This window comes from Danio rerio, chromosome 18 (assembly GCF_049306965.1).
Source record: "Danio rerio strain Tuebingen ecotype United States chromosome 18, GRCz12tu, whole genome shotgun sequence".
NCBI classification, from domain to species: Eukaryota; Metazoa; Chordata; class Actinopteri; order Cypriniformes; family Danionidae; genus Danio; species Danio rerio.
This window is the reverse complement of record NC_133193.1, coordinates 50,379,300-50,523,478: the sequence shown is the minus strand read 5'-3', so window position 1 is coordinate 50,523,478 and position 144,179 is coordinate 50,379,300. Positions and strand designations below refer to the sequence as shown.

The 144,179-nt window shown below is 36.7% G+C and overlaps 1 long non-coding RNA gene across 18 annotated transcripts; it reads right to left on the bottom strand.

Annotated features, from left to right (window-relative positions):
• Positions 1 to 51,002: 51,002 nt before the first annotated feature.
• On the bottom strand, positions 51,003 to 111,341 carry LOC137488231 (uncharacterized). Of its 18 annotated transcripts, none has more exons than XR_012393879.1 (6): positions 110,895 to 111,002; positions 110,716 to 110,803; positions 97,129 to 98,429; positions 89,705 to 89,849; positions 86,299 to 86,365; positions 65,264 to 65,799 (listed from the first exon to the last, which is right to left on the bottom strand). It is a non-coding gene; the product is annotated as an uncharacterized lncRNA (long non-coding RNA). The 18 variants fall into 18 exon arrangements; XR_012393882.1 differs by having other exon boundaries at positions 97,129 to 97,265; XR_012393876.1 differs by lacking the exon at positions 97,129 to 98,429 and having other exon boundaries at positions 65,259 to 65,799.
• Positions 111,342 to 144,179: the final 32,838 nt, after the last annotated feature.

Below are 144,179 nucleotides of genomic sequence, written 5' to 3'. Positions count from 1 at the left end.
TGAATTAAAACAGCTTGTCAAAAGCTGCGAACAGATTACATACAGGTATAGAGAAAAGAGCGCTCTTTAATTATCAACTGTTAGTCAGGGGGGTGGGGGGGGTGGGGGGGAGGGGAGGGGGGGTAGGCAACACGGGGGCTCAGTGGTTAGCATTGTCACCTCATAGTAAGAAAGTCGTTAGTTCGAGTCCCAGCTTGGTCACTCGGCATTTCTGTGTGGAGTTTGCCTGCTCTCCCTGTGTTGGCGTGGGTGTCCTTCGGGTGCTCTGGGTTTCACATTACTGGGTTGCAGCTGGAAGGGCATCCGCTGTGTAAAACATTCATTCATTGATTTTCTTGTCGGCTTAGTCTTTTTATTAATCCGGGGTCGCCACAGCAGAATGAACCGCCAACTTATCCAGCAAGTTTTTAAGCAGCGGATGCCCTTCCAGCCGCAACCCATCTCTGGGAAACATCCACACACACACTCATACACTACGGACAATTTAGCCCACCCAATTCACCTGTACCGCATGTCTTTGGACTGTGGGGGAAACCGGAGCATCCAGAGGAAACCCACGCGAACGCAGGGAGAACATGCAAACTCCACACAGAAACGCCAACTAAGCAGAGGCTCGAACCAGCGACCCAGCGACCTTCTTGCTGTGAGGCGACAGCACTACCTACTGCGCCACCGCTGTGTAAAACATATGCTGGATAAATTGGCGGTTCATTCCGCTGTGGTGACCCCTGATAAATAGAGGACTAAGTCAAAGAAAAATTACTGAATAAATGAATGAAGGATTTCCCAGAGATGGGTTGCGGCTGGAAGGGCATCCGCTGCATAAAAACTTGCTGGATAAGTTGGCGGTTCATTCCGCTGTGGCGACCCCGGATTAATAAAGGGACTAAGCCGACAAGAAAATGAAGAAAGAAAGAAATGAATGAAGGAGTTCTCATGTCACACTCAGTGCATCCTAATGTGCAGTAAACAAGCTCAATACTGTCTCTACCAGTGCCCAAATTTGTCCACACAACCTCAGAAGCTAGCGTGCTGATTGAGACGCAACCCTGTGAAAGAAGTCCATACAACTGCTCTATTCCAGGAAGAGTCTGAACTCAAAATCATTATCCGCTGATAATTTCCCACTCCATTGAACCATTTGACTCAATATCTCACTAAGTCATTGAGTCGAACTGAAGAACTGGATTAGTAAACAAACCGTTCTTTTGAGACGATTCTTTATATAATGGATCCATTTCAGAGTTCAACTCAAAGATAGACCTTGAACTTGTACCTTTAACTTGTGTCCTCGGTTAAGCATTTCAAAACAGTGCTCAGTAGATTCATAAATCAAGGGAAGGAAAATGTTTGGATATCTCTCTGCACAATATCGTTTCAATTATCGGCAAGTGGAAGCCGCATCAAACCAGCCAGATTGACTAGACAAGGTCATCCCTCAAAACTCCCAGCGAGCACAAACAAGGAGACTTGTGAGAGAAGCCACATGGGAGGGTGACACAAATGAGGCCATTACTCAGAAAGAAAGAACTAAGAAAACACGTCTGGAGTTTTCCGAAAACGCTTGGAAGTCAATCGCGGGAGAAGATATTTGTGGTCATTCGAGACCGGAATGGAGCTTTTGAGCTAAATTTCAAAGTGATATGCGAGGAACAAATCTAAAATCGTACCTATAATGAAGTTTTGCTGCAGGGAGGCATTGAAGCACCACGCTGAGGAGCTGCTTTTCATCAGCGGGGACTGATGGTGTTCTTAAAATAAAAAAGGAAGCCTACAAGAATACAAAATACAAGGAAATTGCCTGCTGCAAGGCAACCGTGTTGTTTTTAGTCTGCCGAAAGCTGAAGCTTGAGCGAATTTTATCAGTATACGCACCATTGCACATGGAGGAACTGGCGAAGTAATGAAAGGTTGAGCAATGGGTGTAAAAACCCAATATCTCATTCCTTTTGTCTAACGAAATGGACATCTTCTCATTTTGATGTCTGCAAAAATGTTCCTACCAGTCTTCTGCTGCGTTCACACAGTCGGTGGTCAGGATCGCCAGCCATATTTGCTTACAAACTTCACTCTTGGATTGTTTTGTACTCTCAAAGTCTACTTTGTCTATGTCAGCTTCACTATGGAATAAAGGTTTCACCCTAATCCATGCCAAACTGTGTGTGCACTTGTTGGTTTATTCTGAAGCGGGATGCGTTATCAGTTTAAAGTCAGTATATTAAGTCACGAAAATCCAGAAACACTGCAGTAGAATGTAAAAAGCAAGCAGGGGTGTTCAAAATATATATTCAAAAATACTGTTAATCAGGCAATCAGGCTGAATACACTCACCGGCCACTTTATTAGGTACAACTTACTGACATGGTCAAGACCAGGGCTGCTCAATCCTGTTCCTGGAGATCTACCTTCCTGCAAAACACAGCTCTCACCCTGTTCAAACACACCTGAACCAATTAATTAGCACCTGAACAGCACTTGATAATTACAGGCAGGTGTGTTTGAAATGGGTAGCAACTGAAATCTGCAGGAAGGTAGATCTCCAGGAACAGGGACCCCTTCTTGACCAGGACCCCTGGTCAAGAAGATCTGCTTGCAGTTCATTCTTGATGAGTTTTGATTTCTGCTGTGACATTTGGATGGTCGGGTCAGAATCTACTAGCTGGGCTTCCAGCTAACTCTATCAAGCCTCTTCAACTGCTCCAGAATGCAGCAGCACGAGTGGTCTTCAATGAACCTAAACGAGCACATGTCACTCCGCTGCTAGTCCGTTTGCACTGGCTGCCAGTTGCTGCTCGCATCAAATTCAAAGCTCTGATGTTTGCCTACAAAGTGACTTCTGGCTTTGCTCCTTCTTATCTGCTCTCACTTCTGCAGATGTATGTGCCCTCCAGAAACTTGCGTTCTGTGAATGAACGTCGCCTCGTGGTTCCATGCCAAAGAGGGAAGAAATCACTTTCGCGAACGCTCACGCTCAATCTGCCCAGTTGGTGGAATGAACTCCCTAACTGCATCAGAACAGCAGAGTCACTCGCTACTTTCAAGAAACGACTAAAAACTCAACTATTTAGTCTCCACTTCACTTCCTAATCTGCAATTGCCTCTCTGAATATCACACTAACTGTACCCAAAAAAAAAAAAATAAAAAATACTATTACTACTAATACTACTAATACTTCCCTTCTTAGACTTTACAGACATGAAACTTGCCTATAGCACTTATTCATTGTTGCTCTTAGTTGTGTAAATTCCTCATTTGTAAGTCGCTTTGGATAAAAGTGTCTGCTAAATGACTAAATGTAAATGTAAATTTGTTATCAACAACATGAAAGCATGCATCCATCCTGCCTTTTATCAACAGTTCAGGCTGGTGGCGGTGATGTAGTGGTGTGGGAGATATTTTCTTGCCACACTCTGGTCCCAATAGTACCTGATGGTCGCCACAGCCTACCCGAGTATTGTTCTGACCATGTCCATCCCTTTATAGCCACAGTGTGTCCATCTTCTGATGGCTACTTCCAGCAAGATAACGCACCATGTCATAAAGCGTGAATCATCTCTGGCTTTCCTAAACATGACAATGAGTTCACTGTACTCAAATGGCCTCCACAGTCACCAGTTCTCAATCCAATAGAGCATCTTTGGCATGTGATGCAATGGGAGATTCAATCATGGATGTTCAGCTGACAAATCTACAGCAACTGCGTGATGCTATCATGTCAATATGGAGCAAAATCTCCGAGGAATATTTTCAGTACATTATTAAATCTACACCACAAAGGTTAAGGCAGCTCTGAAGGCAAAAGGGGGTCCAAACCGGTACTACTTAGGTGTACCTAATAAAGTGGCCGGTGAGTATTTGTTTTATTTTGGTTGTTATGAAGAATTTCAAGTCAACCACACCCGAGAAATACTTACGTTACCCTGTAGTCAACATGATAATATCGACACCGTACCTTGAAAAAGAAAGTTCAGACAACCAGCTTTCTGTTTACTGAATAAAGCAAATGATGACAACCATAAACAAGGCCAATGCTGTATGTGCTTCATCACGGTTTAAAGTTTTAATTGACAGCCCTGTTTCTAAAGTACTCTCGCAGCTTCATTTACATTTTCTAAAAGCACTTTATTGTGCTGCATGGAGGCAGACTCGACACAAGGTCTGCCAAGTTTGAAGTCGGGGAATAAAAGTCTGCTTTCCATCTGCGTTGCCCCTATCTGAACTATATTTGCCATTTTGACCTTTGGTGAAATGGATTTGTCAGCCTGACCTGAAATCTCATCAATAGCGCGGCACAGACTAAAGCGGGGGCTGCTCACATTCCATCTGAGCGTCCATTTTCCCCTTTACAGAGCACAAAAGGTAAAAGTGCTGAAATCTAAACTGGAGTTGAGTCAATACGCTGTAATACCACGAGTTACTCCTCAAGCTGCAAGCTGAAGTGTAACAAATAAACTATTTTTGAGTGTGTTTTTTTTTTTCTTTGAGGTTTGGAGGGGGGATATGTACTTATTTGGAGGGAAAATTGATTCAGGGGTAAATCCTGCAAAACTTTTATATATTTCATTTATGTTTATCAGTGTAAGAAATAAATCGCAAAATAAATATTCCTGAGCAAACCTTTAAAAGAGCTCACCATTCAGCTTTTTATAAAGACTTGCTTACTCCCAAATAACAAACACGCACAGAATCAGGTTTTATTGTACTTTCGGTACAATGACAAAATGCAGTTTTCTTGGAAGAAAATCCAATATCTCACAAGAGACACTATCAAAGTCTCACCTGGTGGCTCATTCGGTCCACAATGAACTGAGGCCAATACTAAAGGTGAGGAGAGAGCTGCAAAAAAATTCAATACAGCAAAAGAACTCTCTGATCTCCTGAGAGAAAGCGAATGAGAAGAAAGCAAACGGGATTGAGTGAAAAGCGAGAGGGTCATATTGAGACGCTCCTCGTCTGTGTGTGCGCCTTTGCAGACTCTTTTTGAGGTTGATATTGTCACTCAAGCTGGCGTGATGCGAACACTGCCTGCTCGATGCATTCAAGTACAGCTTATATGAATTGATCTGATGCTTAATATGTGGGATTCTGAAACAGTGACATTACATTGTGTGTGAAGCAACCCAACACAATAGAAAAAGATATCAATTATTATTTAAAGTCGCAGTCTTAACCGATTTAGGCATTTGAGAAACTACCCACTTTTGAACATTTAATGCGATCCATTTGGTTTTTAGTCATTAGGTTTGTCTTTAATAAAATAAATCACAATAGCGGGCACTCATGATAAAGAACGAGCAATATTTGTAGCATTTATAAATTGTAGTTCCATATTTAATGCATTATTAGTGGCCATTCACATGTCATGTCAAAGTGTGTGTAAAGTGTGAGGCACGTCACTTCCTTCACAATTTTTAATGAAAGGTTTGCTCCACGTCAGTGGTGTAGCGCAAAGTTAAGGCGGGCCTTATACTGTTCAGAGATTTTTATTCCATAGATGTTTTTATTCCTTTGTTATTTATTTGTCATTTGCTGTATATATATATATATATATATATATATATATATATATATATATATATATATATATATATATATATATATATTATTTTTATTTAATGATGTTGATATATTAAAGATATTATACATATCTAACAAGCTTTGGCAATACTGTACAAAATGTCAGCAGCAGATTTTACCTGTCAGTGGGTGCACATGACTTCTGAAAAAAATAAAAGTAAAACAAATTGTGAATTTCTTTAAAAGAAAAAAAAAATCCACCCATTGAAAAGCAGCAGTGTATAATAATTAAAAAAATTTTTGAGGGTAAAAGGTGTTATTCAATCCGGCTACCACCAGAGGTTCCATACAAAATATAGACCATTTCAACATGGTCATGTCATTGACCCATAAACATTTCCTGCTCGTTATCAAACTGGCGATCAAGAGGCGATTTAATTATAGCTTCATGTTAAAACAGCTATCATATCATTATTTACCAATATGTGGCTCTTTATGGATTCTCAGAAGCCATAGGAATTAAAAATTAAAACAGGAAACAAGTTAGAACCATCGTTGTTGTTTACATCCCTCAAAATGGTCTATAGAGGTGGTTGGTTAGTCACATGACTCGCAGTGCGCAGAGATGTTTTAAACTACGTGCACCCAAACAATGCAAGTGTGTTATGCACGTCTCAACTGGAAATATCGAACTTGTACATACTAAATCCCTTAAAATCCAAAGTTGTGCTTGTTCGCATTAGTTAATGCACTTTGAGTTACCAAGATCTAACAATGACAGACTAATTTTAATAAACTAACGTTAAGAAAGATGAATAAATACTGGGATGAATGTATTGTTGGTTAATTATTTTTAATTAACCAACAATACATTAGTATAGTTAGTACTATAGTTAGTAGTTAGTACTAATACATTAGTACATTAGTAGAGTTAGTAATTAAATATACTTGCAATACCTTGTGGAACCTTATTGTAAAGGGTTATCAATGCAACCCAAGTAGTGTGCAAAACTGCACAAAAAAGTGGAACATACGGTTTTAAATGTTAGTAGAATTTTACATTAACCAGAAAACAAATAAACTGATCTAACGTCCCGTTAAATCCCTCAAAACAAGCGTATCTTATTCTCATGGAACGCTTAAATCCAGCCAGTCAGATTAGAAGTGGCGATTTTTGCCAGTAATATGCATCAGCTGGTCAGTAAATGGACTGTGGGTGTCTGTAAGTGTGCTGTTAGCATAAATCAAGTGAAGAGTAATCGTTTGTTTATATTCCTCACAAGTTTTCATGCCCACATTCAAGTTTCTCTTTAAAAAAATAATAATAAAAAGCCACAGCAGTTGTGTTTGGCTTCTTTCAGAATGTGAGATGGAGATATATTTTCTGTCTTGCATGAGTCATGTCATTTGCCTGCAGAAAAAGTAATTTTTCTGACCTGTGTTTGGCCTTTGTTGTGTATTCCTCCTGTCTCTCCTGCTGGGATGCTGTTGGAGTTGCCGTTTAAGGGTAGGAGTCGAGACTGGTGAGTGTCTATTTCTCATCCGACCTCCTGCTCCTAATCAGCTCTCATCTTCTCCTTATTCCTATAAAATACAAATAACAAGCAAAAGTTAAAAGAAATTGTTATCCTCAATAAGGCAAATTCGTTGCAGCTTAATTCAAAACTCAAGACAGCAAAAAAGACAAATAAATAAAATAATTAAATGATGATAAAAATGAAATTTGATTATAAGATGCAATAAAATGACAGCATAAGAAGAATAAAAATGTTGTAGTATATAAACTCACTGGCCACTTTATTAGGGACACCTGTCCAAAATTCTAATCAGCCAATCACATGGCAGCAACTCAATGCATTTAGGCATGTAGACATGGTTAAGACGATCTGCTGCAGTTCAAACTGAGCATCAGAATGAGGAAGAAAGGTGATTTAAGTGACTTTGAATGTAGCATGGTTGTTGGTGCCAGACGGGAAACTGTTGATCTGCTGGGATTTTGACGCAAAAACATCTCTAGGCTTTACAGAGAAAGGTCCAAATAAGAGAAAATATCCAGTGAGCGGCAGATCTGTGGTCGCAAATGCTTTGTTGATGCCATAGGTCAGAGGAGAATGACCATTCTGGTTCAAGTTGATAGAAAGGCAACAGTAACTCAAATAAGCACTCGTTACAACTGAGGTCTGCAGAAGAGCATCTCTGAACACACAACACATCCAACCTTGAGGCGGATGGGCTACAGCAGCAGAAACCCAAACCAGGTATTAGTAAGGTGTACCTAATGAAATGAACGGTGAGTGTATAATATTGTATAATATGGTAATACATACTTTTTGCTTGTTTTTTTACTGTAGTGAGAAAAATTTTTTTTTTACTTTTAACACAGCTAACATAAATAAACAAGATAGATCAACATTATATTCATTCAATCATTAATTTTCTTGTCGGTTTAGTCCCTTTATTAATCCGGGGTCGCCACAGCGGAATGAAACACCAACTTATACAGCACGTTTTTACGCAGCAGATGCCCTTCTAGCCGCAACCCATCTCTGGGAAACATCCACACACACATTCACACACACACACTCATACACTACGGACAATTTAGCCTACCAAATTCACCTGTACCGCATGTCTTAGGACTGTGGGGGAAAGCGGATTACCCGGAGCACATGCAAACTCTACACAGAAACGCCAACTGAGCCGAGGTTCGAACCAGCGACCTTCTTGCTGTGAGGCGACAGCACTACCTACTGTGCCACTGCCTGTTAGGTCTTATCTAATGTAGAAAAATGCTGGCAATCAAACTGTTGAGAACAACATATAGTGCTTTACAACATCAATACAGATTAACATATAGTTAGAGATTGTTTGGGTTTTGTTCTTTTCTTTTTTTAGTGCCGCCTACGTCCCTTCTGCCAGCTCTCTTGTTTTATCCCGTTTTTGTGTTTGCCCCAATCATATTGTTCATATTATAAATAGTATATTTTTGCCTTCCCTTTATTTTCCTCATCTTTGATAAAATTGCTTTTTGTTCACTTGGGATTTATAAATAAATCCCAAGAGAGTTTTTTTTGCTGAATTTGCTTTGCTTATCTTTTGCACTTTTACTGTATAGATTAATTTATTTTTAATTGTACTTTAAATGTGAAACCCACATTCCCCCCAGACTAACATCAGGGGTTTGTAACACTCATGATCCAGACGTTGATAATCTGACACTTGCATTACTTACTAACATAGAGTACAAGCACCAGCTTTAACAACACTGTAAAACCCAAAAAGTTAAGGTAACTCAAAACATTTGAGGAACAAAGTATTTAAGTTCAAAAACTAATCCTAATGAGTACTGTGAACTTAATCCATTGAGTAAATTACGCAATTTGAGCACAGTGAAACTCAATAAATGAAGAGAACTCAACCCAACTGAGTACTGTAAAACTTTAAGGCAACTCAAACCATTGGGGAAACGAGGAAACCGATTGCAACAAATCCTTTGAGTTTAAAAAAAAATAGTCTTAATGAGTACTTTAAACTAAGTCCATTTAAATATGTTATATAATAAGGTATTTAATTAACTCATTACCTTCAACGCTGAGTTCAAAACTCTTTTTAAATGACTAGAATTAACTTTCAGTCAGTTTTGAGTAAACTACACTCATTTCATTTGATGAGGTTGACTGTTGGGTTTTACAGTGTGCCATTTCCTTGATCTATGTTTTTACCTTGTTTGATTTTGATCCTGTACTGTTTCTACATTTTATGATTGTTTACTCCCAATCTTTGCCTGATATATGGTTTACCATGGACATTATGTTTGCTCCCGTTTTAACCCCTGCCTGTATCACCATTCTTCTTTTAAAAGCTGTGATTGGAAGATCACCTCCATTGCCACGCCCTCTTCATAATTTATTCATATCTGAGGACCTGTTTCACTCTGATATTTATCAAAACAGGAAAGAAAAATACAATATGCAACTTTTAATGCTTCGATAGACATCGATTCAGACAACACTTAAAACCAGTGTGCTTGGTTTTAAAGACAAACCCCCATGCTAACCCTCACCTTCACCCAATGAAGAATAATAATGCTGTCTCTGTCAGTGAACATCTTTTACTGTAGGTTGGAGGAGGGTAATCAATACCTAAGAGGAGTTGAGCTGCCCTCTCTCACACACACACACACACACACACACACAAGGACACATTGACCACGCAGACCTTGAGTTTGGCGTCAGACTTCACACCCTACACACAAAATCCTTCAGACAAGCGAAGACGTTTACAGCGGAATAAAAGAGATAAAAATACACACGCTACGTGTAACTCGATGAAAGTGATTTGACACGCTAGAGCATTTGTGTAAACATGCGGACGATTCGGGGAATCAAGGTCACAACAAAGATAGTCTCCGTCTTTCATTGGAACTTGTAATTAAAGGTTATATATCAGGATGCTGTCAGGTCGATTCAATATAAAAGCATCAGGGCTAATTAGCCTGTAAGCTAATGTGCGCAACCATTTAAAGTGACACCAGTACAATCGCAATCACTTCAACCACTCTTTTCGAACACTCATGCAGCAGGATATTTAAAAGTGTGTGTGTTTATGTGTGTGTGTTAAAAAGTATCAGATTCCTGAAGGCTACGGCGATGCGCCAGTAGAAATGCCGTGACCTGAAACATTTGTTTTATCATTTTGCAATTTTTGTATTTATGTGGGATGCCTGACAGTTGCCTTGAGCTGTTGCTTTGTGCCGCAACAATAAGAAGAAGAGAAATGTCATGACCGTGGAATTGTCTGTGAATGTTTATGCATGCTTATTTTGGGATGAGGAACTATAATGTGATGTGCATAATGTGTTTTTATAAATGAGTAAAATCAATACCGCATGTCACATTCTGAACTCCCATTAGCAATGCAATGGAAAAGCGAACGCTTGCTTAAAGTTCAAGTATAATTCAATAGCTATCTCTTAAGTGTTTATAGTGTGGGTTTCTGGAATGAGAAGACTCCTTCTGTGCGTTTCAAGACTTTTTAAGTTCAACTCTGTTGCACAGCTCTCATGTTAAACACAACAACACCTTGGTTTGAATTGAGTAACTTTTACATTAGAGTAGCAAGAACATGCGGTTATTTTAACACTTCTTCAGATATTAGCACAATTAAAGAGTCAATAGATCTTATGGAGACTGAATGTGGCAGGTGTAGAAGGGAAGGTTTAATTAATTCTCTAACAACTCAAGTGGTGACGTCTGAGTGGGCGAGTTGTTAACTTTGCAATTAGTCTTTCCGTTTTCCTCATTTTGACTTTTCGTCTGCACGTCTGTTACGACATTATAGGTGGGCATAATCCTGCTGGCTTCATGCCAATCATTGGGACGTGGAAGCTGTAGGTGTGTGAGACACTGGTGTGTTTGCTGCACTGGAGAGCGTTTTCCAAACAACATAACTCATGGCTGAACTATCATAGGATGATGCATGGTTTGGGAAAAGAACGATGTGATGAGTGTTTCCCAAAACCGTAGCTGCTTTGTCGCAGATCTGTCGTTTGAAACACATTAGTTATAACGTTAAATGTTCATAATGACTAACTGAAGGGGGTGGAGTAATAACTTCTTTAATATTTATATATATATATATATATATATATATATATATATATATATATATATATATATATATATATATATATATTTTTTTTTTTTTTTTTTTTTTAAACAGATTATGTTGTTTTACACGCACATACACTTACAAAAATCAATATTAGCTTTGAAAAATACATGCACTCATTTTCCATATTAATTGAACTATAAGTAAACAGCACATACAGGGCTGCGTTTTCTTTACAAAAATTATTGAGAATATCCCATATTCTCTTCTAAAACATAAACTAGCTAACACATTTTAATCTCATATTTAAATCAAATATAGTTAATAGTTGTAATTTACAGTAGGCTATTTATTTAAATATTTTTAAACCCTAATAATAATAATTATTATGATTATTATTACTGTTGTTATTATTATTAGACATTATTATTATTTATTATTAATAAATTATTATTATTATTATTAATAAATTATTACATTATTATTATTATTATTTTTTTTATTATTGTAAAAGTGTATTTTTGCAATTTGATGCATGCAAACCACTGCAAAAAATGTTCCCACCAACAGGTTCATGTCATAGTAATACATTTTTTAATAAATAACCTAATATCAATTAAAAGTATTAATGTATGCTGTATATTTTTGTTTTAACAAGCTTTGAAGACGTAACATAAATTCCACTTTTAAATAATAGGTCATTTAATGTTTTCAATGTGCGCTGTGACTGGAACGCAATTGTCAATACGAATATCGCCAAAACTGAACTGTAAACAATACTAAGCAAATTACACCTAAGAGAGATGACTTTAATGTTTTTTTTTTTTTTTTTATCATTGCAAGTTCAAATGTTGAAACGTCATAAATAGAGCATACAGTATATATAGGGCATAGGGGGGATAACGTGGAATAGAACACAACCAGGAACTCTGCTTCTAACTACAGCTCTAAAGGTGCAGTTGCAAGCGTACAAGTTTGGAACAGTTTGCGAATGAACATTGAAACACTGGATTTGGGAAACGCTAAATCAACAAACACTGTTTTTAATGACGAAACTTGCAAACTTACTCAGCTAATGATGATTTTCAGAAACGCACCCCTGATTGACAAAAACTTCAATTGGAATCAATTGGTCTGTTGGTTGGACGGTTGTTAGACAGTCGGTAGGTTGGTTGATTGGTTGGTCAAGTGGTTGATTGGTTGGTTGACTGGTCAGTCAGTTTGGTTGGTTGCTTGGTTAATTGGTTGGTTGGTTGGACGGTTGGTTTGTATGTCGGTCGGTTGGTTGATTGGTTGGTTGGTTAATTAGTTGATTGGTTGGATGGACGGTAGGTTGATCGTTATCATTTGAGCTGTTATCGTTTGTTTAGTTCTTTTCACTTTTCTTGTTGAATTGAGTTGTTGATTTTCTCATCCAATGTTTTTTCCTTTCACAGAGTCATCAGGGAAAATGCCTTTCGGACAGGGCTTGTTTCTCATTCTGTTTGAGACAAAGCGAGTTTGCCCATGTCTCAACCTGAAGTTTGAACTTCTGCCTCCATAGCAGAGCACATCTTTTCAGTCCGGTGTGACCTAGTTCACCTTTTTTTCAATTTCAGCCAAAAATAAAAAAAAAATTCACAAGAAAAAAAGAAAAGCCTTGGACTTGGGGAAAAGACTTGAAAAGATGAAAAACGTATTGGCTGCTCAGGATCCTTGAAGGACATTTATAGTGACCCAATAAAAGCTGCAGTCTTCTTCAGCACACAGTCTGTTTGCCATGGATAAATGTTAGTATGACTTTCTGCTCTATCAGTGCTGGAATCTACCGCTGTTACATTGTGCAAAAGTTGACCTTTTTTTGTATAAAGCTCCACACTATTTGATCAGGATCTTGAAGTGGCACTGCCTCGTTCCTTTGTATCCATGACTATGAAGTGGTACTTTGACCTGCTGTGGCAAATCAGGCTTCCACCCCTCATTATTTGCCCCAGGAGGGTGATTGGAATAATTGGCATGTTGATGAGCACACTACCGTTAAGTACCCTCCAAATAAGATTGCACAAAACACACTAGTAAACCAGCACACACACATAAATAAAGCTCCAGTACAGCCACAAAAAAAAAAGACTTTTGCATTCGACCATCTCAATATTCCGTAAAGTTGGCGTCATTAAAACCCTGACAAATGTGTTCAAATATGTTACAACTATACCAGTCATTATGAGAAAATAGATTGATGATGGAAGACATTGTGAGAAAAGGGATTGACGAGCATTGGATTTGGAGGTGATCATCCCTATGCCCTAATCCATTTGAAGCTGTTACTCTAAAGCAGTGGTCTCCAAACTTGTTCCTGGAGGGCCAGTGTCCTGCAGATTTTAGCTCCAACCCTAATCAAACACACCTAAATCAGCTAATCAAGGTCTTACTTGGTATACTTAAAACATCCAGGCAGGCGTGTTGAGGCAAGTTGGAGCTAAATCCAGAAGGGACACCGGCCCTCCAGGACCGAGATTGGTGACCCCTGCTCTAAAGGGTAAATCCTTCAAAAAGTTTAAGGGATAATGTAGGAAAGCCTTGCAATTCTTATGATCAACCACAAGATTATTTCATTTGACAGACACTTTACCAATTCTCCTTTAAGAGTACAGGCATTATACAAATCACATGCGAGTCGGCGAGACAACAAAAGCCAAACCAGGGCGCAGTCATGCCAAAAAAAAATGAGTTTATTTTCTGATTTCCTCCACAAATATGTATACTAATAATGCTAATACCATTGTGACGTTTTATGGGATGTTATATTAATGCTTTGTGCGTATATTTACATAATATGATGCTAATTGTCTATCAGCGTTTGGAAGCTAATATGCACGTTCAAAATACTTACGCTACCTTTGTTGATTTATTGTATAAATCTTGATGTGTGTGCCAATTTACAATATTTTTTTAGAGTCTACGCATTGGCTGTGAATTTATCTATATAACTGAAGATTGTTTGACTGCTATAACCAGAATGGAAATGTTTGGTTCTGTTGTAAGTTAATTGTAAAAACTGTAACATTTAATTTGTGTCTAATTAGCAGAATTGTATGATTCAGGCCACACATGTATCTATAACAATAAATTGAGCTGAATGATAAATCAACATAAAATATCACAAATTGACTATCACATGGTAATATTGCATGTGAAATTTTGCATAGCCTGGCAGAGAACTTTGACTTTGTGCATCACATTGGTGAGTGGGCTTGACAAACCACCTGTGGATAACGGGTTTTTATCTCTCTAACACTTTAAACGAGACTTGCACCATTTTTGCACTAGACACTTTCTTACAATCACTCCATATCTATAAAAAACATTGTGCATTTATGAAGTGTGCTAAACACAGGTGAGTGGGCTTGACAAGCCACCTGTAGAAACACGCTTCTCTCTAAATGCACCGGACACTCCTGACTTTAGGATTTAATTCTCTGAGCACAAACAGTTGCTTCGTTTAATTAGCACTGCTTGTGTGTATTGCCTCTTCTTGTTAAATCACTGAATGCCTTCTCAATAGTAAGTCACTTCGAGCAAAAGTGTCTGCTAAATGACTTTTCAAGAGTTCACACTTACAGTTAAAACCAGAAGTTTACATACACTGTATGAAAAGGCACATAACCATTTTAAAAAAGTCAGATGTTAATGTGACTAAACTTTCTCTTTTAGGATTATCACATTTGTTTCTGTAATGCTAAATAACAGAATAATGAGAGAGATTTTTTTGAGAAATTGTTATAACTTTTCTAGTTTACATACAAGTTTACATACAAGTCAAGTTTACATACAATAAGATTATCATGCCTCTGAAAAAGCTCAGATGATGGGGTCAAGGTTTTGGAAGTTTCTGATTGGCTAATTGACAACATTTAAGTAAATTGGAGGCACAACTGTAGAATAGTATTTAAGGAAAACCTCAAACACACTGCTTCCTTGTGTGACAACATGAGAAAATCAACAAGCCAGAATCAACAACAAAAAAAAAAGAACAAAACAATTTGCTAAATGACACTAAGGAAAAGAATAATTTTTGGAGACATGTCCTGTGCTCTGATGGAACTAAGATTAAACTGTTTGGCCATAATGACCAGTGTTACATTTGGAGGACAAAGGGGAAAGCTTACAAGCCTAGCAACACCATCCCAACTGTGAAGTATGGGGGCAGCAGCATCATGTTGTGGGGCTGTTTTGTTACAGGAGGTACTGGCCCACTTCACAGCATAGATGGCATCATGAAGAAAGAACATTATGTAGAAATACTGAAGCAACATCTCAAGACATCAGCCAGGAAATTAAACTTGGCCACAAATGGGTTTTCCAAACAGACCATGACCCTAAGCATACTGCCAAATTAGTTAAAATGTGCTTTAAGGACAACAGAGGTGATATTTTAGAGCGGCCATCACAAAGCCCTGATCTCAATCCTATAGAAAATTTGTGGGCAGAGTTGAAAAAGCATGTGTGCACAAGACAAAATCTGACTGAGTTACACCAATTCTGTCAGGAGGAATGGGCCAAAATTCCTTCAAAGTATTGTGAGAAGCTTGTGGAAGCCCTACCCTGTTCTGAAATGGCAGCTCTATTGACGCATTCCTTCCGATAGACAACAACAGGGTAGGCGACATCTAATGTAAATATCTATGAAAGTGACCAATATACCCACTTATTGAAGCTGAACAATCTCGAGGTTCCATCTCTATATGAGCCCTTCTGAAAGTAAAGCACCGCTATTGTTCATTTTAACAATAACAACAAAACCCACAGTTAATCATGTATATGAGTACATTTTTGCAATCTTGCAATCTTTAGAGCCTGCATAATTTTACGCTACAATAATCTGAATTTTTTCCCATTTAGCAAATCAGGTTTATAGTAGTTAAACTAGAAGCATACTAGTTCGACACTGATGTGAACTAGAGATGAAACATGAACTTTATCCAAACAGTCTCTCTGGCCAAGGGCTTGTCTTGTAAAGCAGTCTGTCAAACGCTTGAAAGACCCCTCACTCAATCTACATCACCCTGTGTGCTTGTCTCCACTCTGTGAGATTTACTGACCACATATCCCATGATATCCAGTGACCCAAAACAGCATCACACAAGCCTGTGTTCAATTTCCTCCAACGCTGTCAATCCACACGCGCTTTAGCGCAGTGTGTGGACTCTGAAGTCAGCCAGTCACTGAAACTCCTTCTCATCTCACAAAGTGTTTGGCAGGACATGACAAGGATCTTTTGAGAGCACATTTCTTGTCATATTTACTGACCTGAGAATCATTTTTTAAAGGATGTCTTAAAGGTTCTTGTCTCTTTGAATACTACATAATACTTTTCTTTTTCTGCAATGATAATAATAGTGTCAGATAATGTGATGTTGGCTCCTAAATTCTTGTCATATCATAGATAATAAACATCAGATTGCATGTCTTGAAAAAAAAATGGGACTAACAAGTTATTATTGGTAATGAGAGGGTAATAAACTGGCTACCAAAATTGGAGTATATTATTCTGGTTCTCTTGTTATTAAAAAGCGTGAAACAACAGTTACTCAGCTTTTATTGGTTAAGGACAATGATGTGATAAAACCAACACAGGCTCATTCAGAAAGTGTACCCCTGTATACGTTTCTGGAGATCGTGAATTATGAACCCATAAGTACATATGGCTGCATTTCATCTTGAAAACAAACGCTATGGGGCGGTATGATACAGTTTATTTTCGCGCTTACCTGCAGACGGCTTACCTCCTTATGGACGGCTTCTCCGCTTGTTACTAGTTTGTCCAGTGGCTTGCCATGTATGTTAGCAAACTTGAGATACAGAGAGGAGTTGACCACAATGACAGGGTTCGAATCTGGCGAAGAACGGTTCCAGAAAGCAGATAAGACAAAAACGTGGTCAAATTCAGACAAGGGCTTTTCTGTTTCTGGATTGCTTTTAAAAACACTGTTCGTTGGGTTTAGGGAAGTGGGTGGGAGGGTCAATCGGGGCTTTTGAAAATGCTATTGATTGGGTTTAGTGAAGGAGAAATGTGGGTCAGTCAGTGGTGGATTTACGCGAGAACAGCAGGCGCAAATGGCACTCGTAAGAGAAATCTGAGATCTGAAAAAGCATACACAGCAGCCTCTGGTGGACTCGCAAAAACAAAAACTGCACAAAAAACATAGCTCCTGGGACGTATTTGGCGCTCTCCATAAATGTATATAACAGTACGTTTTTAGAACGAGCATGTGTTGTATAAAACCCAGCATTGAGGTACGCAAAACATACTGGTCTTTTTGGCAGCAAATTGTGAAGCATCCCAAATGTGACACTGGTTATTATACACTATGATATACTACAACTACAAAAAATAAAACGTATCAATTATTGCTTCCGATACCCACACATTTGTTGTTAACAAATCATGATGACATCTCAGATGTACTCCAATGGCTTGTGAAAATATTGTGAAGATGCGCGTGTACTAAAAAGGCCGGAAACATCTATATTGTGACACAAGCAAGGTTATTGTCCTTAATATGTTAGAATAGTTGTAAATTAGATTTTTTTATTTTCTTCTAAACACCATTTTAATATTTTATAGTTTTACTTTTAACCTGCAGATATTTTAGTGTAACATTATTTTAAGTTTTTGATCAAATGACCTGAACAATCACAAAAAAGAATAGTTGAAAATGTGGTTGCATTAGGTTGTTGTATGTTGGCTAATTAATTTGATTTATAGTAATTTTTAGTTCATAATTAGTAAATAATAGCCATTAATCACATTACCAAGATCGTATTCAGCCATTCAAAAATGTATGTATTTAAAAATGTAAGCTTTGACTTCCATAAAATATGTTGATCCAACAAAATCTCATGGCAATTTGTAACTTTGATTTAGTGATTAATTTGCAACGGCTGCCAAAGACGTCAACGACTTTCCTTGTTCAAAGTTTTATGGTATTTGGGATTTGGTTCAGCCTACACAGTGACTGTCTAATCAGTGAAGCTGTGGGGTGGGGTCACACCCCCATTCCCTCCCTCGTAGTATGGTTTCTTCATATAAATCCCTGCATTTAAAACCTTCCTAGCTTTCATTCAATACCAAACATTAAATATTTCACAAACATTCTGTAGATTTGGTCCATAACCAATGATTATAACTCATTAACTACACATAACAGTTATAGTAAACGCATGGAACATGTACACACAAAAACTGAGCATACCTTACTCAAATAAACAGTTAAACTTAATGTGCACTTGTGGAAGTGGGTAACAAGTGGAAGAAGGGTAAAAATTGACAGATTTGTCATTTTAGGATGAAACATCCCTTTAAGATCCTTCGACTACACAAAAATCAGAAAAAGGATTAACTTAAATTATACTAAATGTCAATAAAAATTATGAATAGTCTCTTTAAGACATAAAACATGGCCCATTCCTCCTGACAGAATTGGTGTAACTCAGTCAGATTCTGTCTTGCGCACACAAGCTTTTTCAACTCTGCACACAAATTTTCTATAGGATTGAGATCAGGGCTTTGTGATGGCCGCTCCAAAATATCACCTCTATGGTCCTTAAAGCACTTTTTAACTAATTTGGCAGTATGCCTAGGGTCATGGTCTGTTTGGAAAACCCATTTGTGGCCAAGTTTTAATTTGCTGGCTGATGTCTTGAGATGTTGCTTCAGTATTTCTACATAATGTTCTTTCTTCATGATGCAATCTATGCTGTGAAGTGGACCAGTACCTCCTGTAACAAAACAGCCCCACAACATGATGCTGCTGATGAAGCTTTCCCCTTTGTCCTCCAAATGTAACACTGCTCATTATCGCCAAACAGTTCAATATAAGTTCCATCAGACCACAGGACGTCTCTAAAAATTATTCTTTTCCCCAGTGTCATTTAGCAATTTGTAACAGACTGATATTTTCAAATGTATTAATACAGTAACTTATCCCCACAAAAACAAATCATAATACTTGCACACATTGCATCTATAATTTGCTTTCTTTCCTTACGGACAACCAAGAGAGAGAAAAAAGCCACGAGATTAATCACAATTAGATATTTTATGTTTTGTTTTGTTATTTCAAACAAATCAAAATCTCTCCAAGCACCCTCAAAGCCTGGTAGGAAATCCTTCATTAAAAAATAAATAAATTATGCCATTGTTTAATCACTTTCATGTAGCTTCTGTAGCAATACTTATCATTTTTCCAGCAGATCAAGGAGTTGTTTTACGGAATATAAACAAAATAAGTGTTGATAATCGTTTAATTCAAGTTAGAAATGTTAAACTAATGAAACGAATGGAAAAACTTTCCAGGTTTAACAGCCATGTGATACACATTAGAGGTTTGTTTTAAGGTGACAGAGAGGGAGATATTGACCAGGCGAAGTTGTTACTGAGAAAGCAATAATTAATGCATGTTCCCTTCGGAGCACACTTTATTAAGATGCTACACTGCATTTGTGTAGGAGTGTGTGTTCTTAAGATGATTGCTGGCCATCATGAATAGAAACAGCCAGAGATCTGCGATCACAAGCGGGACAGAACAGTGTTTGCATGAGAGAAAATGAGAGCGTGTCTCTTTAGACCTCTGCCTGAGGACCATTCTGTTTTCACCGTCATTAATGTTTAGAATAAATATCGGAGCTGTTAGAGAAATGATAAAGGGCCTTATGTTTGACGTTTTAGTGTGGGTGTACTGCTTGCTTTTTTTCATATGCGGAATAATTTATAGGCTTATGTGCATCTGGAATGCTTTATTCTTTCATTTAATGTCTAAGAGAATGGACATCCACGCATGTTGATTAATCGGGAAAAAAGTGTTTGTTCTTATAAAACCATTTCTCTCATGTTTAGACTTCTTTTAAATAAGAAAAAGAATCTGTCAAAGGAAAGAAACGTCCTCTCATGAATAATAAATGCTGAAAAAGTCTATTAGTCCACTTCTGCGCATGAAACGGTTTCAAAATCGTCAGCGAGCATCTAAGTTCTGTCAGAATTGAAAGATGTTGGTTTTCAGTTCAGACCAAACATAGTCTTCGCTCATTTCAGATCTGCTGGTTTTATAAATAATTCCGAACTTTACACATGTGGCATAATTTGAGATATTTATGCGAGTAAAGGCACACTATTTCATATTTGATATGAAGAGATACACTATGCGTTCTCTTATCTGACTGATAGCTTATACATTTAAGCAAGCCTTTTCATTCATTCATTCATTTTCTTGTCGGCTTAGTTCCTTTATTAATCCGGGGTCGCCACAGCGGAATGAACCGCCAACTTATCCAGCAAGTTTTTACGCAGCGGATGCCCTTCCAGCCGCAACCCATCTCTGGGAAACATCCACACACTCATTCCCACACACTCATACACTATGGACAATTTAGCCTACCCAATTCACCTCTACCGCATGTCTTTGGACTGTGGGGGAAGGAGCACCCGGAGGAAACCCACACGAAGGCAGGGAGAACATGCAAACTCCACACAGAAACGCCAACTGAGCTGAGGTTCAAACCAGCGAGCCAGCGACCTTCTTGCTGTGAGGCGACAGCACTACCTACTGCGCCACTGCCTCGCCCTAAATGCCTTTTAGTATAATTAAAAACATCTTCCTTTAGGTCATGGTTCACAAGTCTTTTTGGTTTGAAATCTTCAAAGGTGACCTATCATGTCAATTTTTACAAGATTGTGACTAGGTGTGAAGTTTCAGCTCCAAATACAACACAATTATTATTTTATAGCTCTTTGAAAAACCTCCAAAATATTGTTCAAATGAGCAATATCACACGAGTAGCAGTGAGATATGGCTGTATATCAGCACTGGTGGGAGCCATGCATTTGCTTTGTGCCTTAGCGTCCCACCACTGCTGTTATACCAGCCTGATCACACGAGAAAACGCAAGTATTTTACGTTTTGGCAGTTTAGTGGCTAATTCCTACGAATTCGTACGAGTTCAGTTGTACGAAATTGTACGATTTTAAAAAGGGGGTGTGGCACCCAACCTCACCCCTTAACCCAACCGTCATTGGGGGAATGAGCAAATCGTACTAAATTGTACGAATTCATATGAATTAGCCACTAAATCAAAAAGTTACGAATTGCCGTGAGATTGTGTTGGATATACAGCCATATCGCACTGCTACGAGAGTGATATTGGGTTTATACAACAGTTCGACAGCACAATAGTGTATATAAATAAGAAAATCAAACATGGAGAGTCTAAAAGCGTTTTATATTAGAAACTACTTTCCTCCGCCATTCATTCACATCTGCAGCTGATGTCAAAACAGCAGAAGTCGTTACTAATTCACTAACGTCACTTTAGAGCTAGTGTTTGAATGACTCTCTATAGCGTAATGTCTAAAGTAATGACAAAGCAGCTGATTTTGCTCACACTTTAAGATTATAAGGCTGAACATGACATGAAATGCCATCCATCTACAGAGATATCTTCTTACAGTGTTACAGTCTACAGTATTTCTCTGTTGCAATCGGGATATCACAATAATTAACCCTGAAAAAAGCAACGCAATCACTACCAGACTGCTGTTGTGTTTGCGGTGAGGAAAAACGCTAAACATATGCGGACTTGCTTCTTTCTGTCTGCCAACACAACACACATTCCTGATTTGCGAGCATTTACATTACATTTTTCCTTGCCATGAGCTTCTGCGCTAGCCTGCCGATTCTAACAGGCAGGCACTTGCAAGTAAACGACCTAATGTGTGGTTTTACGTTTGAGCAACTAAATGAATACCAAAGTCTATTTAACTGATTGTATTTGAATGACATTACAACATTGATGCTGTAAAAGGAATCATATAAAATGAAAAAAAAAAACCTCACAATAACAGGTCACCGGAAGTTTATCAGTATGGGAACAACACTAGCTCGGCATATATAACCTACAGCACTGTTGAGAAATGGGATAGGATGTAGAGGGTTTTAAGCCGCCGCTGTGATCGGGTACTGTATCAAACGCCCTTTGTGATTGTGAATCGCTTTGGGTGTATGGCCATCCACAATAAATGCGCTATATAAATACACATTACATTGAGAGAAAAGAGTAAAGTACATATTTACGGTTCCATCTGAATGCTGCTCTAAGCTGTGTGGATGGATCTGGATGTTCATTATTAGTTTAAAGTAGTGTTTCGAAATACTTCTAATCAAAACCAGAAAAGGAGCTGTCATATGTGGATAAAGGGCTCTATTTTGACGGTCCATGCGCAGAGCGCAAAACGCAGGGCACAAACACTTTCAGGGCATGTCAGAACGCATTTTTTGGTAATTTACGGACGGGAAAATGTGCTTTGCGCCAAGGCGCATGGGCTAAAAGAGTTGAGTTTATTTTCTTAATGAGGTTTAGGTGTGTTTTGAGAATAAACCAATTAGAGTTTCATCTCCCATTCCCTTTAAGAGCCATCTGCGTCACGCCAAGAGCGCATTCGCTATTTACAGGAAGCAAAGTAAGTCTAAGTGGAAAGAATGAGCATTTCACAAGCAAACAGTTCACAGTTAACAGTTTTTTTAACAGAAAACTGTTAAACAGAGCATCTACTGCGTGAGAATGAGAGATAATTGAACTATTTTCACATTCGCTCTTGGATAGAGAAAACTTTACGCACAGACATCAATTAGTCTATAAATAATTAATTTTGTTTGTTAAGCGCAAAGATTTGTTTCAAAACTATTTCTAAATTCAGTACTAATTTCTAGCAAACGAATAAATGAACAATAATGACCAAGTGTGGTCAAAATACTGAGTTATTTCCAAATACACATGCCATGCCCCATATGGTCTAAAACCTGACAGGTGGGCAAATCTAAGCTTGTTTTTAATAAAACAAATATAAATATAATAAATAATACTGCTAATAATAATAACATTATACAAAAGCAAATTGTTATGAATGAACTGAAAAAGCCTCCCGAGATGAAGAAGACATAAAAGCAGTGTTTTTTCATATTTTTGTAGGCTAGAAAATAATACGTTTTGTAATATTTGAATCCTTTATATTTATATCCTATATATATATATTCTTATTATATCCTATATATATCCTTAATATTTAAATTTTTTCATATGTAAAGATATTTGCCTTTTGCTCTCTTGTGCGTATTAAGCAGTGCGTAAGCGAGGCGCAACTCTGCGCCGGAGTTTAGACCAGGTTAGTTTTGCTGTAATGAAAAATCTATTATGGTTTCTCAAAATAGCGACGCGCCAGCGGTCCACCTCAAAACGCCTCCCTTTTTAGACCAGAATGCCTTTGGGCGCACAAATGAGCGCTAATGCATTTGCTATTTAAACAGCGTAGCGCAACGCCTCAAAACGACTCTTGCACCAAGCTGAAACTACCAAAAGACTATTGCGCCACAATGCGCCGGGTGTATGAAAGGGCCCATAGACTTCATAGCAGAAGCTAAATCCAATTCTGCTTTTTTTTTTTTAAACTTATCAAAAAAAAAAAAAAAAAAACAAGGTATAGGTCCTTTTAACCTTCCCATCATACCTTAAAACGTGCTCTATAGTAGGAAGCTCACTAGCTTTTGAGTTTACAGGTATTTCCCATCTGCATCCACGAGATGGGATTTTCTCCACTCTATCTCGTCTCTGACATCTCCATTTTCAGAAAGTACACATTAGGTGATTTATTCTCTAGCATTATGAAAAGGTTCAATGCTTTCCACTTCAATCTCGGCCCAACCTCGGTGAACCGACTGACTTTTTTCCTCTTATAGTTCATGAAGTGTTTGACAGTGCGACAGCTTCACACGCCGAACCCATCATCATGCTGATCACACCACGGAAAGAACACAGGCCTCATTTCTTGTGAGTAATGAATCATGGGATATGCTGACAGAGTGACATGTGGCATCTAGAAGACTCTGGCTGAGAAACAACAAAGCGTGATTTAACCCCCATGGCAGAGCTGGTGCTACATATGTTAATGCGGAGGTCTGTTATACGGAGAAACCGAGGCTCCTCCGCCAATGAGAATGTAGATTTGAAAAGTCATAAGCCGTCACCGTTCTGAACACCAGCCCACGGCGCTGATCCACATGCTGCCCTTTTGGAGGTGAGAGAACGAGTCGGTGTCTGCTGGGATATGAAACAGGATTTGAAAGTGTCTGGTTGGGTGTAAATACAGGCTTTGCTGTTCGTGTTCACACAATTTCATATCGGACATACATTCAATGACTGGCTCAGTCAAAAGCAGTTGGGGCTGAGCCTGTCAGGATTGGGTTTAAGAGGAGGAAAGAAAAAGTAGGCTCTCTTGAAGCACAATTCCACCAACAAAAGCCTTTCACGCTGCTATTTTTCCATTTGGAATAAGGAAGAATATCCAGTGATATGATCAAAAAGTGGTCAGAGATTTATTACTTTTCAAGAGGTATTAATTTGAATTCAACGTCACTTTCGCTGGGTCGGTCACTGTGAGGCGCATGTACTGAATGAATGAACACGTTATGTGGTACACAAGCAAGACAGCATGAAACGATTGGCAACAATGAGTCTCAATGTTGTTAAAGTTCATTCATTTTCCTTCGGCTTAGCCGCTTTATTCATCGGGGTGCGCCACAGAGGAATGAACCGCCAATTTATTCAGCATATGTTTTGTACTGGGAAGTTGTCAAAGTTTTTGCTGCTTAATATAACCTTGATCTTTAAAATGGTTTTACATTCAAAGATTTATTCATTTATGCATCATGACTCACTGCACCATCACTACCTTTTCTTCTTATGAACTATTGGATTTTTATTTAAACGATTGGGATGTGTGCAGCCATTCAGCTAAATCATCGAGTTTTTCAAAAACACATTTTTTATTAACATATGAATCAGACTATTATTTAAATGCTATGAGCGTTTAGAAAATATCTCTAACTTCATTCAACCATAAAATTTTAGTGAACACTAATAAAATGAATTACATTAAAAACTTCAGATTTCATGGCAACCAAGTGCATGCAATATTTCGATATTTGCTGTGAAGTGAGAGATCTCCAGCTGATCCACAAGAACCATTGAGCTGATCAATCGTGTACATAAATAACAAAATCAAACACGGAGAGTCTAAAACTCTTTTGTATGAGGAACTACTTTCTTCCGCCGTTCATTTACATCTGCAGCTGACATCAGAACACTGGAAGCCGTTACTAATTCACTAACGTCACTTTAGAGCTAGTCTTTGAATGACTCTCTATAGCGTAATGTGTAAAGTAATGACAAAGCAGCTGATTTTGCTCACACTTTAAGATTATAAGGCTGAACGTGACATGAAATGCCATCCATCAACAGAGATATCTTCATACAGTGTTACAGTCTACAGTATTTCCCTGTTGCAATCGGGATATCACAAGAATTAACCCTGAAAAAAAAGCAACGCAATCACTACCAGACTGCTGTTGTGTTTACGATAAGGAAAAACGCTAAACACATGCAGACTTTGCTTCTTTCTGCCAACCATGGGCGCCACTAGTTGGGGTGGGGTGGGTTAGGACTATTCTAAGGGCCCATACATTTAGTGGGGCCCAGAGACATTATCAAGGGCCCGCACCAACTATTTGTATCGCATTGAGCACGCGGCATTCAGAAAAGTTGAGATGTTTTCAACTACGTGCGCCTGGAAAATGCCCACGTTTGCACAATATGTGTGCGTCGCTCTCATATGAGTGTTGTGCAAGTCGCACGCCTCCATTGGAAATGACAAACTGACACCCTAAGTTTATTGGCATTGCTTCCAAGGCCACATTTAAATAAAACTATAGCGCTTCATACCAAAACTTCAAATCGAATTTGTTTTTTATTGATATTGCAATGGTGTTTGGTCAATAAATGCTGATACCGATTTCATCGCCCAGCCCTAGCTTAAATGTTAGCAGGAATGGGACATTTTTTTTTATTTCTGGTAGCGAAATTCAGTATTGTGACAACTCTAGTAGATTCAAAGCAGATCTTGTTAAGATCCACAGACTGGCAGCAGGAATGGAGGAGGAAAGGCCATGTGTTGATATACCCCCTTCTGTGTGATAAGCCAATTTAAGGATAGATTTCCCTCTGGTTGCACAAGATGGAAAGCTTCGAGGGACAGACATTGAGTCCTCTGATATCCAACCCTACAACAGAGCAAAAGAGAAAACCTAAAATTTGTTAGATACTTCTTCTTTTTGGAATGTGTGCCATTACAAGCATGTCTGATATGCTTAAAGGTTTTAATACTTAGTATTTACTTAAAGGGTTAAGAAACAAAATCACTAGTTTTTGCGTGGCAATGTCCTAAGGGGGGAGTCAACCCCTTTTTTCCCCAGATTACGGCAGATTTCATCATGTTCTTATCAACTGGCATTTTCCTTCTCTACTAACGTTTGAATCTAGTGCCCGACGATAGCACCCCTGCCTCTCTTTCTCTCCATGCCAGTCACTCTGTGTCTGCACACATCTACCCCCTACCTCCATCGTCTTCTGTCCTGAGCTCGTCTTGTGCTTTGTGGAGGGTGAAGAAGCTCTGAATGAGTCACCAGTGCCCTCTCTTGGACCACATAAATAATAGGTCGGTGAAAAGAAGACAAGAGTAGAAGCAGTTGTGACTGCTGTTGCTACTAATTACCCTGCATGCCTCATTACCCTGCAGCATTTGAAGAAGAAAAAAACAACAGCAAAACATGCAGTATGAAGAAGACTGAAAAGGAGAAGGAGGGGCAGTCTGTGACAACAAGGACAAGGTTTACTAGGTACATATTTCCAGTACCAATTAGACCCCCTCTTGCCTTAAGGCAATCCTTAATTCTTCAGGGCATAGTTCTTGCAAATCTTTCACTTTACACAATCCCATACTATTAGAATGGGATCTGGAGGCCATACGGGTATGGTTAATTTAATAGCTTGGTTTCCATCACCACATTTCGAAGTATGTGAATTTTACTGTGCTAAAGAATTATTCATTAATTTTCCTTCAGCTTAGTCCCCTATTAATCAGGGATCGTCACAGCAAAAACAACCACCAACTATTCCAGCGGATTTCTTCCGCAACGGAGGCTCTTCCAGCTGCAAACCAGTACTAAGAAACACCCATGCACACTTACATTCACACTCATAGTGTTATATGTGTGTGAACATAGTCATTTCCCCCAACTTTGGACTGTAGGGGAAAACCCACGCCAACACAGGGAGAACATGCAAACAGAAATGCCAACTGGCCTAGCCGGGACACGAACCAGCAACTTTCTTGCTGTGAGAGACAGTGCTAACCACTGAGCCACCATGTCGAAAGAACCATTCATTCATTCATTCATTCATTCATTTTCTTTTCAGCTTAGTCCCTTTATTAATCCGGGGTCATCACAGCGGAATGAACCGCCAACTTATCCAGCAAGTTTTTACGCAGCGGATGCCCTTCCAGTCGCAACCCATCTTTCCACCTGGGGATACTCATCCCGAGGTCCTCAGATTATGCGGAGTCACTGACCCAAGACCAGCGACGAGATGATCCCAAGGTGTCCATATCCGGGACCAGGCCGTATCCTGAGCTGCTGCTGCTGCACTGTTGGTCATGGGGAGTGGAGAGCATGAGACGTATTCCAGTGATGCTCCAGGGACAGACAAGTCTTTGCTGAGGCCAGCTTCCAGCCTCCACTGCTGAGACTGCAGCTCTGCACAAGACTTTTGGCCAGCGGAAGAATTAAAATGGTTAGAAATTAAAGTCTGGTTCTCTCAAGGTTTTTTTTCTTCACTCTCCTATTGGTGAAGTTTTTTTTTTTTTCCTCTCCGCTGTCGTCACTGGCTTGCATGGTTCAGGATCTGAAAAGCTACTCATCGATGAATTTGCTCTTCAGTGTTTGGACTCTCAATAATAACTTCAAACCACACTGAACTGAGCTACACTGAACTGAACTTAAACACTAAAAACTGAACTACCCTGATCCAGTTACTATGACCATTTGTGTGAAGCTGCTTTGACACAATCTACATTGTAACAGCGCTACACAAATAAAGCTGAATTGAATTGAATTGAATCTCTGGGAAACATCCACACACACATTCACACACACACACACTCATTCACTACGGACAATTTAGTCTACCCAATTCACCTGTACTGCATGTCTTTGGACTGTGGGGGAAACCGGAGCACCCGGAGGAAACCCACGCTAAGGCAGGTAGATCATGCAAACTACACAGAGAAACGCCAACTGAGCCGAAGTTCAAACCAGCGACCTTCTTGCTGTAAGGCGACAGCACTACCTACTGCGCCACTGCCTCGCCCGTGAAAGAACCAGTTATTTTAAATTAAAAGAATAGTTAAAAATAAGTCGGTAAAATGTGTGTCTTGACTATTTTGATCATAGCAGTTTGGGTATCAAGCTTTGGCAGCCGTGTGAGAAGCCAGTGTGGTCTTGATCCGACACATTCAATAGCAGAACTCGCCGTCATCTTCAACACCTTGCTCTGCTCTCTGTTGTGAATCCTCGATGCTTTCTTCACCTTTGTTGCCTGATCTCACAGTTATACTCCTGGCACCTTTTCCTTTGATAGAGTGCAAAACGATCCTTCACTTAGAGACCCTATTCCTCTGTGTGATACTGCGGCGTCTCATGCAGGCTTCAGTTTGGCTCAAAGCAGATGGCAGATTGTCATAATTATATCTCCGAGTCCGAAGCTCAGCGGAGTGAGAGCAGTCTGGAGTCTGTCACCGAACGTCCCCTCCGAGCGGCATTAGACGTCTACAGCTGCTCCTGTCCTCTACACCATTCCTGCTTTAAAAGCTTATGGAGGCACCTTTGACTCTTGAAGGACTGTAGCAGAAATTGAAATCTATAAATGTGTGCGTTTAGAGGCCCACGTACAATCCTCCTTCCATATGGCTGAAATCCAGAGCGAAGGGAGCCAAGGTGTGGGATGTGCACCACTTCACCGGAGAGCCTTAAATTACAGTATTATGGTCTTGGTGAGAGAGCGAGACTATAAAAGGAAGAGCACCTGCAGAATATCCTTGGTCGCCAAAGGCATCTTGAGGAACTGGCACAATACCGCAGGAAATAAAGCTAAAAAGCAAAGTTAAGCCATGTCAGGACCAAAAGTCATTCTAGCAGTGCTTTTGGAAGTTTATTAGCAGTATAATTTTCAATTCCTTGGAGGAACTTCATGCCCTCTGAGCGATTTCTTCAATTTTCTCCCTCTGGGTGACTAGTTTCGCTCTTAAATAGCAGTCAAAGGCTGCCAAAATAGTAGGCCACCAATTCACCTATACTGCATGTCTTTGGGCTGTGGGGGAAACCGGAGCACCCGGAGGAAACCCACGTCAACACAGGGAGAACATGCAAACTAGGGTTGGGTCGATAGATTATGCCATCGTCCATCACCGATGACCGATAGACAACACGATGCTGAGCCGGCATCGCAATCCTCCTGTTGAAAACGATCCATGTCCACACTGGCTGGGTTGTGACACTGGCGTTTCACCTACACTGTAAAAAATAAATCCGTAAAATTTACGGTAAAAAAAACGGCAGCTGTGGTTGCCAGTACTTTACCGTTAAAATTACGGTACAAACCGTATAAGTAATTTTTCATTTTTACGGTTAATTACCATATTTTATTAATTTATAGAGGTAATATATCTGTATTTTGAATGATCAACATCTACACATCTTTTGTTACACAGTTAAGCTGCGTCCCAAATGGCACACTATGCACTCATGCACTATGTACTTATGCACTTACACACTCAACAGGATAGTATATGTATGTAGTGTCGTCCCAAATGGCACACTAATGTTTTTTTTTACTCATATAATAGTGATAGAAGTCAAATAGTCCAATTTGAAAGAAAAAAATCCCTAAATAGTGGAAAATGTTAATTAGCAGATCATTTTATTGAACGTCACACTCAAAACTAAAATTAAATGCAAGCAAACATTTCTCTGCAACCTATAAGTGAAAAGCTGCGCTTTAACTTTAAATGGTGACACCCACAAATATCATCACCAAGTATAAATCAGAGGTAAGACTTTTGACATAGTCGTTGGCTAGAATTCACGAGTTCACACTTGCATTCATTTAAGTATAAAGCATATTTACCGTGCTGTCTGGGGGGAGGGCTCTGAGCTCGAGGAGACACCCCAACTCGAGTTAGAATTGCTGATTTCACATATGCCAAACGATCCGCGCTAACTGGGGAAACGTGCCAGGTCCCTAAACAAATGTCTAGGTGTGAAAGCACCCCTAGTATCTCCTACTACTGATCTGTAAAATGTCTTTAGCCATTGATCTATGTAAATTGTGATTATTTCGAGTGTCTTCAGGTATACGTCAAACCGTTCAAAAATGCAAATCAAAAATATTTATCATTTGTTTTACGCAGCGTCTAATTATGACAGCCTCAGCACCACGGTTGTACCCAGAAAACTTTAGAGGAAACTTTCTGGAGAAAGTTGAAGCTAAAAACTCATTCCCTCTAGATGGAAATACGGCAAATCCTTGCCATTTGTGAGTAGCTGCCATGGAGAAGAGACAGCAAGACACATGCATAATCACACACAGTCTGTGGGAAATGGCAGTTTGCCGTCAGTGATGGTGAGGAGACAGAGGGGACTTCCATCTGGGGTCTGAAATCACTTTTATTCGTACATCCATTGACCAGTCAGCTAAGCCTGGTATGTGTTATTGTACAGAGAGAAGCCCATTTATACTTCTGAGCTCCACCTGTTCCTCTAGCAGCAGAGTGAACACCGATTCAGAGAGAACATTCACATCAATATCAATATCACCTTGTCAAGTCACATAACCACCGAGGTTTCAATGCAGCAGAAACATTGACTCAACATTATCCCACTTTTGCACAGCTACTGTTCCCTCCAACAACAAAAAATATCAAATGGATGTGAAAAAATAATGGAATTACTTTATTAATTAGTAAGTTAGCATAAAACTTAGGATAGAAATCTAATAATCTAATAAAATGCAGAGAAGGTTTCAGATTTAATTATTTATGTTGTTATTATTACAAACAATAGCATATACTACATTTATATTATCATTGAACATGCACTACCTGACAAAAGTCGAAAATCGAAATTGTGACACCCCTAGTGCGTAAGTATACAATTTGGGATGCACCTAATGTCTTAAGCTAATTTGGAGACTAAAAATGCATCATCGTTTTTGAAAGCCTCTGGTTTCACGGTGCACACTGTGGCATGACAACGCTGTTTTCAATTCTATCTATATATGTTTTTGTTGCCTTAAAATGCCATCTTAGAGTGAATGGAGACCCAAAAATGGAGTGAAAAGTATATTAAAACAAAAACATGGCCTCACAATTTCACTCACTACAGCTAATTAACTATGCAAAACTCAAATACACGACATTCTTTGGATTGTAGGGGAAACCCTTGCAAAAGAGCATGCAAATTCCACACCGAAGGGAATCTCGGCTAAACCAGAACTTAAACCTGGGATCTTATTGCTGTGAGGCCACTTTACTACACACTTACCCATACTATTGCTTACTAATGCATAAAAAATCATATCTAAGCTAATTAAGGCAGATATTAACGGTAATTATAAAGTAGTTCGAACAACACGTTACATGATTTTGTAGGAATCATAATCAGGCACTTAAAGGCCCTGACAGGCCAAGCTGAAAATTCAGTAGTGAATGTCAATGCATGGGAATAACAGCGAAACCAATAAAAGAGAGTAAAGAATTCAAGATGATTGGACTAATAATCATATTACCTGAGCATTTCAATATGCAACTATATTCATAATGACATGACCTGCCTGGAATGAAGAAATTACATATTTAAAATGGTAAGCTCATTGCTGCTTTGTTTATGGTTTGTATGCAGTCCAACTTTACATTCTTTCACGTTCTGAATGATAAATACAGTAAATAGCGAGACCTGCTGATACACACTGAGATTTCCTTTTCTTTCTTTTTTTTCTTTTTTTTTTGCACAGGTACAGGCTATATCTCAATAGTTATGTGCTTTTAAAGCTTTGTGACATAATGATCCCCATTCACAATCATTTATGAAAATAATTTAAAATGCTGTATTATCAATCGTTTGCTTATTTTGATTGAACACATAATAGGCATGCATATGATGTTGAAGGATTCGGATTTCTGCTTTCCAATCCGTCTCATCATGGACCAACGTTTATCCTTTTCATCATACTGTTTCTCATAATTTGCTTTATTAAATATAATTATTTGATTATTTGAAAGAGAATTTACCTTTGAATTGATTTTAACTAATGAATAAGTTAACATTACTTCTTATAAGAATGTTCAGTGCATCTCTTTATAATTACTGTATGTGCCATCAATCTGTCTCTTCTTGTTTTGTTTCTCTCTTTGAATTAGCAGGATTTGAACGCGGGTAACATAAGACAGTCCAGTGATGTCATTTCGAACATGTTTAATAACAACTTAACTGAACTATAATACACGGTCAAAAAACTGTCTTGCTTGGATCTTCATGACACAACTTCTTCCTTACCGGAAGTGACATCAGCATATACTCTATATTAAAAATCAAATTACTTTTAGTAAAATATTTTCGGGTTTGCATTTTACATTATTATTAATTTAACATAAATAAAACAATGAACTTATGGCTCTTATAACTACTTTCAGGAGCCACCAAAACTAAGTCTCGGAGACCTTTAGAGGAACTGAGGGCTGAGGACTTGATGCAACTGTTTTTATTGTTATTTCTATGAGTTAATACTATCTAAAATGTCTAAAGTGATTTTACTATTTTTATGGTTAGTTCTTTTAAAGTGATTGTACTTTTTATTTAATATTAGACTTTGTGTATTAAGGATTTAACTGCCTGAATGTAGATTGTACCGGTTTTTAACCAGTTTTGATAAAGACGGCAGAGAGTAAACTCAGCCTTGGACAGGAAACAGATTGTACTTTAGGTGTGTGTGTGTGTTCTATTTGATTGTGGATCTGTTTTACAGGTCTGGAGTCAGCTCTAAACAGTGGATGTCTGACGTATATGCTTAAGATATTGCTCAGAATTGTACGCGCAAACCCCACGTGGATATTTTCTGAGTCAATCTGTGTTTTAACCAATCAGGTTAGAACACCTATATGTATGACGCAGTTAATGACGTTATGTGAGAGTATAATTGTTATTATAGTGATTGTAAGCAGAGCAGCCTAGGAACTAGGTGTTGAAGCTGGCTTCTGCTGATGAAACTGCAAACTATCTTCAGTAAACCTTATTTATTTATTTGAATCTTTGACTCCCTCTCCTCTATATCTGACAGACTGCTCATTCTTTGGGTTAAACTGTATACCATCCCTACAATGTAATTTGCTTTGGCAAAATCATGGCAAAATCATGTTTTTGTAGTTTACAGAGAGGTGATAATTGTAAGTAAAAACCATATACTCAAATGGCTTAAATCAAAAGACTTAGCTGAAGCTATTTGGTTCGCCAATTGCTTTAATTTATGTCATATCTTAACAGTAATTGGTGATTGCTACACAGAGCTGCTGTGATGTAAACGCCTCCTAAAACTACCCATTAAAATAAATAATCTTAAGCCAATATATGTTCTTGCTTTCTTAGTGGAGAACTGATTTTGTGTGGTCGGTGAACAGATTTTTGCCAACAACAGGGCTGGATCCAACAATTTGTTTAAGAGTAGACACTTTTTAAAAATATATCAACTTCACTAATGTTACAAAACTAAAATTCTATATAATGTATAGGGCATGAATGAAATCTGTATATAATTTGTCAGGTTACTGGCTACATTTACATCCAACTGAATAATCTATAAACTCACTGACAGCTCAACAGGACAGAAATGTCTTCATCTAAACAAACAGAATCGATCTGCATGAGCTCAATCCTCATCAAATTGGAATCTGGGGCTCGTCTAAAATCTTGATCGTATTCAAAGCTGAAACTGGAAAAACCATGCATGTGTAATGATGTAGAAATGTGCAATTAAGTATGCCGCAACGAACGAGCTGTGATATTTAAAGATTCACTGTCCACTCATTCTCTATACAGCGGAGCAGAACAATGTGCCATCAGTACCCTCTTCATACTCCCATTTATAGATGTTTTCACTGCACCTTTACTACTTGACAAAACTAAATACGGCATGGAGCTTCAAGCTATGTGCTCAAAATCTCATAATCAGTGTCTACAACAAATAAACATCAAGATTGATCTTTAAAACAAGAATAAGTAACCATAGTAGAAGAGTAGTATTTACAAGAAACTTCAAACTGTATTCTTGCCATTTCTAACACATAACAGACATGCATATGTCATTTGCTTTGGCAAAATCATGTTTTTGCGGTTTACAGAGTGGTCATAATTGTAAGTAAAAACCATATACTCAAAGGGCCTAAATCAAAATACTTAGCTTAAGCCATTTGGTTTGCCAATTGGTTTCTTTTATGTCATATCTTAACAGTAATTGGATTAAATCATGCTACACAAACTTGCCTGGCATCCTATTAGCCAGTGATGTTAAAATCCCCTAAAAGTAGCCATTAAAAAATTATTTTAAGCCAATACATGTTCTTGCGGGCGATGCAGTGGCGCAGTAGGTAGTGCTGTCGCCTAGCAGCAAGAAGGTCGCTGGGTCGCACATCGGCTCAGTTGGTGTTTCTGTGTGGAGTTTGCATGTTCTCCCTCCCTTCGCGTGGGTTTCCTCCAGGTGCTCCGGTTTCCCCCACAGTACAAAGACATGCGGTACAGGTGAATTGGGTAGGCTAAATTGTCCGTAGTGTATGTGTGTGTGTGAATGTGTGTGTGGATGTTTCCCAGAGATGGGTTGCGGCTGGAAGGGCATCCGCTGTGTAAAAACTTGCTGGATAAGTTGGCGGTTCATTCCACTTTGGCGACCCTGGATTAATAAAGGGACTAAGCCGACAAGAAAGTGAATGAATGAATGAACATGTTCTTGCTTTCCTAGTAAACAAACGCTTTTGAGTAATGAACAGATTTGTCCCAAAACTGGGGCTGGATCCAAAATTGTTTTTAACAGTACACACTTTTTAAAATATAACTACTTCATTACTATTATAAAGAGAAAATTCTATGTAATGTGCATGTATGATGCATGAATGAAATTTGTGCTACATTTGTACAGGCTACATTTACATCCAACCAAATAATCCATAATCTTATTGACAGCTCAACGGGACTGAAATGTCTTCGTCTAAACAAACAGAATCGATCTGCATGAGCTCAATCCTGATCAAATTGGAATCTGAGGCTCGTCTAAAATTTTGATTGCATTGAAAGCTGAAACTGGAAAAACCATGCATGTGTAATGATGTAGAACTGTGTAATTAAGTATGCTGCAAAGAATGAGCTGTGATATTTAAAGATTCACTGTCCATTCATTCACTGTACTGCAGAGCAGAACAATGTCCCATCAGTACCCTCTTCATACTCTCATCCATGTTTTTACTGCAATTTTACCACTTGACAAAACTAAATATGGCATCATGCCATGTGCCAAACATCTCGTAATCAAGACCTACAACAAAGGCCCTGTTTACACTGTCAGGTCTTGATGCCCAACTCCGATTTGTTGCTAGTATCTGATTTTTTTGCCTGTCCGTTAAAACCTTCTTTTAATTGTGACCCATATCTGATCTGACAATTTACGATGTCGCACATGCCTAATTTGTGGGTACGAGAGAGATCTCAGGTCTGGTGGGAGCAAACTGTGGCGACTGACCACTTTCCTCCTCCATGTTTCCTGTTGTTGTTGTTTACCACGTCGGCCTCTCCACACACAAACTTCCTTCTACGTCACTAACCCGTGAAGATGTACAACATTGTCGCAAATTTAACGACCTACAAAACGGAATGCCTTAAAGGTGCAGTAGGTGATCTTCCACAATGCTAACAGCTAAGCATAAATCTCTGAATTACAGTCCCTCCCCTGCCGTCTAGAGCCACGCCTCCTGAAACACGAGCACAGCAAAAGAACCCTCTTTCATGTGTTAAAAGCGGCTAGTGCTTGTCCGGCGGTGTCCAAGCCAAACTGACATGCTATTTCAGAGTAAATATTTAGAGTAGCATGGTAAACAATATAGGGAGAGACTAGGCGGAATAGCGCTATTTACTTGTGTTTTGTTGTTAAACTAATTAAAATCTACATTATCGATGCTTTAAAAAGTCCCTTATGAAATTGAAAATATTCTTATCAATCCTTCATCGAAAGATTTTAGTAGCTGAACAACACTTCTGTGAAGATATAACCCATTTGTAACAACAACATCTAACGTTACATCAGCTTTGCGTGAAGCTAAAATGGTTTTAAAACAGAACATTACCTGTCTAAGAAACATCCTTCAGACATGGTGTCATCCTTTCTCCAGCGTGCAAAGGTAACTCCAATATTGATTCAGGTTTTTAAAAAGTTTTGATTCAGCAGGTTTTTACCAATCGCGCACGCTCGTCTCTCTCCAACGTGCGGCGGTCGGCGGAGCTACGTACAAACGGCTGCGAAATTGTTCAAATCTGCATATGCTGACAGACAGATTGGGCTACTTATCGGAATTATGAGAGACGTCGGTCCGACACTATTTATTTGGATGATCATTTTTTTGTTTTAAGCCTTACCCAAAATATAAAAATACATATAAATACATTTAGATCATTTACTTTAATCATTACTAATAGACAGTGAAGAGACTTTCAACCAGCACAACTAAAAATGCTTCCGAAGACAATCACCTACTGCACCTTTAATAAATCTGATCTGCCTGTTTACATGATAGTCGCATTGTCACATGTCTGATTTATGCCTGCTTTTCTTCCACATATAAAGGAGGCCTGAAACCGATCTCTGAATATCCCAATGCATGCGTTTTTTTGTGTTTTCACGGTCATTGAACAGATCCGATCTGTCTCGCATATAAGCAAAAATTGGGTCACAATCAACTAGCAGTGTAAACAGGACCAAAAACATCAATATTGAGTTTTAAAACTAGGAGAAGTAACTATGGAAGAGGAATAGTATTTACAAAAAAACTTGAAACTGTATTCTTGCAATGCCTATATCATAACATTCAATTCTATTTGAAGCTCGTGGAATATAAATTGCACACATCATCTCAATCAAACACTGTGTTAGGATTCATCAAAACATCTAAACATAGTCACACTCCTGTGGACTCGTGGTGTAATAAAGTGTCCGTCATCCTCATTTCCAATTTTCGCAGATGTCATGTGGGTACTTTTTATAACTAAACATATATTGTTTTGAATGATATAGAGTAGAAATGTGTGCATTTTCAGAATCAGCCTTGTTAAAATTGACAACACACACTCATATTTGACCAATCAGAAGCGAGCATTCTAAAGAGCCAGGCTCCATATATATATATATATATATATATATATATATGACAAACACCTACACAGTACGACACCACCATATCAATCCCTTCTCCTCATTAGCGAGATGTCTGGGAAAATATTTAGCATGACATCTCTCATTCAGTCTCTGTAGGGCGAATTCTTTTATTCCGTCCTCTCTGCCAGCATCGCTTCGCCACGAGACGCAGCAGGCGGGCGACGGGGTACCGGTGGTGTTCAGCTCTTCTCGCTCAGAGCAGCAAGCTCAGTAATTGAAAAGTAGAGAAAAGAATTCCTTTCAATCAGAATGTGAAGGCTGCAGCTCATTGTAGCTCCACGGCGCATATCCAATAAGAGAGGCAAGAACCGCTAAACAAAACACGCCTTGTTTCGTAGCAAATAACAACCAAGGCCTGTCGTGGCTCTGTGCAGAAATGTTTTCTTAAGCATTTCTTTCTATCTCCTGCCTGTTTCCTTTCCCTTTCATTCTCTTTTATTCTGTCTTTTATCTTGAAAGCACACTGTAAAAGAGGCACTTGGATTGAATAAACAATTTCCACAAGCGCAGCACTTCCTTCATCCTAAAACCAAGACAAACAAATTCCTATTTGCCGCTGAGAGCATTAAGCAGTCGCTTAAAACGCTTATAAATCCAACAATGGCGATGTAAACGCGGTACTTTAGAGTCTTATGCAAATTAATCTCTGCTGTGATTTACTAGAAAGACATAATTTCAAGTGAAAATGAGGTAAATTGTTTGCTAAGTGCCCGCCATTGATGAACCATCCGGGAATGTGACAAGAAAAATGACGAACCCTTGAATAAAAGGCCTCACAAATGACTGATACGTGTTGTTAGTCTTACACATCCCGCTTCATCCGTCTTCTCATTCCCTTCTACCTGATTTTAGTATGAATACATAACTACCTACCCAGAGCAACCCAGGCGCGCTCATGTGCTTTTACCGCCATCTGTTGGCGCCGGAAGTAATTGCGCTTATGTCTCCCGGCACATTGCAGGGATGTGTGATACCGTTTGTAATTAGACTGCCTTGCAGGGAACAGCTGTGTTTCTGCATTTGATGTTCGCTATTCTTTTTAATTTAAATACATTTGCAGCAATTAATGAAATGCCTGAACTAAACAAACCGGCAAATAGCGCCCATTTGTTCATTTAGACAAGTTAATAAAGCAAGCATGTGCTAACACGGGGTAAACAATCACTCATCTCGTTAACGAACAAAAACAAGCGTTCATCAAGGTGTCATTTTAACCTGTTTTTTTATTCACTTTCTATAATTGGTTTAACTTTTGACCAAACGTCATTGTTTGGAATATGACAGATGTATATATTTATATATATAAATGTATATATATATAATACATATATATATATATATATATATATATATATATATATATATATATATATATATATATATATATATATATATATGTATTTATATATATATATATATATATATATATATATATATATATATATATATATATATATATATATATATATATAAACATATTCGTTTAATAAATCGGTTTTGTTTAAATGCACCAAAATACATTGTCAATATTCACAGAGTAATGGATAAAAATATTCATTTTCAAAATGAGGTGTACTCAATTATGCTGAGCACTGTCGCAGTCTATTGTAAAAACTAGTTTGAACCATAAAGGTCTACTGTAGTGTATTAAATGGTTTATGTTAATGAATGGTACAGCACTGCAGTAGCCTATGTTGCAAACTGACACATTGAAGCTAAAAAAAGTAGTATACTTTAGTTTTTAACAGTAACATGCTGTCCATTGTAGTACAATATACCATTTTTTCTGAAAATAATAATAAAAAAGCAGCTTAAACTAGCCAAAGCTGGTTTTAGCTGGTGAACCATTCTGGTTTTAGAGGGGTTTGGGTCATTCAGAGGCTGTTTTCAACCATTTGTAGCCTGGTCTTATCTGGGAAACGACCAGCTAAAACCTGCTTGACCAGCCTGGTTTAAGCTGGACATAGCTGTTTTCCTGGTCATCTCATATCCCAACCTGACTAGCTACGTTCAAGCTGGAAATGCCTAAAACCAGCCAGCAAATGGCCAAAACCCCTCTAAAACAGGCTGGTCGACCAGCTAAACCAGCTTAGACTGGTTTAAGCAGCTGTTGTTTTTTCAGCAGGGCTATAGTTGAAAACAGTACAGTATCGGGTTACTTGTATTATAGAATTATAATTGCAGACTATAGAAATATGACAACAGATTAATTTAAGTAGCTTACTTTATGGGTCAAAAACACTAGTATTTACTATAAAATACTATAGGCCTAGTATTTTGTAGGGTCAAAGAAAGCAATACAGCAGTTACAGCATTGCAGTGATCATGATTTTAAGTTACTTCAAATATACTCCAAAAAAATTGTCTGACAATGGATTTACTGTACTTTAAATGTACTTACTGTACTGTACTGTACTCACTTTAAGCAACTAATCACTTTTTACAATGCAGTAAACTGAAGTAAAATAGCAGTACAACAGCAGTATATACAAGTTTAACTGCAGTAAAATTAAGTGCAATTGCAAAATTGCAATACAATGAATTATAAACAAAGTTTAAATAAAGTTCAACAGCAGTAAAAGTTGCAGTAAACTGGAGTCAAAACAAGTAAACTCTGTCTTTACTGCAGTTGTGTTACTGTAGTCTAATATGCCAATGGCGTGGTAAGAATTGTACTGCACTTGTGCTCCAAAGGGTTTGTTCTTCAACATCTTCCAAGAATATGGTGTACTTTTTCAGGGATGTTTTTTGGATTCAGGTAATTTTCTAATTAGGATTTTAAGAGTTAATTTGTAAAAAAAATAAATAATAATAATAAAATAAATAAATTTTGTGACAGTATAACAGGAGTAGCCTATATATAAGGATAACTGTGGCAAAATTCAATGCAACTGCAAAAGTGTGGTACAATGAGATATAAACACAGTTCAACTCTAATGCAATAAAGTTCAACAGGAGTAAAATCCGCAGTACAACTGAAGTAACATTTAATAAACTGAGAGGGGCAAATTAGTGGTTATATAATAGGTACATAAGTATTTAAAGTGCACTTTAGTTTCATTATGTATTGCAGCATTGCAGATGTATTTCTGTAGTTAGTTATACTTCTGAAAAGTGCAATACAATATATTGTGATCGTACTTCAGCAATACAACTGAAGTGCTGAAACCTCATTTGGAAACCATTGTCCACCGAGCAGGAAAAGTAATGGTTGCATTGTAGAAGTATTTATGTGTTGTGTATTTGTACAGTGTAATCCATAGTATTCCATTGAGATTTTAGATAATGTCACAAATTAGTATGAAAGTTTCATTGCCCTTATTAAATGCTATAAAAGCTACACAAGTTATGCTGTTGTGGAGAATTGATAGATACTAATGAAAACCATCACGTGTCATTTGTATGTCGCAGAATCTTGAATAAAATGTGCATGTCACTAAAGTTTGACCGATTTTCATTTCGGTGTAAACCATTTCTTTAACTTTCACTGAGAAAATGTTCAGAAATCTTCAGTGTGTGGAAGGATTATTATTGGCAGCGCCTTGTATTTTTCATAACTGCAGCAAACAACTCCAGAAAAAGTGGAGATAAACTCATTATACGCTCGCTGCAGGACTGATGTCGGCTTCAATGTCACTTCACAAGACGTTTCAGTGAACTCAACAGCACTGCTTTAATATCGGTGCTGACGTTGAATCTGTCACCAATCTCCAAAAGAGACGCGAAAACTTGTGATACGCTTCTCATCTCTTCAGATATCAAACAAGATCCAGATACGGCTAGCCTTAGTTAGCATTGCAGGGACAACCACAACACAACACTTCATTTCACATTTAGAAATCCCCCTAAGTATCTACAACACCAGTTGAAATATGCAAATTTTCTCTTATGCACTTGTGTTTGCTGTTCTCATGCTGAAGCCCAATTATATTTTACAGATTTTTTTTTTAGGTTATCGTAAGGAAGACATATAGTGTATCTGGAAAGTATTGATAGCGCTTCACTTTTTCCACATTTTTTTAATGTTAAAAAAATGTTTAAAAATGTTAAAGCCTTATTCCAAAATTGATTAAATTTATGTATTTCTTCGCCCCATATACATTTTTAATATAAATATAAATAAACTCGGCTCAGTGGCGCAGTGGATAGCGCTGTTGCCTCACAGCAAGAAGGTTGCTGGTTCGAGCTTTAGCCGGTTTAGTTGGCGCTTCTGTGTGGAGTTTGCACGTTTGCATGTTCTCCCCGTGTTGGCATGGGTTTCCTCCAGGTGCTCCGGCTTCCCCCACAGTCCAAACACATGTGCTTTAGGTGCAAAACTAAAAGTATTGAGCAAAGGCTGTGAATACTGATGCACATGTGATTTTTCTGCTTTTTTATTTTGAATAAATTTGCAACAATTTCAAAAAATCTTTTCACATTGTCATTATGCGGGATTGTGTACATTTACATTGTCATTTAGCAGGCGCTTTTATCCAAAGCGACTTACAAATGAGGACAAGGAAGCAATTTACACAACTATAAGAGCAACAATGAATAAGTGCTATAGACACATTTCAGGTGTTTAAAGTCTAAGAAGGAAAGTGTTAGTGATGTAATTGTTTTTTTTTTTTGTTGTTGTTTTTTTTTGAGTACAGTTAGTAGTATAGCCAGAGAGGCAATTGCAGATTATTAAGTTTAGACTAAATAGTTGAGTTTTTAGTCGTTTCTTGAAGACAGCGAGTGACTCTGCCGTTCTGATGCAGTTAGGGAGTTCATTCCACCAACTGGGCAGATTGAACGTGAGCGTGAGCGAAAGTGATTTCTTCATTCTTTGGGATGGAACCACGAGGCGACGTTCATTCACAGAACGCAAGTTTCTGGAGGGCACATACAGCTGCAGAAGTGAGGGCAGATTAGAAGGAGCAAAGCCAGAGGTGGCTTTGTAGGCAAACATCAGAGCTTTGAATTTGATGTGAGTAGCAACTGGAAGCCAGTGCAAACGGATGAGCAGCAGAGTTACATGTGCTCTTATAGGTTCATTAAAGACAACTTGTGCTGCTGCGTTCTGAAGCATCTGAAGAGGTTTGATAGAGTTAGCTGGGAGCAAGGCTAGTAGAGAGTTGCAGTAATCCAGTGTGGAGAGAACAAGAGCTTGAACAATGAGTTGAGCTGCATGTTCAGATCGGAAGGGTCGGACCTTTCTGATGTTGTAGAGTGCGAATCTGCACGATCGAGCAGTTTTAATAATGTGGTCAGAGAAGTTTAAATGGTCATCAATTGTTACTCCAAGGCTTTTCACCATTCTGGATGCACTAATGGTTGCCCCATCCATCTGGATTGAAAAGTTATGGTGTAGAGTCGCGTTGGCAGAAACTTCAAGCATTTCCGTTTTCGCGAGGTTAAGCTGAAGATGATGATCTTTCATCCAGTGTAAAATGTGTGGCAGGCTGAAATGCGAGCTGGAACCAAGGGATCATCAGGGTGAAAAGAGAGGTATAGCTGGGTATCATCAGCATAGATATGTGTAGAATGCTGAGGAAATAAATTAATCTAATCCCTTTTGGAATAAGGCTGTAACGTAAAGAAAGTTGAAAAAAGTGAAGCGCTATGAATACTTTCCGGATGCACTGTATAGTCGGTGGAAACATATTTTTTTTAGCGACATCAGAAATAATACATTCTAAAAAGTGGTTTCGTTCTCGTGACACTTGCACAAAAAAAGTTTTGTTTACAAAGTCCTTACAATGCCTTAATTGCATCTATGCTCCCGGGTTTAAACGAATGCAGCGAAGCAAGCAAATATAAATATATTAGTCTATAATAGCATATTTGCCGGTGCAGGGAGTGTATATTTCTAATTAAGCTACTCAGGTGCAAATGCAGCACATCTGTTGATAGTAATTATATGTGTTCACTGAAGAGTGCGCGGATGAGATTACTCCCGTATTATGCGATACACTAATGATCGCATCTTCATGACCAAATTCCTTTGCTCCTCACTAGTGTATATGAGCTTTATTCCTCAAAGAAACCTTGTTTATGCTGCTCGGTGGATGCTCGACTCTCAAAATAATTCACAGCGGTTGATGCAAGAAATAGAGTATAGAGACGTCTTTAAACAGTTTCAAAGTCATGGCTTGTTTTCCACTCTTACTTCTACAAGATATGCTACAATATATGAAGTTTTTTGGATATTTATGATGCAGGCAAATTCTTTGTGATGTTATTATGTGCTTTATTTCTTCTGTACAAATAAATAATGCAGAGACAGTGGAAAGCCAGAAAGCTCATTTAAAAGATTTGACTTCTGTCATCATTTGCTTACCCTCACTTATTTTATCTTATTTTTTAAAATCGTCAATGATTATGGATCTACAGTCCTGCCTGAAGAAAAAAGTAACAACTTGGATGGTCTGAGGTGAGAACATTATATTATGAGCAAATTGATAGACTATTCCTTTAAAACGTGTTTCCGTTTCCACTTGGTGGCATTAAATCTCAAAAGTAAGAGCATTTTAATAGTACAATTTTAAATAAAAGTTTATTTTTCTAAACATTGATTGATAGATTTATTAAAAAGCGAATGAATAAATAAAAATATATTTGTTTTATTTTAAATTGCTTAAATTTGGATTTCGAAGTCAATGATCATTTCAATAAGTATGATTTATATATATATATATATATATATATATATATATATATATATATATATATATATATATATATATATATATATATATATATATATATATATTATACCCTATTTCTGTTTAACGGAGAGCAGATTTTTTCAACAAATTTCCTAACATTATAGTTTCAATAACTCATTTCTAATAACCAATTTATTTTATCTTTGCCATGATGACAGCAAATAATATTTTACTTGATATTTTTCATGACACTTCTCTACAGCCTAAAGTGACATTTAAAGGCTTAACTAGGTTAATTAGGTTAACTAGGCAGTTTAGGGTAATTAGGTAAGGTATTGTATATCAGTGGGTTAAAAAAAATAAAGCTTTAAGGGGCTAATAATTTTGTCTTTAAAATGGTGTTTAAAAAATTCAAAACTGCTTTTATTCTAGCTGAAATAAAACAAATAAGACTTACTCCAGAAGAAAAAATATTATCAGACATACTGTGAAAATTTCCTTGCTCTGTTAAACATCATTTAGGAAATATAAAAATATTAAAAGGGGGGTTAATAATTCCGACTTTGCACACACACACACACACACACACACACACACACACACACACACACACACACACACACACACACACACACACACACACACACACATATATATAGTATAGTTTATTTATTTCCTTTATTTAGCCAGGAGATCACATTGAGACAGTACTGTCTCTTCTTCCAGTGAGACCTGGTCAAGATGGCAGGCAACACATAAAGTTTCATATAAAAATCACAAACAATACCACAAAATTACAAAATCACCATTCTTAAAAACATCAGCTCATAACAAACAATTGCAGGTGTCCTTTAAAATGTTGTATAAAAGATGTTTAAAAGTACTCAGAGTCGGAAGAGTGTCAAGATTGAGCTGATTTTGCAGGTCATTCCAAGCCCTGGGAGCGTGAACGGAAAAAGCACGTTTGCCAAGTTCTGATAATGCCCTTGGAACTATCAGACGAATACATGAACCAGATCTAGTATTTTGATTGTTGGTGTGAAATGTTAATAAATTAAAAATATAGGATGGTAATTTACCATCCTATATTTTGGTAATTTAGATGCAAAAACCGTGTAAAATAGTTCTCTAAAACTTGTGTTTTTTCAACCTTATATGTTTATGTTAAGTTATTTCACTGGCAATGAAAATAATCTTTTCTTCGCACTCAGGGTAAAATTACTGAAACTACTCACACCAGCCTGAAGAGAAAAAAAAAGACAATTTTAGATGAAAATTTCAGACGGCACAGAGGTTTTTTTTTTTTTTTTCTGAAATTTTAATCTAAAACTGTCTTATATATATTATAAAGTTCTAATGATTTCCACCACAGTTACCTTTAAAACATTACAAACCATAACCTGTTTAAAATTAAAAACTACTATTTGAATGGTTTCTGCAGTGTTTTAGGTCATATTCCATTGTAGTTTTGTAAATTTTAACACACCATCAAAAAAAAGTATTAGTAAAAACCCACAGGGACAACTTCCATTCCTACTATAATCATAAAAAAATTACATATTCTATGAGGTTTTCTATTATATTAAATAAAAATACATTAAAACAGAGAAGAGATATATTGAACTGGGGCATCAATGAGCAAATGGAACTTATAAAAAAAAGAAAAGAAAATGATAGGAAACGAACGGAAATGAAAAGAGTCAGATCTCCAGGAACATCTTTAGGAAAGGCCAAGAGGCCTCGCTCTGAGCTGCTGAAGATGTGTTTGGGACATATTCCATTATTATTTATCGAGTTTTAGCACACCACCAAAAGAGAGCAACAAAATACCAGTAGAAACCCACAATGACAACTTCCATTCCGACTCCAAACATTAAAAAATGACAAATTCTATGAGGTTTTCTTTTGCTATTGTATTGGATATTTTGAATTGCGAGCATTGGTGAGCACATGCAACTTATGAAAAGAGAGAAGAAAGGACAAGAGATAAACAGTAGGATTTTCAGGAACACCTTTAGGTAAGGCCAAAGGTAAAGTTGGTTTTATATTCGCACATTCAGACTTCCCCCTTGATAACATAATTTCATAAAAGTATTATTTTCAAACTCTAATTAGTGAAATCATATTAGCAGCCAAATTACAACAGTGTTTACAGTCTAATAAACAGTGTTGATGTTGTTTTAAATCATAGTTGCATGCAAATTTCAATCGAATATTCAAAGTAAAATGGTAAACAATATAGAGATTTCATAATAAGCGAATGTGCGAATATAAAACCAACTTTACCTTGTTCCAAGAGTCTCCACTCAGCTGAAGTTGTGTTTAGGGAGTCCAGCAGGATTTAGTGAGTTTTAGCACACCGTCAAAAGAGAGCAACAACCAGTGAAAACCCACATGGACAATTATTCATTCCCACTATAACCATTAAAAAATCACTAATTCTATGAGGTTTTCTGTTGTTATTATATTAGATATTTTAAATTATGAGCATTTGGTGAGCACATGCAACTCAAGAAAAAGAAAAAAAGTAAAGAGATAAACAGTAGGATCTTCAGGAACACTGGAGAAAGCCCAAGAGTCCTCGCTCTGAGCAGCTGAAGATAGCGAACAGAGAGCAACTTTACTTCCCAGTGGCCACTGAATGACAGACTTACCCTGTGGGCCATAAGTAGGCCAATTAGTCTTTTTTCCATAACAGAGCACACACTCCAGTGAACAGGCCAGACGGGAGTGAAAGAGAGAGGCCAAATGGCGCAGCCTGTGTGTCGCGATGACAAATGGGTCCATCGACGCGGACTTTAATCCTATTAAGAACAGCTTGAGGTATCGGTTTCTAGTGAGCAAGTTTTAAGGAGGCCATATTCTCCAAAACCACTCCAGTGCTGCTCGTGTTGTGAAGAGCTCGGGTCGGTGTGATATTACATTTGTCCGGTAGATGGCAGCAACGGACTAGCTTTCTGAGAAATGTTTCTTGACGACAGCTAGAAAAAAGCTATTAGGAAAGTTAATTCGTTAAAGTAATTAGCTACTATTTAAGGTATGATACTGCAATACAATAATGTGTACATTTAGTAAAAGCTGCTAAATCACTAAATTTAAGTTGAAGTGAATTGAACTGAAAGAAAAAATACAGAATCAAGGAAGAAATCCACTGTGAGGAACATTGTGTGAACATTTCCCTACTGAAAATACAGCTTAAACCAGCCTAGGCTGGTTGGCTGGTTTTAGCTAGTCGACCAGGCTGGTTTTAGTGGGGTTTTGGCCATTTCCAGGCTGGTTTCATTTCAGCCTGGTCTTAGCTGGTCAGGCTGGGAGATGACCAGCTAAAACCAGCTTGACCAGCCTAGCTAGACTGGGAGCCCAGCCAAAACCAGCTATGTCCAGCTTAAACCAGGCTGGTCAAGCTGGTTTTAGCTGGTAATTTAACAGCCTGACCAGCTAAGACCAGCCTGGAAATGGCCAAAACCCCTCTAAAACCAGGCTGGTCAACCAGCTAAAACCAGCTAACCAATCTAGGCTAGTTTAAGCTGGATTTTTCAGCAGGGTTAAGAGTAATACAATTCTTGGTTTGATTTGTATTATTTGTTTCTGTTGATATTATTACAAACACCGAACATTTTGTTGTTTTGCATGAAATGAAAGAGAAACCAGAAGTTTATATACACTGTATAAAAAGGCACATGGCCATGTAAAAAAAAGTCAGATGTTAATGTGACTAAACTTTTTCTCTTTTAGGTAAGTTAGGATTATCAAATTTGTTTACGTTATGTTTTTAATAATGAATAATTAGAGAGACATACTTTGAGAAATTGTTTAACTTTTCTTGAATGTCAAGTATTCTGACAAGAAAATGAATGAATATATTGGGGTGATGCGGTGGCGCAGTAGGTAGTGCTGTCGCCTTACAGCAAGAAGGTTGCTGGTTCGAGCCTCGGCTGGGTCAGTTAGCATTTCTGTGTGGGGTTTGCATGTTCTCCCCGAGTTCGTGTGGGTTTCCTCCGGGTGCTCCAATTTCCCCCACAGTCCAAAGACATGTGGTACAGGTGAACTGGGTAGGCTAAAGTGACCGCAGAGTATGAGTATGAATGAGTGTGTGTGGATGTTTCCCAGAAAAAGGTTGCGGCTGAAAGGTCATCCGCTGCGTAAAACATGTGCTGGATGAGTTGACGGTTCATTCCGCTGTGGCGATCCCGGATTAATAAAGGGACTAAGCTGAAAAGAAAATGAATGAATGAATGAATGAATGAGTTTGTTTGAGTGCATGATAGCAGCAAACCATTTGCTCGGTATATCAATGCGCCAACTCACTTGCTGTTTTTGTCCAATTTAAAGACTTAAAATGAGTTACACCACCTGCATAAAACATGATGTCTGACTCTTAAGCATTCACGAGAAAACCTGACAGCCATGACATCACTATTCATGGTTCACTAGCAGCAAGTGCACTCTTGAACCCTGTCTGTGTCCCTTTTAGAGCTGTGGTGGAGCCCTGCCAACGGTCAGCATTTGGTCACCTCCTGCTTTATACAGTTGAAGTCAAAATTATTAGTCCTCCTGTGATTTTTTTTTCTTTTTCAAATATTTCCCAAATTATGTTTAAAAGAGCAAGGACATTTTTACAGAATTTCCTATTATATTTTTTTCTTCTAGAGAAAGTCTTATTTGTTTTATTTCGGCTAGAATAAAAGCAGTTTTTAATTTTTTAAAACCCATTTTAAGGTCAATATTATAAGCCCCTTTAAGCACTTTTTTTATTATCCACAGAACTAACCATCATACAATGACTTGCCTTAATACCCTAACTACTAGTTAAGTTTTTAATGTCACTTTGAGCTGAATCCTGGTGTCTTAAAAATATGTAGATAAATATTATTTACTGTCATCATGGCATAGATAAATGAAATCAGTTATCATAAATGAGTTATTAAAACTGTTTAGAAATGTGTTGAAAAAATCTCTCAGTTAAATAGAGATTGGTGAGGGGGGCTAATAATTCAGAAGGGCTAATAATTCTGACCTCAGCTGTAGCTGCTGTGCTGAGATCAGATGGGAGAGCAACCCTGCAGACGCCACACAGTCGCATTCTGGGGATTGCAGCTCGCACTGGGGACGCAGTGATTGAGCACCTGCCCAAGCCAGCAGAGCCCAAGAACTGCAACTGACCTCCCGAAAACAAGCACCGATTACCATCAGATCTGCGGCCGGTCCCTCTGGAGCATTTGCGTACAGAGACTCGCCATCGCTTTTGCATGGTCAAAATAAGATCAGATATATCGTATGCATTTGTACTTCAAAGAACATCCCTTTGGCATGTGAACAATAGTTTTCAAATGTATTACAGGCCCATTCAATCCGTGGGCTATATTCGACCCGTTTGGAAATATGAAGTGGCCAGCTTGTGGTTGGCTGTTTGTAATATTAATAAATAAATGAAAGTTTATTTGAATAAGAAATAGATTAAACAAATAATACATAATAAATAAAATTAAATAATAGCTTTATTATTAGATATTATGCTTTAAAAAATTTGGTTCTCTATTGAGAACTTTTATTTATTTATTTATTTATTTATTTATTCATTCATTCATTAATTCATTCATCCATTTATGGAGCCAACGATGGCAATAAAATAATAATAAACAATAATTAATTAAAATGGGAAAAAACTATTATAGTGTAAAAATTCCAGTTAAAATAAATGAATGAATAAACAAATGAATTAATGAACATTTAATATTATTGAAATTATAAAAAATAGCTTTTTTAAAAATGAAAATTATAATATTATTTATATTAATATCATTGTCCATTTTTAAATTAAATAAATATAAAAATAGTAATTAAATAATAAATAACAAAATAAATAAATAAATAAGACTGGAAACTATCATACTAATCTAAATAATTTAATTCCATTGTCATTTTTTATGGTTCTGTTCTGCTAATGGCAACTGTGGAAAACAAAATGAAATGATTATTATTTTCGATATAAAAGTTCTTCATCTTAATAATACATGGTTTTCATAGACTAACAATGTTAATTTGTGAACTGTTAAGCTGGATTATACAATTTAATTAAGATGTTTTATTAGCATTGTCATCGGAGAAAAAGCTGAATAGATAAAATAAAAATATATAATTATAAGACAAAAAAATAAAATAAAAAAACCTACAAAGTAATAAAACGAGCTTAATAAATAAGCATTAATAAATACGCTTATTAAATACCAGAAATTACAATATTAAACTAAATAGTTTTATTAGGTTTTATATATTTTTAAATAAATTAATTAATAAATTAATAACCCATTGTAATCAAAGAAAATAAACGGAATAAATAAAACTATAAATAAGGCAATAAATAAATAAATGAAATTAAATAAACTAAAAAATAATAAAACGAGCTTAATAAATAAGCTTTAATAAATAAGCTTTTTAAATGCCAGAAATTATAATATTATTCTAAATAGTTTTGTTTGGTTTTATATTTTTTCAATAAATAAAAAATAAAAAAATAACCCATTATAATCAAAGAAAAAAATGAATAAATAAAACTATAAAGAAATGAAATTAAAGAAATTAACCAAAAACATTAGCTTAATAAATAAACTTTAATAAATAAGCTTTTTAAATACCAGACAGATATCATACCAAATACCATTATTATATTAATCTAAATAATTTTATTCAGTTTTCTATTTTTTATAAATAAATAAATAAATAAAGGGTACACAATACTTATACTGCATTTTTGTTGCACATTTTTAAGTTTATTAATTTTTTTTTCTCCAATTTTTCTAACCGCCATTTTCCAATTATTTGTGATAAGTGTGCTGCTGCTAACAGAATGACAGCTGCCTAGTTATTTGTCCCGGCGGATCGTCTCTCTGTCTGGGAGGTTGAAGAAAGGAGACGCACGGCCTTCACACCCTGGCACATGTTCCTCTGACCCCACAGGCTGCTGCTTCGATCCCCTCAAAACTCAACCTCCAGAAAGCATAATATTTTCCCCCAGAGTAGCGAGAAAGAGCTGCTCCAGAGACAGAGACTCCACCTGTCAGAGTTCAAGAGTTAATGCCAAGAGCTTAGAGCTTGTTTCCAGAACCACTTCAATGTAACTTTTGCTTTCTCTGCCACACAGGGCTGTTACATGTGTTGAAAATATCCATCAACAGTCTGGAAGCTTGATGTATTAGCAGAAAGTGAGAGGACTGAGAGCCGGCCAGAACAAACATTATCTTAAGGTTGTGTGTACAATAAATGGCATTGATTGATTTGTTTTTTTATTTATTTTAAATCTATCTATCTATCTATCTATCTATCTATCTATCTATCTATCTATCTATCTATCTATCTATCTATCTATCTATCTATCTATCTATCTATCTATCTATCTATCTATCTATCATCTATCTATCTATCTATCTATCTATCTATCTATCTATCTATCTATCTATCTATCTGTCTATCTGTCTGTCTGGACCATATTTTGCACACAAAAAATCTGTTTAAATCAATTTGCAGCTTGTGAAATGGATGGATGGATGGATGGATGGATGGATGGATGGTTGGTTAGTTGGACGGACGGATGGATGGATGGGTGGGTGGATGGATGGGTAGATGGATGGTTGGTTGGACGGGTGGATGTTTGAGTGGGTGGGTGGATGGATGTATGTATGGATAGATTGATGGACAGAAGGGCCGATGAATGGATGGATGGATTGATGAATGGGTGGGTGGGTGGAGGATGAGTGGATGGATGGGTGGATAGATTGATGAAGAAATGGATGGATGGATGGATAGATAGATGAAGTGATGGATGGATGGATGGATGGGCGGGCGAATGGATGAGTGGGTGGATGGATGGTTGGATGAATGGATGGACGGACGGACGGGTGGATGAGTGGGTGGATGAATGGATGGATGAACGGATGGATGGATGGATGGATGGTTGGATAAAGGTTTTGGACCACAATAATTCATTAGTATGATGTAGGGCCTCCTTTTGCGGCCAAAACAGCATCAATTGGTCTTGGGAATGACAGATGCAAGTCTGCACAGTGGCCAGAGGGATTTTGAGCCATTTTTCTTTCAGAATAGTGGCCAGGTCACTACCTGATGCTGGTGGTGGAAAACATTCCTCCAAATCATGCAAAAGTGGCTTAATAATATTTAGATCTGGTGACTGTGCAGGCCATGTGCTCCATTGGGTGCACATGGTCCTCCAGAATGGTTCAATAGTTCTTGGCAGTGACGCGCTCATCTAGCACAAGTATGGGGCCTAGGGAATGCCATGGTATTGCAGCCCAAACCACCTCTGACCCACCCCCATGCTTCACTCTGAGCATGCAACAGTCTGGGTAGTTTGCTTCTTTGGGGCTTCTCCACACTGTAACTCTCCCGGATATGGGAAAGACAGTGGAGGTGGACTCATCAGAGAACAATACACGTTTCACATTGTCCACAGCCCAAGATTTTCAGTGCTGGCACCATTGAAACCAATGATTTTGATTGACACAAGTGTCTGTCTGTCTGTCTGTCTGTCTGTCTGTCTGTCTATCTATCTATCTATCTATCTATCTATCTATCTATCTATCTATCTTTCTGATGAATGAATATTTTATATTTTAGGCTAACTGATCAGTGATTTGCTTATCATCATTAGTTTTTTTATGTGCAGACCTTTTTTGTTGTTGCTTGTCATCTTATTTTGCATGGGTAATTGAATTTAAATGTACAACTTTCAATAGTTTTCTAATAATTCTCTACAGGACATGAATAATGACGCCATCGCTATCTAAAATCTTTTGTTCCAAAATAGACTAATTAAAAGCCTCAGTTTACGCATGCTAAGCGCTTCTAGCATACAGGCACGGTAATGAAACAAATGTTTGCGATTCTTTCTGTGAAGACTCTGTTTAACCGGCCTCTCTGTCCATCATCCCTGCAGGCTTCTGTGCGTAATATCTCACACAGGACAAGCTAAATTGGCAATACCAATAAAGATTAAGCGGACCATCTCTTAAAGCTCTCTGACAGCACAAAACAACTGTCGGCCCGGCTCCACGTTTTCGCCTGTGGTTAAACTCCGCTGGGATGCGCACCACTCCACGCTCCCGAATGCCATGAACATGTACGGGTTTTTTTCACAGTATCAGACGCCTCTTTTAGCACTCCGGATGCCCAATTAGCCTGAAAAACAATAGCTCCCTGACCACCATCCCATTGTGCTCTCTTGTTACAGCCTGACGGTAAACAAGCGTCTAAATTAGACGTGCAGTTGTTGCTATTGTCCTGCTCTCCTTGATACCCAAACCCCTCTGTCTTAGCGGGCCAAAGCTCATCCGAGTAGTCCCTGGTGGAGAATAAGTGTTTGGATCAATGACGAGATGATGGTCTCCGACTGAAGCAGCGGTCAAAGTAATTAAATCAAAGAGTCGGCGCACAGCATATAGGCTTTAATAGTATTCAGATGCATGGCGTCTGAAGCGATTTCTTGGGGTTAAAGGGGGGCAACGGCAGCTGTTGCTCAGACCGAGGGGCTTCTTAGGCTCTGCTGATGAAGAGACTTTGATTTATGTCTTAATTAGTGGGACATTAAAAGCAGACTTTCCTAACGACAATTGTGAAGTAAACACACTTATGCGGTGCAGCACGTTCCCACTTAACGTAAGGCAGCGCTGGAATATTAGAAACCGAATCTTAGAGCTTCTAAATAAGCTGAAAGTTTTAAGACTATGAAGGTATTATGGGAGTACTGCACTGTAAAATATTTATATTATATACCAGCCTGATCTCACGAGAAAACGTAAGTATTTTACGTTTTGCCAGTTTAGTGGCTAATTCGTACGAATTCGTTCGAGTTCAGTCGTACGAAATAGTACGATTTTTAAAAGGAGGCGTGGCACCTGACCCCACCCCTAACCCCAACCGTCATTGGGGGATAAGCAAATCGTACTAAATTGTACAAATTAGATCGTACGAATTCATATGAATTAGCCACTAAATGAAAAAGTTACGAATCGCCGTGAGGTTGTGTTGTATATACATATATATATATATATATATATATATACATATATATATATATATATATATATATATATATATATATATATATATATATATATATATATATGTATACATATATATACATATATATATATATATATATATATATATATATATATATATATATACATATATATATATATATATATATATATATATATAYACATATATATATATATATATATATATATATATACATATATATATATATATATATATATATATATATATACATATATATATATATATATATACATATATATATATATATACATATATATATATATATATATATATATATATATATATATATATATATATACATATATATATATATATATATATATATATATATATATATATATATACATATATACATATATATACATATATATATATATATATATATATATATATATATATATATATATATATATATATATATATATATATGTATGTATATATATATATATATATATATATATATATATATATATATATATATATATATATGTATATACAACACAATCTCACGGCGATTCGTAACTTTTTCATTTAGTGGCTAATTCATATGAATTCGTACGATCTAATTTGTACAATTTAGTACGATTTGCTTATCCCCCAATGACGGTTGGGGTTAGGGGTGGGGTCAGGTGCCACGCCTCCTTTTAAAAATATATATATATATATATGAGCAATATCACACGAGTAGCAGTGCGATATGGCAGTATATCGGCACTGGTGGGAGGCGTGCATTTGTGCCCCCACCAGTGCCGATATACAGCCATATCGCATTGCTACGAGTGTGATATTGCGTTTATACAACAGTTTAACGGCATAATTATGTATATAAAAACAAAATCAAACATGGAGAGTTTCAAAAACCTTTTGTATGAGGAACTGCTTTCTTCCAGATTCAAATCATAAGCTGACAGTAAAACAGTTGAGTGTGCATCTTTTAAAATTTAGATCTGTAGTGTCTGCTTTTTGCTGGTTATGTGGGCGGAGTAATACACAAAGGGTAAAGAGGCTGTAGGAGTTCTGAAATTGCAGAAAATCGCACGGCTATCAGCCAATCAGATTTGAGAACCAAACAGAACTGTTGTATAAATATATTATATATATTATATATAATATAATTTTTATTTCGCAACCCTGATATTTTTCCTGAGAATTGTAAGATATAACTAGGAAATCAGAGAAATAAAGTCTGGTTTTTCATGATTGCACGTAATAGAATAAAAATATAATGCTAAAATGGGCGTCAGTGGGTAGCACAATCGCCTCATGACAAAAAGGTCGCTGATTCAAGCCCCAGTTGGGTCAGTTGGCATTTCTATGTGGAGTTTGCATGTTTTCCCCATGTTCCCATGGGTTTCCTCCGGGTGCTCCGGTTTCCCCCGCAAGTCCAAACACATGCGCTATAGGTGAATTGGGTAAGCTAAACTGTCCATATTGTATGAGTGTGAATGTAAGTGTGTATGGGTGTTTCCCAGTGTTGGGTTGTGGCTGGAAGGGCATCCGCTGTGTAAAAAATATGCTAGATAAGTTGGCGGTTCATTCCGCTGTGGAAACCCCTGATTAATAAAGGGTCTTAGTCAAAAAGTGTGCTGAGTGCTTGAGTGTGTGCTGAACAAAAACCAGACCAAGCAGCAGCAAACATTGTGTCTAAATCAGTGTTTCTCAACTGGTGGGTCGCGACTTAAAAGTGGGTCACAGGAACATTTTTAGTGGGTCGCGGAGTGTGTGGTCAAAAAAACAAGAAAAGTTTAATTTTTCACTTATTTTGCTTATACCGGACTTTTATTTTGAAATTCGTGAGGGACAACCCTAACATTTGAAATGTGAAATTTCATTTAATTACAGCAACAAATATGTCGAAGCGCAAGTACAACCCCGAATATGTAAAGTATGGATTTACATGTATTGACAACAAAAAAGACTTAAAGCCTCAGTGTCATATGTAGTGAGGTGCTCTCATAAGAGAGCATGAAACCATCTAAATTAAAATGACATTTAGAAACCAGACAACATTTTATTAACAGTTCAGTTTAGTTCATGTTAACTGAGCATTTCCTTACCCTTACAACTGTTTACAGTATTTGTCGTTTTTTACTTTGTAATATTTCTATAATTTGATCCATTTTTTAAATGACAGCAATAAAATATTGTTTATTTGTTAGTCTGTCACTACTTCTGTATGTTAACAAATAAATACAAACTAATTATAATTCCTAAAATTGTATTATAGTTCCGAAAAATTTGGGTCGTGGCTTGATGACCATGTAAAAATGTGGGTCCCATGGCCAAACCAGTTGAGAACCCCCGATCTAAATTATAAGTTCAACGTCTTGTTTACTCAACTATCTTAAATCACTTCTGAATATATTGAAGTATACAGCCTGAGGCCTAAAGTCACAGTTTTAGCAAGATCTCATGTGATATTGCTAAAGTAAATATGATTTATACAGCCAATCAATGTACTTCATTGTTAAAGCGGAAGATTTACTTTTAGAGTCTCGAGCAATTTGCATTGTGTGGTTTTGGCGTGTCTCGTGGATCCAGCCCATGATATTTTTGGCAGGTTCGGATTACTTGGGAAATAAAACATTAGTGTGTTGTAGCATAACTCTTCCTGTTCCAGTGTTTTTTTATATAGTGGAAATATTTATCAAGTTCTGTCAGGCTTCAGCTCATAAAACGACGCCTGAGTTTTTATCACTTTGAATGCTTTGGTGAACAACTGTATTAGTCACATGAGCGCCATCAGATCAACAATAGTACAAGGACAGCATGTGCTAATGCGCATCAGGCCGATTTTGGGCTGCGCTTCAAATTATAAATACTCCAGTGATGCAAACTGTGCTTTCAGCATTTTTTGTTAGTGATATTTTAATGTGCTATTGTAAAAACACAGTTATGAACTTCTACTAATGATGAGGGACTGGGGAAAATTGGCTCATCTAGAAAATTATTACAAAGAATGTATTTCAGTAAGTATTTTTGCCAAACTAGGCTCATTATGGATACATACCTCTGTATACATTTCTGGAGAATGCAAAATACGTTCCAGTATGTTTTCTCGAATCCACCGAGATGGGTCTGGCTGCAGACCTGGTGCAGTGCAATCTGGGCTGCATATAATGCTTTTTAATGGGTTCACCTAACCCCACCCCTAACCCTACCCGTCACAGTGACGTCACTAGCTCCATTTGAGTGCATTGTGTCTGACATTGCATCGCTGAGTGATGCAGTCTAAGCTTGCATCATAAAGGCTGCATCCAAATACTATTGAATCCACCAGAGGCCGCTGCATACAATTTTTCATATCTCAAATTTCTCTAGCGAATGCCGCTCACGCCTGTTGGTCTCGCGTAAATTCACCAGAGACCACTGTTGACTGACTGATTACCCCACCCACCCCTTCCCTAAATCCAACCAATAGTGTTTTCAAAAGCATCGATTGACCCTATCACCCCCTTCCCTAAACCCAACCAACAGTGTTTTCAAAAGCAATCCAGCAAAACCCTTGACCACAAATTTTACAACATTTTCAGATTTTACCACGTTCTTACCCTGCTATTTATTTTATTTTATGCCTTTTGTTGGTTGTTTTACCTGCTTTCTGTCTTTGGACTTATGGTGGAAACCGGAGCACTAGGAGAAAACGTACGCGATCACAGGGAGAACATGCAAACTCCACACAGAAATGCCAACTGACTCATCCAAGGCTCTAACCAGCAACCTTCTTGATGCGAGGCGATCGTGCTACCCACTGCTCAACCGTGACGCCTTAAATTTAATTAGATATCACATTAAAAGTTGAGTTCTGTCAGGTTCAACTTCTATAAAGTTACATATTGTTTTTGTGTGGTCACTATCTTAAATTTTGACCCATTTGCTTATGGTGTTTATTTTGAAATATTTACTGTAATTACAATGCTATACTGTACACAAGCTGACAAAAAAAAAACGTAAAAGTCTCCCATTGATTCTTTTTTGTTCAACAAATTGTAACCGGGACATAAGTTCTTGCTGAGGTGAACTGAATTGCTCTGTATAACAGCACGACTGTGTAATGCATCTAGTAAAAGCCGTCATAACTGTTTATTTAAAATTATAAAATGACTCAGAGCTTTGGCGGCTGTAACTCAGTAAAAGTGATACCAGCGTAATGTGTGTGTGTGAGTATTTATACCACCCTGGCTTCAAAGAATAGCTTACACAAAGTCTTGATTGAATTACACACCACATTACCGAATGCTAACGCTGATATCATTCTGGCAGTGTGTGTGTGTGTTTGACAGAGGGTCAAGGCGAAGGAGCTTGTTAAGTGTGTGAGTTGGTGTGCAGCAGGGACCACTGAACCGCCCGTGGCATCTTTCCCCTGTAAGTCCCCTTTGCATGTGTTTAGGGAGAGAGAGCATCTCACTTTCCATTATTTGTTGCTGCTGTATAATTATGTCTAACACTTGCTGCCCCAAGTCAAGAAAGCAATCAATCATGTAGACACCAAAAATAAATAAATTAACAATAGAAATGAGGCAATGATCACTGTGTGTTTGTGTGGGATATTTCTGGCATGAACACTCTTCTACTTGCACACAAATCGACATTCATTGATATACTTGGAATACAGTGAGCTGTCAATTTGCAACACAGGCTCATTCTGAAAATGTACACCCATATACATTTCTAAAGAGCACGAATTATGTAGCCAGAGATACATTTTGTCTTTAAAACGAACTCTACAGGCTGGTGTGATGCCGTGACTTTTCGCACTAACCAGCAGACCACTTATCACTGTATGGACGGCTTTTCCAATGTTACGAGTTTGTCTAGTGGCTCGCTGCCTACATCAACAAACTTGTGACGTGGAGCGGAGTTCACAACGACAACGTGGTTCGATCCTGGTGAAGAACGGTTGCAGAAAGCAGGTAAGACAAAAACAAAAGCCACAAAATGAAAGAAACATGTAAGAAACAGGGTGCGAATGTGGCCGCGAGGGCTTTTCTTTTTCTGGATTGCTTTTGAAAACACTGCTTGTTAGGTTTTGGGAAGGATAAGGGGAGTACAGTCGATTGATCAGTCAGTCAACAATGGCCTCTGGTGGATTTACACAAGAACATCAGGCATGATTGGCACTCGTGAGAGAAATTTGAAAAAGCATACACTGCCTCCTCTAGACAGACAGACAGAAGATAGATGGATGGATGGAAGGATGGATGGATGGATGGGCGGGCGAATGGATGAGTGGGTGGATGGATGGTTGGATGAATGGATGGACGGACGGACAGACAGACAGATAGATGATAGATAAATTGATAGACAGACAGATAGACAGACGATATATAGATTGATAGATAGACGGACGGACGGAAGGACTGACGGACAGACAGACAGACAGATAGATAGAAAGATAGACAGATTGGAAAATAGATAAATAGACAGACAGACGGACGATAGATAGATTGACAGGCAGATAGATAGATGATAGATAGATAGATAGATAGATAGATAGATAGATAGATAGATAGATAGATAGATAGATAGATAGATAGATAGATAGATAGATAGATAGATAGATAGATAGATAGATAGATAGATAGATAGATAGATAGACGGATAGACAGATAGATGGACAGATAGATAGATAGATAGATAGATAGATAGATAGATAGATAGATAGATAGATAGATAGATAGATAGATAGATAGATAAATAGACAGACAGACAGACGGATGATAGATAGATAGATAGACAGACAGACAGACGATAGATAGATTGACAGACAGACAGACAGACAGACAGACAGACAGACAGACAGACAGATAGATAGATAGATAGATAGATAGATAGATAGATAGATAGATAGATAGATAGATAGATAGATAGATAGATAGACAGACAGACAGACGGATGATAGATAGATAGATAGACAGACAGACAGACGATAGATAGATTGACAGACAGACAGACAGACAGACAGACAGACAGACAGACAGACAGACAGACAGACAGATAGATAGATAGATAGATAGATAGATAGATAGATAGATAGATAGATAGACAGACAGACGGATGATAGATAGATAGATAGACAGACAGACGATAGATAGATTGACAGATTGACAGACAGACAGACAGACAGACAGACAGACAGACAGACAGACAGACAGACAGATAGATAGATAGATAGATAGATACTCAATATTGGATACTAGGTACTCCATAATTCATATCTCTCATTATTTATTCCAAGTGAACCAGACCTATTTGATAGTTCGTAATTTCAGATTCAACATGTTTTGACTGTAGTTTTTATCAAAGTTAAATGAAAGGCTGTGAAGTGAGTAGATCCCTTTCAAGTTGATTCTTAAAACAGTGAACGTCACATATATTTGTGTTTGTGTATTAGAAGAAACTGCCATTCATTCACACAGACCTGCAGAACATGACTCATTGGTGAGGTTTACTGACTGGCGGCTGTCACGTTAATTTCCGCTCTTTACCAGGCTGTTTGATTAATCAATATTGCAAAAAAGGTTCATTGGTATTGCCAAATTCATTCGTGATCTCAATATGCCATTGATCTCCCAGCCCAATAAAATCACATGATACATGATCATTTTTTAAATCAAAGGAATCAAAGGAATTCACATTCATCCATCAAATCATAATGTTAACCTATTTCCACTATCATGTAATTGCTTTGGTCTTTTATCGTCTTGTGTGTTCCTCCGATTAGTTCTTTGTTATTTGAATCTCTCTTTGTTTTCTTTGCCAGTCTGTAATAGACTTTTCCGTCAATTGTTTTGATTGTGTCGCAACATGGCGCGCATCTGGAGTTCAGGCTGTCCGTCTCCACAGATGGTAAATCATAACTGTTCACCGATAGCATCTTTGGGATGTGCACACAGACTGTGCAAAGAACAGTTTGCATAGTCAACACAGCTGAGTATGCACTGTCACTATGATACGGCCTCCAACAAACTTATCTGATGTTTCATCATCGCTGTCTTTTTAAAACAATTTGCGCCAATTCAAACACTTTAAAGGCAGTGTCATGTTCATGCCAAATGGGAAACAATGAGGGGGATTTATGCAATAAGCACACAGGTGATTTCCCATCGCACAAGATTACACATGCCAAATTGCATTGCAAATTAGCCTTGTTCTCGATGAACTTTGTAACTATGGTAAACCATAGAACACAGGTGTCGAACTCAGTTCCAGGAGGGCCACAGCTATGCACAGTTTTCCTCCAACCCAAATTAAACACATCTGGTCAAACTAATTGGGTCCTTCAGGCTTGTTTGAAACCTATTGGTAAGTGTGTTGGAGCAGGGTTGGAACTAAACTGCGCAGAGCTGCGGCCCTCCAGGAACTGGAGTTTGACATCCATGCCATAATACCGTCAATGGATATTATGTGGTTGTTTATAATCATGTGGGTTTTCATAAATAAATAAAATGAATCATGTGACAAGAAATGGAACAAAAATATTGACCCTTTATGAATAAATTAGCCCATATAACTTATAATAACCCTATAACCAACTTCAGAAAATATATGAGATATACCAACTTTAACCCATTATTATTATTAGCCTAACCAGCAGACATACAACATTAATATAAGGTTAGATTTAGGTCACCAGCACCAGTGTTATTTTGAGGTGCAATAATGATGTTGATATTTGGTTGATTTTACGTTGTGTTGGAAAGTGACCAACATTAAGCCAACATCTTAAACCAACATTATATTGATGGAAAATACTTACATTTAATCATCATGTATGGTGACAAAAATTCAACATCTGATAGACATCATACTGTTAACGATAACATCCACGCAACATCAAGCGGTTACATCGTTGGACTTTGATATTTTGTTGTTTTTATTACGTTGAAAAGTGACCAAAATGACGTTGACGTTGAGTTGTGACGTCAACCTGATTTTCATTTTCAAACAAAATGCAACGTCCCCTGACATTGCAGTACAACATCAATCTGACGTTATGTTGACGTCCTGTGCCTGCAGGTCATATTCAAATTCCAGTCAAACAAATTGTTGTGTTTTAGATTATAACTCACAATTCTAACCCTAACCCTTTCATCTCAGAATTCTGACTTAATATCTGGCAATTCTGACTTTATAACTCGCAATTCTGACTTTATAACTTTAAATTCTGAATTAATAACTCGCAATTCTGACTTTATACCTCACAATTCTGACTTTATAACTTTAAATTGACTTAATAACTCGCAATTCTGACTTTATAACTCGCAATTCTGACTTTATAACTTTAAATTCTGAATTAATAACTCGCAATTCTGACTTTATACCTCACAATTCTGACTTTATAACTTTAAATTGACTTAATAACTTGCGATTCTGACTTTATAACTCACAATTCTGACTTTATAACTTTAAATTCTGACTTAACTTGCAATTCTGACATTACAACTCAGAGCTGCAACTTTATAAGTCAGAATTTTTCCTTAATAACTTGCAGTTCTGACTTTACAACTATAAATTCTGACTTAATAATTCAGAATTCTCACTTAATAACTTGCAATTCTGATTTTATAACTCGCAATTCTGAGTTATTAACTCGCAATTCAGACTTTATAATTTTTTTTTTATATAATTATTTTTTTTATGTCAGTGGGCAGGAACGGTGATACATAGGTGAGTATATAGCGAGCTGATTTTCATTTTTTGGTGAACTACCCCTTGGAGAATACCCTTTACTCCAGTTTGTTATTTTTATAATGTCAGTAAAACTGTTTTCTACTCAGAAATATAGTCAATGAACACACAGCCAGCATCATTAGCAAGAAATCCACACAAAAGTGATGTAACCAGTAACATACTGTTTGTGGGATAATCACCACACAGTCCACATTCCCTCTGCATAACGGAATATTTAATGACTGGTTATCAGAGTTACTACTGCAGCACACCTGGAAAAGAGAATGGCCGGGCAGCTGTCATTTCACACCCGCTGTTGTTTTAGTGGCTGAAGGATATTACATCAATCCGATGCCTTTAACTCTAATGTGAAAAGGAAATAAACTATAGCCTGTAGCTTAATAACCTATAGCATCCTAGATATTACATTTGCCAGCTGGCTAATTTGTTGATGGGTTTGACAGGAGTGCGCCATGCTAATGATTGTTATTCAGAAAGCAGAGTTCTGTAATCAAAACACAACTTGTTGTTATGAATGAGTCAGTCTTGCTGTGGCAGACGTGCCAAGTATCAGAGTATTGACAAATTTACTGTGCCGCCTACAGCAACAACACCGATGGTAATCCAGGTGGTTTGCATCGCAGGTCATGCAGGCCTAAATAAATATGCCTCAAGAAACGTTTTGTTTGTATATATCCCAGACTGTAAAAGGGGGAAAAATAATAATGATAATAAAAATCCTCAATGGTGTGTTCATAATATGATCTTCATTTCAGTGGCTACTATGAGAATGCATGAATGCACTGGCTGCAACGGTAGCGTAATGTGTTTAATAAGAGCAGATCATATTTCTTCAGGCCTAATATAGTCTGTAAATTGGATCTGTAAATTCCCCTTTCATCACAGAACGGCTAACAAGCTAACCACTGAAGCCAGCTGCTATAACTTTGTGCTGGAAAGTTCACAGCGACCCAAAATAAAGGGTGACCGGACATTCCCGTCTTCACAAAGTGTTCTGAAAGTTCACTAACACAGTAAATATGGCCAAATAATTAATCAATTGGATTAAAAAAAAAAAACATTTTATTGCAGTAGGAAAGTAACAATATTGTAAATACCGTCATACCGCAATAGTAATTTTTTTTAATATTACCGTAGGCGCATGACTCAAAACTACATTTCTAAGAAAAGTTTGCTTAGGCGAATGAAGCGAACGGGAGGTAGCGAAAACTACAATTCCCATCAGCCTAGGCGTGGCCATCATCCTTTGCGGTCTGTTGTCACTACAGATCCAGTAATGCGGAAATTGAGTGTGTTGCTAGTATTGGGGAAGAAAAAGAGCTGGAAATGATCGAACCTAAAGCGGGTTTTAAATCGGATGTGTGGAAGCATTTCGGTTTCTTTCTAAAAATTATGAAAAAGGAGAAAAGGTGACAGACAAAGAAAAAAACAATATGCAGTCACTGCCAGACTGTGGTGAAATATATGTAATGTAATGTGTGTATTTATATAGCGCATTTATTGTGTATGGCCATACACCCAAAGCGCTTCACAATCATGAGGGGGGGTCTCTCCACACCACCACCAGTGTGCAGCATCCACTTGGATGATGCGACGGCTGCCACAGGACAACGGCACCAGTGCGCTCACCACACACCAGCTATTGGTGGAGAGGAGAGACAGTGATACAGCCAATTTGGTGGAAGGGGATGATTGGGAGGCCATGATTGTAAGGGCCTATAGAGGGACTTTTGACTCTATTTTTTTCTTTTGTTGTTTATTCCTCCGGTCTACCTCCGAAAGCAGCACCTCCAATTCACATTCTGTTCAAAGTTTCTTTTTTTGCTTACTTTTGCCTTTGCTTTTTCGTTGGGTTTTGCCAAAGTATAGTCATTAGCATATTCATACGGGGGAGGAGGCAGGGAGGGGTTTTGTGCTCGTGCATGTTGCGCTCAGTTTCACGTTTATTCAGATGTACAAAAGAATATGCGTGAGATTTGGCGTACGCAGTGTTACATACATCTGAATTTTTTCTGCGTACGCAATGTTTTAGTATGATTTCCACGCAAGTCTTCTTACATGAGGCCCCTGGTGTTTAGATCTCGCTGGTGATCATGACAAATATATTCTAGCCAAAATAAATCAAATAAGACTATCTCCAGAAGAAAAAATATTATAGGTAATACTGTGAAAAATTTGAATACTGTGGGAAATATTAGAAAAAGTCACAGGAGGGTGAATGAGTCTGACTTCAACTGTAGTCTGGGCCAAATATATCAAAACAAACATTAATGGAAAGATTATTTATTCAGCATTTAGATCATCATAAAATGTAAAGTAAAACAAAGAAAATGACACTTATTGCTAGTTTTGTGGTCACATATAACATGGATGCTTTTCTCACAGCAATCCAAGGAGACAACACCCTGTGAAGGTGAGCGATAATGAGTTTCCCGATGACTTGTCTGATGAAGGAGAAAACTGATGGAGATATCTGAAGTGATCTTGAGCGGAGACTCATTGTGGTCCTGCTCAGGGAGGGCTGTGGAGTGTGAACAGCGGCAGAGATGCCTTCGGGGTCAATCCTTTAATATTGATTACAAACTGGAGCGGGGCAGCAGGGTCGACAGGCTGCAGCTGTGGGTTTGCCGGGCTTTGAAGTGACCCGCGCCTGTTGGCGGATCCCAGGCCCTCGCGCATGAGGACAGGCTGCAACTATGTGCCTGCCTGTGGGAAAGAATGTCACGCGACGCCACGCCGACGGAGCCTGCCACCGACAGGGGACGAGATGTAGGAGAGCCTCGGCGTGAGTCCTGCCAGCAGCAACTACTGGCCCATCAGCGGAAAGAGAGAGAGAGAGAGAAGACTCTGTGTTTGGGACAGGCGAATACATATTTGCTGCTATTGATATCCTGGGAGAGGACTGCTGTTTGATATCAACAGAGGCGAAATATGTACAGTATTAGCCTGTCATAAACACGGAGAGTCAGCCAGTGGACAAAAGTTAGACATTTTATTAAAGCCATATGAATGTTGGTGGCACGGTGGCTCAGTGGTTAGCACTGTCACCTCACAGCAAGAAGGTTGGTTGTTTGAGTCCCGGATAGACCCTTTGGAATTTCTATGTGGAGTTTGCATGTTCTCCCCGTGTTAGCGTGGGTTTTCTCCGGGTGCTCCGGTCCACCAACAGTCCAAACACATGCGCTATAGGTGAATTGGGTAAACAAAATTGGCCATATTGTATAAGAGCATGTTTGAATGTGAGACTGTATGGGTGTTTCCCAGTACTGGGTTGCGGATGAAAAGGCATTTACTGCGTAAAAAACCAGATACTTCAGATATTTATTATCTATGCTTTATATTAAATATTTGCATATGCATTATATTTTATGCATTCCCCTAAACATCATCCCAATCAGTCTACAATTCTGAACTCTTCTCTGTGAAAGTCATCTAATGAAATTGTATTAATATCCCAACAAAATATTGCAGTGTCAGATCTTTCCCAGTGTAATATATAGGGATTGGCTTCACTGATCCTAGCAGCCTTTGCAGCAGCAGTGCCATCTGAAAACAGTAGCACACAGTTACCTAAGCACAGTTTGTTTCACACTGAAGCCTGTGACTCTCACAGTGTTTTGTCTACTGCGACTGGAGGCCAAAACATCACAGCAGATGGAAATTCACTATTCCTGCTTCGTTCATTCCAACGTGTTATTATATCAAGTTTGCTTTGACTGCGTGCTGGAATAAATGTGCATATAAAGAGTAATATTAAGAGTAATTGTTTTATTTTGCATTAAAGAAGTTCACTGGTGTAACTACAGTCAATATAGCCAAAGAGAGAGAGAGAGAGAGAGAGAGAAATCAAATTAACAGGTTAATTAACAGGTTCCATATTTTGTGATTTACAGATGTTTTTGTGAATTTTACTGCATTATGGGATGTTGATTTCTTCTTTGTCGACATTTTATCAAAGTGACTATTACTGTATTATTTGTAGTTTGAAACAATATTTTCATTCATTTTCTTGTCGGCTTAGTCCCTTCATTAATCCGGGGTCGCCACAGCGGAATGAACCGCCAACTTATCCAGCAAGTTTTTACGCAGTGGATGCCCTTCCAGCCGCAACCCATCTCTGGGAAACATCCACACACACATTCACACACACACTCGTACACTGCGGACAATTTAGCCTACCCAATTCACCTGTACCGCATGTCTTTGGACTGTGGGGGAAACCGGAGCACCCGGAGGAAACCCACGCGAACGCAGGGAGAACATGCAAACTCCACACAGAAACGCCAACTGAGCCGAGGATCGAACCAGCGACCCAGCGACCTTCTTGCTGTGAGGCGACACCACTACCTACTGACATAATATGGCAAGACATAATAATAATAATAATAATAATAATATAGTACTTTGGAAATACATTATTTCAAATGTTTCAAAATGTTTTATGGTCTGCACTGTAAAAAATATCCATAAATTAACAACTTTCCACAATTTTATTTATGTTTTTATTATTATTATTATTATTATTATTATTATTATTATTATTAAAATTATTTATATTTATATTACAACTTTTGCACTTTTAAATCACTTTTAAAAATGTTTTAGTTTTTTGCAGTCATGTCTGTGACCTCTAAATAGATATAGTTTATTATATATATATTATATATATGCTTTGATAATTCATTTAAACAGTAGGGGGTGATCTTACATCAAAGGAGCCGTACTGTACATTCAGTGACCATAAGAAATCCCATAAAAACATCTCACCTTATGGTTCATAGAGGCAATAACACAGAGTTTACTGCAAAATGTAGACCAAACAAAAATAAAACATACAATCAGGTGCATAGTCACAAACATGTATGAAATTGTTATTTTGAGAATTTCCATTCAATTCATTGAATAATTATGGTTTATTCAAATTATTTATTCAACATTTAAATGTAAGCACACTATTTACTAAGCTGAAGGAAAATGAAAGAATGAATGAACGAATGAATAGTAACCGTATTTTACTTTATCTCTACTTACTGTATGTCAATATTGTTATAATACCATGCACTATAAAAATGCCACACAATTTTTTCATGTTATTCCAACACAAATCGATTAAGTTAATTTAATGTTTTTTTACAAATTGAAGTGAAATGAACATAAAACTATTAGGCTGTCCCAAATAAACTTCAAGAAATGTGTTAATTCAGCTTATGTTAAATAGGTAGTTTTTTAAACAATTACTGCAAGAAAATCTGATACCACAGGAGTGGTGTAGCTATTATTATTAGCAGCGTGTGGAGAGAAATAGATAAAAATAGTCAATGGAAAGTCCCTACTGTGGAAGGGAAAAACTACTTTAAAAAAACTAATATGATTGTTTGAGCTATATACAGTGCAGGGGTAAGTGTGAATGAGTGTGTGTGGATGTTTCCCAGAGATGGGTTGCGGCTGGAAGGGCATCCACTGCGTAAAAACTTGCTGGATAAGTTGGCGGTTCATTCCGCTGTGGTGACCCCGGAATAAATAAAGGGACTAAGCCGACAAGAAAATGAGTGAATGAATGAATGAAGAAGCTAGCGATTGGTTCATATTTTACATTTCTGTCCAGAGAGGTCATGTTTTGATCCTCGATTGGTCTCATGCTGTCAAGTGATGTGATTTCACAGGTCAGAGTTCACCAAGCTTGAACTTTCCAACGCAGCGATCTGCGAAACTTGCCACACGAGCTTGCGTTTCCGGTCTGACACATTCGCATGAGTATGAATGGAAGTCTATGGGGAAAAAAGTCCAGTGTGACCCCAGATTCACTTGTTTACTGCCACCTGCCTTTCATTTCTGCTGATTGCTGGTCCTATATTTGAGGGTGTTTCGCTTCTCCTCTTGCCAGAGTGTTGGGTTCCTTACTGCTTTCTTGTCGGTCTATTGCTTGCTTTATCTCTGTATTTTCTGTCCAGTTCTCTGGAGCCATTCTGGATTTGGCCTGCCCTGGAGAATCGATCCTCTGTCTTGCCAATGTCCTTTAGCTGTATTACCAGGTCTAGACCAAAGACTTGCTTTATTTTTGACAGGAAAATAGCCCACTCCTGATTTTCTTAATCATGTGGTTGTGCTAATTTTTGTTGGAATTTATCCTATGTTGTGACCAGTTCCCTGTGGTCCATTCTTCAGTTTATTTTTACTAAAATCTCTGGATCTCAGCAAGTTGCTGAGTCTTTTTCTTTCTGCTTATTAAATTAAAGCTTATTGATTTGAACTCTTCTGCTTTTGGGTTCTTTATACAGACACCCCTGACACTTTGGGAGATCCTTTAAAAATGTTGGATTCCACATAATCGATTTGTCCTGAGACAACATAAAGGAATTGTGTGGTGTTTTTAATAGTGCATGGTAATGTCAATCACAATATTGACAGTAAGTAGGGATGTAAAATAGACTGTTTATTAATTTTCCTTCGACTTAGTCCCTTATTTTCAAGGGTTACCACAGCGTGATTAACTTATATAACTTATTAGTTGTTTTTTTTTTTACAAATTTAAGTGGATTGAACATAAAACAATTATGTTGTCCCCCCAAAAAAACTCAAAATTGTGTTGTTTCAGTTCATTTTAAACAAGTAATTTGAACAAAGGGCGAGGCAGTGGTGCAGTGGGTAGTGCTGTCGCCTCACAGCAAGAAGGTCGCTGGCTCGCTGGTTCGAGCCTCGGCTCAGCTGGCGTTTCTGTGTGGAGTTTGCATGTTCTCCCTGCGTTCGCGTGGGTTTCCTCCGGGTGCTCCGGTTTCCCCCACAGTGCAGAGACATGTGGTACAGGTGAATTGGGTAGTGTATGAGTGTGTGTGTGAATGTGTGTGTGGGGGTTTCCCAGAGATGGGTTGCGGCTGGAAGGGCATCCACTGTGTAAAAAACTTGCTGGATAAGTTGGCGGTTCATTCTGCTGTGGCAACCCCGGATTAATAAAGGGACTAAGCCGACAAGAAAATGAATAAATGAATGAGTTTGAACAAACAGCGAACATTATTTTGTGAGTGTGTAATGGGCTCTGAGCTGCGATTAACAAGAGGATGTTATATAATGATGTATAGCCTGATGTGAGCTGTCACAGTCAAGCGAGAGAGAGGGCAAATCATAACAAAACCAAACTGATTTACTGTCGTCACGGCTAATTAATACCTGCCACATGATAAGAATCTGTGTGAAATATGGTACACGCGTATCTCATTCCTCAGCCGAGCAGCCATTCAAAGTTTTATTCACTTTTGAGGTTTTTTTATAGCAACAAAACGTCAAAGAGAAGAAAAAATGATTTGTTTCAGGTAAAGTGGATTGAGGGAATTTGTATAATTATGTACTTGAGCTATTTCGCATTATGCTATATTATTTTGGTAATATGTTTTATGCTGATTGCAGTGTTTGCCAGCATAGCAATTTTCTAGTTTATGCTGCGGTGCCGCTCTGCTATCATGCAAAGACTCTGTAATTTAGTCCTCAGAATTTATGCGCACAAAATTGTGCTTAATGTCTTCATTTTAGGGTTAACTTTACTCTCTGTTTCGTTATTTCTACAAAGGTGTTTTTGTCTCGTCTAGAAAGTACATATTATTGCTTGTAAGGTTTTAGAAGTTCACTAAGACTGCATTTACCAAAATATATTAAAAAAAAAAACTCAGTATTTTTATAAAATAATGTTATGATTTAAAATCAGTTTATTGTTAGTACATTTAAAAAAGTCATTTTCTAAAACATAATAAATTCATGTGAAACAAAGGTAACTTTTGAGCATTATAACTAAGAACTATTTGGTGTCTGCTTCTGTGTTTTTGTAATAAGCTATTGCTGAATTAAATTCTACATTTCTTTAAATGATATATTATGCGTATATATATATATATATATATATATATATATATATATATATATATATATATATATATATATATATATATATATATATATACACTACTGGTCAAAGGTTTGTGGTCAGTTTTTTATACATTATTAATTTTATTTAATACTTTAAATACAATTATTCTGTTCATCAAGGCAAAAGTTATTAATACGTATTTATTAAATATGTATTTATTACTTATTGTATGTAGTTTCAAATGAAATTATTACTCTAGTCATTATTGCTTTTATTACTATAGCATCAATAATATGATTAATAATAATAATAATATTAATAAAATAATAAAAATAATATTAGAGTGATTTCTGAAGGATCTTGTGACTCTGATGAAGCTGTTAATTCATTATTAAAAATCTATATAGAAATAAGAATATAAAAGATTAGAATAAAAGCAGTTTTAAATTTTTTAAACACCATTTTAAGGTCAGTATTATCAGCCCCTTTAAGCAATTTTTTTAATAGTCTACAGAAAAAAAACATTGTTGTACAATGACTAGCCTAAATACCCTAACCTAAGTTAACATAATTAACCTAGTTAAGCCTTTAAATGTCACTTTAAGCTGTATAGAAGTGTCTTGAAAAATATCTAGTCAAATATTATTTACTGTCATCATGGCAAAGATAAAATAAATCAGTTATTAGAAATTAGTTCTTAAAACTATTATGTTTAGAAACGTGTAAAAACAATATATATATATATATATATATATATATATATATATATATATATATATATATATATATATATATAAATCTGAAATTTTCATATGCGTTTTTTTTTTTTTTTTTACATTTTTACCCCTCCTAAGCACTTAATTCTCTGAGCACTTACAATTCCTTTGTGTAATTATTACTTCTTGTGTGTATTGCCTCTTCTTGTTGAATCGCTGAATACCTCCTCCTCAATTGTAAGTCGCTTTGGACAAAAGCATTTGCCAAATGATTAAATGTAAATATATTTCTACTTTTCAGCTTTTTTTCCATTTTACAACACGAGAAAGAAAAAAGGTGGCGATTAGAAAGAACACACCAGCAATGGCACACAGACATGACATCATGTGGCAAAAAAATATCAATTAATAATTTTCTTTCCAATTAAGGGTGGAACGCAGGATGAGTCTAACAGTCAGCCTGTGCGATGACCTCATCACCCGATTACAATGATCCATTGAAGGCCGCGGCCTCAGAGCTACATGGCAATTGGTGTCCATAAGTTTAATTTGGCATTTTACAGCTATTAGGTCACACCAGTTCTGTGCCACGGCTGAAGGTGGAGAGAGAGAAAGAGAGAGAGAGAGAGGCCGTTGCAGAAAAACATCTTCACACATCTTGACTGTCTGCTGTTTTTTTAATTGGTTATGAACAAGAAAGGTGTGCTGGCTAAATTAACTTTAGTAATAGTTATGATTGTTTTTTTGTCCAGAGAAAAAATGTTGTTATGTCAACACGAAGGGATTGTTTGATTTAGTAATTTTGCAAACATTTTCGGAATGTTATTTAGAATGTTCTAAACATTCTGAAACTAGTAGTAACATTTAAAACATGACAAACATTACACTAAAGCATCCTGCGAATGACTTATAAATAACGTTTCTGTGGTTTTAGAACATTAGAACTATGTGTGTCTAGAACATTACTGAAAATTAGATAACTTGTAAAAAAAAATTAAACTTCTGTCATTATTTACTCATCTTCTGCTTATTCCTCTGTCAAACAGAAAAAAAAGATATTGTGAAGAATGTTGAAAGCAACCCAGGCTCATTCTGAAAACGCACCCCTATATACATTTTTGGAGATCACCAAATACATCCCAGGAGTTTTTCGCAGTTTTTGTTTTCACAAATCCACCAAAGGTGGATGTGTATGCTTTTTGAGATCTCAAATTTCTCTTGCAAGTGCCATTCATGCCTGCTGTTCTCATATAAATCCACCAGAGGCCGCTGTCGACTGAGTGACCAATCCTTCTCCTTCCCTAAACCCAACCGAAAGTGTTTTCAAAAGCACCAATTGACCCGTACTATAGATGTCAATGACTGTAATTTATCAATTTTAAAATATCTTTTTTCAGTGTTCAACAGAAACTCATAAAGGTTTGAAATTAACAGAAAATGTTCCTTTTTGGACAAAATATCTGTATAACAATAACAGAAGAACACTTGTCAACTGAGTTTGTTGCAACACAGGCTCATTGTGAAAACGTAGCCCCATATACATTTCTAGAGAGTGAAAATTATGTAGTGAGAGCTATGTATGGCTGCATTTCGTCTTTAAAATGAACGCTACGGGAAGGTATGATGCCGCCGATGGCTTCTGTTTCTTTTCCAGCTCCTCCGTGTGGAGTTTTTTTCCATTGTTACAAGTTTGTACAGTGGCTTGCCATGTACATTGGTGGACTAGAGTTGACCGAGATGATGGGGTTGAGTCCAGTGAAGAACAGTTTCAGAAAGCAGGTAAAACAAAAACAAAAGCCAAAAAAATTAAATAATAAACAAGTAAATAACAAGGTGAGAACGTTGTCAGATCTGAAAACATGGTAAAAATCAGGCAAGGGCTTTTCTGTTTCTGGATTGCTTTTGAAAACACTGTCGGTTGAATTAAGGGAAGTCAGTCAGTCGAAAGCAGCCTCTGGTGGATTTGCGTGAAAACAGCAGGCGTGAATGGCACTCGTGAAACAAATTTGAGATCTCAAAAAGCATACACAGCGGCCTCTGGTGGATTTACGAAAACAAAAATTGCAAAAACTGCAAAAAACAAAACAAAATGTAGCTCCTGGGACGTATTTGGCGCTCTCCAGAAATGTATATAGGGGTATGTATCAATATTGAGCCTAGGTTGTTTTTTTCTGCTTGTAAAATGTTACATTTGTTAATTTAAAAAAATTTGTTAATTTACATTTTTTTCATTTATTTATGGTTGTAAATAGCGTTATAGGACCTCGATCTCTGATTTAACATCTTTTGATGTTGTAAATTCAGCTCTAGAGCTTACCAAAGTGACTTTTATTGACATTTCAGTAACTTGAAATAATATAATGTACAAAAAATGATATATAGAGACATAAGTGAGTAAAATAACAGAAAATGTACTGGCAGTTTAATACAAGTTTTTTTGTAGCGTAATATACAGCACCAACACAAACAATATATCACTTTTAACTATTAAAAATGTTTATACGTCACCTTTTTTTTTTTACTTTTCAAGGTTAAAAGTTGGAAGAAAGGTCATGCAATTCAAAAGCACAAATAAATGTGGAGAAATTAAAAATAAAAATATGAATCACAAAATACGGAAAACTATTAATTTATAAATATTTTGAAAGTGCGTACAGTACATCAAGTTTTCTATTTTGATGAATGTACATCCTAAAACATCACTACTTTATTTGAACTGTTAAACATTCCCTTTACTCATGAATTTGACCTAATCTGCCTATTTAATGTCCACTTATCCCTTAAATGTACATTTGATATTTTTATTATTTTTTATTTTTCCACTCTTGGTTCAATTCTGGTGTCTACATCTCTGCGATCGTGTGTCTTGGCGTATTGAAGCTGTTTAAATAGTCCTTGAAATGTGGATTTGCAGCTCGGTTCTTTAGTTTCTCTAACAATCACACATAAAACTGATTTGAACGTGAAATAATAACATTTTTAGTCCAAGACAAACATGATGGGGAGTTCAGGAATGATCTGTCACGGCTATTACGCTGTAATTGAAAGGCAAACATTATTTTTACCTCAATGAAAGTGGTGGCTTAATGCAATTACTGGAGTGATGTGTGATTTCCAGGCATTTTAAGTACTCTTCTCGGTGTCTCTTTCTCTCTCTTTACGATCTGCTTCATAAAGGATAACGTTTTGCCTGAACGCTGCCCAGACTCTTCTCATGTGAGTAATAAGACTATATATACTGTGTGTGTGCGTGTGTGTACTGAGGGTAATTTTCAGCCACATGCTCTCTCATGCACTCGGGGTATATTTAATCACATTTATTTAATGCACGCGTATCTTTAAATAACATCAGTGGCCTGCAAATATACACTTCACAACAATATCAAGTGTCAACACTTCTTATTTAGAATGAATTATTTAACCAAATACATGTATTAGGATAGGTATGTGTTTAATTGCACCTATATGTAAAATGACCTCTTAACTATCCCATAAATCAACTCATGCTCTTAAATAGGCAGTTCACCCGAAAATTAAAATGCTTTCGTCATTTATTCACGCTTCAAATGTTTAAAAACCATTTTTCCTGTTGAACACAAAATGAGATATTTTGACAAATGTTGTAAACCTGTAACCATTGACTTACTTAGTATTTTCCTACTATGGAAGTCAGTGGTTACAGGCTTTCAGCTTTCTTCAAAATATCTTAAAAATAGTGAGTGCATTTTTCAGTTTTAGGTGAACTATTTACCCTTAAAATCTTTCAACCTCATTTGCATGTGTTGGGATTTATTTTGATTCAAGTTTGAACAAATAATTTCACTAAAGTTTCACTAAAAAAATCCTAGCTTGACCAGCAAGTTTGCTTTTATGTTCAGAACAAAGAAATATGGAAATGTTCACCTATGCTGTGTTAAATTTGTTTCTTTAAGCTTTTCTATATGAGTATTTACTGTAAAATTTTAGGTCATATATGGATAAACTCAATCATTGAACCAGAAAGTTTTTTTTTTTTCTTTTTTTTTGTCCACAGAGAATGAGCAAAGAGATTTGTTCGCTCGTATTACATGAATGCGCTTTCCACTTGTAATACTGCGCTTACGACCTTTGTCAGTGAAATAACGCCATATGTGCGTACGTTCATCTCGCGAATGTACTGTCTTCTGCTATTTTCATCTATTAGCCACTTTTTGGCTGCATGTTAGGGTTTACTGCTTACTTTTTATTCAATATTTGACCCATTGTTGGGTTATGACAACCCAGCATTTTTAGTGCCGTTTTGTGCTTTTATTGAATGATGTTCATTCATTCATTTATTCATTCATTCAATCAATCCATCCATCCAGCCATCAATCATCTATGCAGTCATCCATGCAATCATTTATTCATTTAATCTATCATCCATCCATGCCTCCATTCATTCATTCAGTCATTCATTCATCCATCTAGTCATCCATCCATTCCATCCATCAATTCATTCATTCATTTATTCAATCCATCCATCTACACATCTATTGATTTATTAATCTGTCAATGCATTAATTCGATCCATCCATCAATTCATTCATTCGTTTATACAATCCATACATCCATCCATCCATGCAATCATTCATTCATTTAATCAATCAACCATCCATCCATCCAACCATTCATCCATCCATGCATTCATTCAATCCATACATCTATCCATCCATCCATCCATCTATTCATTTATTAATTCATCCATCCATCCATTCTTTCATTTATTCATTCATCCATTCATTTGTTCAAATAATCCAACCATCCATCAATTCATACATTCATCCATCCATCCATCTATTCGTTTATTCGATCCATCTCTCCAACCATCCATCCATCCATCCATCCATCCATCCAACCTTCCATTCATTTATACATCCATTTTTTATTCAATCTATCCATCCATCTATCCATTTTATAATTTATTCATTACATACATCCACCCGTCTATGCATTCATCCACACATTCATTCCTTCATTCATTTCATACATCCATGCAATCATTCATTCATTCAATCAACCAACCATCTATCCATTTATTCATCAATACATGCATTCATTTGTTCAAATAACCCATCCATCTATCCATCCATCTATTTATTTTATTCATTTATTCATTAAATCCATCCACCCGTCTATGCATTCATTTATTCATGCATTCATGCATTATTTAATCAATCAATCAATCAATTTATTCAATCAATCATCCATCCATCCATCCAGCCATCCATCCAGCCATCTATAAATTCATTTATTTGATTTAGTGTAGCAATGGTTGTTTTTTAGAAGTCCTGTTAGTAGTAACTAAGTATATACAGTACATATATTTTTCTCACCATTTTTGATGTTTATGTGTTAAAGATCTGTCTCTTTTTTATTCCTCGACTTTTACATAAACATTTTGTGGTGTCCTATGCATGATATTAAACTGTGTATGTGTATATAATAGGGAACAGGCCAGTTAGATGACTTATCAAACATTTAAATATCTATCAAAAAAGCAAGCAAAACTCGTCAGGTGTTTGGTCAAAAGTTCACCAATTTCTTGTATCATGTTGCAAAGATTTCTCAACCTTGTTTCCTTCTCTTTTTTTTTATAACATGGCTGCCACACATCAAGTAAGTAGTAACATGATTCTAGCTGGCAGTAAACTGTGTTAACTCTGACCTGGGAATTTTCTAATCTGTTTGTACTTGTCATCCGCTGGTTTCCAGAGTAACCCTGACTATTTTGTCACATACTGGAGCGAATTAACCTCTACTCACTTTCAACCAGTGACAGGTTTTGCTTTATTAAATTGGCACCAGGTTTTTCCCACTTTTTTTCTCAGTTGGCAAACGTGTCATTATACGCTGGAGATTTAACCAATTATTTCCACTGCTGCCTATTTTAAGACCTGTTTTCGGTAATTCTGACTTTATGCACCAGATATTACGTCCGAATATTGAAACGGTCTCCTTATAAAACGTATGACTTTCCAAAATGTATCTAATAATGCAGGAATGCAGAATTTAATTGCTTTTCATGCTATTGTGAATTATTTGTATAGGCTGACGAATCAAATCATTGAGTCACACTTTAACAATACAAGAATGAACTACTTGTGAAGCATTTATAATCATAGTTCAACATTCACTAATGCATTACTCATTCATTCATTTTCCTTTGGCTTAGTCTCTTATTTATCAGGGGTCACCAAAGCGGAATGAACCAACTATTCCAATTTCACCAGCCTGATCTCACGAGGAAACACAAGTATTTTACGTTATGTCAGTTTAGTGGCTAATTCATATGCATTCGTACGAGTTCAGTCATACGAAAATGTATGATTTTAAAAAGAAGGTGTGGCACCAAACCCCACCCCCTAACCCCAACCCTCATTGGGTGATGAGCAAATCGTACTAAATTTTACAAATTAGATCAGACGAATTCATACGAATTAGCCACTAAATCAAAAAGCTACGAATTGCTGTGAGATTGCATTGGTTTCATGCAGCGGATGCTCTTCCAGCCGCCAATGTTGTGCAAGTTATTTCCCAACTGTTATACATTACAGATAACTTGTTACTGTTATTTAAAAGTAATCCCTTACCTTTCAATATTACTGTCTCAGAATTGTTATATGTACATGACTCTTATATAACTTTTTAGTTACTTTCACCAAAATAACTACAGAACTCAACATTCTAAAATTACGACATGTACTGCAGAGCTTTTTACATCCAGTAGAATGCGATATAATGACTGTGACCTATCCAGGCTACTAACAATATATGTTGTTATTTTACTGACAAATGTCGTGAGCGCAGTATTACAAGTTAAGAGCGCATTCATGTAATATGACCGAGCGTGCCGTAATACGTGCCGCTTTTCCGCTGCACGTTAGGGCTTACTGCGAACCGGGCTGAGCCAATAGTCTCGAGCTCAGAGGCTGAAACCATTCCAATAGCCAGAGGGAAATTAATAACAACACATACCTATATTCTCTAACCACGAACAGAAAATAGAACTTTTTATAGGTATTTTTTATTTGTTAATGTCTTGCGAGCGAAAAGTTTGTTGAAACGCAAGCGTTACAGAACATGTACTGAGTAAAATATTACTGAAAATGTAATTCCTTATGTAACGGAGGCCAGCTTGTAAGTGCTGTGCAGGTAAACCTCAGTCCTCTGACCTCTAAAGGCGCTCCAGTGACAGATGTTAGAGGTCATGGTCTTTAGCCTCCTTGTTAGAGCAACCAACTCCCATGCGGAAGGTCGCTGATTCGATACCAGCTCGGAGCGGGTTGGGTGGTGTAGGACTGGCAGGGTTACATTGGTGCCATGACCCGGATGGGAGTGAGGTTAAGGGGGATGAGTGTAACGGAGACCAGCTAATAAGTGCAGTGCAGGTAAACCTCACTCCTCTAACCTTTAAAGGCGCTCCAACGACAGATGCTAGAGGTCATGGTCTTTAGCCTCCTTGTTAGAGCAACCAACTCCCATGCGGAAGGTCGGCGGTTTGAGGTTCGATCCCAGCTCGGAGCGGGTTGGGTGGCTTAGGGCCGGTGGGGGTTACACTTACACTACTGCGTTAAAGGAAATAGTAATATGTTACTGTAATATATTAGTTTGAAACGCATTACTCCCAACTCCGCCAGCTGCTACCCAGTACTAGGAAACACCCAAACATTCTCACATCCACTCACACACTTACACTACGAACAATTTAGCCTACCTAATTCACCTATACCACAAGTTTAACTTAAACTAAGCTATTGTCACCAAAACACCCTCAACAATATTGACTACCTATGATTTCAAAGTAAAAAGTAAAATAAAAAAACGAACAAAAGCAGAGGTGTGAATCACATTTTGAAAGGAGGTATGCGAAGGAGTGTGCATGTTTGTGAGAGTGAGCTTTTAGAGAGGCGGAGTGGTCCTGGAGGAGATCCAGCTCAACTTGACTTGGCATGTGTTCAGCAATGATGTAATGAACTGGCAAACGCTTGTTGATTTCCTCTTGTTCAGCAGGTGAAACATAACAATCATCAGATCCACTTCACGCTTAACTTTCTCCATCCAAAAGGGTCTCAGCGCTGTTATTTTACGCCTAACACGCTCATGACACCTTGTTTTGCTTTTTCTCACACCCAACCATTCACTCCCAATCCAATCTAAGATGCTTGATGTTAAGATTAATGGCAGAATCGCAATTAACCGTTCCCCTTTGTAGTCGCGCACAAGAGGCTTTGACAGGGTTTACATAAGCTGTAAGCTGCGTTTTCATTCCAAACACACTCATCATGAGTCACCGTGTTGATGTGCAACAGTTTACAGAGTTACCAGGTGCATTGTTGCTCGCAAACACACTCGCCCGCCCAGCTAAAGAAAGGCCTATTCACGTTCACAAGAGGCGAGCTTTGGGAAACCGCTGCGCCTAATTCTGCTTTTGTGATAAATTGCGCAGAAATCTGCCGAGTAAACAGCTTCAAAGGCAAAATCAGAACAAAATAAACCTGGCCAATCAGTTATAGTAATGATTAAGAAGCGCATAGTTTGGCATGATAGATTTGAGGCTCTCACACATGCATGTGTATGTACATAGCGATCGTTGACAGACGCATAACAACACCCTGAATGCACAAAACACACTGGCATTCGCACACCCACACACACATTAAGGTGGATACGGTTATATGTGCAGAGCTGGATTTTTGTTTGAATTGCTGATATCGATTGGTCTGATTGATGAGAAGCACCTGAACGCAGATTTATTTGTGGAAATAGTAAATAAGCATTCACGAGAACTGATCAAATACCGATCTGCCGCACCTTACACACCTAGCAACACTCACAAAATCATTTTTGCTGCTTGTTCAAACTACTTAAATTTTAAATGAGCTGAAGTTAAGTGAACTTAGTCGATTTGTGTTTGTGTTCTCAGCATGAAGGAATTCTGTGGAACCCAGCATTATATACAGAAAAAATACAACTCAATAATGTATTAACCGCTCTATAAATGAGTTAGAATAAAGACCAATTAAACATTTTTAGCCTCAATTTGGGGGTAAGACTAATGTTTAATAAGGCTTTTAGGTAACAATTTAATATAAGGAACAGTTCACACTATTAACTAGTGGTTCATTACCCTTCTATTAATAAGATATTGGCTGATTATTAGTACTTAGCAAGTACATATTCTGCACAATCACATGCTGCATCCCTAAACCAAACTACTACCTTAATAGCTTTCAATAAGCAGCAAATTAGCAGTATATTGAGCTAAATGTCATGGTTAGTGGTTTATTAATACCTTAAAATAACCTTAAAATAAACATTCAACACCCTGAATGCACAAGACACACTGGCATTCGCACACCCACACACACAGTGAGGTGGATACGGTTATTTTTTTTGTTTGAACAGCTGATATCGATTGGTCTGATTGATGAGAAGCACCTGAACGCAGATTTATTTGTGGAAAAAGTAAATAAGCATTCACGAGAACTGATCAAATACAAATCTGCCGCACCTTACACACCTAGCAACACTCACAAAATCATTTTTGCTGCTTGTTCAAACTACTTAAATTTAAAATGAGCTGAAGTTAAGTGAACTTAGTCGATTTGTGTTTGTGTTCACAGCATGAAGGAATTCTGTGGAACCCAGCATTATTTACAGAAAAAATACAACTCAATAATGTATTAACCGCTCTATAAATGAGTTAGAATAAAGACCAATTAAACATTTTTAGCCTCAATTTGCTGGTAGACTTATGTTTAATAAGGCTTGTAGGTAACAATTTAATATAAGGACCAGTTCACACTATTAACTAGTGGTTCATTATCTTCCTATTAATAAGATATTGGCTGATTATTAGTACTTAGCAAGTACATATTCTGCACAATCATATTCTGCATCCCTTAACCAAACTACTACCTTAATAGCTTTCAATAAGCAGCAAATTAGCAGTATATTGAGCTAAAAGTCATGGTTAGTGGTTTATTAATACCTTAAAATAACCTTAAAATAAACATTCAACACCCTGAATGCACAAAACACACTGGCATTCGCACACCCACACACACATTGAGGTGGATACGGTTATGTGTGCAGATTTTTGTTTGAACAGCTGATATCGATTGGTCTGATTGACGAGAAGCACCTGAACTAAATTAATCAATAAGCGTTCATGAGAACTGATAAAACAGAAGGTGATGAAAAACTGCCGCACCTTACACACCTTGTAAACTAAATACAACTAAATTCCCATTCAGTCACTGTCAAAAAGTGATTATCTGCTGTATTTAAATGATTTAGAATAAAGAAAAAATTAACATTTATCACTTCGATGTGACCAAAAGACATTTAATAAGGATTTTAGGAAGCACTTTAGTTTAGGGACCAATTCTCGTTATTGAGTGACTTATTTAAGTGCCTATTTTTAAGATATTGGCTGCATGATGCAGTATTCTGTATGATAATATCCTGCCTCCCTAATCCTACACATTGCCTAACGCCAACTACCACCTTAATAACTATTAATAACACAAATCATAAGTTTATTGAGCTAAAAATCAAAGTTAATGGTTTGTTGATAGTGATAATTGTAGCTTAAAGTAAAGATTCAACAGCCTGAATGCACAAAACACACCGGTATTCACACACCCTCACACACATTAATGTGGATATGATTATATGAGCAAAGATGGATTTTTGTTTGAACTGCTGATTTCTGGAAATTAATAAATACGCATTCATGAGAACTGATAAAACAGAAGGTGATAAACCACTGCAGCAACTTACACACCTAAAAACGAAATACAACTGAATTTTGCTGTAAAAAAAAATATTATCTGTTGTATATAAATGATTTTATAATAGAAACTGCATTGAAATGCTGCATTATTACATTTATAGCTTTATTTTGGTGGTAAGATTGATGACTTTATTCCATTATTAATAGTAATATCTGCCAGCAATATTGAAAATATTTTAGTGTACCTTGTATGCCAGTCCATTTTTTAATTAATCTGTAAAAATAGATTATTATTGTAACACTGTAATAACATTAAGATTAAGATATTATGATAGAAGTTGATTACCAACATGATTTGCATACAGGTCTGTTGTGAGCATATATATGTATTCTTTTATAAAATAATAATAATAATAATAATAATAATAAAATCCATATAAATATACAACAATAACAATGATACGAATTGATTGCATATAATAATAAATAAATAATTAAGATACATTTCTATTTTATATCAATGATTGAAATAATAAAAGTCTAATTCATTTATTTGGTTAGACAATTGTGGATGATAAATTTGTTCTAAACATTCATTCATATTTTTATCAGCTTAGTCTCTATTAATCTGGTGTCACCACAGTGAAATGAATCGCCTACTTAACCAGTAAGTGTTTCACCTAGCGGACACCCATCCAGCTGCAACCCATCACTGGGAAACATCCATATACACTCATTGACACACATAATGTAATAAACTTAAATATGACTAAAATTTAAAAGGCAACTTGCTGCAATTTTTTTTTTAACCCAGGCTCATTCTGATTATGTACTCCTATATACATTCTTGTAGAGAATAAATTACGTCCCAGGAGCTACTTTATTTTATTTTTTTTTATAATAATACACCAGAGGCCATTGTGACCCCACAACCCTCCTTAAACCCAACCAATAGCGTTTTCAAAAGCACCAATAGACTCGATAACACCAGGGGTGTTGCTAGACATAAAGCTCTACTGGGGCACAGCTCACTTTTAAAAAATAAATAAATAAATAATAAAAATAAAATTATTTATATACAAGTGGTGCATGTTCACAACCGGGACCCCGGGAGCAAAGAAGCACATCAGCAAGCAGGAGTGGTGCATGAAGGTGGCACGCGGGTATGTTTTTTCTGCGCATATGCTCAGTTTGCTTTTTGATTAAACTACATTGCTTTTACCAGCGTTGAATCAGCTGCATAGAGAATAACACCTTTATTCTTGGATAATCACTTTAAATAAATACACTTGCTTATAAAGTAAATCGTATCTTAAAGCATTTATTGGAACACTGGCGATTTTTACTGGGTCCAGTAAATGGGGTCGAGCGACGCCCCTGGATCACACCCTAAATTAAGTCAGCGTTGAACTAAATTGGGCTCAATGTTAACTAATTATTTAGCTACATGATGCATTTTAATGCACAAAGGAAGTTTAATACATGACTTCGCAATTGTAAACACGCTGAACAAAATGTGAATGGCTTTAAGTTTAATGTTAAACAACTTCCCAGAGGAAATAGCTACATGAATACATCAAGTTTTATGATTAACCTACAAACTGACATATTGACTAACAGCCGAATATGTGTTATTAATTTCACCATATTTAATGTGTTCAGCTTTCTTTTTTATTTAGTTTAATGCATTTAAACCCTATTTTAATATTAGCTAAAAAAATCTTAGGCACCCTGGCTGACTTTTCATCTTGTTCATGTTCATATTGTGTTCATTGAAGCGGAAAAAAAGCAACACGTTTCTAATGCTAGCTGGTCGGCTTATGCGTCATCGCCAAATAAACGCTGTCTTAGATTATGGGGTTGAAAGATGGCCTCCTTTCTATCACACAGGGCAGATAAGTCTATCAACGAATCAGCCTCGCAGGAAGGGAGCTGCTTAAAAGCTCATAAATGTCTCCTTTTCTTCACTTCCTTTTTGCTTAATCTTGTCCCTCTGGGCAAACGGATGAAACGCTTGCACTTTTGCAGAACCTTAAGCCAGAGCTAAGCAGTTAAAGATACATACAGTCGAGCGAAAGCCTGAAGTAATTTGAAAATCCATATAGCGCTTTGTAATTTGGTGTAGTTTGCAGAGATCAATAATTATCAATTAGAGGGATCGGACAGGAATATTTCTGCCTCGGCTTGCTTTATGTCTTTTTAAGTGTTTGTTCTGGCTGTAGTTCAGTCTTAAATGTTAGTCAGTGCTACATTTTAATGCATTTAATTGCAGTGCTTTTGCAAATCATCATTTGATTTATATGCTGGACGGTCGGTCAGTCAGACTGAATGCTTTCAGAAGACTACATGCACAAGCATACAATCTTTAAAAAGAGTATCAAGCGGTTATTGGGTGTTTAAATCACTTTAAATCAATGGAAAATAAATAAATGAAGAAGGAATGCACTGTAAAAAGTATTGTTGAATTTTCTTAAAATTAATAAGATGTTGCCTTAAAATTTGTACGTAAATTAAGTTAAATCAGCTTAACTGTTTCAAGTTACAATGGGTTTACTCACTTTTTAATGTACTGGCTTTTTATAATGTACTGCTTTATTAACATACAGTATATTTAGAGTGTATGCAGACTATAGTATGCAAAAAGAGCATTAATTTTATTAATATTTTACTCAATTTAAAAATAAATAAATAACATTTGCATGGGTGGGGGGAAAAAGTTTAATATGCTATATGTAATTTAAATTACTTTTAAATTAATTCCGCAACATAGGCTCCTTCTGAAAACGTAGCAGTATATACATTTATGTAGATCGCGAATTCTGTAGCCAGAGGTACTTATGGCTGCATTTCATCTTTAAAATGAACGCAACGGGGCGGTATGACGCCATTCCTTTTCGCGCTAGCAGCTGACCGCTAGCCTTGGAACGGGCGGCTTTTCTGCTGTTACAAGTTTGTCTAGAGTCTCACCACATACGTCGCCAAACTTAAGACGCAGAGAGAAGTTGACCTCGATGACAGGGTTCGAGTCCAGAGAAGAATGGTTCCAGGTAAGACAAAAACAAAGGCCAAAAAATAAAACAAACAAGTAAACAATAGGGTGAGAATGTGGTAAAATCTGAAAACGTGGTAAAAATCAGCTTTTCTTTTTCTTAATTGCTTTTGAAAAAGCTGTCAGTTGGGGTTAGGGAAGTGGGTGGGAGGGGCAATGAGTGCTTTAAAAAAGACTATTGGTTGGGTTTAGGGAAGGGTGTGGGTGGGAGTATCGGTTGGTCAGTCAGTCAGTCATCAGCGGCCTCTGGTGGATTTACGTAAGAACAGCAGGCGCAAATGGCACACACGAGAGAAATTTGAGATCTAAAAAATTGTACACAGTGGCCTCTGGTGTATTTGCGAAAACAAAAACAGCAGAACTCTCCAGAAATTTAAATAGCGGTGCGTTTGGAATTCAACCAAATAACAAAGCAAATAATTTGGGTATTTTTTTGCATATTTTATGAATACTGTGATTTTTGGACAAACACTTCTCACATTGTTTATTTATTTATTTTTATTTATTTTTTTGCATGTTATAAAGAAGAATGTAGCATGTTTCAGTAAAATCACCATAAAATGGTTAGGTCTGGTTATTAAATAGTTTATTTGTCATCAAAGTCAATTCCATGGCACTGTGGCATAGAGTATTCCATGTCTTAATTGGTTGCATATTTTTATATATATACGTATGTCCTTTGCTACTTAAATGATGCGTATTGGGTAGAATTTGCAAGATCTAACTTAAAATTTTCAAATTAAAAGGATGAAAATACCAACAGAGGCTCGTTGTGAAAACATACCCCTATATACATTTCTGGAAGCACGAATTATGTAGCCAGAGCTATGTATGGCTGCATTTTGTATTTAAAATGAATGCTACGGGGCGGTGTGAGGCCGCTGACAGCTTTTGTAGCTATTCGCGCTACTGGCTGACCACTTACCTCCATGTGGACGGCTTTTCTGCTGTTGCCAGTTTGCCTATAGTAGCTCGCCACGTATGTCGGTGACCTTGAGACACAAAGAAGAGTTTACTGCGACAACAGGATTTGATTCCAGTGAAGAACAGTTCCAAAGCAGGTAAAATAAAATAAAAAACAAAAGTCAAAAAATGAAATAAACAAGTATATAACAGGTTGAGAATGTGGTGAGAAGGAGACTGTCGAGGTTTTTTTTTTTCTGGATTGCTTTTGAAAACACTATCGGTTGGGTTTAGGAAAGGGGGTGGCTGGATTAATCTGTGCTTTTGAAACCACTATTGCCTGGGTTTAGGGAAGGGGGTGGGTGGGAGTATCGGTCAGTAGGTCTGTCGGTCAGTCAGTCAGTCAGTCAATTAGTCAGTCAGTCAGTCGACAGTGGCCTCTGGTGGAATTACGCGAGAACAGCAGGCACAAATGGCACTCATGAGAGAAATTTGAGATGTGAAAAAGCATGCACAGCGGCCTCTGGTGGATTCGCGAAAACAAAAGCTGCAAAAAAACGTAGCTTCTGGGATGTATTCGGCGCTCCGCAGAAATGTATATAGGGGTACGTAATCAGAGTTAGCCTGGGTTGAAAAGTGCAACACTGTAAATGTTTTTTGCAGAGCATGGTTCAACTGCTATGGTACAGAGTATTCCCATTGCACCATTACAAGTTGAATGTCTTCAATTATTCAACACAGGCTCATTGGGAAAATGAGAACCGAGAAATACTTGGTACATATGGCTACATTTAATGTGTAAAGCGAACGCATATGGATGTTTTTTTTTTTTTTCCAGTGTGACATTACAGTAGTGGGAAAGCATTGCAGGTCGAATCTGAACTTGCATGAGCAGTACAGTTCTGACTGATCGCCTCAGTTTAATTACGACAGGCGCTGAAGCAACACTGAAGCTTCATATGTTTAAACACTACATATTTTCTCACCACTTTCAGATGCATGACGCTTAGAATTTAATCTGGCAAATCTTGCGGAATCCCATTTTCCAGTCCAATTTGAAATAATCTACAAATGTCTACAGTCGCTGCAAGTATGTGCAGGATGGACCCCACAGCAAGACTGTTTGTGATACACAGCAATGCTCAAATTAAGCAGTTTGGACGGGGTTTGTGAGTGTGGTAAAACCAGCAGCCTAAACCCTTCCTATAGGCTTCTGTTTGAACAATGTGTAACATAAGCATCAATCTCTCTTCAAGGCAATAAATCACACTTAAAGCATAAACTACTGGTAATTATAACCACAGGTTGGTTATATTCACAAATATATCACTTGTTTTGACAATAAAGATGGACTTTCTAGCAAAAAATTAGTTTTTATTTGTTCAAACTACTTATTTAAAATGAGCAGAAACAAGACAATTCTTGAGATTTCATTCGGACAACCTATTTTTTTATGTTCAATCCAAATAAATTTTCTGAAAGTGTTAGGTTAACCTAATAGATTTGTGTTGGGACAACATGAATGAATTGTGTGGAACCCTGCATTTTTGACAGTGTAGTGTGATTGTTTTTGACTTGCAACTTAAAGTAATCAAACAAATTGCATTGCAATGTTGTTTTAAATAAATTGTTACTTTTTATTATCTGCTTTTGTGAAAATTACAGGTCATCGTAAAATAAAAGCATAATAAAAGTGCAAAATAATAAGTCATTTTTTTGTGTTACATCACAAAATTGTACATAATAGTACCAATGTAATTTTAAGTTGAGCATAACTGTACTGATATACAGTATATATTAAATTAAATTAAATTAAATTAAATTAAATTAAATTAAATTAAATTAAATTAAATTAAATTAAATTAAATTAAATTAAGGGGTGATGCAGTGGGTAGTGCTGTCGCCTCACAGCAAAAAGGCCGCTGGGTCCCTGGTTCAAACCTCTGCTCAGTTGGCGTTTCTGTGTGGAGTTTGCATGTTCTCCCTGTGTTCGCATGGGTTTCCTCCGGGTGCTCCAGTTTCCCCGACAGTTCAAAGACATGCGGTACAGGTGAATTGGGTAGGCTAAATTGTCCGTAGCGTATGAGTGTGTGTGTGGATGTGGATGTTTCCTAGAGATGGGTTGCGGCTGGAAGGGCATCCGCTGCGAAACCGTGCTGGATAAGTTGGTGGTTCATGCGACCCCGGATTAATAAAGGGACTAAGCCGACAAGAAAATGAATGAGTAAATTAAAATAAATTAAATTAAATTAAATTAAAAATTTAATTAACTTAGCCCAGGGTGGGCTGGTTGGCATTTCTGTGTGGAGTTTGCATGTTCTCCACTTGTTGCTATGGGCTTCATCCAGTGCTCCGGTTTCCCCCTAAGTCCAAACACATGCGCTATAGGTGAATTGAATAAGCTAAATTGGCCATAGTGTATGTGTGTAAATGCAAAAGTGTATGAGTGTTTTCCAGTGTTGGGTTGTAGGTAGAAGGGCAACATATATTATTAAAAAACATATATTAATATACTAGAAAAGTTGGCAGTTCATTCTACTGTGGCGACCCCTGATAGAGACTAAGCCGAAGGAAAATGAATGAAAGAATGAATGTAGCATAATTCTAAGTTGAGCAAAACTACCAGTAAATTTACAAAAACAATATATAAAAATAAATAATAAAAGAAAATATTTTTTAATTATTGAAATTAAATAAAAAAAATTAGCATTGCTTTCTTTAGTACATTAGTGTTATAATAAAATACCAATATTACATAATAATAATAATAAAAATGATAATAATAATAATAGTTTTTTAGTACATTAAAGTGTTCTAAAGTAATAAAATTAAATGAAATTAAATGAAATATTAGGATTGCTTTCGTTGGTCCATTTAAGTGTTGTAATAAAATCATAATATTAAATTATATTAAATTATAATAAATAATAATAATAATAATAACAATAAATAAAATTAAAATCAAAATGAAAATTAAAGTTAAACAAAATACAATAAAACACAACATTGCTTTCTTTGGCACATTAAAGTTTTACCATCATTTCTTATAGCATTTGTTACTTAAAATGTTAGAACAGCTGTTTAAGCAAGACTGCACCTTTTTATTTATTTAATATAAAATCTGCCAAACATAATCATATAAATCAAATGTAAAATTACATTAATAAAATGAGGTGTTGACTGCAAACATTTCCGAACAAAGCGCACACTTTCTAGTAAACTGCTGTTTTGTGGTGATGTCGTCATCGGTTTAGAACGTGTCTGTCATTGATTAATTGGATTATTATTACAAGATGTTTCCCAGGAACAGTTTTTTTTAGCCCTGTCTTGCTCTTTGGTATATTTGACACGTAAACAAGCTCTTAAATGAAGCGTCGATTGTTGAAGGTACGACTGCATGAAGTGCCAGGGTGAAGAAAAAAGCTCACCTTTTCAACTATTGAAAAGAAGACAGGAGAGCGTGTTCAATCCTGAGCCACCAGCACCTCTTACAGCAAACATAGAAAACAGTTAAAACAGTTAATGCCCACTGACAGATTGTCATGTTGTAGATTCTTTGACATGGAGCGTCATCTTTGAAAAAAAAAAAAAAAAAATTGGGAGAATGTTTAATGGAAAATATGAACACTTGATTCTATTGTTTTTAGGTCTTAGTTTAAATTCAGGTCTTTAGGTCTTTATAAGTTATAAGTTAGATATATATAGAGTTATATATATATAAGTTATATATATATATATATATAGAGAGAGAGAGAGAGAGAGAGAGAGAGAGAGAGAGAGAGAGAGAGAGAGAGAGAGAGAGAGCAAAACAAAGCGTACAAATAAAAAATACAATATTTAAAATTAAATTAAATTAGATTAAACATGGTTTCTTTGGCACATTACAGTATAATAAAATTAAATTTATAATAAAATTTTTTATAAACTTTACTTAAATTAAGCATGCTTTCATTGGCACATTGCAGTATAATGAAATTAAATTTATAATTAAAAATTAAATTAAAATAAGTATGCTTTCATTGGCACATTGCAAAAAAATAACTTGATTGGCACATAAAAAAATTAAATTAAATTAAACATGCTTGCTTTGGCACATTACAGTACAATAAAATTACATTTATAATAAAAATATCTTAAATAAAATAAAACTAAATTAAATTAAGCATGCTTTCTTTGGCACATTGCAGTATAATTAAATTCAATTAAATTTATAATTTATAATAAAAAAAATTACTAAATTAAATAAAAAATAAATTAAGTTAAGCATGCTCTATTTGGCACATTACTGTATATTAAAATTAAATTCATAAATAAAAAAATTAAAAAATTAAATTAAATTACTTTGGCACATTACAGCATGATAAAATGTAATTTATAATTTAAAATTTCTAAAATTAAGTTTAATTAAATTAAACATGCTTTCTTTGGCACAATAGAGTATAATAAAATTTAATTTAGAATAAAAAAAATGTAATCAAATAAAAATATTATTAAATTGAACATTAGCATTGCTTTCCTTTGGCACATTAAAATGTTATAATAAAATGAAATATAAAAAAGCAAATAATAATAATAATAAATTTAAGTAAATACAAACAGATTAAATTGGCATAGCTTTCTTTGGCACATTAAAGTGGTATAATAAAATAATAGTAATTAAATAAAATTAAACATTAGCATTGTTTTCTTAGGCACGTCAAAGTGTCATAATAAAATAATAATAATAATAATAAATGTAATTAAATCAAACATCGTAAGATTCCTTTCTTCCTTTGGTACATTAAAGTGTTATAATCATAAATCATGTTGCAAATTCTTCAAAATGTCATCTTTGGAAAAAAAAAAATCAGAAGAACATTTAATGAAAAATGCAAACACTTGATTTCTTTATTTTTCATCATTAGGTCTTTTTTTAAAAAGTGCATTCTTTCTGACGTGTTAGTCTGCATCTGCACATGTATGTAGGCATAGGCATGTTTGTGTTTGTATAGATGAGCAAGTGTTTCACCCGCTAGCTCAAATTTTGATTTACATGTTCCTGTTCACACCTAGAGCTGGTCGTATATCATGAATGACAGGCGGAGACCGAGATGCAGCAAGCACACTCAGTCCACAAACAACCCAGCATTAATCCAGCCCTATAATTGTTTCCAATTTATAGTTTAGCGTTGCCTCCGAGCGGATGAGGCAAATGCTTGCACAATCTGCCAGCTGAGGTGTTTGGATACGCAGTGCTCAATGCAGGCATTCTTTAAGCATGATCCCACTACGCTCCTCTTTTCTTATAAATATATTATCAAAACATAGAAACAGAAATGAATAACAACCAATGTACAAGCATGGAATAGATAACGTCATGGCACACAACTTTCAGTGGTGTAAACTAACAACTTACAACAGGCTATATACACAGCTAGTGCTTTTCAGCCAACAATAAACTTGAGTATTTTCAGTTTCTTAGGGTTCTGTTTACAGCACTGATGTTGTAATGTAATTAAAACGCAATCAGTTAAATAGACTTAAAGGTGCAGTATGTAAGTTTGACACCCAGTGGTTGGACTAGGTATTGCGCTCCTGGTTCAAAACACATGCAAGCACAGGTTGCCAGATTGATGACACCAATAGGAGTGTGTCTGACTGCAGAGGCTAAAGGCTGATTTAAGTCGAGTTGTAAATAAAAGCAATGCCACATGATAGAACAAAAAGTTTTTGTCCTAACCAGCACCTGAAATTTGACAAACGGTTTCTATTTCTTGCAGCTGAACAACAGAAAACTGACAATTATCACCTCAGGTACACCTCATGTGCTTTATTCAGTGTTAAATGCTAATAATGTGAGTTTGAAGGCCATTTTACATGACATTTATTGCCTTAGATCTTGCAAATAAAATAAACCATTTGAGATTGAACTTTAGAATTGTGACTCAGTTCAAGACGAGAAATATCAGTGACTCAGCATTATTCAATTCAATTCATCTTTATTCGTATAGCTTCACATAGAAGATTATAGTGAATTGAAACAGTGTAGTTTAGTCTTCAGAATTGAGGTTCAGTTTGAGTTTAGATTAGTTCAGTTCAGTGAGGTTTAATATTCACTGCTGAGAGTTCAAACGCTCTACAAGTGCCGAAATATTAGTCCTCCATGGTATTGGTAACTTCTGATTTTGCGATATTTTATTTTTCTGCAATAAATATCGCGATGAATACAGTTTCAGAAGATAGTCTGAATAGATCTATTTGACAGTTTTCTGGGCAGTCTAACAGTATTCAGAAATGCTTTTCTTACTTTGTTTAAATTCGTTTCTGGTCCGAATGTCAAATGTGTTCTTACACCATGTAAAAAATATTGTTTAGTTTTCACCGTCAGAAGAAATGGGTAAAAATTAAAAGGTTTTTTTTTTTGCTTGTTTAAAAGAAAGAGAGGAAATAAAGAGACTAAGCTGAAGGAATATGAATGAAAGAATGAATGATTGTGTGTTACATACATGGTTTGTAGTGTAATTTTAAATTGAGCAAACCTGGACCGATATATTTACTAAAACAAAATATAAAAATAAACATACAATAAAAAATATTTTTAAAATATTTAAATAAATAAAACATTTGTATTGCTTTCTTTAGTACATCAGTGTTATAATAAAATAATAATATTACATAATAATGATAATAATAATAATAATATTAATAATAATAATAATTGTTTTCTTTAGTACATTAAAGTAATCTAAAATAATTAATTGAATTAAATTAAATTAAATTAAATTAAATTAAATTAAATTAAATTAAATTAAATTAAATTAAATTAAATTAAATTAAATTAAATTAGCAATGCTTTCTTTGGTGCATTTAAGTGTTGTAATTATTATTATTATTATAGGTGAAAATTAAAAGTTTTTTTGCCTGTTTTAAGAAAACTATCTGCCAGTGGGGTAAGCAAAATAATCTTGTTTTCATTTTGAAATGTAGATATTTGGACTAGAAACAAGACACAAATTCTAAGTTGGATTTTTTTTTGCATAAATCATATAAATTCCACATAAATATAGTGATTAAATACAACATTGCATATCTTTGCGATGTGACTACTGCGAATACGCACATTGCGATATTGATGCTGAAGGGTATATTGTGCAGCCCTAATGTACATTAATAATGTTAGAGGTTTAGTATAAATTTGATTATAAACTATTTTGTTGGAGTTCTGATTGGCTGTATTTAAATTTCTGTAGTGATTCATCTGGTGTAAACAGCCAAATTGCTTATCACTGCAAATCTCGTCACATAGGACACAGAGTTACAATGTAAACTGCTCACCTAATGTTTACATTCGTAATATTTATAATATTTTGTATTTAATAACCACTAGGTCTACTTGTATTAACCTTTACTATGTGTTTGTTTATATATGCTAAATAACTATTAATAACTATTAAATTATTGGCCAATTCATAGCTATATCATACTCTACATTAAAAAAAAAAACATTAAAAAGCATGAAGGTCTACTCTATAACATAAAGCCCACACCGAATCACAACTTGACACTGTGGCTGACAGACAACTATAATTGCTGTGTACTTGTGCATGTGATAAGTTCAGTGCGTATAACCTCACACCATACAATTCTTTCCAAATGAATAGATGGTCTATTCTGCCCATTAAACAGACAGCTTGCCTAATCCCACTGTTCTACAGATGACCTGATGGCTCGTTTCCAGACTCACCCAGGACAAGCCCTGACACCAGCGCCGGCTCCCATCCAGCTGCTGCCAAAGGGCTGTCAGTAACCGCTCAAAGGGGAACCAACAATACTTACATCTCGCTCCCATTGATAGAAGGATGTATTGCATATCCATAAAGGCCCTGAATCTTGTGCACACGCCACGCCTGATATGTGAAAGAACAAGAATAAGCCCCACCATTCAATTTGACCAAGTTGCAAAAGAACCACATATGTAGAAACAACTGCAACAGTGGCTGGCCGGTCTATAGGATTGACTCATCTTACATTACAGCATGTTTTTGAGGACGTTCAGAGCCTGTGATTCATTTCAGGAGCTTATATTAGAACAGAACCATCTGGTTTTGCTCAAGGAGTCTGTATAGGAGTGTCAAAATTAATCGTTTCTTCGGTGCATCGCGATGCAGACGCGGACAATTCGGTATCGGTTCAGTAATAATCATAACCGGTTATTACTGACGTCATTTACCTCATATGCGCTCTGTCGCGAGGGAGGCGATCGCGAGTATTTACAGCGCTTTAACTACTTAAAACTCATAAACTGTGCACAATTTCACTGTGTGTGTTTGCTGGATCAGTCTTTCACTGACATATACAACAATAGCCCCTATTTCACTGAGATCGAGAGAATGAAAGTAGCCTACTCCATTTCTCTCTCTCTCTCACACGCGCTCTGTCTCTGTCTCTCTCTCTCTCTCACACACACACACAGTGGCCCATTTGACCTCCTGGCGTGGCTTTTCTTCTCTTATCGGCTGTTTTACAGCGTTACTTTTGCATCCAGCAACGAGCGCGTGTCTGCAGAGTTTTCTCCACCGTGTCTATCATACATCAGCTGTGAGATCGCCGCTGCCGCCTGCCGCTTATCAGCATCACTCATCTGTGAAGAGCCCAGCGCACAAGAGCCAATCGCAACCATTTTTGTTGAGGGTGTGACCAATCAAAGAGGTGTAAGAGAACTAGACAAGGATCAGAAATTGAGCTGGATGTTTATATTTGTTTATATTATTTGCTTAATGCTCGTTTTGTTTAAAGTTACAGTTTGTATATCTGACTGTTTGTATTAAACAACAAAATTGTATTACAAATAATATATAAATATAAATATATTCATACATTTTAATACAAGAGCTGCTGCTGTGAAGAAAATATAAAACTGTGTATGGAAAGCACCGTCAATGCACCGTGATGCACCGAAATATCGAATTGAACCGAATCAATGGCATGATAATCGTAACCGAACCGTGAGACTAGAGTAGGTTCACAGCTCTAAGTCTGTCCCACAGCAGCTGACCAATATAACTAACTTGTTAGCAAGGTAGCACATATGGTATGCTAAAAAATACTCAAGTCGTCATAGATTTACAGTACAATAACACTGAGTTTGTATTTATATTTATACTTTGAAAGTAATAAAATGTGTTTAAAAGTAATACAAATTGCATTAACATACACATTTTATCAGTTAGCTTTCTTTGGGAATTGAACCCATAACCTTAGTGTTGTTGGGGCCATCCCATTTGAGCTTCACGAGGGTAAACAGAGTTAGGCTTAGCGTTAAGGGTGTTGGGGTTAGGGAGTTGGACTTGTAATTAAATGGTTGCAGGTTTGATTCGTGGTCCAGGCAGGAATTGAAGATGGGGGTGTGAATGAACCACACTCTCTCCATCTTCAAAACCCACCTAAGAACCCCTGTTTATGCTCACTGTGTGTGTTTGTGTGTGCTCTCTCTGCTCACTCATGTGTGTGTGTGTGCACTTGGATGGGTCAAAAGAAGAGGACCAGTTCGATTATGGGTATCCATACTTGACAATACTCACTTTGCTTCACTTTAAATCATATTTTTACTCATTATGCCAAAAACATTTTATTGGTTCTTTCCATCCAGTCTGACATTAAAACATAGTTTGGCAAATGAATGACTAATATGTATATATGAATTTGTACAATTGGTGGTACAGTGGGTAGCACGATCGCCTTACAGCAAGAAGGTCGCTGGTTCGAGCGCCGCCTGGGTCAGTTGCCGTTTCTGTGTGGAGTTTGCATGTTCTCCCCGTGTTGGTGTGGGTTTCCTCCGGGTGCTCCGGTTTCCCCCACAGTCCAAAATCATTGCGGTACAAGCTAAATTGTCCGTAGTGTATGTGTGTGAGTATGTATAGATGTTTCCCAGATTTGGGTTGCAGCTGGAAGGGCATATGCTGGATAAAACATATGCTGGATAAGTTGGTGGGTTATACCGCTGTGGCAACCCCAGATTAATAAAGGGACTAAGTTGAAAAGAAAATGAATTAATTAATTTGTAAATTTTATTTTTATACAAAATCATGTTTTGTTTTTCTTGGGAGTCATAAAGGATCATCATATAAATCGAGGATTTATAATTTTAATAATCTAATGTGTCTTTCATTACATTAAATGTACATGTAAATGATTAGTTTTTTTTCTTTAACATTGTTAGTACCGTTATTTTTTGAGCTACAGGAAGGCTAAGTTTGATGATTTACTTTGGAGGATATATACAAGGAAATGAACTTTGATTTCTTTGGTAATCTAACACATAACATTATGTTAATGTTAGTGTTATCCCCTACTCTGTGAGCCACAGAAATTCTTATCATAAATCTGTGATTTTTCCATATCCATTGTTATGTACATTAAATCAAATGTAGACAATTTTTCAACCCAGGCTCATTCTGATTATGTAATGCTATATAAATTTCTGCAAAGCATGAAATACATCCCAACAGCTACATTTTTTTTGCAGTTTTTGCGAATCCACCAGAGGCCGCTGTGTATGGTTTTTAAAATCATAAATTTCTCTTGCGAATGCCATTTGCGACTACTCTTCTCACGTAAATCCACCAGAGGCCACTGTCGACTAACTAACTGACTGACTGACTGACTGACTGACCGACCGATCCCACCCACCTTCTTTCCTAAACCCAACCAATAGTGTTTAAAAAAAAGCATCAATTGAATTGCCCACCGCCTTCCATAAACCCAATCCAGCCCTCGTGGCAGCCTGATATTTACCAAGTTTTTAGATTTCACTACATTCTCACCCTGTTATTTATTTGTTTGTTTTACTTTTTGGCTTCTGTTTTTGTCTTACCTGCTTTCTGAAAATATTTTTCACCCCATTATCTTGGTACACTCCTCTTTGCATCTCAAATCCTCTGATGTACATGGCAAGCTACTGGACAAACTGGGAACAGCGGGAAAGCCGTACATACGGAGGTAAGCGGTCAGCTGGTAAGTGCAAAAAGGAAAGGTGTCAGGAAGATATACATACCTCTGGCTAATTAATTTGCAATCTCTAGAAATGTATACAGGGCTACGTTTTCAGAATGAGCCTGTATTGCAATTGCATCAATTCTAACCTTACATCAGAATAAAACCCACAGCCATGATGTTAGTGTGATACTCTAATGTTTAAAGGGACATGTCTTCATTTTGAGTTAAATTTTTTTTAATGTTAGAAAAATGTTAAAGACCTGTAACCACTGACTTCCTTAGTAGGAATAAAAATACTATAGAAGTCAAAGGTTACAGTGTTCCAACATTGTTCAAAATGACTTCTTTTGCCTTTAACAACAACAACAAAAGAAACGCAAACAGGTTTGTGACAAGTGAAGGGCGAGTAAAGGATGACAGAATATGTTTGGGGTTAACTTTACCTTTAAGCTATAGTTAGGGAAATCACAGTTTTAAGATTTTACTTGGCCAAAATGTCAAAAATGTAATATTTTAATAAATGTACACACTTTATCAAATATTGTTAGTGTTACCCTAATGATTTACAATACTACAGCTCTACACAGGAAGCTGATCTAACTGAAACTATCAAATCGGCTTATCGTACTCTTGTGTGTGATGCAAATGCATGTAAAAGCTGATATTTTAAAATAAGTCTGTAATGGTTTTGCCAGAAGATGCCAAATGCTCCAAGAAAGCCAATCGCTAATTAAGGATTTTATGAAGTAATAGAGAATTAGTGGTATCTTATTCATGGAAAACACCAGGGAGAAACCAAATACCAGAGAGCGTGCAAAAGAAACTGCACCTGCAAAAGACTCACAGCAAACTGCATTAAAGCCACAGTTCACGGACACACCTGTGTCATGCACTTGGCCTTGAGCGCACACACACACACACACATCCACACCATCCTCCAGGGAAGGGAGCTGTACTGAATGGGTTTATTAGTGCCTGTGCAGTCATTTTAGCTTCACTTAAATTGGAGCAGCACTTAACCGTGTGATGAAGCAACACGAGGGCCATTAGCTCACACCGACATTCGCTGGGTGCCGAGTGACATCGCCGGCAGCTGCGATTACCGATGCCTGCCAACACTTCCAGCGCAGGGGATACGCGACTCCGCATGAGCGTGCACCAGTACGGGCCTTCAGGAGGCTGTGTAGACATTACAAGTTTAATTTTACCATTTATCTTCTTTCAGATGGTGCGCATACACATTGCTTTGAAACTGTAGTCATAATTCAACCACAGCCAGGTTTTTTGCGTAATGCAGATAGCAATTTTACAGACTTAGATAACTGCAGTTGAGATGATTAAGAGGGCATTGTTTATACAGATATAATTCAATTCAGTTTACTTACATAATGCTTTTCACAATGTTTATCGTTACAAAAATTATCATTACAATTATATCATTACATTACAGTTAAAATTAAAAATGTTTAGGAATTATCTAAAGGGTTAGCAGTATATATGGGAAACATCCATACACACTCATACACTATGGACAATTTATCCTACTAAATCCACCTATAGCGCATGTGTTTAGACTTGTGGGAGAAACCGGAGCACCTGGAAGAAACCCACGCCAACAAGCGAAGAACATGAAAACTCCACACAGAAATGCCAACTGACCCAGCTGGATATATACATACAGTATATATGTATTTATATACTGTAAAACCCAACAGTCAACTTTATCAAATGAATTGAGTGAAGTTAATTCAAAATTGACAAATTTAATTCTATCCTATTTAAAAGAGTTTTGAACTCAGTGTCATTACTTAAACTTAAATTAAGTAAGTTCACAGAACTCATATAGATTAGTTTTTGAAATGAAATGCTTAGCTGCAATCAGTTTCCTCAAACGATTTTAGTTACCTTAACTTTTTGGGTTTTACAGTGTATATTCAGTATACATAAAGTGCTCAGCATGTCCCCTCACAAATCTATCTTTTAATTTTATATTTTAATAGGAAGCTATACAATATTATATTAGTGTATATACATTAGTTTAATCAGTACTGAAGCCAAATCTAGGTATTTTGCTAACAAAATAACTTACAGTAACTGTCCAACAACTAGCACACCCAAATTTATATGTCATAGAAAAATATTAAATATAAATTTTAAAAAGAGGAAAAATCAAGATAAGCAAAAAGATTTGAGAAAAAAATTGTTAAAATTTGTTGCAATATTTGCTTGAATTTGCTTCGATTGTACCATCTTTCAATTTTTAAATATGTTTAGTGACTAAAATATAATTTTATTAAATATATCTGTTTTATAAATTTATTTTGTTTAAATGCACCAAAAGACATTGCCTATATTGACTAAGAAATGGATAACAATATTAATGTTCAAAGTGGGGTGTACTTAATTATGCTGAGCACAATACATACAAATTTATTTATTTATTTATTTATTTATTTATTTATTTATTATTATTAGTAGTAGTAGTATGCATAAAGAAACAACCTTATCTTCATTACAAACTGAATGTTTAGGTTTTCCCTCATCAGTGTGGAATATTACATCAGTGTTTAATGAGTGGGCAACAATCATTTTCAACTTAAGTAAAGAGTGTAGGTCCATAAAATAGCTTTATATCTAATCAAAATTGACCTGAAAAAATATATATTTGCGCTGTACCCTAAATGTATACTTCACGATAAACAATAATTGTTTAAATTTTTTTTTTGTTTATCTACTCTTGTGACCTATAATTCATTTTGAATTTGTAAGTTAACCGAAGGGTTAAAAGTAGAATTACTGGAAAAGCAGTTTTAAATAGCTGATTGTCCTGTGAATGCTAAATGCTGCATGCATAAAAGTTATTAGCATTACTACTTTTATATTTAGAAACACTGGATAAATTAAGTTGTAGAAACATTTGAATGTTTCTTGGCCTGTGGTTGTTTCTCAACACTTCAGAGTCGCCCTGTGTGGATCCTCCATCACGCCAAATGAATTACAAGCATGAAGTCCCAGGATGCTCAGTGTAACTCTACCTACGGTCTTTCCCTGAGCTCCACTTTTATTGTAAACCATTTCAGCGTTGCGTTGTCTGAATGGTGTGAAAGACTGGCTTGATGAAAAGCAAGTATGTCCTTTAGAGAAGCATTGGGTTTCTTGACTTCTCTTGTTCTGTGTGCAAGTCTGAATGTGTCCGGCGGGCTTTATTAATAAATGGCTAAATCATTTTTAGAATGCACAATGATTGATGGAACTGGGTGTGTATGTGTGTGTGTGTGTGTGTGTGTGTGTGCGCACCTGACCAATAAGACATCTTAAGACATAGCTTGACGATGCTTACATACACACACACGCATTGTTGTGTGTGATTACCTTGTCGTAGAAGCACTTTCTGCTAATCCGAGATGCTCCGTTCGAGTGTCTGAGTGTGCATGTGTCCTGTCAGCTAGGTTAGCGTTAATGTATTTACATGGGAGTGTGTGTTCGGCACATTTGTGGAATGTGCTGGTCTGCCCGGTTGAGCATCGAAACCGGCGTGCAAGTATCGCCCTTCAACATAGAATGAATCCAAAAGGCCTCAGAGAGTGCATACCAGTCAAGCCTAGCATTTCCTTTTCCACACATTCAGTTTATTTAGAAAAACATGTTCAAAACCTCACTTTCTGCTCCGCCTGCAGCTGTCAAGAGAGAGAGAGAGAGAGAGAGAGAGAGAGAGAGAGAGAGAGAGAGAGATGGAAGGCCTGCTGAAGTGCAAGAATTTTAAGCAGAGGTCATGAAAGGTCAGACACTGTATTTGACACAGCAGTGTAGCTCAAGCACGGGCAGGTTGTCACTGCAGGCCCGTCCTAATTACCCTACAGCAGTAAAAAAAAATGACAACTTAATTTTCAGTTTTCACTTGTAATTTCAAGACAGGCCCACACAAACAGGAACTGAACTGGAGACGACATCGCTGATTTCTGACTGCTCACAGGTTTTTTTTGGTTTTATTTGCTGTTAGATGTGGATAATACTGAAAAAAATTATTCAAAGATGATTCCTTGGATTTAATTTTTTTTTATGTTAAGTGGTTATAAACAATTTATTTGGGCTGAATTTAAACAAAGAAATTAAGTTGAACATTACTCAACTTAATTTGTTTGTTTAAATTCAGCCCAAATAAATTGTTTACAACCACTTAACATAAAAAAAAAAATGTAACACAAATAAATTGTTTGCAACAGTTCTGCATGCAACACTTTTTTCAGTGACAAAATTTTAATTTTCAGCCATCAATTTGTAGATTTTTGATTCATTCGCAGCTGATTTGCTTTGTTTAGGGTCAGTGGAGCTGCTCTTCATTCTTTAACGTTGACATTTATTTTAAACTGAGCTGAATGATTTTTTTAAAAATAACTACAACTACACCAGTATGCTATCACAATTGTTGTTTTACTAGCTTTATACACTGAATATATTTCTGGTAATCCGCTTGTTAAGTGGTGACGTGTTTGTGACGTATGTAATACTGTTTCCGGGTCCAAGCCACTATTCATTTGAGTTGAGAAATCATTCGTTTATGATCACTTTTTTATTCATATCACACATTAAAGTTAATTTTACATAAAGTCACAGTGTACGCAACAATCTCTGGGCTTGCTGCATAACAAATACCATAATTTTTACAGTTGATGAATCACTTTCTAGCCATCGGATATTAGGCATGGACATATATATTGCGTTTGTTATTTTCGAAAGTATTAAATCGCTTTGTAAACGTTTATTATTACCATTTCATGATTCTCCCCATTCAGTTGAATAGAGCGCTTGGACGCGGAAGCCGCTTTGCGTGAAGTCACACTTAACAAGCGGATAGAACTTGGTGACAGCCGGGATTGAATCCATATGTGGATGCTTATTAAAACATTTTAAAAGTGCCAAAGCATATTCAGAGTCAGGAAAACAGGCATTAAATCAAAAATATAATAATCAGTCCAACCAAACAAATGGGCAAAAATATACACGTGGCATGGCAAACAATATTATATGGACAGAACTGGGAACACTTTGCAAAGAGGATTTGAGATGGCCAGTTCAATATGGCCGTCAAACAGGAAGTGTGCTTAAATGCAGCAGATGGAGCGCTGACAGTCTGTACTCACTTGAGAGCGCCCTCTGCTGGTGTGGAATTACAGTTCCACCATCATGAAATAGTATAATTTATAGTATATTTATAAGTCTATATTCTTAAGTCTTATTTATAAATATTTATATTTAAAAATACTGCTCCTGTGGCCGTTTGTGATTAAACAAAACCAGTACAACACCTAGGTTTTGTAAGTCTTGACTGTTGGTCAAAAGATTGCAGGAGACTGGTCTGCAGTGAACAAATAACTGAAAGTATGGTGTGTCTTGAAAACATTCATTCATTTCCTTTTCCGCTTAGTCCCTTTATTAATCGGGGGTCGCCACAGCGGAATGAACCACCAACTTATCTAGCACGTTTTTACGCAGCAGATGCCCTTCCAGCCGCAACCCATCTCTGGGAAACATCCACAAACACATTGAAACACACACACACTCATAGACTACGCACAATTTAGCCTACCCAATTCACCTGTACCGCATGTCTTTGGACTGTGGGGGAAACCGGAGCACCCGGAGGAAACCCACGCGAACGCAGGGAGAACATGCAAACTCCACACAGAAACACCAACTGAACCAAAGACCCAGCGAAGTTCTTGCTGTGAGGCGACAGCACTACCTACTGCGCCACTGCATCGCCATCTGAAATAATCAAATATCTAAATATGATCTAAAGATCTGTCTTTAATTATAAACACTGTGTAAATTTAATGATCACTTAAAATTGGAGTCAGATCAAACTCAGAGCAAGCACTAAATTAGAAACAAATTGCAATAAATGAAATTAATTATATAGAAGACTAACATGCATTTAATTGCCACACAATCACTGGATTCTGTCATTGGGCCAATGGGTGGACAGTTAATTCATATTGTATTTATTTATTTGTTTGTCTGTTAATTTTTTCTTTGATTTTAGTTAGAAAAATGTAATCATCATTTTATATATTTACTTTTTTTCATTCATTTGAAAACATATCGAATTAAAATACAGTTGCTGGTTGTTAATTTGAATATATTTTCATTTAATCACTATATTAATGGATGGAACCTGCTCCTAAATATAAAAACCAATGTTATATGATATAAAAGTCCTGATTGGTCATTTCCAGCAACATAAAACAGATTACAGAGTTTAGTAACAATAGTTTAATGTGCACTACCTTATATAAATGAAAACCTATTCATCTGTTTACAATTCTGCCATAATATAGACACAGATTAATGGTGCACAATTTGCCCAAATGTCTAACTAGAAATCTACACATGCAAAAATCTGCAGACTTCTACAACCATTGTACAATCTACTAGTTAGTTATGTAATTGTGCGTGAATTATTATTTTTAGATTAATTTCGGTACCAATAAATATGCAAATGTTAATATGATTTATGTATAATACAGTTTGAAGGTAATATATTGTATTTTAAATAGATATATTGTATGAGAGACTTTCTTTGTTTACCACACAAGTGGTTTCAATACTATTTGCACTGAAACCTTAAACAAAAGTTTAAAAATATATTTAATTAAATATTATTTAATATGTTAAAAGGATAGCTCACCCAAAACTTAAAATTCCATCATAATTTATTCATTTTTCACTTATTTAAAAGCATAAAAGCAGATATATTTTGAAGAAGTCCAAAAACATGTAACCATTAACATCTATATTGTTTGCATTTCTGTGCAGAAAGAGCCAACAAATGTCTGCAGATTCTGTCTGGCCCTGGCTATGTCTGTATTTCAATTGCATTGTGCACTTGCATGTTAGGATGCACTAATTAATTACTATAGTCTTACCTAGAACCATTGACTAATTTTGATTCATACAGTACTTGAATGAACAGACGAAACAATGTGTTCTGACAGGTGAACTGAAAGAGGTGAAAAGTGAAAACAATTAGCTGATGGAATGCACTGTGAATGATACTTGGCTTCGTTTCCTGTGGAACTGGATCCTAAGGCGTTTTTAGCCTTGTCCCCTACGGCTCAATGAAACAACACCCATTTCTTGCAACAATGTTTGTTTACCTGTCTCCAAGCAACCGCAGCATGTTTCCGTGTATAGTTAACATTTTGGCATTTTGTGGCTTCTTTGTTTTCTTTCCTCACCTCAGTTATTAGCTGTCCCGTGTTCTCACCTGACAAGCGAAGTAAATTAACTATCATTTCTAATTATTTATGGCCAAATAACGCCGAGGTATGAGACAGCCAGACATTACATCTTCGCCTATGACATCACGCTCTTTATTCCCACCTGGACCAACACTTTGAAGCGGCAGTGTTTAGACTGGTCTCTAATAAGAGCGACCATCCTCTTCCTAGTGTGCCCATGCATCGCATTAACACATCACATCAAAATAACAGTGTTCAAAAGGCTTTGCGCAACCTTCCTGATCAGCACGTTGTCAATTATTAGCTCCGTTCGGCTATAAATGTCAGATTGTAATGATTATGAGCGTTCCTCAAGTAACGACACGCAGTTTTGAAGATTCGTTTGGCGTTAGGTGTGGTCACCGAATGGAAACACAGATGAAGAATCTTTATCATTTTCTGTCAACTGAGATTTAGTCGGAAGATTGGAAAGAATAAAGCGGGATTACGGCGAAGAGCAATCCATCCAGAAACAAAAGATCAGAGCGAAGTGGATGTAAGTAGTGAAGTGGCGTTCAGACAGGTCATGTTCCTGATCAACAATAGGAGTGGAATTTATGAACACTGGGGTCATTTTTTATTTATTTATGACTGCACAATCTCACATTCATGATAAGGGATGCTTAAAAATAGTGGGATAAAAGACGTGGAAGTATGCGCTCTTGCAAACTTCAATGTTGAAAGAATCTTCTACATTGATATATGATGCTAATCTCTGCACATTGCTCAAAATAGCTATTCATTCATTCATTCATTTTCCTTCGCCTTAGTCCCTTATTTATTATCGGTCACAACAGCGGAATGAACCGCCAACTATTCCAGCATATGTTTAACCCAGCAGATGCCCTTCCAGCTGCAAACCAGTACTCGGAAACACGCATACACTTTGGCATTCACACACACTCATGCACTACAGTCAATCTAGTTTATTCAATTCACCTATAGTGCATGTCTTTAGACTGTAGGGAAAACTGGAGCACGCAAAGGAAACCCACCCCAACGCGGGGAGAACATGCAAACTCCACACAGAAATGCAAATGCCCAGTCGAGACTCGAACCAGCAACCTTCTTGCTGTAAGGCGACAGTGCTAACCAAGGAGCCACCGTGCCGCCTTTTAAAAATAGCTATTTCTGAATCCTGATTGCACTATAATATAAACATGACTAGATGTAACCCTGTCAGTCTTACGCCTCCCAACCCGAGCTGGTATCGAACCGGCGACCTTCAGCATGGGAGTCAGTTGCTCTACCAAGGGGGCTAAAGACCATGGCCTCTAGCATCTGTCGCTGGAGTACCTTTAGAGGTCAGAAGAGTGAGGTTTACCTGCACAGCACTTGCAGCACTTATGGATGTTTCCCAGAGATGGGTTGCAGCTGGAAGGGCATCCGCTGCATAAAACATATGCTGGAAAAGTGTGCGGTTCATTCTGCCTCGGTGACCCTGGATTAATAAAGAGACTAAGCTGACAAGAATATGAATGAATGAATAAAATTAGACTTGCAAATCTACAATGAGCCTGAGTTGCAGTGCAAATATATTTTAGAATTTGTTTACACAATAACTGTGTTCTAAAATGGAAATAGTTTAATATTTTCTTTATGAATCTGTGAAGACTACAAACGCTGCATTTTGCATGCCAGGCCAATTCTTTTAGATCAGACTTTTGTAGATGAACACTATTCCAATAAGCATATGCAGCCTATTTCAGTGATTTTAGCATTGTAGGTCGCATAATTTATTTTTATATCACCACCTAGCCTAGTCTAATGCCTTAAGGTTTGAGTAATGTGATTTTAGCGATGCCACGCTGAGCTATTAGCCTTTCAGACTTGATAATTTGTGCAAATTACACCTGTTTTGTTTAGGCTTTGCACTAAATTGCTGCATTTTATTACAGCCGCTATTTCTTGTGACTGAATTCTATTCATTAAGACTGTGATTTGCTGAAGTAATGGGGAAACTATTATGTTATTTGTTTTTAATATTACATCATGTTATAGAGTTGAAGGCAAAATTATTAGTATTCTTTTTAAAAAATAAATTCCCATGCGCTGTTTAACAGAGTAAGTGAATTCTCACAACATTTCCTTTAAGATTTTTCTTCTTGAAAAAGTCTTACACTCACCGGCCACTTTATTAGGTACACCTCACTGGTACCAGGTTGGACCCCCGTTTTGCCTTCAGAACTGCCCTAATCCTCCGTGACATAGATTTAACAGGGTACTGGAAATATTCACTACACAGCTAATAATTTTGACTTCAACTGTACTTAACTATTAAAATGTAAAAAGCATAGTTTGGCGACTATGCAGCAAAAAAAATGCTTCAGCCCTGTTCCTCTGCAATAATTGTGCTAATTAGAGTGGAAAGGGAAACAGTTAGTTCAGACGCGTCTCTTTCTCATTTCCTGCTCTCTCTATCTGTGGTGCAGTAGAGCAGCTGTGGAGGAACAGGTGCTGAAACAGCGTCGCTGCGTCGGGCCTGGTTTTCTCAGCGGGCGAGGACCCAGTGGATAATCTAGTTAAATCTCCCTGTAATTCGGGAGGGATTGAGTTCTTCAGATGAGCTAGTGGAAACCTGCATGGGTGTGTGGGAGTATAGCAGGAACAAACTGGCCGCGCAGAAAACACAGACACACACATTTACTTGATTCGGTTTTCTTGATGTCTGCCGGGAGGAGCAGGGAAAAAAAAACACTACCGTCGCTACTGTGAGTTAGCCATAGTTAGCTTTAATTCATTCATTTTCTTGTCGGCTTAGTCCCTTTATTAATCCGGGGTCGCCACAGCGGAATGAACCGCCAACTTATCCAGCATGTTTTTACGCAGCGAATGCCCTCCAGCCGCAACCCTCACTGGGAAACATCCACACACACACATTCACACACACTACGGACAATTTAGCCTACCCAATTCACCTGTACCACATGCCTTTGGACTGTGAGGGAAACCGAAGCACCCGGAGGAAACCCACGCGAATGCAGAGAGAACATGCAAACTCCACACAGAAACGCCAACTGAGCCGAGGCTCGAACCAGCAACCCATCTACCTTCTTGCTGTGAGGCGACAGCACTACCTACTGCGCCATTGCCTCGCCCTATTATTATTATTATTGTTATTATTATTAATAATAATAATAATAATAATAATAATAATAATAATAATAATAACAATAGTATTATTATTATTACTAAATATATGAGAGACTTCAGTAAATGGATCTGATTGGATTTGAATTGTAAACCTTAACCAAAAGTGAAAAGTTATTATTTTTTTATTTCATGTGGTTTGTTTTTAGTTATTATACTCATAAATCCTTTTTTCTTTTTACATAATTCTTCATAGAAAACTGTCTGCAGAGTCTGTCTGGCCCTGGTTATAACTTCAATTTTGTGCTTCACTGTAAGTCACGTAATGATGTCATAGTCATGGAAAGTGCCTGCAAACATTCACTCAACAGGAAAAATCACTTTCCAACCTTCATATTTTTTATCTTTATCGCTTCTAATCTTGACAAAGGAGCAACAGTGTGCTTTTATTTGTTTAATTAGACAAGAAAAGTCTCTGTCAAACTCATCAGGATGTGCTCGGTTTGACACGCCAGAAGTAACAAACTTACAGACACAACTGTGACCCAACTCATCCTGAGGGCCGTTTTCAACACACACACACATACACAGAGACACACACAGAGAGATATGCTGACAGCTCTGTGAGGATTACTGTCAGCAGCAGAAGTGTGCACAGAAGACGCCACTAACACACACACATACAGCCCCCAAATAACAAATACTCATGAGGAAAAAAGCCATTATGAAAGACAAGAAACAAGTTGTTTGTTTACGCCACACATCTGCTCCAAAAGGACAGTGAAAAAAAATCATAGTGTAGGACAGTTGATAGATTTATCACCTCAATAAAATGAAGAATTTGTAACGTAGACCTCAATCGAACAACCGCAGAGAAACGAGAGCTTGTCATGAGCCCCCCCTCTTTATCCTGGAGGTGTGTGAGGTCTGCTGTTCAGATGAAATGAGCGCAGTCAACAGCGTTTCGGAGTAAAGCAGTTTGGAAATTCTCCATAACTGATAAGAGCAGAATTAGATCATGTTTTGCCTGAGGACAAAGCAAAAGTGATTCATCCCTCCATCGATCCAATTAATTGCCATGTGTTATGATTTTTCAGTCATGTTAAAGAGTAAAAGTCAAGCGTTTTTAACCTCCTCGTGCACTCTTGAATTGATCTTAGATTTTATAAAGAGATAGTTTATTAACATAAATAAATTGTATTCATGCTTAACTTGCTCTCAAACTTGAACAACTTCCTGCTTCCATATAAGTTTGTTGAAGAATTCATTAAAAAAAGGCTGTTATGGAAATTCCCCTAAATGTAATATGATTTGTGTTAAAAATCTAACATTGTGATGTTTTCTTTTGGTGGGATACAGATTGCGATGTGAATATAATTACGCTAGATGATTTGAATAACTCTATTTGGGAAGATTTCTGTCATTTAGATCAACTTCCATAATCAAGACTCTTTCTATGCAGTGTCTGCATTAAATAGGAAAAATTACAACCATAAACAAATACCACAAAGCAAATATAAACAGTGTAACAGTATTCAAATATAGGAACCGAACAATCAAATATAAAATACTATGGTCCTCATTGTATAAATAATTTATAAAATACCTAATCTATTCATATTTTTAATTGAATCCTGAGCTGTGACTGTTGCGGATACATATAAAATATAAATACATATATATATATATATATATATATATATATATATATATATATATATATATATATATATATATATATATGTATGTGTGTGTGTGTGTGTGTGTAAAGATATAAATTCTAGAGGCCAAGACATAATTTTTTAGGATCTTTGGAATTCTTGAATTTAAAAATCTTTATTTATTTATTTATTTATTTTTTGGTGAGGTCAGTGAAAATTTTGGCAGGGCAAGTAAAAATCTGAACCCCTCGCCCAGTCGGGCCACTAGAAAAAAATCCATAGTGGTAAAATCTGATACTGATTCGTTATATAAATCTAAATATCTTGGTTGTTTTTTTTGTTTTTTTTTTTACAATACAGTGTTGATTTTAAAAAGTACTAAAATCATTATTAAGTATTAAAGTTATTCCCACTTCAGATATCAGGGCTTTTACTGGGTTAATCTAGAAGGGATACAGCTGTGTATATTCACATGAATATAGGATTATGTTTGTGACATTGTACAACTATAATTATTATTTTTCATTACTGTGAGGTTTAGGGTAGGGGTAAACAAAATACAATACAAATTTATTAAGTAATTTAATAAAATATTATGAATAATACTATTAAGTGAGTGAGAAGAGGATAGTTTTCAGTTTTTTGCAATTACATGCCTGTGCTTTCTTTACAATAAAGTGTTGATTTAAAAAAAGTATTACAATTATTATTAAGTATTAAAGTTTTCAGATATCAGGGCTTTTATTGGGTAAAGATGGTATGGGATACAAATGCATATATTTACACCAATATAGCATAATTTTTGTGATATTTGTACAATAATTACTATTTTCCATTACTGTGAGGGTTAGGTTTAGATTAGATATAATAAAATACTAATTTAATGGGTAATTAAATAAATATTAGGAAATAATAACATTCATATTCATCCAGTACTTTTAGGATATATATGATGAGATGAAAAGTGAGATGAGGAAACATTTTTTCATCCAGTTTTCTGCAATTACATGCTGTGCTTTCGTACAATAAATCGTTGATTTAATAAAAGTATTACAATTATTATTAAGTATTAAAGATTTTCCCACTTTAGATATTATCAGGGCTTTTATTGGGTAAAGATGGGATGGGATACAGATGCGTATATTTACGTCAACATAGCATAATGTTTGTGACATTGTACAACAACACTTAATATTTTCCATACTGATAGGGTATGGAAATACACGTTTATTGAGAAATGTAATAAATTTTATGAATAATAGCTATTCATATTCATCCAATAGGTACTTTTAAGATATAACGTATATGAGGTGAGAAGTGATTGAGAAAAGGAAAGTTTTCATCTAGTTTTCTGCAATTACATGCCTGTGCTTTCATTACAATAAAGTGTTGACTTAAAAAAGTAATAATTATATTAAAGTTTATGATCAATACCTGAAATCCTGCGTTCCGCACGACGTTCAGACTGTAATTGGTATTGAGTGACAGGAGGTGTGTCCAAGTCGCTATCGGACAGCAAAACCTTGATGGAAAATGAGCAAAATGTCAGATATTTCAGCATCGACATGTATCAAAGTAAAAGTTTTGCGTTAACACTACCATGCTCTTTATACGTTCAGTCTGCGCTGGTTCACCGTGTGGTCGTTCGTGTTTGTTAAAGATAAGTTCAGTCAGAGCTCTTCAGTTCAAAGCTGCTGAGGCAACGGATTTTCCCGCTTCACGATTCTATTGGGTAAATCTAGATGGGATACAGCTGCGTATACTCACGTCAATATTGTATAATCTTTGTGACACTGCACAACAATTAAGGGTTAGGTTTAGGGTAGGGTAGACGTTAATTAAATAAAATGTAATGGATAATTCAATAAATAATAATACTAGGTATAATTACTGTTTTACGTTACTGTGATAGTTGGGTTTAGGGATGGGGTAGATGTAAAAAAAAAAAAAATCAACGTAAATAAAACACATATATGCGTAATTTTATAAATGTTATTAATGCTTCTCGTTAACTTCCGGCCGCAGCTGTATCCATTTTATCAACAACCTTTAGTAGTACTACTTTTGGCTACTGAAATGCTGGTTAAATTCCAATAATGTGTATTTACTTACGAACTATGATTAAAAATTAGTGGAGTAGAATACTTTGCTTAAATTGTACTTAATTAAAAAATAGTACAGATTTAAAAAGGACTCAAGAAAATACAAGTTGCCAGAAAATGATAGCCTACTCAATTACAGCAATGCAGATATGTTACTTTGCAGCACTGTGCTCTACCCACAATAATTCAAACAGTAGGCTATAAAGTAGCACAATCCATTATAAAAGCAAAAAAGACAACAAAAAATATACAAAAACTAATCAGCAATTGTAAAAACCATTACAACTGAAAAGGCCTTAAAATTCCTCAGGTTCCTCAGAAAAGCTTGTTTTCATTCACACATTTACTTTTTTCCCATTGACTGGGCATTTTTGCAACCGTTCATTTGTTTGAGTCAATGTTCACTGTGAAGACACTGAGAATAGTAAATGGAGATTTATGAAACAACTTGTATTATTACCCCTATTATAGTCAGAAAGCAAGCACAATGACATTTTCATTTAAATTATTTTATCCACTGCTATCGAAAATTATGAACTGTGCTTTGAAAATTCAAGATCACTGAATAATCTCATATTATGTCTACTGTCGACACCTTTGTGCGGATCGTTATTGCAGCAAACAATCCTTCACAATGACTTTAAAGTATGGTAAACACTGTAACAAATGGCTTTTTTTTTCATTAAGTGTGTCTATACTTAACCAATTTTGGAGGACAAATCTGTAAGCAAAACCTGACTGAAGCAACCCAGGTATTGGCAATACAGCATGTGGGCCAATTGTGGCCCGGGTTAGGCAGAAGTGGCACTTTAAGTGGTCTTCAAGCCAGCACACGAGACATAGGCCAGTTGTCAAATGTAATATTTGGTCCAGATGTTAAAAATGTATATGTGGGCCACATAAGTTTGGCCTTTCTTGACCCATATTTAACTGAAGTTTATTTATAAACTAATTTCGAGAGGATCACATGCTTATGATTGTTTGCGGCTGGTTCCACATTATCCAATTCGTGATTCACCTATCAGACGATTCCTAAGCCACTATAAATACCCTAAGCTCCTTATCATAACCATCTTTGTTTTCAAGAATTCCCGCTTCCACCCTACAACTCCTCCTTTCCTAGATGGGTGGCATGATGGCTCAATGGTTAGCACTGTTGCCTCACAGTAAGAACATCTCTGGTTCTAGTCCTTACCAAGCCAGTCGACATTACGGTGTGGAGTTTAAACTTTCTCCCCGTGCTCATGTGGGTTTCCCTCTTTTTCCTGTCCAAAAACATTCAACTTAAGTTAATTGACTAATCCAAATCAGCACCATAGACATGCTCCTAGTAAGTAGTTATCTCGTAAGAGCAAACACTATCTGTTCATTAGCTACTACAGCAGGGGAGTTCTCAAGATTTACCTGAGCTCAAACTCCCCTCTCGCCTTGTAAACGGGAGGGAGCCCCAGGCTCGAGGATCTTATGAGCTCAGGAACAGCATGCCAAACAAGCTTTATAATCAATTATCAGCTAAGTGTGAACTCTTGAAAATACATTTAAATTATTTAAGAACTTTTAATTAATAAAGAAAACTATTTGACCAATTAGGTCGCTAATCACTGCGGCATGTGGGCAAAGCAAATGCTGATTGTGTGGGCCAGAGCTGGGCTAAAGAAATTTTGCTATATAGGAACCCACATGGCAAAATTTATCTGGCCTACACAATCAGCTTTTATTTGGCCCACATGCCGCAGTGAATTACAGTACATGACTGAACTAAGTCTGGCTTCCATACAAGAGCCAAACATCGACCATATCTGGGCCAAGTCTCAGCCAACTGGGCCTGAACTGGGCCAGAATTGTTGGTGTGTCACGACTGCAATGAATTTGACTTCGCTTTATGGCTACACTTTCCTTAAAACGATTTGGCAGAATTTTGTTCTTTACTCAAAAATAATTTAATTGTATTTTAAAGTGGGTCAAAATAGGCCAAATCTATGTGGCCCACATATACATTTTTTACATCTGGGACAAATACTACATTTGACATCTGGCCCTAGTCTTGTGCCGCCTGAAAGATGATTCTACTTCTGTGAAACCCATGTTTGGCCCACATTCTGTATGCCAGTTCCGGATGAATGCCTGCTGTGCCAGATTCATGCCAAATGTGGGCCGTCTTTGCTACCTGGGAACAATTCTCCAAAGACCTCCTATTGGGGATGCCTCTTTTGTAAAAAAAAATAAAAATAAAAAATAATAATAATAAAAAATGAAGAAATAAAAATGCTATAAATTTTAGGTGAACTAAGTTTTTTTATGTAAACTGTAAATGTAAATTAGAAATGCAAAAGAATACAAAAATGTAGGACTTTTTTATGAGGGATAGGGTTAGATTATACAGCTCTGTATAAAAAACTATAGAAGTTGACAGTGTGTGATGTCCCCATTTAGATATCAAAGTAAGCACATGTGTGTATGTGTGTGTGTGTATCTGGGAATGGGAGTGTATGCAGGTATGCACACATTGACATTCTTTTGGAGGCTAAAGGTGATTTCCAGCCTGGCAGAAATCATTCATTCCCTCTCTCTGAGATTCTGTCACTCATTGATAAATGTAAGGATTTAGTGTGAGGCCTCTGTGTTTTGACTTCTATATGTCATTGTTTTTAAGAGGACTAAAATGAAGCGTGTCCTGACGGTGCGCTCAGAATTAACATAAACTGCCTCCGAGGCCATTGGAGAACAATTAGCCTTTGTGTTAAACTGCGAGTGATTCATTCACGTCAAACTTGCAAGTCTTAATGACTCACTCGCTGCTCAGCTTCCCATTTACCATTTTAATTTTTTATTTCTTTACTGCAGTCATTGTTTGGAAATTCAAAATTGTGACATACTATATTTGCACAATTGTCTTGGTGCGCAGACGAGCCGAGACAGCATTTGTGAGATAAGTCAATAGGAACAACAATACAATGATGGGAACTCAAACATAGCCTGATGTAGTTAAACATTAGAGTCAATTCAACATCTTACACAAGACGTAGCTTTCACAAATGTATAAATGCTTGAGAAAATTGTTTTTTGTTCATTATCTGCTGATTAAGAGATGAACAGTCCTGCTCTCAGTCATCATTATTGCTCAGCGGGTGGACAGTTTCTTTTTTACTCTCAAGTCTAATAAGGAAACATCTTTTGTGGCTGCACGGCGCAAATCAAATCATTACCACCCACACTGGAGGAAAGATAAACTTGGAAGCGCACTAATGCGTCTGTGAAGAGATTGTAGATGAACTGCCAAATGGTAAGTGTCCAAATGATGCTGCAGCTAATGAAAGCTAAGTGGAGTATTTCAACATCACTTACCTCAGACCGTTGTTCAAAAATAAAAATCTGCACACACACACACACACACGCGTATATATTTACTGAATATTTTTCAAACCATTCTCTGTAAACCCTAGAGATGGTTGTGCTTGAAAATCCCAGTAGATCAGCAGTTTCTGAAATACTCAGACCAGCCTGTCGGGCACCAACAACCATGCCACAATCAAAGTCACTTAAATTTCCTTTCTTCCCCATTCTGATGCTCGGTTTGAACTGCAGCAGATTGTCTTGGCCATGTCTACAAGCCTAAATGCATTGAGTTGCTGCCATGTGATTGGCTGATTAGAAATGTATGTTATGAGCAGTTGGACAGGTGTACCTCATAAAGTGACCGGCGTGTGTGCGTGTTGGTGTGTATATATATATACATATAAATTATGAAGCCAAATGTTTTTTTTTATGAAACGAAAATATTATATGGCCTAATAATGAAATAATTTTATTAAATAATATGACATAAAATAATTCTGTAATTAACATATTTTTTGGAATAATGCATTTTAAGTCGGATCATGTTCAGTCAAACTGATCTTTTATTAATATTTCAACAGTATAGATTTCACATTTCTTTAAAATCCCTTCAAGTAAAACAAGTCACAACTAAAATCTTATAAAATATTAATAAAGGATATTAGGAATAAAAGGGCAGCACAGTGGCGCAGTGGGTTGCTTTACAGCAAGAAAGTCACAGGTTTGAGTCTGGGCTGGGTCAGTTGGCGTTTCTGTGTGGAGTTTGCTTGTTGGCGTGGGTTTCCTCCGGGTGCTCCGGTTTCCCCCACAAGTTTAAAAACATGCAGTACAGGTGAGTTGGGTAGACTAAATTGTCCAAGTGTATGATTGTGAATGGGTGTGTAGGGATGTTTCTCAGTGATGGGTTGCAGCTATAAGGGCATTGCTGCGTAAAACACTCTGCTGTGGCGATGCCTGATTAATAAAGGGACTAAGCTGAAAAGAAAAAACAGTACTTACCTTACAGATTGTAAAATTGTGTAAATAATTGTGTAAGTATAATACAGTAAAGTATACAATAGTCAACATTTGAAGTGGATCAAAACCTTTCATCAAAGTTGTCCTAAAGCTATTGAACAACATCCGTTCTTGTCCCAGGACAATTTTGAAAAGCTTTTTTAAACCACTTCAAATGTTGCCTACTGTAATACAAAAAAGGTGGAAAATCCATTAAAATAAAAAAATAAAAATCATACATGCAAATGAAGGCCCCTTAAACATAACTGTAAAATATGTTGCATCTGATGCTATTGCTGTGTCTGTAATTATTGTTAATTAGGTTAACTAGGCAGGTTAGGGTAATTGGGCAAGTTATTGTATGACGATGATTTGTTCTGTAGATTATCAGAAAAAAATAGCTTAAAGGGCTAATAATTTTGACCTTAAAATGTGTTTTAAATAATTAAAAACTGCTTTTATTCTAGCCGAAATAAAACTAAGACTTTTCCCAGGAGAAAAAATATTATCAGACATACTGTAAAAATGTCCTTGCTCTGTTAAACATCATTTGGGAAATATTTAAAAAAGAAAAAACAATTCAAAGCGGGACGAGTAATTCTGACTTCAACATCTATTTTTGAACAATTAACACATTTAATTTGAGCTATTTCTTATTTATATAAAATAGTTTAAGTTAAACCAATATCAAATTAATTGTAAAAACTTCTTCAGTTTGACTTGAATCTCCATGACAAGCTAATTTTCCCTCAGAAACATCAGTTGTCCTCAGTGCAACCTTTCCTCTCACGCTCTCTGTTTACTAATTGTCCATTAGAGACAGCACAGATAGAATGCTCTCTTTGTGCAACATTTGATGAAGAGCTCGCATACATTGCTTGAGTTTCAGAAACACACCCACCCACAAAGACAAACACATTCGGAGTGACATAAACCCTGACACTCTTTTTTTTTTTCGATCTGTCATCTCAGCCCATATTCTTCGGTTTCATCAGAGTTAAGTGCTTATGAAATCTTGCGCTTGCCTTTGGCTCGCTGCCTCCATTTCTGCCTCAGTGAACAGCAATGCACCGTGGGCCTCCAGGCTCCACACTCACCTTGTCAAGACCGAAGACTCATCAGATCGCAGAAAATGTGGCGGCGAGCCAAACCTGGGCAGATAACATCTCGAAGGAAATATTACAGTATCGCGTAGTCAATGCAAATCGCCTAAATGTTTATAGCAACCGGGAGCAACACACACAGGCTTTTGGCAGGGGAATGCTGGCGTCGTTCTTCATGTGACCGTGTTTTCTGATGGTTTTGACAGCTCGTCAAGTAAACCTGAAGTCATCTGAGTCGATTGAGTTTGTTGTTGAGAAAATGGTCTTATTGTTTAACAGCACGGCCATCGGGATTTTATTTAGATTTTTTTTTATTTACCTGGCAATGTTCCTCACTGTTTGCAACTTTTTTACAGGCAAAAATAAATGAACTTAAAAACTGATTAACCTTCCTGTCATGTTCGGGTCAAATCAGACCGATTTACAACTGAAAACACTCATAAATATTGTGTATTACATCTGAATGCCTCAAGGCGCTATGATATCCTACACACTATGCACTTAAACACACAGTTTTTCATTTATTTATTCGTCTTGTACTACATTTTCAGTGCCCACCCACATAAAACGAAAAATGCCTTGGCCCAAATGTGGCCTCATTATGGCACTACTGGCGTGTTTCCGGCACTGGCATGCATAATGTGAGCCAAATGCGGGCCATGCATGGCAATGATGGCACTGCATGCATGACGGCAAACTACATTTGGACCAGTTGTGGATGGTAAGTATCAGTGTAGCGATTGTTCACCTAATAATAGGCTGGGTTATGGCTCAGTTTTTGGGGTTTCTGGTTAAAGGGTGGTGTTGATATGGTTAGCTTATAGCTGAGAATCTGTATAGATAATAAACTTGTTTTGGCCCAGTTCAGGCGAAGCAGTGGCGAAGTAGGTAGTGCTGTCGCCTCACAGCAAGAAGGTCACTGGGTCGCTGGTTCGAGCCTCGGTTCAGTTGGCGTTTCTGTGTGGAGTGTGCATGTTCTCTCTGCATTCACGTGGGTTTCCTCCGGGTACTCCGGTTTCCCCCACAGTCCAAGGACATGTGGTACAGGTGAATTGGGTTGGCTAAATTGTCCGTAGTGTATGAGTGTGTGTGTGAATGTGTGTATGGATGTTTTCCAAAGATGGGTTGCGGCTGGAAGGGCATCCGCTGTGTAAAAAACTTGCTGAATAAGTTGGCGGTTCATTCCGCTGTGGCGACCCCGGATTAATAAAGGGACAGAGCTGACAAGAAAATGAATGAATGAATGGCCCAGTTCAGGGCCAGCTAAGGGTGATAAATTGGCTGAGATTCGGGCCGGTTATGGCACATGTGTGGCCCTTGTCTTTAATCCAGTTGTGGGCCACCTCAGGATCCAGCCTGATCTCACGAGAAAACGTAAGTATTTTACGTTTTGCCAGTTTAGTGGCTAATTCGTACGAATTCGTACGAGTTCAGTCGTATGAAATGGTACGATTTTAAAAAGGAGGCGTGGCACCTGACCCCACCCCTAACCCCAACCGTCATTGAGGGATAAGCAAATCGTACTAAATTGTACGAATTAGATCGCACGAATTCATACGAATTAGCCACTAAATGAAAAAGTTACGAATTGCCGTGAGATTGTGTTGCAGGATCATCATTCTTTGCGATACTTGGGCCAAGGGAAAAGTTATTGTGTGGCTCAGAGCTGGACCAGAAAACATTTGCTATGTAGGTATTTGTAGTTTCACTGCAGTTATTCTTGTGTAGCAAAGAATTCTAGCCCTAAGCTGGCACAGCAGGCATTTGTATGGCACTGGCATACAGCATGTGGGTTTCGCAGAGGTGGCACCATTTTTAAGGCGGCACACAAGACTTGGCAAATGTAGTAGTTGGCCCAGATGTTAAAAAAAATGTATATGTGGGCCAGGTAAGTTTGGCCTATCTTGACCCACTTTTAAAATACATTTAAATTATTTTTGCATAAGGAAAAAAAAATCTACCAATCAGGTCGCTTCGAGAAAAAATGTGGTCATAAAATAAAATGCTTCATGGGTTAATCAGATTTATTGCAGTCGTGACACACCAACATATTGTTATTAACCTAGCTGAAACTTGGCTCAGATATGGTCCATGTTTGGTCTTTGTATGGACGCCAGAATTGGTCCAATTCATGCACTTGAACAAATCAAACTGATGATCACCTTTTTCATTGAATCTTCAAGAGTGTTTTAATCAACCTTGTTACACCTATATGGTTTGGTCTTTGGTTTTCCGTTTATTTTTTACATTACATGTTCATCTTGTAATACATTTTCAGTGCCTATTTGTAGTTTCACTGTGGTTATTCCCAAATAGCAAAGAATTCTGGCCCAGATTGGCCCAAATTTGGCCCAGATTTTAAAAATGTATACGTGGGCCACATAAGTTATTTTGACCCACGTTTAAAATACATTTAAATTATTTTTGAGTAAGAAAAAATTCTACCAATCAAGAATCTGCAAGAAAAATTGTGGCCATAAAGTGAAATGCTACATGGGATTATCTAATTCACTGCAGTCGTGGCACACCAACATACCTGGGCCAGTTCAGGGGTTGTTGCTAGATCGGTTTTGGAAGTTAACAAAAATTATTTATATTATTTATTAAATTTCCCATTTATTGTATTTTATTAATGTATGGTATCCCTACCCCAACCCTAAACCCAACAGTACTGTAAAAACAGTAGTTGTGCCGAGTATTATTTATGCTATCTATTAAATTAACCAATAAATTGTATTTTTTAACACCTTCCCCCACCCAAAACCCTAAACCCAACCGTCACAGTACTGTAAAAATATTAATTATTGTTATACAGTGTCATAATAAAATGCTGCTATATTAATGTGCATATCGCACTTCCGGCCAGCTGAGTATCCAATCTAGACTTTACCCAAGTCTACTGTGCATGTTTAATTTCCTCATGTCCTACTAAACTAACTAACATCTGTGTCATATTTACCTGTACAAGCAGTTGACTAGTGTACCTAATAAAGTGGCCTGTGAATGTTTATTGTATTACTTGCACATACATGTACACGTATACCTATTTATTTACTTTTTAATGCTGTGCTGAATGCTATAAAGTAGACTTTTTTTTTCTCAGAATGATGATGAGCTTATTTAATACTATTGCAGTAATGTACTGACATGAATGAGCTGAAGGCAATTACGGTTGCTATATCAGTATTATGTTTCTAAGACTGTCATACTTGAAAAACATCATGAACCGCAAAAGTTGCACAAGCCTGAGCTTTTATTCTCTCACTCTCACACACATACACACACATACACCTGTGTATATATCTTTATGGGGACTTCATATAGACGTAATTATGTTTATAATGCATATTATATTGTATAATGTACACTACCTGACAAAAGTCTTGTCGCCAGTTCCAGTTGTAAGAGAAACAAATAATAACTTAACTATAGTTAAGTCCTACTTGAACGCGGATGGACCCAAGATTCTTATAGAAATCAGTCAAGTTTGGTGAAGGAGAAACATTGGTTTGGGGTTACATTCAGTATGGGGGCGTGTGAGAGATCTGCAGAGTGGATGGCAACATCAACAGCCTGAGGTATCAAGACATTTGTGCTGCCCATTACATTACAAACCACAGGAGAGGGCAAATTCTCCAGCAGGATAGCGCTCCTTCTCATACTTCAGCCTCCACATCAAAACTCCTGAAAGCAAAGAAGGTCAAGGTGCTCCAGGAGCGGCCTGCCCAGTCACCAGACATGAACATTATTGAGCATGTCTGGGGTAAGATGATGGAGGCATTGAAGATGAATCCAAAGGATCTTAAACTCTGGGAGTCCTGCAGGACTTTCTCTGCCATTCCAGATGACTTTATTAATCAGTGATTTGAGTCATGTCAGAGATGTATGGATGCAGTCCTCCAAGCTCATGATGGAGTCAGACACAATCTTCATTCTGTCTCCACTGCAGCATGACTTTATATTCTATACTGGACATTATTTCTGTTCAGTGACAAGACTTTTGTCTAAGCAAAGTCAGACCTTCCTGTCCTAATTAAATCATGAAAAATCAAGGCATGATCATATTTTAATTTGGTAAAATAAGCTTAATCTAGAGGCCTTCACCTTTCATATAAGCCCCTTCTGATACCAAATGATCAACTAGAAGTCAAAATATTATTTGTTGTTCTTAAAATCTGGATAGGAGACAAGACTTTTGTCAGGCAGTGTGTATGTCAGGCAGTGTAAAGTCCCTTTATTAATCTGGGGTCGCCACAGCGGAAAGAACCGCCAACTTGTCCACACTGTAAAAAAATCTGTTGTTTTAAATTTTTTATTCCGGCAGCTAGGGAAATGTAAAAAAGTAAAGCCGTTAAATTACAGACAATTACCGTAAAAGAACAAACTTTAAATGACAGAAATTTCCTAAATTTCAATTTTCAGTCAATTTCTGTAATTTACCATTTGTTTTTTTACGGTAAATGTCTGTAATTTAACTAGAGGGGTCAGGATGCAGACCTGGTGCAGTGCATTCTGAGCTGCATCCAATGCTTTCTAATGCGCTCACCTAACCCCACCCCTAACCCTACCCGTCACAGTGACATCACTCACTCTATTGAGTGCATTGTGTCTGACATTGCGGGTTTTTTCAGCACCCTAGCTGCCTAAAAAAAGTAAAATAACTGTTTTTTTTTTTTTTTTTTACAATGTAGCATATGTTATACGCACCGGGTGCCCAACCCATCACTGGGAAACACCCATACACATTCATTCACACTCATACACTACAGACAATTTAGCTTAAACAATTCACCTACAGCACATGTTTTTGGAAAAAGGAGCACCTGGAGGAAACCCACGCCAACACAGGGAGAACATTCAAACTTCACACAAAAATGCCAACTGACTCAGCCGGGGTTCGAACCAGTGATCTTCTTGCTGTGAGGCAATTGTGCTACCCACTGCGCCACCATGTTGATTTTATATTGTTTAATGATTGTTATATAATCTGTATATTCTATCCCTCCAGCTTTTTAAATTTTCAATAAAACACATGGTCCCCACAAGGTCAAAAATAACTAGTACTGCTATACATTTAGTCCCCACAATGTTAGAAAAACAAGTTCCACGTATATTTACAATGTTTTCAGTCCTTGTGTTTTTTTTCCTTTGTCCATTAAAGTTCAAAGCAATTTAAGTTCCTCCGGATTTCAGACAAGTAAAACAAATGAATAAAAAGAAAAAAGGAAAACGCACATTGGCCCAACTCTGTTATCTAACCCAAAGCAGCTGCTCTTTAATAAAGCATGCAATGACTTCCCAATCAGAGGTTAAGCTTGTAAAATGAAATAGCGTTTTAATGCTTTTAGCCTTTTGTGCAGCTCACCTAGGCGAGCTGGAACAGCGTCAGCCCGAGTTACTCCTACCTGTAGACCCATGAAAGCTCATTTCGCGGTGTTATTTTCCCCATTTTCCCCTCTTTGATGGAGTCACAGGGCCTGTTGCAGGAGCCAAGGGTGCCTTAAAAATATATGAACCAGGTAATTGCAGCGATCAGATGGATAATCATGTCCGGACGACAGAGTTATAAGAACAGCTTATGTTTTTCTTTCAAAAGCACATGTTCGTGTAAACTTCAATCCAAACATTGACTTTTAGGTGTAATTTTCAGGCTTTTTATGGACACGTATGTTTGGCTATATGTATTGACGTGTGTGTACATGTGCTCCTCGTGCCATCAGTCGACAGACAATGACTTTTTGTTTATTTTGGAGGCCAATCTATACTTTTCTTCATTCCTTTTCCCCTCTGGCCTACGTGTGCTGCAGCGTTAACATACCGCATTAAAGGCTGTCAATCAACCTGACTGGCCCCACCCACTGACCCTGTCCCGACCTTCATCATGTATGGCGGTTGGAGGAAGCAGGTGAACGCAGAAACGGCTCTGACATCCACCGCTGTCACAGCATTCGTTAAAAAAATGAGCATAAACGGTCTATGATGGGAGAAGTCTCTCAACGCCTGCCACTCAGACATCCGTGCTTCCTCTTTTTTCCATTTGTTTATTTTTTTCTCCTGCTGGAAAGTTCTAAAAGCACACAGCCGGCTTGTTCAAAACCAGCCAATATCATAAAGCAAACACATGGCCAGATATTAATACCTTTGATTCTCTGCTGCCCAGTCTTAATCGTTGTGCGGAGCATTTACCATCAAGACACTGCAAAATATGTCTTTCCTATCTAGAGGTTTTGGCCCAATCCCAATTCTACCCCTTAGCCCTTCCCCTTACCCCTCGTTTTGCGTGTTCCCGTGAAGGGGTAGGGGTGTCTCAATTCTCTTTAGTGTGAAGGCGTAGGGATAAGGGGAAGGGGTGAATAGCAGAGATGGGGGACTCGAGTCACATGACTTGACTCAAGTCAGACTTTCATTCATTCATTCATTCATTCATTCATTCATTCATTCATTCATTTTCTTGTCGGCTTAGTCCCTTTATTAATCCAGGATCTTATTTTCACATCCCAATGTTGACAGTTTATTAAATTGCTGGCAGTTTATTAAAGGCATTTTGTATCATAATATACAACATCATGCCAGAGAATATATCAATTTAAACTATAAAAAATGTTCATAAAATTCACCTTTTCCAACTTTTTAAGGTCAAAAGGTGTCCGAAGAATTATCAAGGTCTCATAATGCGATTTTAACAGGAAAAATATAAGAAACAAAAAACATGAATCACAAAACTACCAGCCTGATCTCACGAGAAAACGTAAGTATTTTAGAGTATATTTGAGTTCAGTTGTATGAAATTGTACTATTTTAAAAAGGAGGCGTGGCACCTAACCCCACCCCTAAACCCAACCGTCATGATTGCTGCGTGAAAATAAGATCACATGATTGATCACATGCCCACCATAATAAGGGACCCCCCATACTAAAAATGTTCATTTGGAGCAGTTTTATTGTAAATAAACAGTTGAATGATCAGTAATATGTTTTAAAATTATTATTAACAAAAGAAAAATAAATAAATACATCAGCAGCATATACATTAGCAAACAGTCCAGCTTATTAAAATTAGCTATTATAATGAAATAGAATCAAGCTATCAAACTCATTAGCCATTTCTCGACTATATAACTTCTATATAACACATGTGTTATATAACACATTCTGATTAAAGAGCAACGAATGAATCTCACATTTATTATGATTTTTTTATTACATTAACAGGTGTCACTTTAAAAATGCACACATCTAACGTTATAATGAAAGCATTCGACTGCTTTCCTAACCTTTTATGCTCATTTAGGACAAAATTAGTTGTGTTTGGGGAAAAAACACTAAAATCGAGTTTTTAAAGTTTAAACACGCACCCAAAAGCCAGACTTTCTCTCCGCTTCAAATCACGTGTACAGAATCCGTTTGCGAAACAGCATCTGTTTATCACTATGGGGCACGTCAGCTGACAGTCATGCACCATTATATGACTCCTTTGAGGATTGTATAGAATGGGCGACAGCACCTGTAATGAAAAGGAAATTGAATCGTGCCGTTTTTAATATTTATTTATAAGTGTTTTCATTCCTAAACAAAGCGAAAGCACAGAATACTCACGTTTTAGAGCAAGGGGCGACCCCTGGTGTTTCGGCGGTATGGGTTGTGTATAGGGAGGCTCGGCTGTTCGGAGAAAGACTGAAAAAACGGGAGAAATACGGGAAAATACCTTTACGGCAGGCCCGGATTGGCTAAATCGGGAGGACCGGGAGAATTCCCGGTGGGCCGGTCCGTTTTTTGACCGCGAGGGCCGGTGTCCCTAGCTCCAGAATCTGTTGCTCTCAGCAGTCACACTTTTTAAATTTATTTATTTATTTACTTGACCACAGCCTTTTTATCTAGACGCAGCCTGCAGGTTAATGATGATATAATATAAATGAGTCACTGCATTACATTCAGCTGTTGTAGTTCCGTGGATTGCTCGTAAGATTACGACGTGGCAGACCCGGGTTCGATCCTCGTCTGATTAATTTTTTTTTTTAATTTTTATTGTTAAGACATATAAGACTGTTAGGGTTGTTGAACATTTGAAGTTCTAAAGCAGCTGTTTTCTCAAAAAAAAAAAAAAAAAAAAGACGTGATAGTGTCATTAGAAACTGATTTGGAAATGACCTTATTTTAGTCAGTCGTGAACTGAGGTGGGCCGGTCTGAGGCTTGAAACTCCAGGGCTGAAAAGGAGTCCCACTCCGGCCCTGCTTTAAGGGATGATGGCGGGATAAAACAGTAAAACACAGGAGAATCCTGGGAAAACGGGAAGGTTGAAAGGTATGTTCTACAGACGTATTTCTCTATATATTACTGTATTTCTTGAACAATAGATTCTTTCAAACTACTAAAATTTCAACTAATGTCACTTTGCTCAACTGTGGAGTTGAGTTTTCAACATCAAAAGTTGACAGAGTAGAGATCAACATCCCATAATGCAACTCACAATTTTTTTTTTTTTTGCACAGTGAGTTCGTCATTTTCCACTTTTATTTCTCAAACCGAGAACGTCTGTAAATGAAACGACGCTAGCCTCAAAAACAGCTGCGCGGTGTGACTGTACATCATCCATTATTGAGCAGGGAATCTACTGTGCACCCAAAAGTAATTAATCAGTTTTTCTTTTCTTGCATTGTGGGACAGTTCTTAAACAGTTAGCTGGAATTCAAGTCTTCCAGCCTGGCAGTGTTCATGGACTACTGAAGCATATCGTTTCCATAAGACACATTGGTTGTTGCCACGGCTTGTCAACAAATACGTAATTGTGCAGCGATTTCCAAAGGCAGTTGATCCTGCATTACACAGTCTACAGCGTGGCGCTCACTGATGTTTCCTTGGCTTGAAACACGGCTTCTCTTATGAATCCAAGTAGCGGTGTAAAATGCAAATTACAAGCAAATATTTCAGAAAGTACATTAAGAGTTGTTTTTATCATAATAGGACATGAACAGAGCATGAACAGAACACCACACATATTGTAACTATGTCTAAAACTGCTCCCTATCAAGTGCACTATATCAGATGTCTGCTTTTTTTGTCTGACTTCAATCTTACATCGCTCACTACTTTTACTTACAGTCCGCTCTGATTCTGATCTAAAATCCAGAAGGCAAATTTTATTCATTATTCACAGCGAGATTACATCAATAGTCAGCTAAATTAATAACTAATATGATATTTCTTCTGCTTATTTAATGAATTAATTTTATATAACATATACTTAATACGGCGGCATCGTGGGTTTCCTCTGGTTGCTCCGGTTTCCCTCAAAGTACAAACACACGCGGTACAGGTAAATTGATTAAAATAAATTAGCCTTAGTGTGTGTGAGTGAGTGTGTATGGGTGTTTCCCAATACTGGGTTATGACTGGAAGGGCGTAAAACATATGCTGGAATAGTTGGCGGCTCACATTGTTTTGGCGTGGATCCGAGCGCGATTGGTGGTTTCACAAGTGCCAAACGAACCGCGCTAACTGTGCAAACGAGACAGGTTCCGATTCAAAAGTCTAGGGTGCTCTCACATCTACACTTTTGTTTCGGAGCCTGTCTCGTTTGCCCAGTTACCGCGGTTCGTTTGGCACTTGTGAAACCACCAGTCGTGCAAAAACAATCGCTCCAAGATCCCTTGAATGAGGTGGTCTCGGCTCGATTGAAACAAACTCTGTAGCGGATCGATTGTAGTGAGAAAGCAAACGATCCAAGCCCGGCTATATCACAGTGTTTTATGGATATGTCATATGCATACGACTATATGAAGAGAGAATTATGAGTAGGGTGGGAGGTCATTCCAGACATCCCAAGTCTCCCGGAAGTTTCGAAAGTCTCCCGCAAATGCACAAAAACTCCAGGATGCCCGCAAACGAGTGCCAATCTCCCGGTAATCACGCGTCTCCCTCCTGGTCCTTAAAGGTTCAGGACACCCTGGAGAACTTTTTTTTTTTATATTAACAGATTTGTGTGTGTTGAGCATCAGTTAAGACAATATTAGCACCTGTTAACTTTAATTGTGGGGAAAACTGGATAATTTTCAGCTTTTGTCAGCTAATTTCAGCTTCCGGGTTTAAAATGATTTTTGGGGGTGGATCAAAATCGGCGACGTAGCGCAGCACTGCAAGTGCAATGATGACGCGTCGGTTTCTCATTATTATTCATAGCGGAGTTTTCTTATCCTATGAGAAGAGCCGGCTGCTTAATTATTCATGAGACCTGCCAGAGTCAAGCCCGAGCTGTGAGACACGTCACGGACCCACGGGCACACAGTATTTAGCCGTTCATGAAGGCTCATATGAGTTTGTTTCCATGATCCACGGGGTTTGTTGCATGTTTTTTTTCCCCGCGATCTTGTCAGGGCCGATCATACAGCGAAGCTGTGTGTGCTGCTAGCATTTTTGTTGGGAGAGCAGCACGAGAATTAGAGAATGGCGGACGCTGTCTTTTATCAGGAGTTCGTTCACATTCAGACACATCACTGTGCTGCTGTGTTTGCCTAAATCCTCCAGATTACCAGCAGGGCTAATGGTTAAAATAGAAGGGTCACGAGACCTGCTGCTCTGAGTCTGCTGGATACGGAGATTGAGGGAGAATTCCTCATTTATAGGGTTTACATGAACACACTTATCTTTATAATGATATAAATTGTGGTTGTCTGTATATGAAATTACGAAAAACAAATGTAGCAGGGCATTAAATCACTGCTCATTTCTTTGCATTTTAACTTTGTAAACTATAAACTCATGCGTCTCCCCACGGTTTGTCTCATTTTGTGAGCTAGCTTCGTTCGCTCATGTTCTCCCCTGCTGGCCACGCCCACTCCTGCCCGATGCTCGCGGAGCTCCACGCCCATTAATCATGCATCTTTTGAAAAAATTCTGAAGTAGACTTTAACCGAAAGTTGGGGGTGTCATGGCCCTTTAAATATGTTGCGCACCCTTTTCACCCCTCCCCACCGCATCCCTCCTCGCTCTTTCCTAATATAGTCTGTTTTGGGGGTAACACGTTAGTATTTTGAGTTATGTAATAATTTTACTTTGGTCACACTTTATTTTGATGGTCAATTTGTTGAATTTAAATTACATTGCAAACATTTGAGTTACTCTTTTAAACAAATTTATTAATTAATTAATTTGCTTTTAACAAACTATTATGTTTAGAAATGTGTTGAAAAAATCCTGCGCACAAAAAATAAAGGGCTAATAACTCTGACCTTTGTGTTTTTAAATTGCTGCGGACTTATTCGTGGAATTTGCATGAAAGTCTGTTTTGGCTCAGGCTTTAGCAGGGCCTCCGATCACGCTGAGAGAAAAACGCATCGCGCAGACAAGAAGCCGTGAGCAGATCTGCACTGGTGGCTTCTGGGAGGATCTGTGCGCAGCTGTGCCCGCCGATGACTTATAGCTCTGCCAGCTGGGTGACAGTGACCGCTGTGCCCTCCGCGTCCATCTTCACTGTCTATGCATCCACATCGCTGTCTTAATGGGCTGTTCGAGCTCCAGAACAGCAGATCAAATGTCCTGCTATATCTCTGACTCATCTCTCTGTGGATCTCACACGCTCAAGTTTTGGACGGTGGAGGAATAGGTCATACAACAATTTAGATTCTGGCATTGTTTGATCGCTCTTAAGTCATTCTCATCATAAACCGCAGACAGGATGCGCACGATTTTTCCATATAACTGCAGAGGACATTTTGAACTCTCAAAAACTGGCAAAGCAAGAAGTGTCATTTATCGTATCATGGTTTGTTAAAATTCTTTCAAAGCCATGAGGATCAAGTGGGTGGCACGGTGGCTCAGTGGTTAGCTAGTCAAGAAGGTCACAGGTTGGGTCAGTTGGCATTTCTGTGTGGAGTTGCATGTTCTCCCCATTTTGATGTGTGTTTCCTCTGGGTGCTTCAGTTTCCCCCACAGTCCAAACACATGCGCTATAGGTGAACTGAATGAACGAAATTGCCCATAGTGGAAAAGTGATTAGTGTATGGTACTGGGTTGTAGTTGAAAGGGCACCCGCTGTGGCAATAATAATAATAAGGGAGTAATCCGAAGCAAAATTAATGAAATTATATGCATACACTCACCGGCCACTTTATTAGGTACACCTCACTAGTCCTGGGTTGGGTCTCCTTTTACCTTCAAAACTGCTTTAATCCTTCACGACATAGCTTCAACAAGGTACTGGAAATATTCCTCAGGGATTTTGCTCCATGTTGACATGATCGCATCATGCAGTTGCTGCAGAATTGTCGGCTGCACATCTATGATCTTCTGTTTCACCACATCCCAACGGTGCTCTATTGCAGGGGTTCCCAAACTTTTCAGGCCGCGACCCCCAAAATGACAATGCCAGTGACTCGCGACCCCCAATATCCTCTGAGGTGGTTATAAATACAGAAATATCAGTTTTTTACACTGATATTGTTTCACGTGATTATTTCTGTACATATATACTTATAGACTGTTTCCTATGGACCTTTTTGAGGGATGTAAACAATAACGGTCACACTTTACAATAAGGTTCATTAGTTAATGTTAATTAATGCATTTACTAAGGTGAACAAACAATGAACATTTACTACTGTATTTGTTCATGTTAGTTAACGTTAGTTAATGAAAATACAGTTGTTCATTGTTAGTTCATGTTAACTCATGGTGCATTAACTAATGTTAACAAGCATGGACTTAAATGTTAATAATGCATTAGTAAATGTTCAATTATGATTAATAAATGCTGTACATGTGTTGTTCATGATTAGTTCATGTTAGTAAATGCATTAACTAATGAACCTTATTGTAAAGTGTTACCACAATAACAATGGTCCTAATCTATTTCCAGTTTTGTATTTTTATTTCCATAGCTTCTGAAAATCAAAAGTGTCCACATATTTGTTCAAAAAATGTACAGCTTCATTAACATTTATTATGACTGAATCACCTCTTGTACAGTTCTGAAAAAGTTTGACGACAAGCAGGAACTGTTCATGGACCAATGATATTCATGAATGGTCTAGTTTGTTTACCAGTCAAGCCCTTTAGGTCGAAATCATAAACCTCCCCAAAAATGAGCAGCAGGTGAATGTGTGTGTGTGTGTGTGTGTGTGTGTGTGTGTGTGTGTGTGTGTGTGTAGGCGGTATTGCCATGTCGCAGACGCTGGACAGACTTGACCAGTGTATTAGCATGAGTTAGCGGAGGCGAACTGCTGAAGGCTAATTGCTACTGTAAATACATTAGCAAGTATCTGAAATAACACAAGCAGCTGTCCACATGGAACAGCATTAACCACCAATAACTGGGTGTGAGATGACTAAGATTGACAGACTTGAGATGCAGCTGACTGGTGAATTGGCTGAGAAAATGTAGAGAGTGTAAACTAATTGGCCGTCTCACAAATACTAAATTTATTCATTTTCCTTTAGTTTAGTCCCTTATTAATCAGAGGTTGCCACAGTGGAATGAACCGCCAACTATTCTGGTACAGTATATGTTCTACACCATGTTCTACTTTTCAACACCTCACTTGGATATAAAGTTTTACGATCAAAGCAGTCAGTGATGAAAAAAGGACTGCAATAATCTTTCATGTTACACACTAACGTTGACTAAAGTTATTTATTTTGTTATTAGACCAGACTATCGATTTTGGTTTTGGAATCAAATTATATTCATAAATATAGTCAGAAAATTATGTTTGCTGTTTGTTCCAACTACTTATATAAAATAAGTAAGTATTTGAAAAAAAAAAATATATTATTGAATTCTCTTCTGTTTGGTTGTGTGAAACCCGGCATTAATGCAGCATAAAATGTCAAAATATGGGTAAAGTTAAACATAGAAATGTATGTAAAAAAATAAAAATAAACAACATTCTCATTGTACTTCACGTTGAAGTCAGAATTATTAGCCTCTTGTTTATTTTTTTCCCCAATTTCTGTTTAACGGAGAGAAGTTTTTTTTTTCAGCACATTTCTCATAATAGTTTTAATAACTCATTCCTAATAACTGCTTTATTTTATCTTTGCCATGATGACAGTAAATAATATTTGACTAGATATTTTCCGAAACCCTTCTATACAGCTTAAAGTGACATTTAAAGGCTTAAATAGGTTAATTAGTTTATCTAGGCATGTTAGGGTAATAAGGAAAGTTATTGTTTAACAATTTTTTTTTCTTTCTGTAGACTATTGAAAAAAAGTAGCTTAAAGAGGCTAATCATTTTATCCCTAAAATGTTTTTTAAAAAAATTAAAAATTGCTTTTATTCATGCTGTAATAACACAAATAAGACTTTTTCCAGAAGAAAAAATATTATCAGACATACTGTGAAAATGTCCTTGCTCTATTAAACATCATTTAGAAAATATTAAAAAAGAAAAACAAATTCAAAGGGGGGCTAATAATTCTGACTTCAACTGTATATAAAGTATATACACTGTAAAAATTACATGATCAGTTAGTCATGACAGCATGTTTTAGCTCATTGTAACTTATTAAACTAAGTTAATCATGTTCAAACTTAATTTTATTAGTTAGGCAAGATTTTTTTAAGTCAGTTAAACATAATATAAGTTCAATGGACTCATAAGGGTAAATTTATAAAGCTTAAAAATTGAAGGCAACCAGGATTTTTTTTTTTTACAGTTTTTATGTATCTTTTAAACATAATATATAACTTTTATTATGTTGTCAGATTATATTGGTCTAAATATAACTATAAACTATGTTAGTGTATAATCTATTGTTATGTCTATTACTGTAATGCATGTGATTCCTCTGGTTGTGAATAACACTGACACCTATAGACATGATTTATATTACTAGGTACAGTCTCTGGAAACATATTTACATCTTCACTTTCTGTTCTGTAATAATAATAAGCAATAATCATCCCCATGCATACTATTATTTTTATATCCATCCAGAACACTTTAGCTTAGCATTGGCATAGTAAAGATGTCTTGACAAATGCATAGCATTGCCCTGGCAATCACTTGTGTCAATTGTGATGATGAAGTTATGCACAGGATAATGCGCCATGTCATAAAGTGCAAATCATGTCAGACTGCTTTCTTGAACATGACAATGAGTTCACTGTACTCAAATGGCCTCCACAGTCACTAGATCTCAATCCAATTGAGCACCTTTGGGATGTGGTGAAACAAGAGATTCGCATCATGGATGTTCAGCCAACAAATCTGCAGCAACTGCCTGATGCTATCATGTCAATTTGGACCAAAATCCCTGAGGAATATTTCCTGTAGCTTGTTGAATCTCTGCCACGAAAGATTAAGGCAGTTCTGAAGGCAAAAGAGGGTCCAACCAAGTGCTAGTAAGGTGTACCTAATAAAGTGGCCGGTGAGTGTGTATCTTACACTGAATAGTGGTGTAACATTATTTCGTATACATTTAAGTAAGCAAGTAAAACGTATTCATATAGAAACTTTCACAGACAATAAGTCACAAAGAGCTTTGCAGTAATAAAACAGGTCCAAGTACAAACACCAAATGTAAAAACCAGCTCACCATAATTAAAAAGCTTGTCCTAATAGGATGTCTTTAATTTTTTAAGTATATACTAGGCTATGCTTATAAAGTACCTTTGTACATTTTATTTAATGCAGACACCTTTCCAACCCATATGCTCATTTAATTAATAATTGTATAACTCAAAACAAATATAGATCAGTGAGGGACACGTTGAAATCCTTGAATTTAAACCTAAATTGTGTAAAATATCGTTTTCAGACTAGTTTAAAAATAAAACTATTGAATGTTTGGAGTTGATCATATGATGACAGTACTGTACAGAGGAAGGCACAACGTGACTTTACAAACATGTAATCACTGTGAAACCTTTTCTGTCAGAGTGATGGAAGTCATCACGATGAGTTATGATATGGCACGGCGTGTTTGCTGTTAGTTTATGTTCATGCCCTGATGATAATGACAGGTTTTCATCAGCAAGTGAAGACAACAGGGTCATTGTTCATACGGCAGAAGGGTGGATCCTTTCCTCTGGACAGGTTGTGGTTTCTCCTCTTGGTATGTAAAAATCACCTCCCCATTACAGATGCGCCAAGTACACACGGATGTTAGCATGAGTTCTGTTGATATACTGTATAGTTTTTGTCGTAGCGCTATGCTAACGGCTAAGGCGCTAGCCACTGTTTTTGTTGTTGTTTGTTTTTGATTTAAAGAACAATATAACATTTTACAGTCATAAAATAAATGCCAGAGGGAAGGTAACGTTAAGCAGCCTATGAACAAGACATACAAACTGTACAAATGTAAAATATAAAAATGTATAAATAGTTTTATTAAGTTTTTAAAGTGTGTGGCTTTCTTGTTTATGTCCCTGGCTACTGGTATAAGCACATTTCAACAAAACCTATTATTTACTATTAGTGAATTTACATTTAAAAATGTAATTTGGTTAGCAGATTAACTAAAGATAATGACTTGTTTAGGATATTCAGGAAAACAACAACAACTACAACAAAAATAGTACACTTTCCTATGACAACAATGAAGGTTAATGCTAGCCAATGTTGACAACTTAGCAATTGTTACTACATTTAACAAATGTTCATACTAGCTATATTTTTTTCTAAAAGCACTAGCAACAGGTTTAGCCTTTTTGGTAACACTGTACAATAACAGTACATGAATAATGATGTATTAATATGCAAAATAAACATTACTTTATTATGAATTAATGATGAGTTAAGGTTTGCATTAATCATGAATTAACTTTAACTACAACATGAGTCACATTAGTTCATGTGTAAATAACGACTACCTTAATTACTTGTGAGTACATGTTGTTAATTAATGTATTAATTAACATTTAAGTGTAAGCTAAATGTAACCAACATGAACTCATGAGCTGTTAATGTATAGTCATGTCATGACTTTACTTGGAGGGGCACATCACTATTAACTCATCCTTAACTACTAATGAACTCTTGTTGATGTTGATGTTGACAGAACACTTTTCTATTGTTATTCAGTGTAAACTAATTGGTTGTGCATAAGGAATTCATGAGTAGTTAAGAATGGGTTAATGATGATGTGCCCCTCCAAGTAAAGTCATGACATAACTATACATTAACAGCTCATGAGTTCATCATGGTTAAATTAAGCATAAACTAATGTGGTAATTAATACATATATTAACAAACAATCATGTACTAACAAGTAAGGTAGCTGTCATTCACACATGAACTCATGTGAATCATGTTGTAGTTAAAGTTAATTCATGATTAGTGCATACCTTAACTCATCATTTATTCATAATGAACTAATGTTTAGTTTACATATTAATACATCATTATTCATGTACTGTTATTATAAAGTGTTACTGCCTTTTTAACATTCACTAGTCTACTTTTAGCTACTAGACTGCATGTTTAACCTAGTAGAGTGTAGAGCTACATAAGGTCAGTAAAATAAAGTCAGTGCTACATATTTCAAATAGACAATTTTTTATTTTATTTTTTGCTGGGATGGCCAGTCAGTTAGAGAAAACTCATTAATGATTTTGTATATCATATTAAGAAGCAGTTTTGTTGCGACTATGCCATCAAGCAATGACGTCAAAATGTCATTTAGCAAATTTTACCAACAAATTGTTATGCCTTTAGCAACTACCTCTGAAAATTAGATGGCGACAGTGGAGCTGAGCTGACAGGTGGAGGTGGGTATGGAGATGTCAAGTGCAATGAAAATCTGAGTACGATCACATGCATGTAGCCTACAAAATTGCTTTTCTAATTGCTTTTGCAATATAGCAATATTATTTTTAATCACAAATGCTGTGATTATACTGTGATCACATAATATGCACGAGAGAGAGAGTTAATTAGGCTACACATAAATTTTCTGACCTGTACATTTTCTGACTTTCACTTTGAAATTACGTAAGCATACTGAACCTGAACACCGGCGTTAGCTATAGAAATCCTCAGCATTTTTGTTTTTGCAGAAGATGACAGAGTAGTCATAGCAAAACTTATATAGGCTACATTTTAAAACAAAAATGGACCAATTTAGTTTTTTCGCAATATTTTGTGACAAGATTTCATTTCGTTTGACAGCGAACAAAAAAGGATGGCTCTCCACTGTTTTCTGTTTCAGCATGACAAATAACAGCACCTAAAGCATTTGTAAAATAAAAAAAATACATTTAAAAACATCTAAATCACGGCAACACAATGGAAACCAACTTTATTTTGTTATGTAAAATTCTTAATGAAATTTTAATTGGCATATTGCAGAGATGTTATGACGCGCCATTAATCCATCTACGCATCATTCATTCATTCATATTATTTTCGGCTTAGTCCCTTTATTAATCTGGGGTCGCCACAGCGGAATAAACCGCTAACTTATCCAGCATATATTTTACATAGCGAATGCCCTTCCAGCTGCAACCCATCACTGGGAAACATCCATACACACTCTTTCACACACATACACTACGGACAATTTAGCTTACCTATTCACCTATACCACATGTTTTTGGACCGTGGGGGGAACCGGAGCACGCAGGGAGAACATGCAAACTCCACACAGATATTCCAACTGACCAACGACCTTCTTGCTGTGAGGCGATTGTGCTAGCCACTGCACCACTTTGATGCACCTATGCATCATGACATGTACAATGGGAACATGAATCAGAATCATGTTCATTGACAAGTGCTTTTGGGTATACTTGCAGTAGGAATTTGTCTTGGTAAATTCATGCTTTGACACAAAACAAGAAGAACGATAGATAATATAATAATTGTAAGAAACAAAATTAAGAAAAAAAATATATATAAAAGCAGCTTTACTTTCACATCTGAACAGATTATATAAAACAATCTAATATTTTCTAAAAGCTTTAATCATAAATCATTGTCTTATTCAGAATAAGATAAATAATTAGATCACTGAAGTCAGTGTAAAGGTGGTTCTAGTCACAGGACTCCTCTGACCTGATGGTGAACCTAAAGGCCGAACGGTTGCCTCTGCGATTAGACACATACCTGCAGGCTGTTTCCATAACCTGACCATAGAACATAGCAATCACCCAGAATGCATCAGGCCTGAGGTGACCTGTCATACCAAGTGAGACAAAGCAGACCCTGCCCTATATGACAGCTATATACACGTTCATTAATAAAGTCACAGATTACAATGAGCTTTGACAGGTCTGAGAAAAAAAACCTGTAATGCATTTTAATAATTATTTTAATATATATATATTCCAAGCATCTACAAACTGCTTTAAAATTACAAGTGTCTACAACAAATTGCAAATTTCTTCAACACATTTCTAGACATGATAGTTTTAATAACTCATTTATTTTATCTTTGCCATTATGACAGTAAATAATATTTGACTAGATATTTTTTAAGTGATTTTTTAAGTAATATATATATATATATATATATATATATATATATATATATATATATATATATATATATATATATATATATTTTTTTTTTTTTTTATTTTTATTTTTTTTTTTAAGTGACATTTAAAGGCTTAACTGGGTTAATTAGGTTAACTAGGCAGGTTAGGGTAGGCAAGTTATTGTATAATGATGGTTTGTTCTGTAGACTTTCGAAAAAAATATAGCTTAAAGGGGCTAATAATTTTGTCACTAAAATGGTTTTTAAAAATTAAAAAACTGCTTTTATTCTAGCCGAAATAACACAAATAAGACTTTCTCCAGAAGACAAAATATTATCAGACATACTGTGAAAACTTCCTTGCTCTGTTAAACATCATTTGAGAAATATTAAAAAAAAAGGAAAAAAAAAATCAAAGGAGGGCTAATAATTCTGACTTCAACTGTGTGTATATATATATATATATATATATATATATATATATATATATATATATATATATATATATATATAATAAAAATGTACTTTAAAGTAAGTAAAGTAACACATAACTTTAAAAATCAGGTAAAACTATTTGAGTTACTTTTTTAAAAATGTAACACGAGTTACTTTTTCATTTAATTTGTTAGCTTTTAAAAAGTAAACTACTGAATTAAAATTGAGATGAGAGAATGTACTCATTCTTTTAAACACATGTAAGAAAAGGAATTGTACTTAAAAATGGTGTGTACTTCACTAATTAGACAACCCAAAAGCAGCAAACACATTGCTTTAAACTGTCATTAATCTGTATATACTGCAGGTAGAGCTCTGGGTTCAGAATGTTCTCAGAAGATAACATTAAGATAACATTAGATTAATATTAACATTATTTTTAAAGTGTTTCTAAGTGTAAATAAATGTGTAGTTACAGAGTTGCAGAGCTCCTCTGTTTGTCAATTGTCTTAATTTTTATTTTGAATGTGATTATTCTCAGTTAATCTTATCATAGTTTGCATATCAATTTAAATGACGACAGTGTGTGATTTGTCAGTGAGACTAAAAAAAACACACACTGGTTTTTGGTTTAAAGCCATTCTAATACCATTAAAAGCCATTAATAATCAACAATCATCCATTAGATACAGTCAAAAAAAAGTTTCATTGCTTTCTTGTTCAAAATGACAATTCTAGCAAGTTTTGGGGCAACTTAGTGGTTTTATGTTCAATCCACTTAAATTTGTTAAAACAAAATAAGTTCACTTTATCAATTTGTGTTTGGACAACATGGATGTATTGTGTGGAAGCCTGGAATTTTTACACTGTACAACACAATCGTTTTGTGTTGAGACAACGTGAAGGAATTAAGATAACTTATTAGTTATAACAGTTGAAGTGGATTGAACATAAAACAATTAATTTGTCCCAATGAAATTTCAAGAATTGTGTTGTTTCAGCTCATTTTAAATAAGTAGTGTTTTTGAGTGTACAGTGTAGTTTGTGCATCTAGCATGAACTAATTTTAGGTGTTTATTAATCTTTGTTAAATACTTGCTAGTTGCATTTAGTAATATTATGACAATGTTAATATTACAAATATTAAATACATTTTAACCCATGTAATCTAGTCTATTTAACTAATTTAAACAAAAAGAACAGTGTTGAAATGTATAACTCAGATCGCCTTCCGCAAAACTGTGCTTCATGACCCGAACATTGTGTCTCTCTTTAGCGATTATAAGTGACACTTCAATCATCAACATTTCCACTGCAACTTCCTGTCAGCCGTAATCCTCCGCCTGGGGTTTGAAGCTTTACCTCTGACCCTGACCCCTTCACTTCATACACACACGCTTAAAAAGACACACATGCGTTTGTTCACGCATGCACAAACACACATGCAGCCTGAGGTGATCGCCTGTGCTCTCATCAGGTTGTGCTATAAACTACCCCCCCAAAAAAAATGCATCTGACGGTACGAACCTGTTTGAGCGGGTCATCGAGGAGCGAGGTGCACTACAGGACAGCGTGGAGGAAGTGCGGAGTGAAAGATAAGCCTATAATAGCCACGCTTGTTTATTTAAGAACAGATTGTGTAAGGAAAAGCGTGTGATGAAAAGATGTGTAATTTGCGAAAACGCTACAAATAGAGCACATCATCACTCTTGCTTTGTGATTACTTACTTTTAAAAAAGTGTGTAAACTTGTTTCTTTCATAAAAAGTCTTTTGTTGCTTGTTCAAACTACGTATTAAAATAAGCTGAAACCACTCAAGTCATACGTGAATTTTCATACGTGAACTCCACACAATTCATACATTCATAACTTAACTGTTTTGTGTTCAATCCACTTAAATTTGTAATAATGATCAAGTTAACTTAATCGATTAGTGTTACAGTGAGGGACGTTTTACTTTTAAAAAAAGTGGATAAATGCATTGCAACTTGGAACTATTAAGTCAGCTTAACTTCATTTTTCAACCCAGGCTTTTCATTAATAGGTACCCCAATATACATTTGTGGTGAGCGCCAAATATGTCCCAGGAGAAACCCAAGTGCATTCTGAAAACGTAGCCCCGCAGACAATTCTGGAGACCCCGATTTACGTGGCCAGAGTTACATATGACCGCATTTCGTTTTTTCGAGTAAACGCTACGGGGCGGTGTGATGCCACTCCTCTTCTTCGCGCTCGCCGGCTGTGACGGCTCACCTCCGTGTGGAGGGCTTTCCTGCCGCAACCAGTTTGTCTGCTTAGCTCCTAGTGTTACGTCGGCGGAGCGTAGGCCTGGAGGAGGAGGAGCCACCCGCGGCCACGAACGGGTTCGAGTCTGGGGAAAAGCGGTTCCAGAAATCGGGTAAAATGAAAAACAGATTCCAAAAAATAAACACGAACGAGTTCATGACGGGGCGAGATAGCGGCAAAATCTGAAAACTCGGTCAAAATCAGAGGAGGGCTTTTGCTTTTTTTATTTTTTTGGACGGCTTTTGTAAATTGTCGCTTGGGTTTAGGGAAGGAGGAGGAGGAGGGTGGCTGGGTCGATCGTTCAGTCATTCAGTCTGTCGGATAGACGGTTGCTCGACAGCGGCCTCCGGCGACTTTTCACGCGAGGAAAGCGCGGGTGCGAATGGCGTGCACTTCTGAGAGGCACTTGGCTCGATTTATGTTGAGTCAACTCAAAAAAATCTCAGCAGCAAGTTGCCTTACAATTTTAAGTTTTTAACTTTTTTTTTTTTACAGTGTAGGAAAAACTATTTCAATAAAGTCAGCGATTACTGCTTTTCAGCATTTTTCAAAATATCCTTTTTTGTGTTCAATAAAAGAAAGAAACTCAGGGTTTGGAACAAGTGAAAGGGAGCAAATGATGACATAGTTGTCAATTTTGAGTGAACTATTCCTTTGAAATGGAAAATAAAATGTTGTAGGAAATCATATAATGATCAATGCATTTTTTAAAGGCACAGTGCAAGTAAATTACACTTTTATTGACTTTTTTATTGCCTTGACGTTGACCCTGCTCTATAAAACGGCTAAGTACATTTTGCCTCAAGCAGTGTCTACAAGACCCTTCCCACTGTCTTCTGTGTGTCTCGTTTCGCTTTTTAGTCTTTTACAGTATGTGATTTAGTATATTGAAAACACAAATTTGGTTTCTTTCAAGTGTCATGAGATAGAAAACATTAATGTTCCATACTGTAAAAAATATATTTTTTAAATATTTAGCAAAATATACAAAAATGGCCAAAAATATGGCGCAGTAGGTAGTGCTGCCGCCTCACAGCAAGAAGGATGCTGGGTCGCTGGTTCGATCCTCGGCTCAGTTGGCGGTTCTGTGTAGAGTTTGCATGTTCTCCCTGCGTTTGCGTGGGTTTCCTCTGGGTGCTCCGGTTTCCCCCACAGTCCAAAGACATGCGGTACAGGTGAATTGGGTAGGCTAAATTGTACAGTGTATAAATGTGTGTGTGAATGTGTGTTTGTGGATGTTTCCCAGAGATGGGTTGCGGCTAGAAGGGCATCCACTGCGTAAAAACGTGCTGGATAAGTTGGCGATTCATTCCGCTGTGGCGACCCCGGATTAATAAAGGGACTAAGCCGACAAGAAAATGAATGAATATTTCTACATACATATAAATATATGTATATATAATTAGTTTTTTATTTTATTTTTTTGTATATTTAGATATAGGTTTTTGACCATTTTTGGAAATAAATTTTAAAAAATATATATATTAAGAACATTTTAAATATATTTTACCCGCATATATTTTAATACAAGAAAATAATGTGCCTCAAAAACAAATGTCTGATCATTCAGACTGAAAAACTGATTACATCAACAATTGTCAAATGTAATTTGATTACATTTTTAATAATGTTAACCAGCGTGAAATCCTTAAATGAGACATCAAATGAAGCCAAGAGAGGTTAATATTATACATGTACAGTAAACATTATATTTAGTTTTATTTAATGCAATGCGTTCCTTTGTGTTTGTGTACAATCCACTTTAAATCACAATTGTTTTATTTAAAATAAGTTTCACTGTCATCACAAAAGAATAAAAATAAATAGTGAAATAAATAGTAAAAGTAAATTACTAAAGTTCTATAGTAAATTGTGAAAATTGTTTGAAATTGAGTTGTTGCAGCTCATTTTTAATAAGTCATTTGAACAAGCAACCAAAAAGTCGATTGCTCTGCAGGTATGAAGCCACATTTGCTCACCAAGTCTTTAATACAGCTGAAGGTGTTCTCAAGATTGTTTTTCTTTTATACATAGCAGTGAAATGCAAAAGATGTAAGACATTTCTCGTTTTGTTTTTAGATGGGAGATTTTAGAATACCTGGCAACCTTTTCAGTGAGTGAATGATGAATGAAGAACGATGATGGGAATTTTTATGAAGCAGATTCCATTGCAGTCAATGAACTACAACAGCTTTTCCAAGGTAGTGCACATACATCTGAATAAGGAATGCTGTTAAGATGTTTAGAAAATGTAGAAAATGTTTTTTTAAGTATTAAACTAAAATATTTGGAGTATGCTTGCCAGGAAGATACTATTTTTATCTTTCTATTTTAGAACTTTATATTTAATTGCTTTCTTGCTGTCATTTTTATGAAATATCTGAGTGAAATTTATGAATGAAGTTTTTGACTTGGGTGGCACAGTGGCTTATTGGTTAGCAATGTTGCCTCATAGCAAGAAGGTCGCTGGTTTGAGCCATTTGGGCCATATGGGCCATTTGGCATTTCCGTGTGGAGTTTGTTCTCCCCATGTTGGCGTGGGTTTCCTTCGGGTGTTTCGGTTTCTCTCACTATCCAAACACATGCACTAGGTGAATTTAATAAATAAAAATGTTCATAGTGTATGAGTGTGTGTGTGTGTGTGTGTAAAGGAGTGTGTATGGGTGTTTCCCAGTACTGGGTTGCAGCTGAAAGGGCATGCATAAACATATGCTGGAATAGTTGGTAGTTCATTCCGCTGTGGCGACCCCTGATAAATAAGAGACTAAGCTGAAGGAAAATGAATGAATGAATGAGTTTCAGACTGAATATATGTGTATTTTCTTATGCTACACTGTACAAAATTATAAAACAAACAATAACTACATTTTTTACATTTAACATAATATTTTAGTCAGTTTGATTTATTTAAATTGAGATGACTAGAAAGGTTAATAAGTATAAGGCAGCAAAACTATTTTTTACAGTACAAGTATCTGTAAAATCTATTGTAACCTACTTTAAATCAATTACAACAAATATACAATTTCTAATGCTGTATATGTATTAACAGCATTATAAATACACTGTAATTTTCACAATGCAACTTTAAAATACAGTAATATACAGTGTTCCTTTGCTATATCGCAGTTAACTTTTCGCGGCCTTGCAGATTTGTGAATTTTTTTGGTGCAATTTGACATGCTTATTTTTATTTATTAATTTATTATTATTATTATTTTATTTATTTTTATTTATTTATTTTTTTACAGCGCTTTGTATTCTGCGTCCTGATTGGCTGTAGACCATTGTTAATCAATCTCCTCTGTGTGTGCTGTACAGTACATAATGGGTTCAGCTTGCCAAATTACCATAAATCTTAGATTGCTAGCAGTGAGAGTTCCAACAAGGATGCAAAAAGGTTGTAACTGTCTGATGCAAGACCAGGGGTCACCAATCTCGGTCCTGGAGGGACGGTGTCCCTGCAGGTTTTAGCTCCAACTTGCCTCAACACACCTGCCTGGATGTTTCAAGTATACCTAGTAAGACCTTGATTAGCTTGTTCAGGTGTGTTTAATTAGGGTTGGAGCTAAAATGTGCAGGACACCGGCCCTCCAGGAACAAGTTTGGTGACCACTGTGCAAGACCATCGGAAAGGGGGTTACACACCGGATGCGCTGCACCACACACCGCCATGCATTTTATAATCGTAAACATCAGGGTACGCACACTGGCGCCACAAATCAGCAGCTGTGACTCAGGACTCAATTCATTTTAAATAACATGCGAATGTGTGTATACGGTGTGTGTTACTTCCAACTGTCATGTACGCAGCGTATACGGTGTATGACCCCCTTAAGGATGGAGTCGGCTTTAGTTTGTGGATCAGTGACTGCAGGAAAAAGAACATTACGCTGGATGCCAACATTATCCGCACAGAAGCTAAAAAGCTTTATGAAACTTTTGCTGACAGTAATGAATGTTTGCGCTTGACAACAGGTTTTGATCTGTAGTTCACTCTGTAAAACTGGACTTATTTTTCTACAAAAGTTTGAACTTTGAGAGTGTTTAAACAAGAGAGAAAAGTGTGAAAATGTCATTCCTGTCTGAGAAAAGTGTATAAAGTGTGAAGGGTTTTACAGCCTTAAAACATCTAGAATAATTGGACAACATAAAGCTGACTACTTCACAGATTTCACCTATCGTGGGCTGTTTTTAGAACATATCTACCGTGAATAACAAGGGACCCCTGTACAGCCTATCTGTCTTACAGTAAAATACAGTTCATAATACAGTTAAATACTGTGTAATTTACAAAAATTGTTGGTAACACTTTATTTTGATGGTCCATTTGAGTATTAGTAGACTGAGAGCTTCATATTTGCTGATACTGCCTTTTCAACAGACATTTAACTGACTATAAGAAACTTTGCAAGTACATGTCAACTTACACTAACCTTAACCCCAACCCTAACCCCAACCTTAACCCCAACCCAACAGTCTACTTACCTGTATTATCTAATGATAATTAGTTGACATATACAGTTGAAATCAGAATTATTAGCCCTCCTGAATTATTAGCCTCTTGTTTACTTCCCCCCTAATTTCTGTTTAAGGTAGAGATGATTTTTTCAACACATTTTTAAACATAATAATTTTAATAACTCATTACTAATAAATGATTTATTTGATCTTTGCCATGATGACAGTAAATATTATTTCTCTAGATATTTTTCAAGACACTTCTATACAGCTTAAAGTGACATTTAAAGGCTTAACTAGGTTAATTAGGTTAACTAGGCAGGTTAGGGTAATTAGGCAAGTTAATGTATAACAATGGTTTGTTCTGTATACTGAAAATAATTATAGCTTAAAGAGGCTAATAATTTTGACCCTAAAATGGTTTTTAAAAATTTTTAAACTGCTTTTATTCTAGCCGAGATAAAACAAATAAGACTTTCTCCAGAAGAAAAAATACTATCAGACATACTGTGAAAATTTCTTGCTCTGTTAAACATAATTTGGGAAATATTAAAAGAATAAAAATAAAATCAAAGGGGGGCTAATAATTCTGACTTCAACTGTAGATGCAATGAAACTTAAATTCAACTAACCGACCATCAAAATAAAGTGTGACCATTACGTTAACAGCTTAGTTTATTTTAAGAAGCAAAAAACACCACATCGAACCTCCAAAATGAATAGCATCTTTATTAAAGGTTATTAAATATGCAAACACACGCA